The 144,179-nt window shown below is 45.1% G+C and overlaps 1 protein-coding gene across 1 annotated transcript; it reads left to right on the top strand.

Moving 5' to 3' along the window:
- Positions 1-29,574: 29,574 nt before the first annotated feature.
- TRPC5 (transient receptor potential cation channel subfamily C member 5) lies at positions 29,575-142,686 on the top strand. The gene is made up of 10 exons (XM_075940904.2): positions 29,575-29,965; positions 62,285-62,806; positions 92,359-92,695; positions 98,589-98,728; positions 106,240-106,562; positions 114,185-114,380; positions 136,706-136,912; positions 137,084-137,125; positions 139,035-139,124; positions 140,396-142,686. Exons 1-10 carry the CDS (start codon positions 29,588-29,590, stop codon positions 141,128-141,130), a joined length of 2,970 nt encoding a protein of 989 aa, XP_075797019.1. The 5' UTR covers positions 29,575-29,587; the 3' UTR covers positions 141,131-142,686.
- Positions 142,687-144,179: the final 1,493 nt, after the last annotated feature.

Genomic DNA, 144,179 nt, shown 5'->3' with positions numbered 1-144,179 from the left:
GTATTCGGGGTCATTTATCGGAAAAAAACCCTTTTTTGCAAGATCCCTTATTCCTCAAAAAATGAGGTTTACAGGATCTTGTGAAAACGGGCTTTTTCCCGACAAATGGCCCCGTCTAAATGGGGCTTTTTATTAGCAAAACCTCTTCTGCCAAAAGGATCAGCAAGATATACAAATGAGAGTGTGATCTGCATATCTTCTGCAGAAAAAAAAACTGGCAGTGTAGACATAGTCTAAGGTATTATCTGGGTTCCCCTGAATTGGTGATTTAGTGTTTGCATCTTTTCCTTTTGTGCTTTGTATGGGGAAGATGCTCCCTAGAAAATAGATGTGCGGATAGAACAGGCTGGGATGTTATAAGGCCTAGGTCTGAAAGCATAAGAATGGGTTGCCTCCAGGAATTAAAGATTAATCTTTAATTAAAGATGATATGTGATGGACGTCCAGCAACACATCCAATCAGAAGTGAATGGGAAAGTGAGATAGCTCTTCTTTATGTGTTACTACGGTTAATCAATACATTGCCCATTGCATGAACAAGAGACATATTCTGCACTCACTACACTGAAGTAAATATTGGGTAAATTCACTGAAGTTGATGGAGTTATCCCTCTGTAACAGTGCAGAATTTGGGCCAGAAAAATTCTGATTTCACTAGTATCAATGTCAATTAAGGTAACTCTATTCAAGTCAATGGGTATCCGTATAAGTGTCAGCAGGAGCAGGCTTGGTTCGCTAAAACATATTCAAAACAATTTAGCTCCTTTGTCGCTGGAGTGATGAAAAGACACACAATTCATATTCTTGTATAATTTTTTAAATAGCTGACGTCAAAAAGAAAAAAAAATAAAAGTCAGTTGAGCGCTAAATGCTTTATTGAATTTGGTTCACATTTAAATGTGTGTGGACTCTTAATTAGTGAAGAATTGTTGCAAGGGGCTTATTTGAAATCTCAAAGCCAGCAATCAGATAAAACTGCCTCTCGCTTGCAATATGTTATTTTGGTCAAATGTTGAAAAAAAAGCTATTGAGAGAGAGACTTTTTTTCTGATTACATAAGACTTGTTAACTTGATTCTATTCCAAAATTTTGGTTTTCTTGGGCATGTGTAATAATAAAAAAATTGTCAAATAGAAAACAGCATCTTTTGAGTTAACAGATAATATTCATCCTACCCACCTCAAGGTTGTTTAGTTCTGTGATCTGCATAGATACAGCCTATGACACTGTAGGATTGTATGCCTCTCATCATTTTACACACAGTTTCTCCAAAACGTACTCATTTTCCTTTGGAGTTTCTGTTGCAGTGCAGTGGTTCCTTACATTGCTTGCTGAGATTTCTATATGTGCCCTAAAGATTTGCACTTCTATGCTAATGCAATACACAAAGCAGAGTCACCTTGACTTCATATTTACCGGCTTCTGCAAGTGCTAATCTTTACTACACTGCAACAGAAATGTCATTCCTGTTCGGTCTGGAGATGACAAACAAACAACTTCATTGTCAATAATGCATGTAGGCTGAGTGAGTGAGAGAGGGTCTAGGAGCATAGTACCTGCTGTCAAATATTATCTGAACCAAAATGGGCAATGTGAGCTCCTTTCCAAGGAAGAAATGTATTTTTTAAATGAGTACACTTTTATCTTGCTGAGGCATTAAGGACAGCAGAGGTGAGGGATCCTACAGACTGCCTGTCAGCCTTCTCCAGAGCAGTCCCACACAGCTCAGAATGGATGGCATTCTCGGGGAAGTGCTCTTAAGCTCACTGTGCAGCAGCTTAGTGTGTGTAAGACATTGGGGCAGAACGATAGTTTTCAGAGCTAGCAGCCCATTAACTTTCTTCCAGAGCCAACAATCACCCACCTTTTCCTCCATAGAAAACCCCACCACCGAAACAATGAACAATTTGACTTTTCTCATCATGAAATGCCACCTAAGTTACCTGAATGGGTTAATGTCATCCTGGAGCTAATGTAGCCAGCCTCCAGCCAATAACCCTTACAGAACCACTTAGAGCATCCTTCTCAAAATGTGCCAGTTATCCAGCTCTCATTAAAGGTGGGGGAATTGTGTGATTAGATTTCCTTGGGCCAGAGCCTCAGCTGATGCAACTCTGTTGTTCTATTGAAGCCAAAGGACAGTTTACACCAATGCAACCTTCATTGGCATATAACAACTGAGATCTTGTGCTGGCACTCCTAAAGTCACAGCAGAAAACTCATAGGGCAGGGAGAGGTGGACTATGGCAGTGGTTCCCAACCACCAGTCTGCAGATCAGTGCCGGGCTGCAAACTGCTGGCTGCTGGGCCATGGCACCCTGCCAGGCCACGCCCATGCCTTGATGACTGGATCAGTGGGATCCTGGAACAAGGCCCAGTCTGCCCAGAAACCCCCGTTCTCTTCTCCCCAGGATTGTCTCTTCTCCCTGCGCCCAGCACTATGTTGACTTCTCTGCATGCTGCTGCTTTGATGCTGGGGATGCTGCCCAAGCCAAGGGTCGGGAGGACCCCCAGTGGCAAGGGGCGCAGTACAAATTGCTCGCTAGGACCCAGCAGCAGCAGGCAAGGGCCCTGGGAGCCAGGGCTGGGCTCGGCCAGCAGCTGGAAGTGACTTGCAGCTGCTGCTTGTGGTGACTCTGGGGACAGGCTCCGGGCCAGATCCCTGACTCCCAGCGGGAGGTTGCTGCTGGGCCACTGGAGCCTGGGCTGCAGCCAGGAGGGGGAATCTCCAGCAGGGCCAGTCCCACTGCTTCCCAGGAGCCTCTCCCCGGGCAGCGCCCCCCAGCCTGGCCAGCCCCTGCCCAGACCAGTCCCTGCCCCAGAGTGGGCAGCGCTTGGGGGGCAAGTAAGAGAGACCCCTCTTCCCTCCTGGAAGCAGTGCCCCAGGGCTGCAGGGGAAGGGTTCGGCCCTGGGCTGCTCCCAGGGGAACTGGCTGTGATCTCTGCTCAGGAGATGCAGAGAACCAGCCCTGAGTGGGTTGGCAGAGGGGGGGTGCTGAAGAGGAGCAAGGGGGCAGATAATCATGATCTTGGGGAATGGTAATCATGAACTTGAAGACATGTGCCACAGCCTGGCCTGGAATGTTTTAGGCAATCTGCCTTTTTCATGAAAATTTTTTAAACTCTACCTCAGTGACTCCAGGGTAATTCTAAGGAAGTCAAGTGGAGTAACTCTAGATTTACACGGCTGTATCCAATGACAAAAATATGGCTCACGGCCAATTTGCCAATACATAATGCAGAATCTTAGGAGCATCCCGATTTTCCTATGGAATGTTGCACACAGCTTCTCATACTTTTCTGTGGACCCTCTTTTTAGCAGTCATGCTTGTCAAACTGTTGCGCAAACTTGACTGCAGGTGGTCAAATTTAGGGACATTATTCAAGAATGTTAATGGCTAATTTAGATGCACGTGACAATGTTTAAACTAGCATTGATGCTCAAATTCTATTTTAATGGGCATTTGTCATAATAATCACATACATTGTTACGAACAAGCTTATATGCCAAAGGAAAAAAAAACCCCAAACCATTGCATTTTGTGTGCTTTTTAGTAATTTCGTATGTATGAGCTAAGCTTAGCTGATCTGGTCTGTTTTTTATTTGGCAAGCTTATCTGATTTAAATTTGCGAAAGAGAAAGGTGCTGATGATATATCCAAAATCAGAGAAGTGCAGTGTAAAAAAAGTCATTGAAAGAGAGAGGAAGGAAGGGTGAAAATGCATTTCTGACTCCCCTCAAGATTATCATTTTAGCACCTAGTGGCTTCAATGAATATTTGGGCCACATTTGTACTAGATGCTGTACAAATACATAGTAAGTGACAATCCTGAGCTCTGTTGGGCTGCTTGAGCTTAGCACCCTCTTGGTGGGGCTTGAATATGCCCATAAACTGTGCTAGGCTCCATGGACTTCACCCCTGTTTCACTAGGAAAAAGGTGAAAGAAGGTATCTTCCAAATACTGCCAAGATGTGACACCCAAATGAGACAGCACTCATGGCAAGTAGCCCTACCTTGTGAGGGTGCATCTACACAGCACCCTAAACTCGAAATAAGGTACACAATTTGTGCTATGCAAATTGCATATCTTATTTCAAAATAGCTTATTTTGAAATTTGGTACATCTCCCCAGCGCCGTATTTCAAAATAATGCACTATTTTAAGATATCCCTTGACCTTCATGGGACGAGGGTTACAGGGATGCCGAAATAGTGCACTTGTTATTTCGAAAAATAGTTTGAAATAACAGGTGGCTTGTTAAGACATGGGGTAGCTATTTTGGGATACCTCTGGTATCCCAAAATAGCCGCACACTATAGACGTACTCTGAATATTTGGGCTGGTCTACACTAGAAAATTAGATCTACCCAGGTGCTACCACGAGACACCAATGGGTGCTAACCTGAAACTATGCCTGAGTTCCCCATCTGTAAAGTGGTGATACAGTACTTCAATACCTCGAAGAGTGTAGTGAGGATGAATAAATTAAAAAGTGAGGTGCTCAGATCCATGATGGGAGCCATGTAAGTATCATTTACAGACCATAATCATACATGGTAGTAAGTGTTTGCAAGGAGAAGCAATTAATACTCAGAACAACCTAGCATATCATGTTTTGTTATAATTAGGATAAAAATATGGACATACTCCAGTAGTACATAAGCTGTTTGCATTTCTGTATTTCTAAACAGACTCCTGCAGCCATATTTAGGTAATGAAGAACAATAGTCTGTTATTGTTTGTGCTGCCCATGTTTTCTCCAGTTGATTATGGACTCTGCCTGACAATTTTAGGGGCTTTCTGCAGCATGTACACAGATGAAGGAGCTGCATCATTCCTCTTGGCTTTGTTAGACTGTACATAAATGTATTTCTCCATCCTCAAAGGCAGTGTAAAACAGGTGTCATATTTATCCTAATGAATCAAAGGAATTAGTTCATGCTACATATCAGCAAAGATGTAAAATATGATTTATTAAGTTATTCCTTTGTGCAAAATTTCCCAATAACTATGGTGCTTTAAACATATCCAATGTGCCCAGTGGTAACAGTATTATTTTTTTAATGGTGAGACTGATCAGGCTGGCTTGCTCAGAGTAAGCAATCTCCAAAGATAACCACTCACAAATCATGAGATTAAAAAAAAACCCTCATGATTTTTTACCGAAAGATTGGAGGCACCTTGCATCTCTTGGGAGTGTGCAGGGAATATATCCAGTGCTGGACCAGGGTGTATCTAGACTACAGGGTTTTTCCGAAAAAAGTAGCCTTTTTTTAAAAAAAACTTCACCTGTGTCTAGACTGCAGCCGCGTTCTTTTGAAAGTAAACCGAAAGAACACGGCAGTTTTTTCGATTGCAGTAAACCTCAATTTATGAGGAATAATGCCTTTTTTTGAAAGTACACTTTAGAAAAAAGGCGCTATTGAATGCAAACGGTGCTTTTTTGAAAGAGAGTGTCTAGACTCGTAAGAAAAAGCGGCTCGCTTTTTGGAAAAATCTGCTTGTAGCCTAGATGCTCTCTTTCGAAAGAAGCTTTTTTGAAAGATTCTTTTGACAAAGCCTCTTTCGAAGGAGGGTTGTGGTCTAGATGTAGCCAAGGTCTGCGTGTTTCTTTCCAGGGTCATTGAACACAGACACACATTATTCTCCACTGACAGAAATTGGTATCTTATAAGCCACCTGTACTGTAAGAAACAACAATCCTGCCTTGGCAGGGAGATGGACTGAACGTCACCTAGGCTGCTTCTGCCTCTGGCTTAAACAGTTCTGTGTAGACGTTCAAGAAAGACAAGCATCTCGATACTACGGCAAAAAGTGTATTAGGAATACATGCAGACAGAGACAAACAAGCCACGAACAAATACGTTCATCAGGTAAATGTTTGTTTGGGTAAAATAGGCAATTAAGTCACATTTCTCCTTCGCAGTTTCAGTGCTCACTATTCCTTTCATGTGCAGTAAATCAGTTTTGATAAATGCTTGACATGCCTTTGACCTACATTTTCTGTAAAAGGCAAGGAAACAAACCAGCCCAGCAAACAGTGTTCAGGGAAACAGAAGAGCATTGCATTGAAGTCATGTATGTAAGGAGGGTAGCTATAGCTACCAAGAAGCACAGACCAGGTTCTGATCAATGCCCCATCCCCTTTGCCTGGGGTAGACCTGACTGCCTGGCAAGGGTGTATCCCACAATATGGGGAGAAGGATGGAGGGAGTAAAACTGCATTCCAGTGCTTCCTTGCTGGAGGAAGGATAACAGCCTAAGGATAACAGCCTTAGGGCTGTTATCTGTGAACATCACTTAGAGCAGCACTGAGCCTGCCCTAGTTTATATCAGCAGCTGAACTGCCCCCTGGCATCCCTAGGAATTGGGAGAGCAAGGGTAAGTATTTGCCACATAACTCCTATTGCCTTTACTTCCTCTGTCCAAATCTCAACTGGATTCAAGATCAGGGCAGATAGGTTTGATTCTCCACTGTACTGCACCTTGCACAGGCATGTGTCCATTTGCGAAGTATGTGAAGAATGTTAACATTGGTGTGGTTGAGTGACGGATTCAGAATTGCTAGTGATTTACGCTCACCTTGCACAGAGGTAAATGACTATACTATGGACAAGGCTGTGGAGAATCAGGCTCCGAGAGTTTTGGGAGGCTTTTTGATGACCCTCAGATCCCTGACGGAGGGAAAAGATGCATGCTGAAAGAGGGGCAAAAAGGAGCAGCAGAGAGGGGCAAATGTAGAGGGTAGCATTGAAAAATCCACCTGACTGGAGAGTTGATGTGCATACTGAGCATCCCAGTTACATAAGGTTTTTTGAAATTTCCAGGAGGTGCTGAATATCATCAATTCCCACCCCCTCAGAGCAGAGGATCATTAATTTGCAAGATCCTTCTCTTTTTAAGAGTGGCTGGAGAAGGCCAAGCAAGCATATGCTAAGAGCTGAGCTAGGAGGCTCTTGAAGTATACTAGAAAACAGCAGGAAGACCATTAGAGGGGCTCTTGATAAGGAGAACTAATATTCTGAGTTCTGGAGCGAAGACAGACCCAAGGATGAGGACTAGCTAAATCAGCTGACTTTTTTAGGTTTCAAAATGTTAATATTTTAAAGAGTATAGTCCTCATTAGCATAATTAAGAATACACAAACCTCAATTAACTGAAAACAGAATTAAGAAATTAGCAGGTGCAGAGCTCTGGAAGCAAGAGGCGTGGGGAAATACAGAGCTTGCAAGTACCTGCATTTAATAGAGCACCAAAATTATGCAAAGCCTTATTTGTGTATTTGTGCATTTGCTTTGTGTACATGCACATGCATAGCCTGAAAATAGATCTCAATTTAATAATAAAGCCTGTGCAGCTTTATACGTAGCTGACTCTAAAAACAGAGAACAGAGGGAATAAGGTTCCCTTGAAGAGGATCTATGATGAGCCTGCTTTAAGATATCTCTTGAAAACAGAAATATCTTATCCATTAAACGCAACAACAGAGTAACTCAAAATAAAGCAAACTTCAAACTGTAATTCAAGAGAAAAATAAGGGAAATCTTAGAATAAGGCTCAAATCATCTCTAGTAACAAGACATAACAAAGAGGAGAAACAACTGGAATCACACTCCTAGTGAGAGAATATTGGGAAAAGGAAAAACAAAACAACAAAACACAATAATATGTGCGGGTCCTTCAAAGGGACTAGTAGACAATGTTCAGTATGGGGCATCTTGCAGATTGCAAAACGGGATGTAACAGCTTTGCTCAGGCACATGATAGTGCTGTAAAGCTAACTGTATTTATTTCACTTCTCATCACATATCTTTGGAACCATATTTCTCAAGGTCAAAGCACTCCACTCCACAAGGCACAGATTGCATGCCTGGGAGAACATTATGCACCTGTCATCCACTACCGAGGTTGTGGATGGCCCTGCATGGGTGCACAAAGCTGACCTATGGGAAGTTGTCTTATGCCCGTAGGTCTCTTGGATGGAGCCTTCTACCATTGCAGTCCTTGATCATAAGAGAGAAGGAAGATTTTTGCAGTGGAGAGGTTGTGCAAAGGCATTGGAACCCCTTCACACAAAAGTGAGCCAGTACAGAGGCTTGGAGAATTTAAGCTGTATTGCTCTAAAGAGACTCACTGACCCTGTTCCCCGTAGGGTACATCTACACAGCAACATTATTTTGAAATAACTTAGACTACGTCTACACAGCAGGCAATTATTTCGAAATACTGTCAAGCTGGAGAACTTCAAACTCCCACTCCTGTAATCCTCATTGTACGAGGAGTAAGGGAAGTCAGAGGAAGAGTGCTTTATTTCAAAATAAGTGCTGTGTAGACGCTCCCAATTTCGACATAAGCTACACAATTGATGTAGCTCAATTTGCGTAGCTTATTTCGAGGTAAGCCCTGTAGTGTAGATGCACCTCTAGAGAGATGCTGATTCCAAACCCCTTTCTTAGGGTGCATCTAGACAGCACCCTTTTGTCGGAATAAGCTATGCAATTTGTGCTACACAAATTGCATTGCTTATTCCAAGTATAAATCGAAAGAGCTTATTTTGAAATTTGGCACTGTCTACACAGTGCCAAATTTCAAAATAAGATGCTATTACGACAAATCCCTTAACCCTCATGAAATGAGGCTAACAGGGATGCTGGAATAGTGTACCCACTATTTTGGAAAATAGCAGGAACTTTAAAAGAGATGACTTTGCTATTTCAGAATACTTCCAGTATCCCAAAAGAGCAACGCAGTCTAGATGTACCCTTAGCCAACACAATGGAACCATCTGTCTCTCTCTCTCTATGGCATAAGATCATCTGCCTTTGACTTACTTGAAAGACTCATAGGGTACTTCTACACAGCATGCCTAAAGTTGAATTAAACTTCTCAACTTCAGCTATGTCAATTGCATAACTTAAGTTGAAATAGCTTAATTCGGCTTTTGGTGCTGTTTATGCAGCAGGAAATTGAAGAAAGAACAGTCTTCCTTCGACTTCCCTTCCTCCTCATGAAATGAAGGTTACCATGAATTGGAGTAAGAAGTCCTCCAACTCAACATTATTTTGAAATAAAGGCTTGTAGTGTAGACGTGCACTATGTTATTTCAGAATAACATTAGTTATTCTGAAATACACTACTGTGTACATAACCATAGAGGTATTTCTCTCTCTCTTCTTTTAAATACATTCTTTCCATAGGTGAGTGGGCCTGGCTGTCTAGCTATGCTCACAGATAAACCAAGGATCTGACCTGAAGCCTGTTGAAAGCCTAGGGAATTAGTCTCTCAATTGATGTCAGTGGATTTACATCAGGCCCTAATAGTATTGCAGTATTTTGACTGTGTGTGGTGAAATCCTAGCCTCTTGAGGTCAATGAGCCCTGGTCTACACTAGAGAGTTATTTTGAAATAAGTCCCCGTATTTCGAAATGACAGGCAGTGCGTCCACACTACCAAGCCTGACACTTACAAAATAAGGGGCTGGTTATTTTGAAATAACAACTCCGGCTTTCCATGAGGATTAACACTTATTTCAGAATATTTAGTGGTAGTGTGGCTGCTCCACTGCTGCTATTTAAAAATTACTACTCCCCAACACCATTCAAAGTAATTGCTCCCCAGTGTTTCTTGGGGGCTCTAAATCAAGGTACACATCCACATTAAGAGAGTCTGCCTCAGATTAATGACAAGGCTTCCCTGTTGTGTGGACACACTATTTTGAAATAGTTGTTTCAGGAGTTATTATTTCAAAATAAGTTATTTAAAAAATAATTTCCTAGTGTAGATATGCCCTGAGAGTTTTACCATTGATTTCAATGGGGCCTCGACTTCACACATATACTCAGTTTATTTAAATCCTCTCTTTTCCCTCCGTTGCTTCCATAACAATGCAGATGAGCTCCACCCTTCATTCTGAACACAAATTATGTCCTCCTTTCTTAGCTGTGCTTCTGTTAGCAGGTGCCCAGGGTGTAAATACAGCTGCAGTTGCAACGCTAGCTGACCAGACACTCAACACACACCAAAGAATGCGAGTATCATCACCTGAAGTCTCTCAGACCCCATGAGCCAAAGAAGAGGGACAAGGGCCTGTAGCAATATGTTTCTCTGCTCCGGAAGTTGTTTAGTCCAGTGGATGGAGCAGTAGATTCAAAATCAGGAGTCTTGCATTGTATTCCTTCCGTGCCAGTGACCAGTGTGGGAGTGGGACATAATTTCTTATCTCTGCTGCAGTTTAACCACCTATAAAATGGGAGACAGATACTTTCCCTCCTTTGCCAAGTGCTTTGAGATCTGTGGCTGAAATACTAGAAGAGCCAAGTTTTATTGTCAGCCAAAGAGTGCAATATAGATGTAAAGGTTATGAAATAATGTGTTTAGTCGTGCACATTTCTGACCCAAACCTCCCACTTCACATTCTAAAAATGATCTAGCAACTGAAAGGAACAAGTTTTATGCTGGAGAACTTATTCAATAACCTTATTAGGACATTAGTAAAAGCAAATCTCCCTATCCCATCAATTCCCTTATTTACAAGAGGTATTACAGCATAACTCCTTTTCCATGCTGGTTTATGTCTGTGTAGCATTTATTTATGTCTTTTAAATTCACATGCTTAATTCTCTTGAGACCAGAATTTTCCTATTACAAAGGAATGTGTTGTTATCTCCTCCAGCCTTTCTGTGAATCTTCAAATATGCAACAATTTACAGCACTTTCTGATTACAGCTTTATCACGGCTCTCCAATCTGAGACTGGCAGCTGCTTTCCTATGAGATCTTCATGCACATTTTTTATTTTTATCTGCAGATTATCCTGTTTGTTTAGCCTTGTCAGGGGAAAAACCCCATCTTCTTTCCCCAAAGATTTCATCTTATAGTTCCTTGATTTTTGTGTATGTTCAATTTTTCTTTTTTCCTTAAAAATGGCCTCCTAGCCTGAGTAACTGGAGCAATCGGTTTGTCAAGAATCTCTCTCAACATAAGCAGCAGTGAAGGCTGTCCAGAGCAGGGTTGACTTAACAAACAAACCAGGGTAAAAGCTGGTGGATATGCCACTGAAATCAATAATTCCTAATCTCCATCAATATAAAACAGCAAATCCCATCACTTTGGAATTTGAAAGGAGTGGTTCTCCTTCTCAGCAATGCAACCAAACCAAATAGGTCAGATGGGAGGGTTTGCTTTAAAAATGAACTTGAATCAATCCCTCCCTGATCCAAATAAAAGGAATTGAGAGTCTTCACAATTCACACCCTGAATCGGGTTCACACCAGATCAGGTTCACACCAGATCCCTTTTCTGTGGTTAGAATGTTTAAATGAGCAAACCCCTTTCATTCCCCATAGCCAGCAAGGAACAATCTACTATGATTATGAGGTGGCTGGGCAGTAAAAAGGCAAAAAGAAATAAAATTCTGACCCTGTTTTGCCCTCGCATCACCATTACGTTTCTACAGGTGGACAGTGTTCTCTGTAAACTGTGCGCTTTGAGTGCAGCCACTCAGGTAAGAGTCAAGTGCCACCCAGCTGATTAGCAGAGCACCCACAGCCAAGTTTAGTTGTCTCTAGTGGTGGGGCATATAAGCCAGTGCCTCTGTGCACACAAATAAATGTATTCCACACATGGCTGGAAACATATCTACACATGACTGGAAAAGATTTGAGGGAACATTACAGGAGGGTGCAAAATGTTTCCAGGTCCAAACAGCATTTTACATCATTGGAAGGGACCACTCAAGGGGCAAAAGAGTGGAGTATTATGCCTTAGTGCTTATAAAGTGTGCAGTTTGGCCAGAGAGGTCCATATGATTTATGGTGCCTTACACAGAGGGGTGTGTATGTGGCGGAGGAGTGTGTGGGGGGGGGAGAGGAATGGAGGAGCTCCATAGGATAGGAACTGCAGGAGCAGAGCATAGGCATGGGAGGAGTGTGTGTGGGTGCTGTAGCACTCTCACATTTTGCATGGGTTTCCAATTGCCACTAGCCCCATGCCTGAGGTCCCAGATGTCGCACAGGGCTCCACTCCCAGCCCCACACCTGTCGTGAGTCTTGGTCTGCAGTCCTATTGAGGTCCTCACTTCCCAGAGACATAGCCCAACTCCTGACCCCAGTGAGGTGAAGTGGATGAGCAGTGACTGGGTGCAGCTGTCCCGTCCCACAGCGCTGGCCCTAGGCATACACAGCATGCAGCTGCCTAGGGCACCACTAAATTTGGGGCACCAAGTGGTGCCCTACAGAGCTGCATATTTTGTGTATGCCTAAGGATGGCCCTGAGTCTGGCTTTTCCCTCTGGCTACGTCTAGACTGGCATGATTTTCCGGAAATGCATTTAACGGAAAGGTTTTCTGTTAAAAGCATTTTCAGAACAGAGCATCTAGATTGGCACGGACGCTTTTCCACAAAAGCTCTTTTTGCGGAAAAGCATACCTGCCCAATCTAGACGCGCTTTTGAGCAAAAAAGCCCCAATTGCCATTTTCGCGATCAGGGCTTTTTTGCGCAAAACAAATCTCAGCTGTCTACACTGGCCCTTTTGCGCAAAAGTTTTGCGCAAAAGGGACTTTTGCCCGAACGGGAGCTGCATAGTATTTCCGCAAAAAGCACTGATTTCTTACAGTAGGAAGTCAGTGCTTTTGTGGAAATTCTAGCGGTCAGTGTAGACAGCTGGCAAGTTTTTCCAGAAAAACGGCTGATTTTCCGGAAAAACTGGCCAGTCTAGACACAGCCTCTGTGTTTATTGTAATGTAAAAAATGACCCCAAGGAGTCTTGGGCTTTATTCCTGGTGACATTAAAACAGTAGCTGAGATTGTGAGTGTCTCTCTCACCTTCTAAAATACTTTTATTTGAAAGCAGTGTCTGTGACTGTCATGTGATACTTGAGCTTGGGATTTTACTTGTTGTTCCTTCTAACCACCTCTGAGTGACGGACAAAATTAAAAAAAGAAAGAAAAAGGAAAAAAAGGCAGAGAAAGTGCTATATTCCAGCTGCAGAAAAAACACGTAAGACTTTGTGCTGAGTTATGGATCTTGCAGGAGGACAGATGATAGATACTATATAAAGAGCCAGCTCTTCCACTGCTGCAAACTGGGATAGTTCCAGCAAAGCCAATAGATTGGTGCAGATTTAGGTCAGCTAAGGATCTGGCCCAAGTGAAGTATAAAAGATTATAAAAGTGCTAGTTATTTGACACTTTCCCCAAAATGCCTTTTCCCTCCCCAGGTAATTATTTTCCATGTTGCTATCAATACTACTATCCTTTATTTTTTTTTTAATGAATGGGCAGCTTCCTTGTACTTATAGCAATGAAGAAGCAGCTGTGATGATGTAACGAGGCTTCAGCGGACTCCGTTCAATGATTATCTTGTTGATTGAAGCAATGATTACAATTCTCTTCAAGCAATAGTGGTCATAGAAAAAGATTCCTTGAAGGTAGCTACAGCAGCCAGCGATTACAGCCAATGGGTTCCAAGAATGTGGATGCAGGATTATCATGGTACCATGTTACATTAGTATTGTATTAGCCGATAAAACAAAGGGGCTATTTGCTTGCCACTTTCTTGGTTCAACTGTCATTTCTTTTCTGTTGTTGCTTTCTGCAAGTGACTAGATTTCACACCTCGAAAGAGGAGGAACGCATCGATAACGTGGGGCAGACATAATAAGCTCCATGTTCATTCTCTGTCTGAGAAGATAGAAGGCTGTGATTGTCTTGGGATTGCAGGATGCTGCATTTTTATATTCACACCTGTTTGATGACTGTGTGAAGAGAAGTAGGAAACAAATAAACTGTAAATGCTTTGCTGTGGTAGGGGTCGTTTTAGTTGGTTGGATTTTTGTTTTAAGTATTTTCTTTTTTAAGAAGGAGCCTCTCTCATGAAAGGCACTGAGAGATGAGGACATTAATATGCAGTAGACAGGCACATATCTTAGAGACTGACATCTCTCTTTGTGAAATTTGTTCTGGAACAGTAGGCGGGTGTGTAGCAGAGACCTTGGAGAACTAGGGGACCTTGTGATTAGTGTTTCCAGTTTCCAGTCTCTTGCCTTCCAGCAGGAAGGGCCTTTGGTGCAGGTCCTAATCCTTGTATGTGGCTTATCCTCGCCTCAGGCTTTTCAATGTCCTTACCCTCTCTTTAGTAGAGGGCGGTGAAGGGGAGGGGGGAAATGAGATTGATGCCCATCCTGAAATAAGGGCACTTGGTAAGGGCCCAGGCACTCCTCCTGCCCCACTGCACCACGCTCTGACCCAGGGCTCTATCAGCGATTACAGTGGCAGCCACTTGGGAGAGCCTCTGGGGCTGCATCCCTGGGTCGTTTCTTTCCTCCCATCCACATCCCGAAAGCCTCCGCAACCAAAGAGAGCAAAAGAAAAGAAAATAAAAAACCAACTAAACCGCCAGCCCCACACCGAGCTCAGCAAGCAGTCTTGTTCCTCTCAGCCGGGCTTTTACAGCACTCTTATTCAGGTGCCCTCCGGATGGAGCCATGTCCCTCCCCAGCCTTTTCTAAGCTGACAGGCTCCCTTTTAAGTTTCCTCTCTGGTTAGCTGCATGCTTGGCTGGCCTACCTGTGCACTCTTCCACAATAGGCAGCAAACACAAAATACCCATATATGAGTCCTTCCTCACCTGCTGTGCCCCACGGAGCTGGGAGAAGAATACACAAGCTTCCTTCTCAGGGTTTGTAGCCACTGTCCCATGCCAAGGGCTGGACCAGTGGCCAAAGTAGGGCCCAAGAGCTGCTATGTTATGGTGGAGGGTGGGATGTACCCCCTGCAGAGATCCTTGCATGAAGCCTGTTTACAAGGGACTTATGGGGGGAAAGGGCCAATTCATCCCCATAACATAAATAGAGCCCAAGCAGAAGCAGAGCAATTCCCCTTCACACCCTACCCCCTAGCACTATGCTCCCCTGACATGAAAGAATCACGTCTAGAAATGAGAAGGCAATTTGTTCTCTAAGGCCAATGCATATTGTGGCCTCTTTTCTAGACTGATCAAAATGGTGGCAATTAGTGCCAGTTGAGATGAGGTGAGGTGGATGACGAAATGGCATTTTGCTAGATCTCTGCATCAGTTAAGCCTTGGGAAATTCAGAGTTCACAAAGCTTATTGGCTCTTTCTGAGACCTTCTTTCCTCTGCACACTCACATCTCACCCAACTTCCTGTGTCCCGTTACAGGTTGTCCTCTCTAGCCCAAACTCAGACCTCAGTTCAGCCTGATTCCCTTCTGCAAACAGTTCACCTGTGCCTTTTGGCCCTGTTCCATTGTGCTGTTGGAGTTTTGAGGCTCTCTCTTTGGGCTGGACTCTGTATTCTGGTTGGATGATGGACAGCATTCATGAGTTACATGCTGCAGAATTTCTGGAGGTCACAGCATCCTCGGCTTGTTTTATTTTCACTCACCTTGAATTGCAATGTGCCAACTACCTCACTGTGGGCACAGATCCATTTGTTAGAGGTGAGGGAGTCACATTTGTGCCTCACTCTGGGTGCCGATGGCTCCTACATCCAATGAGTCAGGGCCTCAATGATGGGACAATGCCCTTCTCCTTCTGTTATGAGCCGATTTATAGGATATTCCAGCAATGTGATTGCAATGGCACAACCCTTCACTTTGTAATTATTTTATTCCTTAGAACACATATTGAAGCAATGAGAAGGTTGCTCTTGCTGCTGTCCTGTTGTTCTCCTCCCTCATATGTGAATGTGTTATGTAGCAGCAACGCTCCTTTCTCCCTCGGTTGGAACTAATGGTCTACCAGAATCAGCAGAGATTTTCCAAAAAAAAATGGCTATATTTTGCGGTTTTGAATGACACCAGAAATAAACCCATATTGGGATCCTAGCTGTGGCTCAAACTTACATCAAGCACTCTGGTCCCTTTTTTTTATTTCTTTGCAGACCATAGCTCATAGGTCCCTGCATGCCCCCTCCCCACTTTCCAATTCCATTTTTTGTGTTTTCACGCTCATGCCTTCTAATCAAGTTGTCTTGAAATGTGCCAGGAAAGGAGGTGAGTTTCAGGTCAGTGGAACACAGCATTGGGGTTTCAAATGGATGGAGATGGTTTGTTTCCAGTAACAGTTTCATTTGGAACGTATATTACATTTCAAATGCACTGCTTTCAGGACAGAGCCAGCCAAATCAGGGACACCCAGAATCTACAAACAGCTTATTGGAGACTTTCCAGATGTTCAAGCTCCCCGGCTAATTGTATGGATCTGAAGAGAATGAGCTGTTATGTAATAAAATGCAGGCAAACCTAATACTGGTTCCTTCTTCCGTTTCCCTTGATGGGAGGTGAATTGTTTGTTTTCTTGAGTTCACCTGCAAGATTTGGAGCTAGCCCTTCCAGTGATGCCCACAGATTATAGCAGACATTAGTTTAAACCCACTTGCCCAGAATACATAATAGTTTGCCTAGATTAGGGAAATTAGAAGTGGCATATCTGTATCAATGTAATGACACCAAAGTAATCTACAAATGTTGGAACACTGCACCCCTACAAAATGGGATTTTTTCTAGTACAATTTAGCCCGGCAATTGACATCAATGTAATTACATTAGTGCAACTTCCCCTGTATATTCTGTGCCTCCGAGTAGTGTATACACAATAGAAGGGTAGGAAAGAAAATTGAACTATTTCTCCCATTCTGAGATAAACCTCTTTTCTTTATAATAACAGCCACCTGTGCTGATGTGAAACCCCCAAGGGAAGCATCTACCTATGATCTGCTCAATGCAGGATCGGTACCCTAATAAGAACTACTATTCTTGCTAACAATGAAAATGCATCCCATACCCATTTGGGTACCTAATCAGTGATAATTTACTGTCAATCAGGTGAATAATTCTGGGGACTTGTTTGAAAAACACAATGTGGACATGCCATAGGCTAGATTACTCTCTGTTAGCAATCTTTTGATTAAATGTGACCTCCAAAATGGCTTAATAAGTGTTGGAGTAATTAATTTTCATCCCTGTCCAGTGGCTACCCTTTAGGCTTTTGTGGGCCAAAGCCACGGCCATACAAGTAAGCAGATGCCTATGAAAGTCAATGGAGTTGCTATAGTTTACAGAACATCACTTTGTCGGGTCCCTTGGAAATGCAGCTTCTACTAAGGAGAGCATGAACATGACCGTTCAGACACTTGCCTCTTTGGTTTTCAGCTATGGAATGGGATGAATGCACAGATTTGCTTTTATTTTTGCAATGATTGGGATTTTTTAAAAACTATTTTCTAATTTAAAAGAAAAATTAGTAATGAACCAAAAAAGGCAGGAGTAAGAAGGGAAAAAAATCCATCCAATATCCTACCTCAGCACAACTCTTCTAATCAGTGTCTTTAACAAGAAAATGTACAAAAGGTAAGTAGTCGATTTTGACATTGTCATGCATCGCATGCCAGCCACTTACTCTTTGTCCTGCTGATAAGTCATGGTATAAGAGGCTTATGTTGAATTGACAGAGCATTCTAATGTTCTGAGCTGAAAATGAAAACCCACAATAAACCCATTTTTTCGTCCTTGTCGCCAGTCTAGCCCACGTTGTTTTTAAGGCACTTTCACACATTGTCAGATCGTACGACATGTCAGTCTGGTAATTTTTCTGTATGCATCAGCAAAAGATTTCAGGATATGGGTTGGTATTGCAGCTTAAGATTTCTACTAGGGACAGACTTATCTACAGTAGGGAAATTTACACTGCATCCACCAGTGGGGCCGACGGTTACCACAGGCCTGGGGGAAAGCTGTGGAGGGGGCCAGCTTTAGTCCCCCTGTAGGGGTGGAGCCTTGAGTGCAAGGGGCAGTGCTGGGGACAGCCAGCCCTCAGCACCACCAGCAGTGCAGCACTGCCCCCACATCCCTCCAGCACTCAAAGCTGCTGAGGTCCCAGCGTGGTGCTATGGTGTTAATTCAAAGGAGTTTGGGGGTCTGCCCGCCCCAGCTGCCATAGTAGCAACGGTGGCAGCTGGGAGCTCTAGTCCCTTTTGAAACATCCATTTTATGTGTTGCAGGGCAGCAATAAAAGAGCTTGGACTGCAGCAAGGTACAGAATCATGGAAAGGAGAGGTCATCTAATCCATCCTCCCATGATCAGGCAGGAGCAAGTAAATGTAGACTACCCCCGACGGGCAGCTGTCTGACCTGTTCTGAAAAACCTCCAGTGACAGGGATTCCACCACTGCCTATGGAAGCCAGTTCCAGAACGTGACTATCTCCCTCCTGAAAAACTTCTGAAGAGAGTAAAACGTGTAGATAAGTTAGTCATAATATTGTTGGGTATGTTTAGCACCTTTTATTTGATGATCTCAAAATGTCTGAGACACATTAATTCGTTAACCCACAGAGCAGCCCCGAGTAGAGGGTTTGTTAAAAAAAAAAAAGCTGCCAACTGTCTAATTACACAAACCCAAACATCCTTGCCCCGTCCCTTCTCCAGGCTCCAACCTCACTCACTCTATCCTCCCTCCCTCCACTTCTTGCTCTCCTCCACCCTCATTCACATTCACTGGGCTGGGGCAAGGGGATGAGGTTGGGAAGGGGTGTGGACTCTGGGCTGGGGTCAAGAGGTTCAGAGAGTGGGAGAGGGTTCCAGGCTGAGCCTGGAGAAGGGGGTTGGAGTGCAGGATGGGGCATGGGGTATGGGATATGGGATATGGGATATGGGAGGGAGTTTCATGACAGGAGGGGGCTCAGGAATGCAACAGGAGAATTGGAGTGTATGGGCTCTGGAAGAGAGTCTCAGGGCTGGGGCATGGAGTTGGGGTGCAGGCTCTGGGGCAGAGGACTAGGGCCTTAGATAGTTCCAGTTGGTGATGCACTGGGTCTAAAGCAGGCTCCCTGCCTGCACTTGCTTGGCACAACTCCCAGAAGTGACTGGCATGTCCCTGCAGCCACTGGAGGGGAGGGAGTAGGGTGGGAAGATGGTTCCATGCACTGTCTTGGTTCCATGAGCTTTGCCTGCAGGCACCATCCCTGAAGCTCCCATTGGCCACAGTTCCTGACCAATGGGAGCTGTAAAGTTGGCACTCAGAGTGGGGGCAATGTGTGGAGACACTCTGCACCTCATAGGGCCTACAGACAGAGACCGGCTACTTCTTGGAGTGGCACAGGGCAAGGGCAGGCAGAGAGCCTGCATTAGCCTTGCTGTGCTGCTGGCCTTCTAGTAGCCTAAAATCTCCCAGTTTGGTTTTAGTAGCTTCTGGATGATGGAGTCTGATTCCAGGAGACTCCCAGTGAAACTGGGAGAGTTGGCAACCCTAAGAGCTATGGAGAAGTTTAGCAACTTATTCGGGTTCACACATCCATTCAGTGGACTCCCACTCAGGAATTTCTTACTCCTCCACCTCCCCTGTTCTAACCAGCAGACAATACTTCCCCCTTTGCTACAAGAGGTCGTAGTTTTCAGGTACTATTGCCAACAAATTCATGCCTAATTCCACACACTTCTGGTTACTAAAAGAGATGCTCTGTGGTAGCATCTGTACATGTATTATGGTCTGGACACTGCAGAGTGTTAGGTGAGACCAGCTCTAGTCTCAGCTAGTGGATAACAAACATGAAACACTATTTAGCCATCAGGAGTCGTCTTGTCTCCTTGGAGACTCCCTCACAGAATACTGAGCTTTTTCAGATGTTCTCTAATCCTCCTGCCCCAGAACAATTAGTGAATTAATTAAGAGATTTACCTACGAGATGAAGCCAAAATGCAGATAACTAGTATTTTTAACACACCTTGCAAAAATACCAGCAGTGCCAACAGGAAATATTTGACACGAGCTCCTCAGGTATAGAAGCAAACACTCTAGATCCAGCTTCTTAAAGACAAAATTCTGTTAAAAAAGACAATATCAAGGTTGACGGGCCCCAGGGTTTGGAGCAGAGGGAGCCATAGGGGAGAAAAAAAGCAGCAATGGGAGACATCAAGGATGAAAGGGAGAATATTGGTCTTTTTTTGTTGCAGATAAATTGTCTTGACTGGCAACAGACCTTGGGGTATATATAAACCCTGTGCATGTCAATGAGCCAGCCACTGCCTGACTGCTGCAGGGTCCTCGGAGATAAGCTTTCGAAGAAATTTTTGTTCTGATCTTGAATAACTTTCTCCTTCTGATTGCAAATGTGTTGTTTGCAAGAGTGCTCAGAAATCACAGTGAGGGTGCAATATTAGGGCATTAGCTGAACCAAATAGAATATTTTGGGGCAGGCGGCATAGAGAAAGAGAGAGAGAGATTGTGTGTGTGCGTGTGAGACCTGACACTCTTTAGGGGCACCCAGAACGATAAGCCACCATGTTACCTCTCTGCCTCAGCAAGAGTGAGCTGTGTTGGAGCATAAACTATGTGACAGCTTCCTGTCATGGCACCAGATGTCTGCCTCACCAGCAAACTACCTGAGACTCTGTCCATCAGAATCTTGCTTTGTGGGTAGCATCCAGTGATTCCCCATTCTCCAGCGGCATCTTTCTGCAGGATCTAGTCCTTCTCATGGGACACTCACAGAAATGATTAAGTCTGCTTTCTCCAAAGAGACAGTGTACACACCAGCCTGTTGACTCACCAAGGACACGTGTTAACTTAATACACAGCACAGTATATAGTAAAACTTTGAATTGGTTTTTTATAAAGAACATAGGTGTAAATGATACTGAGCAAGAAAAAAAGGTAGATATTGTTACAAACAAAACAAAAGTAAAATATGCTTTTTTAGTGTCTAAGTTTAACAGATTATAAATGTGGTCTCAGACAATTCCTCACCTACTGTCAGTCCTGAGTCTTCAACCCACCCTGCTAAAGGATACAACTTTCACAGATTTCCAGAGCAATGACCTCTTTAGCCCCATAAGCAATGAATAACAAAGGGTTTTGCTCCCCTCCTTTGTATAGTACAGAAAACTTTTAACATTTCTTCTTCTGAAGTATCTATCCCCAGAGAATATTCTTCTCCTCTGATGTGTGTCTCTTCCCGTTGATTTCCCACCTCCCTGTTAACTCATACTGAAATGTAACATCCTTTGTCTCTGGCATCATCTTGCTCAATTTACATCAGAAAACCAGGCAAAAAGGCAAAACCTCATTCTTTAGTCTAGGATACAATTGTTTATCAAGTCTGCCCCCAATACACATTTTAGGAACGTATTTACAGCACACCTCACACACATCCATATCAGCCAATGGTATTCATGACCAGCATGACACCAACTTTTATAACACTTTTATAATACAATAATATTATATACAATTAGTTGATTCCATTGCTTATTCTTTGAGACTCAGACTCTCTCTTCTATTCTAGGAGTCATGACACAAATGGTCACACATCCATATAAAATGCATTTTGTCCCAATGCTGAGTTCCACATTCAGTAAATTTTACAAAATTAAAATGCCACCTCTTTAAAAGAAGGAACTTTTCTTCTGTGAATATGAATCTCAGCTGGCATCTAGGATCTGGGATTTGTATGTCCTGATCCTTCAACAAGATCTACTCAGTCAGACCCCTGCATCTGCAAACAGCCCCATTGACGATAAGGGGGCTCCACATCTGTGCAGATCAGCCTATGAGTTTGGAGCATAAGAATCCCAAGTCATCAGCTGAATTTTATGGTCAGAGGGAAAAGAAAAGGTCCTTGTATAATGTCTAGCAAGATCTCCAAAAGTACTAAGAGGTTTACGTTAAAAAATAAAGGAGGGGTTAATTTTTTGCAGCTTGTTATGACTCATCCAATTGATTATACAAGGAGAAAGAATGTCAAAGATTTGACCTTTTGAAATCACACATAAATAACTTCAAAATTATGTCACCAAAGATAGGAAATTCAGAGTTAAAGCTGAAACTTCAGTCTTAACTTGTGACATTTTGAGTCATCTTTAAAGAAAAAAAAAGATCTGGCTTTTGTCAGTTTGTATCACAACATTGGCAGTACGTAACAATAGCTGAGTTGGTGCTTATTAATTTTTCTTGCCTGCATCACATGGTTTTAAAATAGCCTTTGTAAGGTTAGAAAATCATATACAACACTATGATGACCTCATATATTTTGAACACTACATTAGGTGATTAAAACAGAAAGAATTTTTAAAAGAGAATTTAGTCCTGATCCTAAAGCTGGGATCAACTTGAGTGGAGTTTGCAGAACTGGGGACTTACTTTTCACCATATATTTAGTTTGTGTTCAACATTTCACTCTTGGTCAGTGAAATTAGACTATTCGGTTTTAATTTTGTTAGTAGTCAGTTTCACTTCCTAGTTCTCAAAGCCTACTACCAATAAAATGTTACCATCTTTGGGGTGAAAGCACTCCAAGGGAATATATTTTTTATGAAACCAAAGTGTTGGGATTAAACTTCCTGAGATGTCAATGTTCCTTTGTTATAGGAAAAAATATATTTTGCAGAAAGTTCTAAAACATGTATTATTTTCCAAAACTCCTGAGGGAATATGCTTATTCAGGCTTTAATTTTAAAAAATTAAAAATTTAAAAAATTGCCAAGGAATTTTGAGCTTCTGATCAGAAAGGCGGTGGCCATGAAATAGGAACTTCACAAATTTACAGGGAATTTAGGATTTATCGAATTCCCATTGAACTCCCAACCATGGAAAAAACATTGTACGGTGAACATCTTGTCACTTAGCAAAAGGAAAAAATATTTTGTAAGAACATAAAAAGTAAGTATTGTTTTCTCAAAAGTCCTGATGCCATATGCTTTTTCAGGCATAGTTACTGAATAAGAACAAAGGCACTTAAAAGGAGGATTCAATCACAGACTCAACCAATCCATTAAGTAAATGTAATAATATTTACTTAAATAACCCCTCTGGACTATGTCACAAAATAGGTTTATAACCTTTTAAAAGTGATCAATATCATTAAGTGCACAGACTCTAAGGATGACTAAAGAGCTAATTCAACCAATCAGTTTTTCAAACTGCTCAATACCCAGGTACAGAATAAAAAGTGCAGATGATATTGTCATTGAAATACCATGGAGGAAAATTTGCCTTACAAGGCAAAGATACATTGACAACATTTAAAACTAAACACACATAACTTTGTCAACTTCTTCCAGAATGCACTTACACTAAGAGGGAACAACTAATATGCTATTTGCACAGTGACAGATACAGTATTTGATTGACTACTCCAATCTGTGATTTAGTTTGGCTGTTCACACTGAGCCCCATCAAGCAGAAAAGGTGGCTTTTGAGTATTTGATTCTTATTTTCATCAATCAGGCAGATGTTCACAACAGTTGTCAGTAATGAGTTCCGGAATCTATCTAAACTATATATGTGCACATATATATTCTGTTTTCATTATATAGTTAGGTCCTGGTGATTTATGTCACCTATCTATCTGTCAATCATCATGCGAAACAAGAAATAAAAAAAAACCAGCTATCTAGATTGTCCTATATTACAGAGGACCATGCAATAAGAAGGAAACAAACATTGACTCATTGTATGTTAAGTCTTCACCAGAACTTTTAACGGATGAGAATTTTAGAACATAATACATTGGATTGTATCCTGTGAAATGTGAGCAGCAAAATCAAATACCAAAAATTCTTGAGAAATTATCTTGTGAAAATCTAGTGAAATCTCATGGAATTTACACAGTGGCAGAAAGCAGCATTCATGATTGGCAGCTGTGTGTTCCCATCATTAATTATATCTCTCTATAGACAGTTAGCATTATTAATATTCCCCTGATTTAATTTCTTCCTGCATCCCCAATGATTCCTTCATACCACTGAAACTTCCCACCTGACCATTTCCTTTGTTTCCTTTTGTCACTCTGATCTTTTTACCATCTTCCCTGCCATCTCTTGTGCCTCCTCAGATCCACTTCTTCCAAGAAGCTTATCAAAGTGCATCCCTCCAGAGGAAGAAGTGTTATGGGAAAACATGTTGTTACACTGAAATGAGTTTAATTGTGTTATTATTTTTGCAATCCTTGGAGACAGAGCCATATCCTGCTCATCTGGTGCATTCTAAATTAGTGCTATTATGTTTGTATGGTTTAAAATAGGATGGGGACAGAGTTCTTCTCTGGGTTTGGCTTATGCCGTGAAATGTATGAAAGCTCTCACGAGCTTCCAGCAAGAGCCAATTTTATTTCAGTTACCTGTCTGAGAAATGCTTCTTTCTTCCTCCCTGTTTGTGGGATGTCCTTTCCAAAACAACACTGGTCCAAAGTCAAAGATGGGCAGTATTCAGTCCTGAAGAACTGACACATTTCAGCTCTGATGTCTCTTGGTTCTGCAAAGTGGCAGTGCAAGTCTATCCAACTGGAACCACCCTGGAGGATGTGGAGAATTCAGCCCGTAACACTGTGGGAATAGAAACGCTATTTCAGAACTCTTAGGGTATGTCTACACTACCACCCTAGTTTGAACTAGGGTGGTTACTTCCATGAGGAGTAACGGTAGTTCGAATTAGAAAGCCTAATTCGAACTACCTACTCCGTGCCGCGTGTAGCTGCGGGCACGAAGTCCACACTAACGGGGATTTAAAAATGGCAGCGCCCGGCAAGATGCAAGTGAAGCCTGGGATATTTAAATCCCGGGCTTCATTTGCAACTTCGAATGACTAAATTAACCACCCTAGTTCGAACTAGGGTGGTAGTGTAGACATACCCTCACAGAGGTTTTAAATGGCTCCATTTGAAGAGATAAAACTCCCATTTCTTTTACGGGCATTTCTTTTATGGGCAGCTTAAATAAAAAAGGTGGCTTTTTGAAGCTGCTTGAAGGTTTGAAATAATTACAAGGGGATCTGATGAAGAGGAAATCGTGAGCTTGAGGCTGGCAATATAGTCAAAGGTGAATGATAATGAATGGACCATGTGATGTGCCATTCATCATCCAGTTCAATTGTTTTTCACAATGCTCTGCATTTCATTGCGTGGCTATCACCATCACATGCATGGTGTTTATATATTCACTGATGCTTTTGAAATCTAGCACATATAGTGGTCAGGATACCTTTCCTTAATCCCAAATATTAACTTGAGTAGTACAACACTGCTCCAGGAAAGAAAGTCAGATGAAAAATTAGCATTTTTCAAGCTTTATGCACAGATGCCAATATATTAAAGTCACTGCAGCAGTTGCAACAGCCATGTTTCAGTTTTTACTATATATTTCAAATACTTTGCTGCTTCCCTTGGATCTCCCTGGCAATTACACAGATCTTTTCTGAGTTTGAATTGACCAATTTTTTTCATCTCCCTGTTTATAAGAGGGAAAGTGTGGTGTTTTAGATGCTGCTTGTAATTATTAGAACTGGGAGCACTGGCTGTTGGGAATCTGGAAGCACAGGAAACAGGAAGGAGGGTGGAGGAGATGGGCCAGGCCTGAGTGAGAGCTACAGAGGGGAGCAGCAGCAGCTTTGTAAAGAGGTTTCACCTTTGTTAAATAAAGGCCTGTTGAAGTTTGTTACTACCTTGCTTGCATGATACAATAGAAAGTTTCCCTCTCCAGATTAAATACGCAGCAATGGTCAATGCAAATCTGTTGATTAGCATTCATTATTTCTTTCTGCACATGATGTTGCTAACAGCAGGCAAGTGAAGTATGAAAGTGCGTGAGACGATGTACAGCAGCACTTGTGGTAATTTGTAAGATGTCGGAATATATGTGATCATTTAGCTGAATATACGTGATCATAAAGGCTGGCTTTATGTCCAGATTTTACAGGAGAGCTATAATGAGACAGAACTTCCACCTACAACCCTTCCACATCCATTTTAGATCTAAATCTGAGCAGACAACCAAGAGTTAACAAACAGCTTGCTCAATCTTCAGTGTAACTTAATGGGAAGTATATTAACTTGGACATTGCATGCTATCATTTCCAGCCCCAGCAACAGTCAGTTTATTTGAGGGGGGAGCAGCTGTATAAGTGACAGTGTAGTTAACAGAGCCGAATGAATAATTCAGAGCAAATAATTCAGCTGATGAATTTTCCCTATGCTGATTTCATGGGGCTTCTTACATGCTTGAAATGAAGCAAATGTTTTAATGGATCAGGGCTTTTTTCTCCTTACAAAGAGCTATTGGAAAGTCAAGGAACTGAATTCTGGACTGATTTACACTCAACACCACTCCCCTGACTTCCACAGGGTGACCCTGATTGGAAATCCTTGCAGAATTTGGCCATATGCAAAACTGTCAATGAAATCAAATAGAAGTAGGCATGAAAGATGCCTGACTGGAGGTGGGCAGATGAAATTATCTCCAGAATTTCTCAGGCCTGCTGAATTATCAGTCCTCACAGGAGAATGATGCTTCTCTTCTCAAGTAATCCTCTGAATCAATCTCGCTTTCCCGAGGATCATTTCAATCCTCAGTGAGGCCGACAAACTCTTCAGGACACTAGGCAAGGTGGAGTGGAGGGGGGAGGGGAGCTCTGTGCCCCCAGAAAGGGTGGGGCCTTGGGTGGAAGGGGAGGGGCTAAAACAAGCTTCCATCAGTCAGCCTCAGCCCTGCCTGGAGCATGCCACCTGGGGCTCCAGCAGTGATTTAAAGGCCTGGGGAATCCAGCTGCTACCACTGCCACAATAGCAGCATCAGTGGTGCCTGGGAGCCCCAGGCCAATTTCCATCCAGCACAAAGGACCTAGGCACTTTACTACTGGCAGCCTCCTGATATCCTTGTGTTGTATCCTCCATCTTTCTTGCCAGGATGACACCTTTTAGACACGGGGTAATCTAGGCCACGCTTAAGTGACGTAGGAGCCTTATAGCTCCACTTTTAAAAGTTACTTGTGCACTTAAGAACCAAAGTCTTATTGAATGCCAATGGGTCCTGGGCTTCTAAGTCACTTAAGCCTGGTCTACACTTAACAAATGTCAGTAAGGAGGGTGATTTTTAGACTGCACTGGGGTGGGAGGCAACACAGAAAAGATCAGTCTAGAAATGGCTTGGCTGCTTTACTCACTGGCTACCATCCTAACACACTGAGTTGTCTGGTTAAATTACATCACTTAAGCACACAAATGGCACAGACAATATGTACAACAAAATAACAGAAGCCACTATGTTTAACATCAAGAAACTAAGCCAAAGTACTTAAGACAGGTTGTGTGAAAGGCTTTAACCATATCTCAGATTGTGTCTAAAGCATATGTGCTTCTTATGGTGTAAACAGATGTGTGTGGAGGTGTCATTCTTGTGAAATGACAGATACTCCCGTATTCATTGGCAGCAGGGGTTCTCAGAGAGCATTTTCAGACATGTCTAACCCCTTCTGACAATAATGTGGCCTCCTTGGACAATGACAGATGTCATTTTGCTGCGTGCCAATAATCACCCACAATTTCATGGTGACAGCTGGGGCACAGCTTGGATCATCCTACTTCAGAAAACCGAAGCTCCTAAACACTTGAGTTAAAAAATATTCTGACTCAATTCTTAATCTACCAGAGTTGCCCTATGACAAGTACTTCCTAGGTCACATGCTAGAGAGCAGAGCTAGACTTGTGGTGCAATATACTGTACAACAGGAAACTACCACATTGGGCCTGACCAATGAGCCCCTCAGCTGATACTATGAAATTTAAATTTCACCCTAAGTAGCAAGATACTGTAACCACACACTTCAGATTTAGATATTTATTCAGGTTACCATAGAAAGTGTCGGTGAATGGAACGACAATAGTTCCCCGCCTTTGCTAATAGTTTTATTGTACATATAAATAAGGCATCATGATAACACTAAAAACAACGGATGCATGTGCAGGACAATATGTTACATTGGCTGGTTTATTGGTAGTCTAGAAGTAAGTAAATAATAAACTCTCTATTTTGGATGGAACAAATGAATATTTTGTTGGATTACAGAAGGTCAGACCTGATAGATGGAAGGATGGTCTATTTTTTGGCTAATGGACCTGGACAGCGTCCTTTTTAAAATGTAATTTCATTATTTGAAACAGCTAACATATGATACTCTGAATTCAAGATACGCAGACTTTCTAATGGACAGGAGTGTTCCTGTCAGACACGCCCACACTTTAGCATAAAAGACAGGGGCTGATGACATCGCTGAAACCACAAGTACAAAAAGATGTCCACTCTTGAATAGGGAATCTGTGGCAGAGCTAAAAAAGAGAACTCATGGCTCCTGACTCCCAGCCCTGTGTGAGACTCATAAAACCCTCCTGCTTCCTCCCCATGAAATCTCACCTTGCCACCTGTCGGAAAACGAAACAAAACAAAACCCTGTTAAATTTGCTGTGTGGAATGCTCCTACACTGGGCAAAGAGACTTAAAGGGTGTTTTTAAACTTATGTGCTGCTATAATCAGGGCTGGTGACAGACTTCGCTGGGCCCTGGGCAATGTGTGGAGGAGGGGCTTGTTCCAGGGCACCCTGAAAGGGATGGGGCCTCAGGCAGAAGGGGCGAGGCTTGGGGCAGCAAGCCCTCAGTGCCACCAGGACTGCACTCTGCCTCTCCCAGCCAGTCTTTAGTGTCACCTGCACCCCACTGCATGGCGTTCTGGCAGTGATTTAAAGGGCCTGGGGCTCCGGCCATTGCTGCTGCTGCTGTGGTGGTGGCCAGGAGCACGGGGCCCTTTTAAATTGCCAGGCCCCTGGGCAACTGCCCCCTTTGACTCCCTCATCCCCCCATTGGCAGCCCTGGCTATGATACTCACTTTGTGGGCCTCTTTCACCCCAGCCTGCAGACAGCAACATGAAACAATGTCTGGGAGCCCCTTATCTCCTCAGCGAGATGCTTTCCCATCCCGTGTCCTGCCTGTTCGTTAGGGCTTGTGCGCCTGACGAGCTAGTAAGTAGTCAGGGGATGGAGCTGATCAATTTGCTGCACTTGTTCAAAGGACGGAGTGTTTCCCCCAGGCTGCAGGCTCTAGAGAGTGGGAGTGACATTGTGAACCTAAGCCCATCCTTAGGACCTATTTATAAACAGGAGAAAGTCAAAATTAATGGTTTAAAATAAAACCAAGACCAGGTCAGAGTATAAACATGGAGTGGGGAGGGGATAAGCTTTTCCTCAAAGGGAATTTAAAAAAGGGAGTAAGTGAGAAAGTGCATAATAAAGGGGAGAGTCATTAAGTATAACTGGCCAGTTTTGGATGGTGCAAATCAACAAAGGTCCACCGATTTCTGAGGAGCTATGATGATTTATGCCAGCTGAGAACATAGGCCAGTAATCATAAAGGGAGAAGGAAAATAGTGAGTGGAAACATAGCAAAGGTGAGAAATCCACTTATTCACACATTTGATGGATAATCCACTAACAACAGCTGATGCTGGTAAACAGATAAAGAATATCATTGACATGGCATTTAAAGTACGACCAGTATTGCTTTGCGCATCGTCCTGAGGAATATGACACTGAATCTTTACTTTTACATGTAGCCCCTTGTCTGGTGACTGCTGGGGAGGATTACACTCATTGTATTGAAAATAAACCTCGACGCAGGGATGAGACACTTTCGCTATGATTGACCTTCAGCAATTTGTCCCATTGGAACTGAAGCTAGTAATTGCTGCAATTTCTGTCTCTAAGTGTCCTTTCTCTTCCTTCCAAACAGGTTGCACAGTCACTATGAACAATGGCCCAGCTATACTACAAAAAGGTAAACTATTCACCTTACAGAGACCGGATCCCATTGCAGATTGTGCGAGCGGAGGCAGAGCTCTCCCAGGAAGAGAAGGCCTATCTCATTGCTGTGGAGAAGGGGGACTATGCCAGTGTGAAGCATGCCTTACAAGAGGCTGAAATCTATTACAACATCAACATTAACTGCATGGATCCTCTCGGACGCAGTGCCCTTTTAATAGCCATAGAGAATGAAAACCTGGAGATCATGGAGTTACTGCTGAGCCACAGTATCTACGTGGGAGATGCTCTGCTGTATGCAATACGGAAGGAGGTGGTAGGGGCAGTGGAACTGCTTCTGAATTACAGGAAGCCAAGCGGTGAAAAGCAGGTTAGTCAAATATTCAGGCATGTAAGTTGATATTAGCTCATGGCTTGGTAAGAGATACCAGCTGATCGGAGGCTCCAGTGGGTCTGGACTGGTCACAGACTCACCTGGAGAAGGTCTGGTTATTCCTTGAATATGACATCAGCTTGGAAAATCCAGAGCACTTTCCCCTCTGATTCAGTTCTGAGCCAGTGTCCCAGTGTTTTGGGAGATGGTGTGGGGATACTGTGCTGCTGGCCATCCTGTCCTACACAGGAAACACAAAATGAAGATCTGAGCACGAGATGCTCTGGCCCTTTTTGTGCCAGCCCTGGTCAATTTCCAATCTGAATTATTGGATTCTGTCTTACTTAATTTCCCCCCGCACTTTTATTTTCAGATTGTATTAATTTTCTGTTCCCAACCTCATGATGTGTGCAAAGTGATTTATAGGTAGATAGATACTGGTGTAGCAATTTAATATTGCCTTTTTGAATTAAATTCCAGTATATAAATTGAAGCTACTGTTTTATGGATGTTAATAAATGGAATCACATGTTCAAGACAGACCCCAAGAGTGCAAATACTGGCCCATTGATTTCCACTTTTACACATGTGTGAGAGCTGTCATGGATTGGCACAGCATAGCCACACCAGCAAGCTGGCAGTTGAACTGCAGACCACCCGAGCTAGGAGCATGGGTTGCTACAGTTTGAAATAAAGTACTGTACTTATGGGAGATAATAATTCATTTCTTCTGTGGTTGGGCAAAGGAGGGACACACCAGTGGGTTACGCATGTGCTTAGCATAATCACATGGGCAGTCCCACTGAAGTCAATGGGACTGGTCATGTGCTTAAAATTAAGCACATGCAAAAGTGTCTACAAGATTGAGACCTATGTCTTTGCCACATGAAGGTTACCTATTTTACTGCACAATGTTTTCCCCACATCTTCATGTACAAAAAAGGTAGCTGATAAATGAGCTGATTTGTGTACATAGTGTTAGACCCACTGTTGATTTTTGCCTGTCCTTTGGTTAGAACCTCTATCTATCTACCTACCTATCCATTTCAGTACCTAATTTCTGTTCTGAAATCCACAGGAACATGTTTCCTGTTGTATAAAAGAATTAAGGGATTAATGTGATTTAACCCTAAAACAGTTATTTTTCTTTAACAAGACTAACCCTACTGTGCACCTTTTTCAGAATAGTTCTAAATTATGCAAAGCAACCAATGAGGAAATATTCCAGATTATCGCAAATAACTTTGAAGGCTGTCCCACTAACAATTCAGAAAAAATAGCATTCCAGAAATCCTTTGAATACTAACTAGAAATATGTTGCTGGCAGATTAGCTAGCTAGCTAGCTAGATAGGATAATTTTCTGACAGTTAAATTGAAATACTACTTTTCTATTTTATCCTGATGTTCGTGTATAGTCTTTTCTCACTGTTCTAGAAAGACTAGTTACCTTGTTCAGAGATATACCAGAATGACAGAAGGTAGCACAGAACTAAAGATAAACTTTACTGAAAGGGACTTCAGTCTTGTGGGAAAATGCTGAAGTTAAATGCATGTACTTTTGAATTATCATGAAAAGAAAGCGTTGTGATTTTACGTGGACTTCAATAAGTTGTCTTGTAAACCAGAACTTTTTATTCCTAGTGATTTAAGTTGCTGTTTTAAGTTGACATAGCTCCACTGAGGTTAATGGAGCTAGGCTGATTGACATCAGCTGGAGATTGAACCCAACATCTTGGCTGTGTCTAAACTGGCCAGTTTTTCTGGAAAATCAGCAGCTTTTCCGGAAAAACTTGCCAACTGTCTACACTGGCCGCTTGAATTTCCGCAAAAGCACTGACTTCCTACTGTGAGAAATCAGTGCTTTTTGCGGAAATACTATGCTGCTCCCGTTCGGGCAAAAGTCTTTTTCTGAAATACTTTTGCGCAAAAGGGCCAGTGTAGACAGCAGAGATTTCTTTTCTGCAAAAAAGCCCCGATCGCGAAAATGGCAATCGGGGCTTTTTTTGCGGAAAAGCGCGTCTAGATTGGCCACGGACGCTTTTCCGCAAAAAGTGCTTTTGTGGAAAAGCGTCCTGCCAATCTAGACGTTCTTTTCTGAAAATGCTTTTAACGGAAAACTTTTCTGTTAAAAGCATTTCCGGAAAATCATGCCAGTGTAGACGTAGCCCTTTAGTTTAGTGCTACATTTCAAAGCACTAAATTGTCCCCAACTCTATCTTCTCCTTCTACATTGGCATTTATATTTGTGTGTGTGCGCGTGTTCCATTAATGACAGTGGGAACTGTGCATGTTTGTTAACGAAAACCAAATTTCATCCTGATATAACAGTTACATTTTACACAGATCAGAGCGGTAGCCATGTTAGTCTGAATCTGCAAAAGCGATGAGGAGTCCTGTGGCACCTTATAGACTAACTGAAGTGTAGGAGCATAAGCTTTCGTGGGCAAAGACCCACTTCGTCAGATGCACTTCGTCGATTTTACACAGAGATTTGCAAAATGTTCCCAATCAAATCCCCAAACACACAAAATACACCTGGCTCCAGTGAATCAGATCCAGATGGCACAAAATCAGATTCATGGCCAGATTCGTCCCCTTTCCTCAAGGGCAGAAGGAGAGCAGGATTGCCTATTAAGCTTGCAACTCTGCATTAAGACAACGAGTGTCACCAAAACTGGTAGAATCACTGCTGCGGTCAGAAAGGAATTTTATGTCCAGTGCACAGTTGGCCAGATGTATTCTGGGTTGTTTTTTGGGTGTGGTTTGCTTTCCTCTAAAGCATCAGACATTGGCCATGGCTGGAGACAAGACACAGTGCCGTGTAGATAGTGCTTGTGTTCATGTAACAATCTGCTCAAGCAGTAGTGTAGACCTGCCCTCTAATATATAACTGGTGCATCTTGCTTATATGCTCAGGGTCAAAATTATCCCCAGAATTTAGTTCAGGAAGGAATTTTCCCTAGGACAGAGTGGCAGAACTGTGTGTGGGAGGGCAGTTTCCTAGCTCTGCAGCATAGAGCATAAATGAATTGCCATTAGTATCATTGGGGAGTGTCTCACCTTAACAGTTCCCTGCCATTGCAGGTGACTCAGACATTAGGAATAGCTCAGTCTCTCCCTGCAGTATGCCACAGTTTAGTTTCCCGAGGACTGCAGTGCTTCGGTCTAACTCGGTTACGTCTAGGAACAGGGAATGTAAACCATGGCGACAGGACGGGGAACTCTATCCTGGGAAGCAGTGACTGAAAAGACTGAACATGAAACTCCCAGTGTGATGCTGTGGCCAAAACAGCTAGTGCAATCCTCCCATGCATAAGCAGGAGAATGTCGAGTAGTAGCGGAGAAGTGGTTTTACCTCTGTATTTGGCACAGGTGTGATGGCTCCTGGCATCCCATGTCAAGTTCTGGTGCCCACAATTCAAGAAAGAAGTTGATAAATTTGAGAGGGTTTAGAGAAGAAGCCAAAAGAATGATTAAAAGATTAGAAAAATCTGCCTTATAGTGCAAGACTTAAGGAGCGCCATCTATTTAGTATTTAACAAATACTTGCTAATGGGCTCTTCAATCTAGCAGAGAAAGGTCTAACCCAATTCAATGGGTGGAAGTTGAAGCTAGACACATTCAGACTGGAAATAAGGTGTAAATTACTCCTTATTTCCAGTCTGAAATAACGAGTAATTAATTATTGGAAAGTAATTAATGATTGGAACAATTTACTGAAGGTCAAAGCAGGGTCTTCCTCATTGGCCATTTTAAAATCAAGATTGGATGTTTTTCTAAAACCTCTGCTCTAGGAATTCTATTGGGGAAATTCTATGACCTGTGTTATACAGGAGGTCAGACAAAATGACACAATTATCCTTTCTGGCTTTAGAACCTATAAACACACGGGATGAAATGTAACATACAGGAGGCCAGGCAAGATGATCTAGTGATCCCTCCTGGCCTTCAACATCCTGACAAAACATAGGTTTGTCACAAGCCCAGATTCATTCCTATTTTGAGCACCCCTAGGTCAGCATAAGAACTTATGTACAACTCAGGATTTATTAACCCTACCATCTCAGAATTTCAGGTTGTTCTGACGGGGTTCAGAGCCTTCTGTAGATCTCATTGGAAGTTTCCACATAGAAGGCTGCAGGATTGGGTTCTTAGCTCTTCATGACTCTCCATATGAAAATAAAGAATTGGTATACTATGCCTTTCATGTACAGTGTTACTGCATAAAATGAAAAAAGTGCCTAGTTAAGCACAGGAAGGACACGACTTACTGCATCAACCCACAAAGCTAATCCCAGAGCAGCCTGTGTCAGAACTCAGACTCCTTATATTAGCCCCAGGACAGTGCCAATGCACGTTCTCCATGATCCTTACTAGATCCTTCCTGGGAAAAGTCCTGAGGTGGCTCCCCATCAAATTTCTTTTAGAGTACCCTATAAATCTTTTTAGCACAGAACAGCAACTTAAGTTGAATTACATGCCTCTATATGCACATATCCAGGTCCTTCTGGGCTGTCATTACTATCCTGGCAGTGTCCTCTCATTCATGCTAAGGAAAAATAAAAATATTGTCCCTTTCTAACTGAACAGTTCCTGTAATTCAGGGTTTGCAGAGTGGTTTCTGCTTGGCTGAGAAATCAGTGACATACACTCAGGTTATTTTCTGAGTGCAATCTGTTTACTTGTACACAAGGGTTTGTTTCCCTGGACAGTGGCAGGCACAAGTCTGCATTTGGGCAGCACTTTTTTGCAAAAAACTGAAGTCAGGCCTGTTCCACAGAGAGGCTTTGTTTACTCAGCTTCTCTCCAGGGGCCAGAGAGAGAGCTCTGAAGCTCTGACCGCTCACTTATAGCTGCTTGACACACAGCCTTGTTCCAGCCCCTGAGTTATGAGCTTTGAAAACCCTCTTAGCTCCACACTATCTTGACACCTCTCTGTGGGCATCAGTTGTTTGGCCCTATAACAGAGTCTCAGGTGCTCCAGATGTTGGGCACAAAGGAGAATGGATTATTGCACCTGTCCACCTGAACAAGGTCTGTGACTGTCTTGATATGATGGCAAGCCACTAGTACCTTCCGGCATAGCTCATTAGAGACACATCATCTTTGCTTTTCTACAGACAGCCTGATGTGGTTTACCCTTTCGGTCTGAAAATACCGAGGCCAGGACTGTGACTGGCCTGGGCATGACTCCTCCTGCAAAGGGCCTACCCCTCTTCCTTTGGATAGCCAACTGAATGACTGCCACAACTGTAGTCACTGTGCACTGGGGAAGCACAGAGACTGCACCGTATAGAGCAGAAGAGGGAAAGGCTGAGGAGAGGACAGAAGCCAGCTCTTCCCACAAATGACCCACAGAGGGGACTGGACCTAGGGTTACCAGGTATCCTAGGCTGGACCTAGGGTTACCAGGTTTTCAACATCTGCTCAAAAAAGGGATCCTGGCAGCTCTGGTCAGCATCACTGACTGGGCTGTGAGCTGTCCGGTTGGTGGTGCCGTGCCCCAGGGCATGTTCCCACTCCAGCTCCTACATTCAGAGGCAGCCAAGGGGCTCTGCACACTGCTCCTTCCTCAAGAACTGCTTCTATTGGCTGGGAACCTCAGGGGTGGTGCCTGCAGCCTGGGCAATGCACAGAGCTGCCTGGCCATACTTCTGAGTAGGGGCCAGAGGGGGGATGTGCAGCTGCCCCCTGTACATCAACCCCCTGCCCTCTGATCCCCTTGATCCCAGCCTGGAGCACCCTAACCCCCCATCCTCGGCCCTGTCACAGAGCCTAAACCTCCAGCCCTCATCCTGACACGCAGTGCCTCAGTGCTCCATTCCAGCCAGATCCCACTCCCACCCTCTGAGCCCCTTGGTCCCTGCCCATAGCATCCTCCTACACCCCAAACCTGCCATTCCCAGCCCCACCCCAGAGTCTGCAACCCCAGACAGAGCTCTCACACCCCAACCACCTTCCCCAGCCCTGACCCCCCTTGTGCACTCTGAACCTCTCAGCACCAGCCCAGAACCCCATCCTGCACCCCAAGTCCCTCATCCCTAGTTCCACCCCAGAGCCTGTACCCCCAAACCAGAACCCTCATCCCAGCCTCAGCTTGGAGCTCTCTCCTGCACTCTGAACCTCTTATTCCCAGTGCCACCCCAGAGCACCGCCCCCTCCAGCCAGAGCCCTCAGCTCCCTGATCCAGCCTGGTGAAAATGAGCAGAGTAAGTGCGGATGGGGAGAGCAAGTGACGGGGAGATAGGGGTGATGGAGTGAACAAGGACAGGGCGGGGGTTGAACCAGGGTGTTTGGTTTTGTGAAAGTAGAAAGTTGGATCAACCAGCTCCCGAGAGGGTTGGACGAGCTCTAATGCATGGTCTGGGCTGGACACCCCTCTAACACACAAGGCCACTCCCTATGGAAGTTTGGCCCTACCTTCAGCGCAGCCTGGGCCTATATAGAAATATCTCCAGGCAAGTTAGGTCTGTAGTAGTTTAAAAAACAGGGCAAAGGCTTTTACGTTTTGTTTGGTTTTTCTCCTGTGAGAGGGTCAGGGCCCTATCCATGCCTCTCACAGCCTGATTCCAATCCGTGAGCTGACTCAGTAGCAAATGGCTTCATATGCCGCTACTAAACTCACCAGGCAACCTTTTCTCCTCACGCTTTTGTTAAACCATAGTTTTGACGTTAAGCTGCTGTTTTGTGAAAGCGCTATGACAATTGCAGTGATATGTCATGTGCCAGTTACTATAACAACACACTTCTCCAGCGCAGCGGCTTGGCTCGTGTCAGATGTGGTTGGAGAGGAAGAAATGAGATTTTGTTTATACTGGAAGTTTAGGCGAGACAGGGCCAAGCAAAAGCCTCTTTGGGGGAACCTACATAGTACATTCAACTGAACAACAATGTGCTAAAGTAGCTCTGTTTCCTTTCATGTTCACCTCCATGAAAACCTGGTATTTCTCATAAGGTCTCTTCAATCTGATCACTACAATGGATAGCCACAGTTTTCTGTGCACTGTGTTGCAGGTCTCGAGATGAAACCATTAAAGAGACTCTACCAGTTATACACAGAATAATTCCATTGCTAACAATGTCACAGCAGTTGTGACCTACAATGCATATTTCTGCAAATTTTGGGTTCAGCCACAGCGGTATCAGGACTTGGACCTTTGTTTTTAATCAATGGAGAGAGTGTAGGGGAAGGCTGATGTTTCCTTCCTAGTACAGGATAACATCCATGCTCACGAAGGACCCTATCACTGGGACTTCCAATGTGAATTACAATAAAACAAATTCAGGCCCCATTCATTCTGAATGGTATTGTTCATATAGGGATTTAATGTAGCTGAATGAATCCACTTCAAATTCACGTGTTTAGTTAAATCACATTTTCCTGGATTTCCACATGTAGACAAGTCTGTAGGTGCCATCTGTGTGGGTATTAATTGCACTTACAAAAGAGAAACCACTCCTTTGAAGATTTACATTATACAGTTTTGTCCATATTAATCTTAATCTTGGAAACAACGGCATTTCCAGATAACTCCCTCACTGAAGGCCTTATCTTTCAGTGAAACCCACAGAACACAATAGGAGTCCTTCCATTGACTTAACAGATTTTGAATTAGAACCTATGAGCGTTCCATTTTTTTTAATGGATTCCTATGTGATTTTTACAGGATAATGCAGGGGCTTTGTTAAGTGCTTTGTGTAGCTCTTAGTGTAAATACATGCAATTTGCATGAGTCTTTCATTAATTGTAACTCGTGACAGTCTGTTCATTTCTACTATAAAATGTACAATCTATGCTGAATTCTGAACCCTGTTTCTGTCCTTTAAGACTTATCTAAGTTATCTGGATTCATTTTTTGTCCAGAGTCCAACCATAAACATTTTCCTGGGTAGCTGTTTTGTTCATGTCAATCATGGGTGACATCAACTGTTGACATAAAGATGATATTAACATCCCTCTTGTATCTGCCATAATTAGTAATTTGCCCATGGCACTGGCTCCAAATTAATCTGGTTCACAAGAGGGACCGAAATGCAATGTCTCATCCATAAAAAAACAGAAAAAAAGTGTTTTCAGTATTGATGATTATGATGAATTAGTTTCAAAGGTCAAAAGGCTTTATAAGTCAATGAGATCTCAAGAGACACCAATCCCTGTATCTTCCAAAGAAAAAATATTGCAGAAAGAAGCCCAGGGGAAAATTGTTTTTGCAGAATATACTGTAGGAAATAAAAGGCCAGATTTAGGATCTGTGTTCATAATCCTCAGACACCTGCTAGACGTAGGCTGTTAAACTTTATAACATTTGCTAACTTAAATTTGACCTTGAAAATCCTGTTTCAAATAAGCTGAAGAGTAAAAAGTCTATCTTAAATTATGTGTTAGTAAATACAATAGATCAGTGACCCCAAGGAAATCTTTCATGAACCATAAATGAAATGCTACAATAAACCTTTTGATTCTTTCCAAAGCCAGGTATTTCTTTCATTGAGGGTGTTTTCAGTTGAGTAGCCATAATCATGTATGGATCTTCTCCACTAAAAAAGCCAAGAGAAAGGGTTCTGTAACCTTTCCACATGCCTTGAACTGAGCAACAGAGTAAGTAACGATGCTTATGAAAATGAAGGCTACAACACAGATACTGCAGAAATGACTGTGATATAAAAACTTGTTAAGAATGAAAAAATCTTGGAAACCAGTAAATTAGGTAGGACTTCTACACAGTGAGAAGACTGAGGGTCTGAACTGTCCACTCTTTTCAGTAGCCATAAGAAAGATCATGCCTTATATTTATTTCCTGTAGAAAAAGAAATTATTATTGCCACTGGCCTCACTAAAGTATTAAGTAAGAATAGAGATCTATGGAGTTTACAGCATTATGGTACCAAACTCTGTTAGGGTACGTCTACACTACAGCGCTAGTTCGAACTAACTTAGTTCGAATTAGTTAATTCGAACTAAGCTAGTTCGAACTAACGCATCTAGAACTAAAAACTAGTTCGAATTAGCGTTTTGCTAATTCGAACTAGCAAGTCCACATTGAGTGGACTCTGAACAGGGCTTAAGGATGGCCGGAAGCAGTGCCGGCAGGGCATCAGAGGAGGACTTAGAGCGAGGAGATGCAGTCTCAGGCTAGCCGAGGGCTGCGCTTAAAGGGTCCCGACCCCCACCCCGGACAGACAGTTCTCAGGGGTGCCCCGCTTACAAACCAGTCCTGGCTTGGAGTGCCCGAAGTACTCACACTGGGCACATCACACCACTCGGCCATCAGACCGGCTGCACTTGCCGCAGGCTGCCATCTGGGGAGAGGGGACAATCGGGGGGCTGCAGGAGAGCTTCCACCCCCAGAAGCCCGCAGAGCCAGCTCAGTCCTCCCCATCGGGGGCTCGTGCCCCATTCCTCCCTCACCTCCTTCCACTTACCCTTCCCTAGCCCCCCTTCTTATTGATGTACAAAATAAAGGACACATGTGTTCAAAAATAGAAACTCTGTTTATTTAACAAAACTCGGGGAAACTGGGAAAAGGAGGTGGGAGAGGGGAAGAGAGAGGCTGGGAGAGGGGAGGGGGAAAACTGGGAGGAGGGAGCTGAAAGGGGGAAGCAAGGGAAAGGAGGGGGTGGGGAAACTGAAGGATCAGGGGTGGGGGTCTCGCCGGGCCGACCGCCTCCCAGTACAGCGAGGGAGGGGGCCTCGGCGTCCCCGGGGGGATGGGGTGGAGGGTGCGGAGGTTGAGGTGGGGGGTGTGGACATTGAGGAAGAGGTTGTGGGGGTTGAGGAGGGAGAGGTGGGAGGGGGAGCAGGAGTGGGAGGAGGGACAGCAGTTGGGGGGACAGCTGGTGCAGGATCAGCACGGGGCACCTGCAGGTTGGTGCTCAGCCCTCGGAGCTCAGACAGCAGCTCGTGGCGGACCTGCAGGTCTTCCTGCATCCACGACCGTAGTGTGCGGTGCACGGCTTGCAGGGCCCCAAGGTGCTGGTCCCAGTATTCCTGCTCCGTGCTGGCAGTCCGGAGCAGGCCGCGGGTGCGGGAGCATGTCCCGGGCGGGGTGGTGCGCCCGGCACGAGCAGCTGGTACAGCTGTAGAGAAAGAAGAGAAGTGGTCAGTTCTCCCTGGGGACGCAGAGGATGATGCCCAGCCCCCTCCCCAACTCCGCAACGTGAGGGTGACCATGTCCTGCACCGTCACAGCCGCTGTGCTTGTACAGAGGCCATGGTCAGGATGTCTGGCTCTCCCCGGGACTGGAAGCTGCCCCAAGACCGCACCCATGTCCCTGTGCCATGTATAGTGTGGCCGGGGCGGTGGGGGGAAAGGGGAGATGTCCCCTGCCTCCGTGTAGAGGGGACATGTGAAGGGAAATCATCCTGCTGGGTCCTGCCCCGGGGTCGGGAGCATGTCACGTCTCTTTGCACAAGCATGTGCCTATTGGGCAATGGCCCCTGGGTGTCACGCAGCTGGAGCCACCTGCCCAAGGGTGGCATGGCACGTGCTCGCACGTGCACAGGTGTCTGCGTGATCCGTGGAAGGCATGGCCTACGCGCGCGGTCCCTGGTCTCCCTGCCACCTCCCCCCCCGAACTACTTAATTCAAACTACTTACCTGGTACAGTCTCCCTGGACGACGCTGCTGGCGGTGACCCTTCCGGTGTGCCCAGGTCAGGGCCCTCTGGTCCCGGCTCAATGTCCCCCGGGCTGGCACGGACCGCCCTGCCCCCCAAGACTTGGTGGAGGGCAGTGAAGTAGGGGCAGGTGGCAGCCCCTGCAGTGGCGCCGCCTCTTGTGGCCCTGGCGTACGCCTGGCGCAGCTTTTTAATTTTAATGTGCACCTGCTCCTGGGTGCGCCTGTGTCCCCTGGTGGCCATGGCGGCCGCTATGCGCCCATAGACGGCCGCATTCCTCCTCCTAGTGCGGAGATCATGGACGTTGGGGGCCTGCCCCCAAACCTCAATGAGGTCCATGACCTCCGCACTAGTCCAGGAGGCCGCGCGCCGTCTACGGCCGCTGGCTGGCCCCTGGGTGCTGGGGGACTGGGCAGGGGACGTGTCACTCGCACTGGCTGCCTGGCTCATGGTGGGGCCACTGGTTCGGGGCAGAGACTCCTGGCAGGGCTGGCTGACTCTAGTGCCGTCTGGCCAGAGTCTACCCCTTTAAGGGCCCGGGGCTGGGGGAGAGGAGAAGAGTTTTCCTGGTTGTGCCCAGAGAGGCCACCAGGGGGAACCTGGGAAGGGCTAGCCTCCCACTAGTTCGAACTAAAGGGCTACACAGCCCTTAGTTCGAACTAGCTAGTTCGAACTAGGCGTTAGTCCTCGTAAAATGAGGTTTTCCTAGTTCGAACTAAGCGCTCCACTAGTTCGATTCAAATTCGAACTAGCGGAGCGCTAGTGTAGCACCTATTAAAGTTAGTTCGAACTAACGTCCGTTAGTTCGAACTAACTTTGTAGTGTAGACATACCCTTATTCTTAGCCAGTAAACCATGGAAGAAATAAATGTGGGAATGGGGATCATGGAAGGGCAAGGCAAACAGATGTGCAGTACACATAATGATCCATGTAGTGATTATGATAGAAGCACAACTTCCGTATTAGTTTGAGGACATTTAGTTCTAGGGAGTACGAAGCCTAAATGTGACCATCCATCCAGGAATATCTATGTCCTTCATCACTGTATCAGAGCATCTGGGACAAGAGTGTCTGTGTCAGAGGAAAGATTTAACAATAGTCAGAAGGGTTTAGAGTCAAAGTTATCCTAGAGAAGGTTCAGAGGGAACTGTGATGCTAGAAGGAAGTTTGCCATAGGTACTTGGTATGGAAATATTTGAAGGAACCATGAAAAAAAAAGCCAAAAGTGGTTGTTTCCACTCAGATGCCTAACAGCTCTGCTAGCATCCAAGCTTTCCATTATTTTGATTACCGTAGTAAGAGTTCACCACTATAGCTAGCAATGGGCATTTAACCGGGAAAGCTGCCACAGAAATGGAGTCCATCTAATTAAACCAACAGCAGAGTAATTTAAGACCACTTCATTTAATCATAATGCAAATCATGAAAAAAACCCCTATATTTTAAACCTAATAGCAGGTAGCAAAGATTGGCTGTGAGGAAGAACCAAGGAACAACATCCTCAGGGCGATATACCACAGGGTGCATGCCCAGCCTCATCATGGTTCGCTCCAGGAACTGCCTGGACTCTTTACTTTTAGGCTATGTCTAGACTGCAGGCTTCTTTCGAAAGAGCCTCTTTCGAAAGCATCTTTAGAAAGAGGCTCTTTCGAAAGAGCGCGTCTAGACTACAATGCGCGGATCGAAAGATCGATCCGCTATTTCGAAAAAGAGCGTCCAGACTGCTGGACGCTCTTTCGAAATTCAAAGCCACCCGGAACTGCTTCTGCCAGGGCATGGGGGCAGCATTTCCTTCTGGGTGCTGCCTGCCTGCCCTTTGCAGAGACGCGTGGTTAAAGGGACACTCCTGAACACCCGTTGCTCTGCTCCTGCAGCTGCCTTTGCTGTCCCTTGAGGAATTTTGCAAGGCATTGCAGTGCTGCTTTGGAGTGCTCAGCTTCCTGGGACACCCCAGCAGCTTTTTTCTTGTGAGGTTTTTCTGCTTGCAGACCCTTATTTTTGGCATGGAGCCAGAGCTGCCCCTGGGCAGGCGATGGCCCCACACCACCATACTGCAGCTGTTGCTGCATCTTCGTGAGACAATCATGAGGCTCCTTCCCGAGCTGGACCCAGACCAGAGGGACGAGGGGTTCCCCCGTCCGGCAGCCACACTGCCCTTGCCTCCGAACTTTTTCGTGGACAGGCGTGTTTGGAGGTTTGACACCAGCTCTGACTGGTGGGACCGGCTTGTGATGGAGATCTGGGATGACCAAGACTGGCTACGGAACTTCCGCATGAGAAAGACCACTTTCCAGGAGCTGTGTACCTGGCTCGCCCCTGCTCTGCAACGGCAAGACACCCACCTGCGGCCCGCCATCCCCCTGGAAAAGAGGGTCGCCATTGCCCTCTGGAAGCTGGCAACCCCCGACAGCTACCGCTCCGTGGGACACCAATTTGGCGTGGGGAGATCTACTGTCGGGGCCGTCTTGATGGAGGTAAGTCATTGTCTGGGGACAGTCACAGTTTGGGGTGGGGGGAAGGGAGACTGTCAGGAAGGGCCAAGTGGAGTGGGAGTGGGAGTGGGAGGGAGCTCCTCCACTCACCCTGAATTGTGGGGGGGGGGGTTCTGAGGAGGGGATTCCCGGGCTGTTTGAGAGGGAAGGTGGGCGGTGGGTTCTCCTCCTAAGACATAAGGCACCCCTTCTAACACTTTGTTGTCTGTCTCGTTCTGCAGGTGGTGAGGGCCATCAATTCTGAGCTGCTCAACAGGCTCATCTGTCTACCGGATCTGGACAGCGTCATGGCTGGCTTTGCTGCCCTTGGCTTCCCCAATTGCGGAGGAGCGCTCGATGGGACACACATTGCCATCCGTGCACCGCCCCATCGAGCAGCCCAATTCATCAATCGAAAGGGCTACTTTTCTATGGTCCTCCAGGCCCTGGTCGACCATCGTGGACAGTTTTCGGACATTTGTGTTGGGTGGTCAGGGCGGGCACACGATGCCCGCATCTTCAGGAACTCGTACCTGTACCGGAGGCTTCAGGCAGGAACATTTTTCCCCCATCGCCAGTTTGCGGTTGGGGATGTGCACATGCTGGTGTGCATAGTGGCTGATGCCGCCTATCCCCTGATGCCGTGGCTGATGAAGCCCTACACCGGCCAGCTGGATGCGAGCAAGGAGCTGTTTAATGCTCGCCTTAACCGGGCTCGCAACCAGGTCGAATGTGCGTTTGGCCGTTTAAATGGCAGATTCCGGTGCTTGCTCACACGCCTCGACATGGGGGAGACCAACATCCCCGAGGTGGTGGCCGCGTGTTGCGTCCTCCATAACCTCGTGGAGAGGAAAGGGGAGGCCTTCCTACCAGGGTGGGGGAGAGCTGCTGATGCCCAGGAGAGGCTCTTTGCCCAGCCCCGGACAGCTGCCATCCGCCAGGCTCACCGGTCTGCAGTTGGCATCCGGGAGGCTCTCCGGGAGCAATTCTCCAGTGGAGGCCACTGAGTGCACTGAGGGGCTTCTGCCTGGGGACTGGGCCCTGGCCCCCAATAGAAGCTTCCCTCCACAACCCATCTCCTGACCCAGTTTGGACACATCACTTACACCAGGGTGTGTTTCAAAATAAAATGTTCTCTTTACTTATTTATAATTTTGTAAATATTATCAAACAATGTGGCAAACATAACAAAAATTTTCTTCATTTTTGTTGTTGCCAAACTATATACAATAAACAAACAGTTCCTTTAACCCTTTGTTTGTTCTTTAACTGGGGTGATGGGGGTGATTGAAACCTGGAGGGGGGAAGGGGACTGGAAACCTGGAGGGGGGAAGGGGATCAGGTTGAACGGGGCTTGGCAGATTTCCCTTTCCTGGCTGGGCCTCGTGTTTGGGGTGCTCCCCGGCTACGGGATCGGGTGATGCACCTGTCGGTTGGCTGGCTGCTGGGGGGCTCTTGGGACGTGGAAGCCTGGGGGAGAGGAGGGCCAGGGGGAGAGAGGGGCTGGGGAGCTGAGGGGGCTGGGAGAGAGGGAGGTCCAAGGGGGGAAAGGGCTGCTGTTGTGGAAGGGGGGTTTGGTCGGGTGGGGTCATGGGGTGCTGGAGGAGCAGGACCAGGCACAGCAGCAGGCAAGCCGCTGACCTCCCTCAGGGTGGCGTACAGCACCGTGCGCTGCAGGACCAGCTCATTCATGAGCCGATCACGCCACCGCTCCTCTGCCTCCGCCCTCTGTAGCAGGATGGCGTTCTGCTCCTGCACAGCCTCGACGTGCTGCCGGAGGATGTCGGCGTAGACACGCCTGTGTCTGCGGCTCCCATGTCTCCGAGATGGAGATGGAGATGGAGGTGGGGCTGGGGTGCTGCGGCCCTCTTCCACGGCTGGTCCGGCTGTGGAGGAAAAGAAGAAGACACAATCAGTCCTATAAACTGGACTCTGTAGCACTTACAATACTAACAGGATGGTTTATTAGGGGATGAGCTTTCCAGGGCCAGACCCACTTCCTCAGATCAGAGTAACACGGCTACATTTCTATCACAATCAGTCATGTGTGCAACAGCTGTCCAAAAGGGCATGCCCTCTCCCTTGAGACAGGGGAAGCAGACATTCTGAAGGTCACACTGTGTGTGTGTGTGTGTGTGTGTGTGTGTGTGTGTGTGTGTGTGTGTGTGTGTGTGTGTGTGAGAGAGAGAGAGAGACCTGGGCATCAGCCTGAGCATGACAGGTTTCCCTTGTGCATCACCCACTGTGCACCCACCCACCTACCTCCCCCCCCCCGGGTGTGACACAAACTCACTGTACTCACCTGCTGCTTCCTCTCCCGTGCCAGATGACGCCTGGGAGGCCTCAGAGGTCTGGGTGACTGGCTCCAGGGTGAGGGTCGCCGTCTCCTCGCTGTCCTCCTCCTCTGGCACCATGTCCCCGTCTCCAGACTGCTCTGGGTCCTGCTCGGGAGCGTCCACCACGGGGTCTGCCAATCCAGACTGGACGAACCGCTGTGGTGTGCGTGCTTCTGCACTGCCACCCAGGATCTGGTCCAGCTCTGGGTAGTAGGGGCAGTAGTGGGGGGCTGCCCCAGAACAGGAGCTCTCCTCCCTGGCTTTGGCGTAGCCCTGCCGCAGCTCCTTCACTTTGGAGCGCACCTGGTCCTTGGTGCGGGGGTAGTGGCCCTTCTGGGCCAGGGCTTCAGCCATGCGGCCATAAATTTCGGCGTTTCGCCGCCGGCTTTTGAGGGCCTGTAAGGCCTCCTCCTCTCCCCAGAGCTCCAGCAGGCTCTTGATCTCTGCGCCGGACCAGGATGGTGCCCAGCGCTTGGAGCCCTTGGCTGGGTCCCCAGAAGGCTCGGAGGAAGGGCCAGGATGCTCTTGGGGCTGTGACATGCTGCAGCAAGGTCGCCGTGTGCTCTGGCTCCTTGTCTGCAACAAGTGGCTGTGAGGGTGCGCCTGTCCCTTTAAGGAATGGCTGCAGCCAGGAACCACAGACGTGCAACCCATGGCCCAGATTGTCCACCAGGGCTTGTTCCTGGAGGCCAATAATTTCGAAAGAAAGGGCTCCCCCCGTCCAGACTCACGTTCTTTCGACGGATCTCCCTCGAAAAAGGCGTTCTTCCTCGTGAAACGAGGTTTACCGCCGTCGAAAGAAAAGCCGCGTTCTTTCGATTTAATTTCGAAAGAATGCGGCTTGAGTCTGGACGCAGGGGAAGTTCTTTCGAAAAAAGGGTACTTTTTTCGAAAGAACCCCTGAGTCTGGACACGGCCTTAGTGTCCGTCCGCTCTATATAATATATTCAAGTCCCTTCTGCCAAAAACTGTACAGATGAAACACTCCCTGCCTCAAAAACAGGCAAAAGGGTCAGGGAATTGGAACTATAATGGGCACTGCACTAGGAACTTTACTCATTTGAGAGAGTGTTCCTAATACCTCAACATGGCCCTGTGTCACTTGCTAGCAGCACATACAAATAATTGTCATTGATCAATCTGTTTGTTATGTGAACATATGTTATGTCTCCCAGCTCCCCGGCAGTGGTTTCTCCCTGGGTCTCCATTGGGGCTGAGTAGTGGCAGCCTTCTGGAACTTCAGCTCCCTCTATCTGGGATGCGGGCTGTAGCAGAACTGGAGCTCTGTCTAGAGATCCTTCCCCTTTGCTGGCCAGACTGAGATGCTCTCTGGCCTTTTATACTTCGCCAGCACTTGGAGCATGCCCAAAGGGGTGGGACTTCCTCCGCCCACAGGGTTTCCCCCTCTGCTGTTCTACTGTGGGGTATGCACACCCTGTCACAGGTCCAGTCACATTGCAAGGCACCAGCTCACAGGTGCTTTTGGCAGTATTCCTTTAGGTCTGCTCAGACTACCAGATATACTCATAGCTAACCTTGAAGTTCACCTGCCCCCACACTGTGACAATAACTTAAACCTTCCAATGCCTCCTATGCTGGCTTTGTTAATGACAAGACATTTCATTCCTTCTGACTCTGGGGCTGAGAATGTTATTTCAGTGATACTTCCCACCAATGTTCCCTCTAACTTTTTCCATCCATGGACAGAATAAATTTTTATGTGCACCAAGGCATGCTGTTGGCTGTGGGCACTTTGCCAATCAGGTAGGTGGCATTTAAATCTCTCCTGGGTGGCCGCCGAAGCACTCAACTTATGGGGAACACTGTTTCCCACCTCTATTTACCAGTTAAGTGGAAATCCTGCAGAGACTGTCCAATGGCCATTCTCAACTTGACTCTACCTTAAAGGAGTGTGTTGGCACAGCAGCCAAATTGAGATGTTTCAGGGCAGCATGCATCATGGGCATGTGAGCAGGACTCGGGTGCTGCATCTGAATATTCACCATGCAGAAAGAAAATGCCAAAGTTCTGATGCTATTGGTGAGTCAGATCTTGTTCCAGACGTATTTTAAAATGTGTCATTAACTATGTGGTTTTGAAATGATAACAATAAAACAAAGTAAGAAAGGTATTGGATAAATGATACAAAGAAAGATCTTCCTCATTTTGATTTTTCAAATTGCTATTTTTTGTCAGAAGTGATGCTGTGGCCTTTTCACTTTGTAGTATCAAATTTCATGTTATGTATTGTAATAACAACCACCACTTGCTTAGCCTAACAAAATCAAATGAGTGGCGGGCTATGGAACTTGTACATTTTGAGATCTGCTTTGTGGAAGACCATTGGGCAGAGTCAGACTGTATAAAGTCCAGCCCTGAAGTGACCACAGAGTTTGCAATGTTACTTTGTCATCAAAACTGAAATTTATAGAAGTATGGTTAAGTGGGAATTAAAAACAAAACAAGCCCCTTTTCTAAACAAAAGCTGTGACATATTTCATCACTGAAACACAACGATTCATACCCTGCTTGCATATATTAACAAATTACAGGCAAAAGCATTCTACATACAAAGAAGATGACATAAAAGACCATAGATAGCACTGATATTAAATTGTATTAGCACATCTTGTCCTTGTTACCATTTTGTCTGATTGAGAATATGTAGGTCAGGTGAAGCCATAGAAAAAGGCTGGAAATGCAATAGTCTTTTCTGAGTAAATCTTTAAAAAAATTGTAAATAATAATCATGAAAAGTAGATGTCATTTCGAGCTATGCCTGATAATTTCTTCAAATTGCCAACCATTCAGTATTTTTACTTCAGCATGTCTGGGTTTCTAAAAATGCTTAAAATGTACAATGTGTAAAGTACAATGGAGCTCCAAAACCTTTTGGATAAAGTCCAAACAGGATTGGAAGCGGTAGGCCCTTGAGCAAGATGAATTTCCAACTGTTGAAAAAACAAAAGCCTACAGTTGTCAGGTTTTAGTCTTTGTTGTCATCAAAACTTCTGCTCCCATCAACTCTTAAAATGGTTAGATGAAAACCCACAAGGTGAAAAACAGCACTTTATATTTTTAAGTGGTAAAAAAAAATTCTCATATGCACTAACACATCAGTCCACGTGGACTGCAGTAAAGGGGCTAAGTTGGAATTACTCTTTTATCAGCATTACTAGATATGTTTCTGAACAGCTGCTGGAGAATCTTGGGGAATAGTTGTTATGTCTAGCAAGTAACTAGGGAACAACTGGGCTTTGGCAAGACTTAAAAGAATGCCAACCCCCCAGGTGAGCCAGATTCTGATCTCATTTATATCACTGTAAATGTGGAGTGACTCAATTGAGTTACTCTGGATTTATCTCAATGTAAACAAAGTTGAAATTTGGTCCTCTGGTCTATTGATTTTGACAAATATTATTCAGCTAGCCCCCTGCACTATGTAAATTAATAATAATAGAAGATAAATTTATTAAGTGGTAGAGTGGAAGCATCATAGAATTAAATTCTAATCCAATATTTAATTTGTCACTATAAGACACTTTTCAAATATGTTTGTATAAATCCAAAGTCATGAACATAAAAGTGGATTCAGTTATTCAAATCCGTACAGCACAGAATCCAATTCCTGCTACTTTATAATCAATGGAATTAAAACTTCATTATGACAGCAGCTGAGCATTCCAAACTGGATTTTGGTTCCAGTAGGTTCCTCTTAAATCGTATCCCTTGCCTCAGTAAAGAGCAAGCCAGAAGGTTGAATTTAATTTAAAATGCAGGAGGTATAAACTCGAGCTATCTAATCCTTAACAGCATCCTGCTGAGATCAGGAAACAGACCATGCTCTGGCTACCCTTCCTGTTTGTCTAAATATCAGCTGCATCATCTTACTTCTTTCACTCTCATCAGGATGGGAGAGCAGCTTATGCAGTGTACCACTGATAACTACACTCATGCCAGTTAAGGAGGAAGTGCTCATTCCAGACTGATCAGTGTTAGGTCACTTAGGGTACGTCTAGACAGTGAGGCTATTTTGGGATACCGTAGCTGATGCCTGAGTGTATCTGAGGCTCATGCTTAAAGGGATCCATCCTTCTGTACAGCTGTCTCATGCTCTTCTCCTTTGCCTACGTCCTTGAGGACAGCAAAGACTTCTCACTGTCTGCTCTGGTTGCCCTTGTGGACATCACAACATTCCTGCCATGGAGCCGGACCTGCTTCCAAGCAGTCTTACATCTCATGCTGCACCTTCTGATGCAATTACTGCAGGCTGCCTTCATGGGTCTGCAGGAGGACTCCTAGCTCATTGCAGGGCACTTCCTCACCTCTCTCCATGTGCTGCTTATGCAGCTCAACCCCATCCTCCCTTCCCCTGCACAGCCACTTCTGGCAACTGGACACCCATTCCATCTGGTGGGATCGGATCATCATGGAGCGGTGGGACAACCAGCAGTGGCTCCAGAATTTCTGCATGTGGAAGGACACCTTCCTGGAGCTGTGTAAGTGGCTCACCCCTGTCCTCCGGGCACCCACCATCCCCCTCCAGGTGCGGGTAGCCATTCCCATCTGGAAGCTCACCATGCCGGACAGCTACCAATCTGTCAGGAACCAGTCTGGTGTGGGGAGGTCGATTGTCGTGGTCATGGTCATGCAGGTATGGTGTTCTTGTGCTATGGTCCCAGGAGGGTGGCGAACTGCTGGAATGGGGCTCCCTAGGGAAGGGGGTGGTGGTGGAAACTCCCTCCCTGAAGTTTTTTTAGTCCTGCCCTCGCAAAACCTTGCCAGGAGATGGGGCAAGTTGGGATTGCACCTGGTGTGTGTGTGTGTGTGGGCGGGGGGGTTGTGGGTTGTGTTCGGGAACTCCCGAGGGCCCCTGGCAACTCTGTGATTCTCTGTGTGTCTCCTTCTACAGGTGGTGCGGGCCATCAACACCATCCTGTTGCAGAGGCTTGTCATCTTGGGCAACGTGGACCCCATTGTCCCTGGCTTTGCTGCCATGGGCTTTCCCAACTGCGGGGTGGGAGGGCATGGATGGTACCCACATCCTCATCCGGGCCCCTGAGCACTAGGCATCCGAATGCATCAACCGGACGGGGAACTTTTCTGTGGTGCTGCAGGCCATCGTGGACCACTGAGATCATGTCACTGACATCTATGGTGGGTGGTCAGGGAAGGCGCACAATGCAGGCATCTTCCAAAACTCCAGCCTGTTCCAGAAGCTACACACCGGCAATTTTTTCCCAACCACACCATCAGTGTTGGGGAAGTGGACATGATGATGTGCATTGTAGGGGCACAGCCTACCCTCTGGCTAATGAAGCCCTACACTGGACACCTGGACCCCACCAAGCAATGTTTTAATGCCAGGCTTAGTAGGGCCCACATGGTTGTGGAGGGCGCCTTCGGCTGTCTGAAGGGGAGGTTCCACTGCCTCCAAAATATTTGTGAAAACAAGGGGGAGATGTTCCTGTCAGGGTGGGGGGCAGAGGCCGACCAGCTCGGCCGGGCCTTTGAGCAGCCATGCACAGCTGCTATCTGGTAGGCCCATCAGGGGTTGTGCATATCCAAGAGGCCCTGCGGAAGCGCTTCACACAAGGACCACAATGACACTCCCCTATGGGCCTCCCACAAGGGCCTATGCATTGCCCCGCTTTGCTTTCCTCCCACACCCCTCCCTTCACCCTTCTCCTCCCCTCCTTTGCACAGACAATAAACAACACTTATGGCTTTGGAACAATAAACTGGGGTTTTTTATTGGGGTAAATGTAACTGGGGAGGGACTAGGGAAAGAACCTGGGAGGAGGAGGAGGGAGGAGGAAAGGGGGGGAGAAGCTCAGAGTAGGGCTGGGAGTGGTGCCTGCCTGAGGTGATTCCACTGCCTCGGATGTAGGGGGCCTTGGTGGCCATGGAGAAGCTAGGGGGAGAAGCTGGAGGGTTGGGAGCTGGAGTGGCAGCAGGAGCAGCCACCAGACGATCAAGAATGGCAGTGAAAACCACACAGATGGTCCAGCCCTGCTACAGCAGCTCCTGCCAGGTGTTTTGGTGCAGCTCCAGGTCCGCTTCCAGTCTGTGGTCCTGCTGGTCCAGGGAGCGATGTGCTCTCGCTGCAGGTCACCCTGGGCTCACCTGCGCCTGCAGGTCATGCGGGGTCGGGAGGATGGCACTGGAGGTGTTGAGTGTGCCCCTCTCGCAGCTGTGGAGAACAAAGAGAAGGGCAGTCAACCCTGGAGACACTGTGCCTGCAGCCAGCCCTCATCGCTGAGCCAAGCCCGAACGGTCTCAGGTCAGATGAAGGTGATGTGCTTTGAGCTAGGTCATCTGTGGCCTACACAGAGGGCCCTTTCCTACAGGGGCACAGATGTCCCGGGGGGGAGCCTCACTACCCCCACATCCCGGGAACAAGCAGGTACAGGAAGGTGCCAGCCAGACCGGGAGCCTGCAGGTGGGAGGGGTGGCCACAGGGCAGCTCAGCTTCTCTCCGTGCCCCACACACGGTGGGTCCGGCCGTGGCAGCATCCCACAGGGAGAGGATTTCTATCCCTGCCCACAGGAGGAGAGGGGGAGGTGCATGTGAGCAGAAGACTGCTTACCGGGGAGGGTGCTGCTGGGGTCCCTCCACGTCCTTCCGCCTGGCGGGTTCCCATGCAGGGGCTTGGTGTCCTCTGCCTCCCCACACTTGCCTGGGAGCAGATGCTGCCCTGGGAGTGCTGGCAGGACTATGTGGTGTGTGCGGCTCTGCTGGGAGCGTTCAGCCTCCTTAGTGGTGGGAAGATGTCCTACCACAGAGTCGGGAGTAGGGCAGGCCTCTCCAGAACCCCTATGAGCAGGAGCACAAGGTTACTTTCTGGCAGGCTCCTGGGGCTGTGTGCTGAGGACTGGCACTCCATGTGCACCCCACATGCATGGGCTGCAGTAGGATCCCCAGGCTGAGTGAGGAGCACCGGAAAATAATGGAACTCACCCAACGGGCCTTCCGTGCCATCATCCAATCCCTGGCTGACATCCTGGGAGGGGGATACTGGCTCCAGGGCCAGGATGACTTCCTGGTTGGTGGGCATCATGTCCACACTAGCTGTGTTGTCCTCCTCCTCCCCTCCAGGTGGCTCATAATGGGTGTCTCCAGCCCTGAGTCCACAACAAGTGGGTGGGATGGGACTGCACCCTCTCCCAGGATGCAGTGGAGCTGCCTGTAGTAGGGGCAGGTCTAGGGTGCCGCCCCTGAGCGGGAGTGCAACTTTCGTGCAGGCCCGGTGCAGTTCTTTGGCCTTCATGTGTACCTGCTCCTGTGTGGCCCAGGCTTTTGGCCATCCAGCCATAAATGTCTGCACCAGATCCTGCTGGTTTTCTTCCTCATCCCACATCTCAAGGAGATTCAGGAGCTCCACACCAGACCAAGATGTTGCCCTCTTCTTTTGGCCCTGGGCAAGGGCTTGGGAGCTGCCTGAGGCAGCGCTGGCAGCTGTGAGGCGCTCGGCTGGAGTGGTGGGCCCAGCCATGGCAGCAGGGAAGGCTGCGCAGGGTCCTGCTGTGTGGCATGATGCAGTCAGGGCCTGCTTCCTGCCACAAGCCCTTTCCCTTCTGCCTGCAGCTTTAACACCTACAGGGGAAAGGGGACTATGGAGTTCTGAAGAGTGTGGACAGAGTGGCTACCAAGACAGCTGTGTAATTTCCTGGAGGCCACTTATTTCAAAATAACTCCATCTGCCCCATCTCCACACACCCTCTTCCAAAACAGCTGTTTCGGAATAGGCATTATTCCTCATAAAAGGGGGATGACAGAATCTGGAATAAGATGCCCATTATTTTGATATTATTTCGAAATAACAGGCTTGCTATGTAGACACTCACTGTGTTATTTTGGAATAACACCCACTATTCTGAAATAACGCTGCTGTGTAAACATGCCCTTAGGTACCCTATTTGTAAAATCCTTCCCTTCTACAGACTTCTTTCTCTTCTCAGATTTCCCCCACAAAAGAGGAGTTATTATAGCAGCAAGAGCCATAAATAGTGACCTCTTTTGACAGTCTATTTGACCACACTGCAATTCTTAAACACAGGACAGAATATGACACGCCAGCTACAACTCTGACGCCACTGTCTAATGCTCTATGAAGTACTCTCTTCTAAAAAAACAGCCACTGTGTTTATGCAGTGTTACTGCAGTGCCACTTTCTTAGCCCTGTAACGAGCCTCCTCAGGCATAGCTGACTAGATGTTAGGGATGTGGTGGGCAACTGGTGGCCTATGAGACATTTTGTTTACCATTGCCCATGAGCAGGGTTGTCAGATTCTGCTAGTTTCCTTCCACGTATTTTTTTTCCCCTACCGGTATTACTAAAGGGATACACATCTAAAAAAAAGGGCACACGAAGTGAGTTGTGTGCTGATTGCACACAGCATTGACTGTGCGAGCAGTGCACTCTTTCTGCATCCAATCAAAGCTCTGTGATGGTTCAGTCTGCACACTCCATGAATTCTAGGTATGCAAGTGCAGTGAGCAAAACAACCCTCTCTTGGGATACGCTCTAGGTTAGGACAATCTTGCGGCCCACTGAGATGATGGAGAGCCACTCATGTGGCCCATTCACTAGCCTAGGCTGCCCATCAACAGGTTAGGCTTTGAAATCAGTATCTCTGGAATTGCTTATAATTGGTGATTAGCTGATCCCACAACACAAAAAGACACAGAAAGTCTGTATCGTGGATGCAGCCAGGGAGATGAGATCCGAAAAGTCATCCCAGTCACTGTATGCCTAAATGACCTCAAATGTGTTTTCAAGCCCTTCATACTTGGTGCTTCACTGCTGTCTCTTCACGCAGTTCACAGTCAGCCTGTGGAACTCCTTGCCAGAGGATGTTGTGAAATCTAGGACTTTAACAGGGTTCAAAAAAGAGCTAGATAGATTCATGGAGGTTAGGTCCATCAATGGCTATTCGCCAGGATGGGTAGACATGGTGTCCCTAGCCTGTTTGTCTGGAAATGGATGACAGGAGAGGGAGCACGTGCTGATTTCCTGTTGTGCAGGATGTGGGAGTGAAGGGGGATGCTGATGTCAGGGTGTCCCTCCTCCTTCCACTCCTATACCCTATCTCTATATAGAGAGAAGGGGATGGAGGGAGCTTGGCAATGCAAATCTCTGTCACTCTCACACACTGCGTGTGTCTGTCATTCTCACAAGCACACATACTGTCCTTCACTCTCATCTTCCAACCCCACACATATGTGGGGGGGCTGTTGTTACTTCTTTACTGCTTGCAAAGTGGGGTAGTTTTGGTTTTTGACTGGTCTGTGCATTTCGTAAATTTCATTTCTCTCTTATGCTTAAATTTAATTCTTTGAATAGTGGGTTCTCAAATGCCTAACCTGTCATGGTTGGAGTAATTATCCCTATGGAAATCGCTGCTCCTGGAAGTGGCTGGCATGTCCCTGCAGTCCCTGAGCAAGGAAGAGCAGGGGGTCTCCCCGCATGCTGTCCTTGGCAGCAGACACCACTCTGCAGCTCCCATTGATCAATAATAGGGAACCGTGGCCAGTGGAAGCTGTGGGCTCAGTGCCTGTAGATGAGGGGCAGCACATGACACAATGGAGCTACCGCTGTATGTGCCAGCTGCTTTCAAGAGAGGTGCAGGGGCATGGCAGGAGTAAGTCTGCCTTAACTCCACTGCTCCACCACCCGGAAGCCTTCTCAGTTAAACTGTGCCCAGCCAGAGCCTGCTTCCTGAACTCCTGTCCTGGCCCTAAACCTCCTCCCACACCCAACCTCCTGCCCCAGACATGAGTCCACCTGCACCCAAACTCCTTCCCAGAGCTTACACCCTGACACCCCTCCTGGACCCCAATCTCCCACCCTGGGCTAAGCCTGGAGCCCCTCCCACACTCCAAACCCCTTAGCCCAAGACCAGAGCCTGCACCCCAACTCCTACCCCAGCCTGGTCAAAGTGAATGAGGATGGAGGAGGAAGGGTGATGGAACCATCAGAGTGAGGCCTCAGAAAAGGGGTGGAACAGTGACAGGGCCTCAAAGATGTGGCAGGAAAAAGCAGGACAAGGGTATTTAGGTTTGAAAAAGTGATCTTGCGGTTAAAAAGGCTGGAGACCACTGCTCTAGATTTTAATTAATTGGTGGGAAATAGCCACACTAAGTAAATGTTCATGTCAGACTTTTACACTAGTCCAGGTGATATGCTGATTTATGAATTAGAGATGAGCTGAGTAGCTGATGTTTGAAGCCAGATCAGGTAAGGTTCAGGTTAATATTTTTACTCATTATTTGCAAGCACTATCAATATGCTAATACTCTCTGTGCTATACAGGGCACAGAAATGCAGCCTGGCCCTGGATCAAAGATTTCACGGGCTAAGATGTAAATAAAGCTAAAACAACACATACTGGGAAGTCCAGAGAAGAGTCCAAGCTTGTTTGGCTTGCCTGATCTCATTCTCTACTCTGCAAAATCATAGTGGATTAGAAAAAGTGTTGGAAATGAGCTAGGTTTTGTGGGAATTGAGGAAATGAGTATTTCTGAGGGAACTGAGTGAGGAGAGACTATGTATGCAGGGGGGAGGGTGTTGAGGCTGGCACATCTCTGCAGAGGGAGCTAGAATAGAGAATGCCATGGAGACGGGAGAAAGAATTAAATGGGACGTCAAGTCTGGTTTCATTGGCAGAGCAAAGGGGTGTGTGATATATTCTGAAATACAGGCTTGGGCAAACCTGTGCAGTCTTGATGGTGAAGATTCAGGATTCAGGTTTGAAGCTGCATCAGAGCTGGCACCTGAGCTTGAGTTTGATGGCTCTGAAATCTTGTGAACTCTTCTTGTGAATTTCAGGCCTGCTCTGTTTATTTCAGGTGCTTTCTGCTATTGTGAATAGGGGGGAATGTCACAAGATGAGCATTCTCGTGGGATTATTATTTACTTTTTTAATAGTATTCCAAGAGTGCCTCTATGCCAATTAGATCAGGGCCTTATTTTGCAGGGTGTTGTAAATCACATAGTACAGGGGTTGGGAACCTTTTTTGGGTCAGGGGCTGCTGACCCACAGAAAAATCAGTTAGGGACTACACGCCAGTGAGAAACAAACAAAAGAACCCAGCAAACCCTCACTGATGTGGCCCCTGAATGAGGAGAAAGACTCTCCCCACAATCCCCTTGCACACCAGAGACTTGGGGTGGGGGCAGTCTAGTAGATTTTGTGTGCTCCAGCCCACAGAAGAGTGGCGGGGGAGTGCAGCTGGAGTGCCAGCATGCTGGGGGGAGGGACCCTGAGCCTCGGGGGCCAGATCTAGGCAAGCCAGGGGCTGAATGTAGCCCCTGGGCCTTAGGTTTCCCAACCCTGATATAGTAAAAGGTGGTTCCTTCTAGGTGAAAAGAAGATACCACAAGTAGGTGTAAGAAGATGAGGGTAACTGCCCTAAGAAAAGGCAGATGCTCAGGGTCGGTATTTGAATAATTTGGAAGATTTTCTTTTATTGGTGTAAATAATTAATAAGCAGATCCTGTTCCTGTTATCCCTGCTAGCAATCAGCTAGCAATTTTTAGTTGTCAGCTAGCAATTTTCTGTAGGCTCCACAGTAGAGGTGAATCTTGAGAAGGGACTAGAAAAAGGACAGGATTCATCTTGGGCTAAAAATCTCCTAAGAACCATTGTTCCCAGCTCTGTCCAAACTAGAACCTCAAAATAATCCCTTGTGGTTCTGAATTCAATTTATGACAAAACAGGCAGTGGCTAGATCAGCCGTATGTGCTCTTCTAGATGAACGGCTTTGGGGTTGAGATTCTGCACTGTGGTCTGTCTTGAGTGATGGAAGTTATTGCTTTGTGAGGTGTTGTGTCGTCTAGTAATCTTCATCTTCTAACTGGAAAAGAATAACTATTTAGCATTTATTGAGTGACTGTCATCTATGGCTCTTAAAGCATGTTATTTAAGCTCAATATCAATGTGGACACATGAACAAATAGATATAAACCGGCAATCAGGAAGTTTAGACTTGAAATTTGACAAAGGTTTCTAACCATTAGAGGAGTGAAGTTCTGGAATGGCCTTCCAAGGGAAGTAGTGGGGGCAAAAGACCTATCTGGCTTCAAGATTAAGCTAAATGGGTTTATGAAGGGGATGGTTTGATGGGATAACATGATCTTGGCAACTAATTGACCTTTCACTATCGGTGGTAAATAGGCCAATGGTGGGATGATAGGAGTTACTATAGAGAACTTTCCCTGGGTGTCTGGCTGGTGAGTCTTGCCCACATGCTCAGGGTTCAGCTGATCGCCATATTTGGGGTCAGGAAGGAATTTTCCAGGATAGATTGGCTGAGGCCCTGGAGGTTTTTCGCCTTTCTCTGTAGCATGGGGCACGGATCACTTGTTGGAGGATTCTCTGCATCTTGGGGTCTTTAAACCATCATTTGAGGACTTCAGTATCTGAGATATAGGTGAGAGAATAATCAGGAGTAGGTGGGTGAGATTCTGTGTCCTGCATTGTGCAGAGGGTCAGATTAGATGATCATAATGGTCCCTTCTGACCTTAAAGTCTATGAGTCTATACAATGCATATTATCTTTTCCTTGTTAACTGGAGGAAACTGAATCAGAGAGGTGAAGTGACTTGCTCAAGATTGCAGCCTGGACTGGAATCCAAGCACTTGTTCTCCCGGTCCTGTCAACTATTTACTACAAATGTTGCCTTTCCAATGATGAATAAAACAGTATTTCTGCTGGTTGCTTGAAAACTCTGAAGTAGGTTGAGCAATGAGTTCATGGGAGGGAAAACTGCAATCTTTCCAAAATAGGATGGGAATTAGTTAAAAAACCCAATTATCACTCATTGCAGTATCATCAAAAAAGGCAATGATGTAGTGGGTGAATAGCCCAGCCTTGTGAGGATTAACTCAAGGAAGATGTTAATAAGGGTTTCATCGGTTGTTAAAAATGGTAGTTTTAATTTCTGAAGCTGACACTACCAAGATAAAATGCAGGAAAGGCACATACAGTTAAGTGAGAACTGACAGTGGGCTTCTGAGGGATTCGGCATAACAGCTTTTGTCAGGGGATGAGCTTAATGGAAGAGAATTTGTTATCAGGTCACTTAATGAAAATAACCTTGGGAGAGTTTAGCACAGTCTTTGGGGTGAAACAATTTATTCCTATTCTGCTTCCATCACTGTAATTTAGCCTAAAATGTGGAATAAGCTGAGTTAAACATGAGCTCAACCTGTTAGAACAATGCGGATATATGCTGGGCCACAGACGGAGCATTAGCAATCACTGCAACGATAATACATCAAATATTGCATCATTACCGGAGGCCTTCTCTGCATAACACAAGCTTTTACACAGAAGAGTCGCAGACCAAGATTGTATTTGAAGCCCAGCATGGCTTGATGCCAAATCACCAAAAAGTCATGAAATGTAAATTTTTTAACCAGCATGCTGCTTCTTAGCATCGCTCATTTAGGAAAGGGCTGGGAGGGAGGGAGCGGATATCATCACAGCCCTTGTTTTCACCTGGTATCTCTCTATTGGGGTTTGGTTTATAATACAACTATAATGAGAGATGGGCCCCAGTTATAAATGCTTAAGGTACTACAAAGGAAATCAGGAGAGGTGGGTTTTGTTCCTCACCTTGCCACTCAACTGCAGCCTGACCTTGGGCAACACCCTCTAGCTGATGGCATATTTGTTTCCCTTCTCACTCTCTGCCTACTTAGATGTAAGTTCTTCCCAGCAGGGACTGTCTTGTATTTGTATAAGGCCACCCTGGTTAGGGTGTTTAATCTCTACTGTTATCTGCACAATAGTAATACTGAATCAGACCTAAGATATCAAAGGATAAAAAGAGCCCTTTAGAAAATTCAGGTCTGGATCCAGATTCTGAAAGCCTGCAAAGTTCCAGGGCAGCTTGGCTCAGTCCCTTCCCCATGTGTCACTATTTTGTCTCCAAATGTCTTTTATTTAAAGAAACATGAATCAATCATTCATGGGAGGCTGAATATTCTTCTTCTACAAGTCTAAATACAGCACATTCTACCACGAAAGAAAAAAAATTAAAGCTGTTACCTGATCATAATGGAATTTACAGAGAGGAAAATTGTTTCTTTTCCAGCTTGAAGCCCAGAGCAGGGTATAGTAGCCAATAAGCACTGACTCACGAGAGAAAGATAACTAGGTCATTATGCACATGTGCATTTTATTTTAGAATTGAGACTGCAGTAAATGTGGCCAAGTGAACTCTGTGCCTTTCATTTGCCATCTAAAAAGGTATGTACCTAAATTGGTAGTGTGACCAAGGAGCAAAAGCCTTGCAAAGAGAACTTCCCTCTCTGCTGTTTATTACCAACATCTTTTAAAAAGCCTATTAAGCTAACAGTCGAAGGCTAGGTCTACACTGCAGGCTTCTTGTGCAAGAACTGCTTTGTGCAAGAGTTCTTGTGCAAAAGCACATCTACACTGCCATGTGCTTTTGTGCAAGAGCACCCATGGCAGCATGGATGCTTTCTTGTGCAAGAAACCCCTGTTGCCTGTCCACACTGCCTTCTTGTGGAAGAGATCTTGTGCAAGAGAGCTTATTCCTCATGGGGAAAGGAATAACTCTTGCACAAGAAGCCCTGTTTTCCAACACTTTACTGTAAAATTACTTGCACAAGAATGCACATGCAGTGTAGACACTCTGCAAGTTTTTGCACAAGAACAACTGTTCTTGCACGCAAAGCCTGCAGTGTAGACATAGCCTACATAGTTTAACAAAAAGAAAATAGATGCAGCTCTCCTTAAGCAGCAGTGAGCCCCAGTCCCTAACCATATAGGCAAACCATCACCTCCTCTCCTACCCCTAGTACATCCAAGTGAGTAGTCAGGGGATCACTTTTATAGAATCCCCTGGTGCAAGTCAGGAGCTCTGCCTTGTTAAGACAAATCTTTCCACCTGTGTGGGTGTGGCCTGCTGGAGAATTAATTCCCATTTTGTGGTGCCCAGGCAGATGCCTTGTTGCATTTGCAAACACAGAAACTGCTAGCCAGCTTGGTCATTTGCTTTGTCATTCTCCTCACCTGATCAGCCACACCTCCATTTCACTGAGCCCTTTGCATGTTTGGGGGAAATGACAGTATTACAGCCCATAGCACCAAACTTACCTTCCTGGCTTTCAGTCTTGGCCTGCATAGAGGTTTTGGAGAGTCTTTGAGCCTCAGGTTTGAGCCCCAGGTTTAATCACAGCTGCTCTCAGCCACCATTATGTCATGTTACACGTGTCAGATAAAAGGATTATTAACTAGCTACAGTGTGTTTTTTTCTAAAGTGGACTGAGTAATGCCTCTTGTCATTAAAATTCTTCTGTGAAATGCCTTTGACAAGCACACAGGGGAAATGTGCCTGCTATTCACCAGAACCTGCAATCACACTTTCAGTAGCAGAATGTCAGCCCCAGGAGTGAGTGCAGAGGGGCATGAAGTACAGTGTGCTGGAGTGGTTATTACCACACAACAAAAAGAGCAACCTATGCTGCAAATAGAAATGCACAGAGGGGTGGGTCTGTATGTGCATTTCCGCATAGTTCTGCTCTCTGACAACTGTAATGAGCCACAATAGAGCAAGCTTTAACTTCGGCATCAGACCTGGGCTTTTAACAACTTGAAAATTGCACTGGTGGCCAAATAATGCACACCCTGGAGTGGCTGCTTGGCAGTAGATTGTAGCTCATTCGTTTTACATTTAATATTTTTCAAACCTTTTATAAATGTGTTGAGGGCATTTGTGTAACATTCTTCTCCTTTGAAGAGTTGTTACTACACAAAAGTTAGCAACCCCTTTGCTCAGCTAAGGACTATCATTTTATTCTGTGTTTATATAGCACCTGCAGGTTGCACCTCTGAAAACCAGCATTCCCTGGCCTGGGAGCCTAATGGCAGGAGGGGCCAGCAGCCTGGCCGGGAGCAGCAGGGCTGTAGCCCCATAGCAATACTGGGGCCAGGCTGGAGAACCCCAGCAGCCTGTGGCAGCGAGGGGCTGGAGGCCAAAGAAGTCTGGCTGCCCACAGAGCCAGGGGCTGGAGCTGCCCAGCCACCTGTGGCAGCACGGGGTTGGGGGCTGAAGAAGCCCAGCCACCCGTGGCAGTGTGGAACATGGGGCAGAAAACCCTGGCCACCTATGGCAGCCCGGAGTCAGGGCCGAGGGGCCAGCAGCAGCAGGGTGGACAGCCTGGCTGTGGAGGGTATACGGGGAGGGGCCAGAGGCAGGGGGCCAGCTGGGTTAGAGTCGGTGGCAGGGGACACTTCCCCGGTCCGACAAATTCTCTCATTTGGTTTCATTCAGGTCCCAACAGTGCTGGACCAGGGAGGTCCAACCTTTTTTACAATGAAGTCCCGATACATGGCTGGGACTCTGAGGCACTACTGTATTATCATAGAATCACAGAAAACTAGGACTGGAAGGGACCTCGAGAGGTCATCGAATCCGGTCCCCTGCCCTCATGGCAGGACCAAATACTGTCTAGACCATCCCTGATAGACATTTATCTAACCTACTCTTAAATATCTCCACAGATTGAGATTATCATATCATTATAATTATTATTATCATTATCATTATTGTTATTAATATATTGATTTTTTTGGAAGAGCTCTCCTTTTGGGCTGTTGAGCAACCTTCACACCAGAATTTGAGTTGAAGGGCTCTGGGTTGCTGCAGTGAGGGTCTCCGGACTCTTTTTGGAGAAGGAAGTTTTGCGCAAAAAGGAAGTAAATAAGGTTTGCGGAATGTGAAATGTTATGAATGACCCTGCTTAGTCAGCATGGGTCATATTTAGTGTAACTGTATACAAGATGAATTACTATTTCCTACTTCCTTGACTGAGAGTATTATTATTATTATTATTATTTATTTGTTATGTGTAGGTCCCTACCTTGATGATGGACACCCAGTTTTCAGAATTCACCCCTGACATCACCCCAATAATGTTGGCGGCCCACACCAACAACTATGAAATCATCAAACTGCTTGTCCAAAGACGGGTAACAATACCGCGCCCACACCAGATCAGATGTAACTGTGTGGAATGTGTTTCCAGTTCTGAGGTGGACAGCCTGAGGCATTCCCGGTCAAGGCTGAATATCTACAAAGCCTTAGCCAGCCCTTCGTTGATTGCCTTATCAAGTGAGGACCCTATTCTGACAGCCTTCCGGCTGGGCTGGGAACTGAAGGAGCTCAGCAAAGTGGAGAATGAGTTCAAGGCTGAATATGAAGAGCTTTCCCAGCAGTGCAAACGTTTTGCTAAGGACCTTTTGGACCAGGCCCGGAGCTCCAGGGAACTGGAGATCATTCTCAACCACAGGGATGATCAGAGCGAGGAGCTGGATCCCCAAAAATGTCATGATTTGGCAAAGCTAAAGGTAGCAATAAAGTATCATCAGAAAGAGGTAAGAGTCATCTTAATGTGGGGGTTTCCCAAAGCCATCTATGTTGGGTAAAAATGACTTACTCCCTGGCCAACCTTGTGTTCATTGAAGGAACGCCTGGACTGTGGCCCGGCTGAGATACTTTAGTTAATGTGTTTGGATTGAAAGCAAGACCACGTGCAAGTAGGGCTACAAGAGCTGGTTCCAAACCCACCCACCCTCGATGACAACTAAAGTGAATGAGCACTTGGTACCCTCTGGGAGGTATGCAGTGTGCCTCAAGATCAAAATTCAGCATTTGCTGTCCTGCTTTAGCATTGACTGAGAGCCTCATTTTCTGTCTAAACCAGATTTGAGTCAGACTTGAATTAAAACTATGCCCATAGCTATCTAATAGCCTTCAATGATTTTTAAGGATGCTAGCATCAAATCCCCTTCTAGACACACTCTGTAATCATTATCTTCTCACTAAATCCAAAGCCCTGGGCCTTTCCAGTGGCAGGACTATCTGAGCAAGGGAACACGTGCTAGTATCAGCAGCTCTCTTGACCCCACCATTTCTCAGAGGCTCATGGATTTGAATTTGAGAGGATGTGGCTACAATAGGCTCAGCATCCTTAAGTGGTTCTGCAGTGATAAGACCTGAAAAAAAACAGACATTGTTTTAATAAGCCTTGAGCAGGTGTCACAAAAAAAGAGCCTTAAGGGCAATGATTCTGGTGCATTTCACGTCCCTAATGGTCACCCTGTTTTGTTTGCAGCTGTATTTTGAGCTTGTGCAAGTGAAGCACAAACCGTGACTCTGTGCCTTTGGTGGACACTCTTGTTGCAAACACATTTGCAAACAGTGTTCAAAGTTGGGAGCTATAGATGGGCTTCTTCATTTTACTACTACTGCTGGTAGGAATAAGGGGGAAAAAAATCAGGAAAAGGAAGGCAAAAGCCCTTGACAAAAGATGACACATACATATTGGAGGCATTTAATTGGCCCTTACTCTGCTCATTCGAGCATGGCCCACAATATCTGAGTTCCAATTACATACATACTAAATGCACAAATCCATGTGACTGCACAATTAAAGCTACGGGCATGTTGTAAACAAGGGTAATGATGGACAATTTGTAATCTTAAATATCACAGTTGTTACTAAACAAATAGTAGTTGCAATTAACATTGCTTACCTCTGAGTATGGATCTTTGTCTAAAGAGCCATGAAAATACTGCTTGACACCTGAAAGACCCCAGTTTCATTCTTTGGCTCTGCTTCATCCAGGCTCTAGGGACTCTGAAAAATTTCCTAGAAATGGAAACCCCTGCCTTTAGTGCTAGAAAAAAGGAAGAAATGCTTCTGCTAAAAGACAAGAGAGAGTCATCCAAATGCCTTGGAAACCCAGAGACACTTCAGTACCCTTCAATGGACAAGGACGAGGAATCAAATTCTCGTAAAAGGCTAACAGGGTTTCATTAGTTGACTCAGGATTTTCCTTCTATTTCCAAACCAAGGACAGAACTCAGTAGATTATATATCAATTGCCATCTGCCAGTGATATCCCTGAGTTTCAAAGGGTAAGATCTAGTTAGCATAGTTAAGAAGTTTAATTTATTTTACTTCTCCATTGCATTTGTTTCTTAAGCCTCCTTGAAGCTTCAAAGCTGATCTAATCACCCTCCACTTGAGGCTCTGCATTATGCCATTGTCCTGGATGAGGAGAGCGTACCTTGACACATTCTATAGCCCATAAAGGCCACATTAGCAGAAGGAAACCTGCAGAGTGATGGAAGATGCTTCCTTCCCGTCCTCTATGTATCTTCTTAGCACAGGGTCCCAGACGCAAAGAGCTAGGCTTGGCAATATCCAGCACATGACAACATATTGCTCCACCAATAGACTGGCGGTTGGTCTATGAGGGAAATATGGCCCTGCTAGTTATTCCTCACATGGATTTGTGATTTTGCTCACACCAATGGAGTGTGGGAATCATTTAAGTGGGCCTGGCAGACACAATGGATGAAACCTTGCTTTAAGTCAGTGGCAAAATTTCCTGTCATTTCAGTCAGGTCAGGCTTTTGCTGAATAAGTTAAATAAGGTCCCAAAAAGACAATGATGTCACATCACATTGTGTTGTTTTTCAGTGTGGTGATGGAGTGTTGTTAATATTTAACGTGGCACCATTTCATCATGCTGGGTCACCATTATATCAACAGATGTCAGCAGCATCTTGCTGTTCCTGCAGTATACTGGGAAGCTTTGACATATTAGAAGCCTAGCACTCAAGTTGCATAATGGCAGCTTTTGGGAGTAACTCACATTACATTTAAGTGTTATTTATTAAGGGCGCGTATCATAGACTGTAGTTGCCCAACTGTTAAGTGAATTCCAGCTGCTGCTTAGATACTGCAGATAAATCTTTCAGAAAAACTGAAGTGACATAGAAGCCTAAATGCCAGTTCCTAAGTCACTTAGGTATTTTGAAAATTTTACTCTACCTACTTTGCTACTATGTGATGAATGATATAGAAAACACTATGGCGGGTAGCCAGATCCTTCACCTATAAGAGCTTTTCTGTTGGAATCTGTGACTGGAACTGGGAGGAGAAAAAATATTTTACTCTGAATTTATTTTTGTGAGTGGAGCAGTGGAGAAAATGGAACTGCCTTGTCAAAATCTGGGCAGTCCCACAAAAAGTCCATCTGGTGGTACCCTGAAAGGTAATTACAGTGGGGATTGTAAATGGTTGTGAAGAGGCAATGAGAAGTGGTTATGTTAACACAATATAAATAAGTGCACTGATTTGACCATCCCGGTTCTTCCTTACTTTCAGCAGTCCTTCCAGGATTTGGGGGAGTAAGCTTTCAAAGCATGGGGCATCTTCCACTTCCCCCAATGGACGTCAGTGAGAGTGTAGATTGACTGTTACCTTGTAGAAAGGGTTCTCAAACTGTGAGTTTTAATGGGGGTGCCAAAGCTGGTCTTGATCTGGGGTCACAACAAGTCAGAAGCCCACGCCCAAGTCCCACTTTCCAGGGCTAAGATTGCAAGCCCCGCGTTCAGTTCAGAAGCTCTTGGGGATTCAGGTTCCCTCTCCCCCACGATTGTGAGGCTTGAGTGGGCTCAGTCTTTGGTCCCCTCTCCTGGGGTTGTGTAGTAATTTTCATTGTCAGAACAGAGTCAGGGTGCAGAGAAGTTTGAGAACTGCTGCCTTGTAGTATTAGACCTTATATTGACCTGAATGGGGCTTGGCAGCGCACTTGCGCGCGCGCGCGTGCACACACACACACACACACACACACACACACGCCTTAGCTCAGGTGCTACTAACCTTTCCAGACTACTGTATCTCTTTCAGGAGTCTGATTTGTCTAGTGTACCCCAAGTTCATGGGTGGTGGGTGATCTCCCTCCCCTTCAGGGAGGCTAGCCAACTGGCCCTGCCCCTTCTGCCCAAGAGGTCTTCTTCACCCCCTTTTCTCCTTCTCCTGCCAATGGCTGACAGAGTACCAGATGGCCAGCCCTAGTCATGCCAGCTGGTCCCGGCCTCCCTGAGTCACACCACCCAGCACCGTGGCTAGGATGTTCCAGCCTCCCTGGGCCATGCTACTCTGCAAGACCTCTGGCTAGCTGGCCCCTCACCTGACCTGAAGGTCCTCCTGGCTGAGCTGCCAGCCTCCCAAAGTGTCAGGCTGGTCTAGTGCTGGGCCAAACTGCTGGCCCCCGTGCCCCTGAAAGCTCCCTCCCCCCCAGATAAGCCACTAGTCCCAGTGTCCTGAAGGCCCTCCCCCCAGGTAAGCCACCAGCCCAAGTGCCAGGCCAAGCTGCTTCACTCTCCCTCTCAGCCCCAAAGCACCTGCAGGAGCCCCCCACCTTGCCCGGGAGCATCCAGTGGGCAGCCTGGCCCCAGTGCCATGTCCCCTGGGGCTCGGCACCCCAAAGCAACGAATGGTGCAGCCCCAGTGCTGGGCTCCTCCAATACTGGGCACTTCCAGCCCCTGCAGGCTCCCTAGAGATTAGCAGGGAGCAGGGGTCTGGCCAGGGGTGAAGCATGAGTGGGGCCACCCATGGCTATTTGGGGAGGCACAGCCTTCCTTTGCCTACATTATGCGCTGCCCATGCCCAAGTGTCATCTCACTTAAAAACAACTTGCTTACAAAATCAGACATAAAAATACGTAAGTGGCGCAGCGTGCTGTTACTGACCTCACTCGTGGTGCTTTTTACGTAGCCTGCTATAAAACTAGATGAGGTGATGTACCCTCATAAGACTTCTGTGCACCCCTAGACCACCAGAGAGTCCAGCAATCTCAGGACATATACTTACCCTCCTGCTCTTTAGAAGTGCCCAAGCAGGAGTAATGTGACTGGGCCTTGTGTTTCGTTAGGAGTGGAACAGCCTGGATATGGATTAAGTGCGAGCCACTGTTGGGAGTGGGGTGCTGTTCTGTACCAACATTTTGTAAAGCTCTAACTTGTTTCATCATTTTTCGGCCTCATTTCTGGTCAGGTTTGACGGGCTATGTAACTCCATCTGTTCCACCGGCATGCTTATGTCAATTCCAATGTGTAAATGACATCAAATGGACACAAGCACTGAACTGTCATTTTAAATCAGTGCAGTTTTCGTTTGTAATACCAGGCTACATAGGGTGAGAGTGACTGTGCCCCCAAAGGGAAACCACAACAGCCCTAAGCTACCCCCACATCTCCCTGCTGTTTGCAAACAAGTGGCAAACACAAGCAGCCCACCTACAGCATGTTTCTAATTGTTGCTGCAATTTTCTTATCATAATAATGATAATAAAAACAAATCATCAGGCAAGCTATAAACAGCCTTGACAACATGTAAAAACTGAAAATAGGGACATTTGGTGACAGAGATGAGGAAACGCCTTTTATTTTAATTGAAAAACATTGGACTAAAATATTTCTAGAGCAGCGGTGGGCAAAAGGGCCTCCGTGGGCCGGAGCTGGCCTCCCAAGTCGGTTGATCTAGCCTGCAGAGGCCCTGCTGCTTCCCTGCCCCCAAGCCAATTAGGGCCTGGGGGCAGGAGGAAGCACATGAAGTTTCCTTTGCCCTGCCAGGAGCACGTGGCGCTTAGATGCACCACACGCTCCTGGCAGGGTGGGAGGAGACTTCGTGCACATCCCCACCCCCAACCCCTGATTGGCCTGGAGGCAGAAGGGAGCATGCAAAGTTTTCTCCACCCTACCCCTGCCCTGCAAGGAGCACATGGTGCAGGAGGAAACTTCACATGGTCCCCTGCCCCCAGGCCAATCAGGATCTGGGGATGGGGAGAAGCACGCAAAGTTTCCTCCCCCTGCACCCACCCTACAAGGAACACACAGTGCTTAGAAGCACCACACACTCCTTTGCGTGCTCCCCTGCCCTCAAGCCCTGATTGTCCTGGGGGCAGAAGGGGGAAAGTGCAAAATCTCCTCCCACTGCCAGGGGCACAGGCGCCTAGGGGGAACCTCTGAGAGGGGGCATAGACTTCACATGCTCCATCACCCTCGGACCAATCATGGTCTGTGGGTGGGGAAGCAGTGTAGTATCTTGGGCCCGCCCCTTCTTCTTGAGGCCCCGCCCCTTCTTCTTGAGGCCCCGCCCCTTCCGGAGCAGCCTGGGCCCACTTCAAAAATTTCTGAAGTGGCCCCTGGCAAAAAAGTATTGCCCACTCTGTTCTAGAGGGACAGAGAGGAAAAAAGGAGACAGCACTTGTTTTTAGAAGGAGGAGTTTCCTGCTGATTGGGGACATAAAATGGAGCCACCTTTCTCCTGACTTCAAAGTCAGCAGGTGTCATGTACGCAAGCATGGACCCCAGCCTATAACAGGCATCTGGGTTTAACTATCTCTGAATCTCTTCATTAGGCCATATCTTCATTAGGCCATATCTCACGTTTCTTAAATGTCTCTTCATTAGACCAGCAAAAACATGGCAGACTCTAGACATGTGTTGACCCAGGGGCAAATTATTAATGATTGATCATGAAATCATTTGTGAGACAGTGCTTCCATTCACAGACCTGTGCAGTGCTCTTCTGTGTGTGCACTTACTACCTGGCCCTAAGTCAAGGAAGCTGTCTCTCCATTGGTAGCAAATATTATGTTAACAGTAAATAACGTGGTAGACAGAGGCCGGTGCAGGTTACTTCTGTATAAGGCTGCCTCAGTTAATATATCACCTCAGCACATGCGTACTTGGCTGCTGGCATCAGTTTCACTATGAGAGCATGTGTTAACACCAAGTGCGGTGCACCATGGGTGGGTATCTCAGTGTGCCATGTGCCATGCTGCGCCCTCATGCCTTTTGAGTAGTTTTGGAATATGTTGCAGGGGACACACGAGTTGTTTACAAAAGGGACAGAGAGGGAGAGGTCAAGTTTCCCTCATGCAACTTTCCCCACCTATAACGCCACCCAGATACTGTAATTTTTGTCTTTTTTCAGAATGGTAAGGTGAGACCAAAATAGGGAAATGTGTGCTATCACCGCACAGCAGTGCGGGAACCCCATTACTGCTAATCCATCCACTATGCCCTGCACATTGCTCAGAGTCACAGGCCTGTGAAGCAGGAGACGATTAATGGCCCTGCATGACAGAGGCCCATATTATGGATATTCCAACTCCAAAATGATTTCCACTGATGGGTATTAATCTGGCACTGCAGGCATCCCTAGTGCAATCACCCTTGGCTTCTCAGATGTCAATTTCAACTTTTAGAAGTGCTTCAAAGTTTGAGAACTCAGGTAAGGCAGTCAAGTGAAAAATTGGCCCTATATCTTTGTGTATGGTATCTTGACTTTACTTAATTCCAATTGTTAGGATTTGCTGCTGGACAATATACAGTTTTGATGTCTAAGGCTACGTCTAGACTGCACTCTAAAATAGAAAAAAAGATACGCAATTTGTGCCATGCAAATTGCGAAATTTTTTTTAATTTAATTTTGAAAGAGGCTATTTTGAAATTTGGCGCATCTACATGGCGCCAAATTTAGAAATAAAGTGCTCTTTCAAGCCATCCCTTATTCCTTGTAGAACCAGGTTTACATGGATGGCAAAAGAGCATGTCCACTATTTTGAAAATTTTTCTGAAGTAGCGGACACGATCCTTGGATGCGGCATTGCTATTTTGGGATACTTCTGGTAACCCGAAATAGCAAAGCAGTCTAGTCATACCCTAACTGGGCAATCAGAACAATACACTGTGTTAAGGGCTGGATGATGACAGTCCTGTCCCCAAAGAGCTGACAGTTGTTTTAAGAAGTCAATGGACTTTACACACAATAATGAAGTTGGTCTGACAACATCCTAAGAAGACAGGGAAAGTGTTTTTGTCCCTACTATTACAGACAGTGTGACTTGTCCAAGATCACAGGAAATCTGTGGTAGAGCCAGGAACAAACCGTATGTCTCCTGCCTCCTGAACTTGGGACCCAGCAGTTCCCTCTATCCCACTGAGTGAATGCCTTTGAAGAACTGAAGCTTCAGGGGGTAACACTCACTTTCAGGAACTGAGGGTACGTCTACACTACAGCGCTAGTTCGAACTAACCTAATTCGAACTAAGCTAGTTCGAACTAGCGCATCTAGAACTAAAAACTAGTTCGAACTAGCGTTTTGCTAGTTCGAACTAGCGCGTCCACACTGATTGGACGCAGGGGGCATTTAAGGGCAGCTGAAACCGGTTCTGGCAGGGCATCAGGTCAGCAGTTGCTTTGTGTGGCTGCTGTCTGAGGCTATCTGAGGCTCGTGCTTAAAGGGACCCCCCCTGGACAGCCGGTTCTCAGCTTTTCCTGCTTGCTTGCCAACCTCGCCGAGGGACAGCAAAGCGTCGGTCTCTGTGCCCGTCTGTGTCGGTGCTTCCCTTCGGGGGGGACCGCCGCAGGTGGCAACATGGAGCCACGGCTCGCCCTGCACCTTCTGGTGCACGTTCTGGACTTGCTGCTGCAAGCCTGCCAGCAATGGCTCGAGGCTGCCTGGCACCACCTGGGGAACGTCAGCCCCCTGCCTCTCCGCCTGGCCGCCCTGGGGGCCGTGGAGGAGCCGCGGCGGCGCCCCGGCACCGGTGTGCCCCGCCGCATCTGGCGTCTGGACACCAGCAGCGACTGGTGGGACCGCATCGTCCTGGAGCGCTGGGACGACCGACAGTGGACCCAGAACTTTAGGATGAGGAGGGACACCTTCCTGGAGCTCTGCGAGTGGCTCGCCCCTGCCCTGCAAAGAAGGGACACTCGCATGAGGCCCGCCATCCCCCTCCAGAAGCGGGTGGCCATCGCCCTCTGGAAGCTCTCCACGCCGGACAGCTACCGATCCGTCGGGAACCAGTTCGGCGTGGGGAGATCCACTGTCGGAGCAGTGCTCATGCAGGTACGGCGCTCGTCGGCCACCGAGCCGGGGGGGAGGGGGGCTGCGAGGAGGGGATGGGCCGCCCCAGGGACAAAGGGGGGGGCGGGAGGAGGCGAAAGCGCCCCGCACCGGAGGGGTCGGGCTGTCCCGGCCGTACTACACGCCGCCAGGGGGGTTGCTTCCGGGAGTGGGGCGCGGGGCACTGCCAGGGCACGCACGCTCCCAGCCACCCGGGCGCCCCACTGATTGACGCTTTGCTGTGTCTCTCTCCGCAGGTGGTCAAGGCCATCAACCGGGTGCTGCTCCGCAGGGTGGTCCGCCTCGCCAACCCGGATGCCGTCATCCGGGGATTCGGCGCCCTCGGCTTCCCCAACTGCGGGGGGGCCATCGACGGGACGCACATCCCCATCCGTGCCCCGGAACACCAGGCGTCCCGGTACGTGAACCGCAAGGGGTACTTCTCCGTCATCCTGCAGGCCGTATGTGACCACCGGGGACAGTTGACGGACATAAATGTGGGCTGGTCCGGCAAAGCACACGACGCCCGGGTGTACCGGAACTCCTCCGTGTGCCAGCGGCTGCAGGACGGGACCTTCTTCCCCGACCGCCACATCAGGGTCGGGGACGTGGACATGCCCGTCTGCCTGGTGGGGGATGCCGCCTACCCACTGCAGCCCTGGCTCATGAAGCCCTACACGGGACACCTCAATCCCTCCCGCCAGGCCTTCAATAACAGGCTGAGCAGGGCCCGCATCGTGGTGGAGGGGGCCTTCGGGCGACTGAAAGCCCGCTTTCGATGCCTCCTCACCCGTCTGGACCTGGCCGAGCACAACATCCCTCCCGTGGTGGCGGCATGTTGTGTGCTCCACAATTTGTGTGAGCGGAAGGGGGAGGCTTTCTTGCCAGCCTGGATGGCTGAGGCTGACCGCATGGCTGGACACTACGGTCAGCCCCGCACCGCCGCCGTCCGGGAAGCCCAGCGGGGGGCCATCCGGATCCGGGAAGCCCTGCGGGAGAGCTTCCAGGTGGAGGAGGAGGAGGACTGACCTCTCCCTGCATGCCCCACCGGGGCCTTCTTCCACCCTACCCCCCCCTTCCCCTTTCCCCTCCCTACCTACTGTCAAATAAAGACACCTGTTTTTCCAACAAAAACGTCTGTTTATTTCACAGAACTGGGGTGGGGGAGGGAGGAATGAAGGTGGGAGAAGGGAGGGGGAAACCTGGGACGAGGGAGCTGGAAGGGGAGGGGAGGGAAGGGAGGAAGGGAAAGGAAAGCTCAGGGGTGGGAGTCTGGGTGCCTCTCCCGTCTCGCCACACTGCGGGTCCGGGGGCGTCGGTGGGGAATGGTTGTGGAGGGGGGGGCAGAGAGGACAGGGGGTGTGGAGGAAGCAGGAGCGGAAGCAGGAGGAGCAGGAGGAGCAGGAGGAGCAAGAGGGGGAGCAGGAGGAGCAAGAGGGGGAGCAGGAGGAGCAAGAGGGGGAGCAGGGGGAGCAAGAGGGGGAGCAAGAGGGGGAGCAGGGGGAGCAAGAGGGGGAGCAAGAGGGGGAGCAGGGGGAGGAGGAAATGGAAAGCGGTCTAGCAGGCTCTGGAGGTGGCCTCGCAGGGCACGGCCCTGCTCCTCCAGGGCCTCCAGACTCCTCTGGCGCAGCCTGAGGTCCTCCTGGACCCAGTGGTCCTGGAGACGGAGCTGTCGGTCCAGGAACCGGAGATGCCGCCTCTGGTAGTCCTCCTGGTTCCTGGCTGTCCTGCTTGCCCGGGCGCGGGCGGCTGCTGCAGGCGGTGTGGTGCGCCCTGCAGTCCCCGGTGCTGCAGCTGTGGTGCAAGAAGACCAGCGGTCAATTACCCCAGGGGCCCAGGTGTGTGAAACCCAGCTCCCCTCTGCAAGGCCAGGGCCCCTGCAGGATCCCCAGCTGCTGCTCCGTGGTGGGCAAGGCCCAGGCGCACGGTCCCGGGGCTCCCTCTCGCCCCAGCCCCCCGTACACATAAGGGGAACACGAGGGTACTCACAGGTGGACGCCTCCCCGGCCTCTGATGATGCAGGCGAGCGGCTCTGTGGGGTGCCTCGGGGGTCCCGGGTCCTGGGAAGGCTGGCAGCAGGCTCCTGGCTCTCAGAGCCCTCTTGCTCCTCCTCGGTGTCCAGGAGCGGTCCCTCTGCCCCGGGGTCAATCACGTCCCGGGGGGCAGGGACGGCATGAGCCCCCAGGAGGCGGTCCAGGGCATGGAAGTGGGGGCAGGCCTCCGGGTCAGCCCCTGGCAGGCAGGCCCGGGAGTAGGACTGCCGCAAGTCTTTAATCTTGCAGCGCACCTGCTCCCGGCTGCGCTGGTGGCCCCTGGCGGCCAGGCTGGCAGCCATGCGTCCATAGACGGCCGCATTCCGGTGGCTAGTGCGGAGATCGTGGACATTGGAGGCTTCCCCCCAAACCTCGATGAGGTCCACGATCTCCGCACTTGACCAGGCGGGCGCCCGCCTTTTGCGCCCCCGGGCAGGCTCCTGGGAGCCGCCAGGCTGGTCGTGGGGAGCAGTGGAGGGCTGGGAGCCCTCGGATGGCTGGCTCATTGTGTGGCAGGTGCAGGCTGTGCAGGCACGGGTGCTTGCAGCCTTGCAACTGGCACAAAGTGAGTAGCCAGCCCGTGGCCCTTTAAGGGCTCCGGGGCCGGGAGGGGGGCAATAGAGTTTCCCTGGTGTTGGCCAGAGTGGCCACCAGGGAAACCTGGGAAGCCTTAGCCTCCCACTAGTTCGAACTAAAGGGCTACACAGCCCTTAGTTCGAACTAGCTAGTTCGAACTAGGCGTTAGTCCTCGTAAAATGAGGTTTACCTAGTTCGAACTAAGCGCTCCGTTAGTTCGAATTAAGTTCGAACTAACGGAGCGCTAGTGTAGCGCATAGGAAAGTTAGTTCGAACTAACGTCCGTTAGTTCGAACTAACTTTCTAGTGTAGACATACCCTGACAAAATAGTGTAAAGTGGTCTCAGTGTAGTTGGGAATCAGACCTAAAGGACTTGATTCTTCATTGCCTTGTGCCTTGAGGAGTCATTTACACCCATGCAAACTGAACTTAAAATGTAGTAAGCCGTTTCCACCATTTTACCCAATTATGAATTGCCTTTCACCCAATGAAATCATTTGTGCCTGCACAAAATGAACACGAGCAAAACATCAGCATTTTGAGCTGGTAGTACTTCATGTCCATTTTGTACTGACAGATGAAGTTGACTATTCAGGGAGAAGACAGTGGAAGAACTTGTGTGTGTCCATAAGAGGTAAGGCGAGGGAGAATCAGACCCATTTAAATTCCCCACAAATCATTTCTATCATCCTGCCAGAAAATGGCATTTGATCTACCACTGGATAGCTTAACACTTTCACCGAGAAATCAAAGCAGTGTGTGGAATTCCCTCATGACAGGCTTACCCTCAATCTCTCTTATTCACTTGACTGTTTAAATCATTGACAGGAGCTCTGGAAGAATCAGATGGGTTTTGTTGGGGGGGTTTATTTTATTTTTTATTACTTTAAGACATAGCCTCAAAAAAAGTTGCTTCCTAAACAAGGAGTTCAGTTATTGTTTCCCCCAAAACATTTCAATAGACAAGTACATAACTGGAATGTATGGGCCATCATTCCAGCATTGATCAGCTGTGTCTTGAGTCTCTTAAGTTAGATGTGCAACATCCCCAAGAAGAGAGTCTGAGTAAACCTGGAGAATTTCTCAGGGCACTTCAGTTTGCTTATAAAAATATCACAGGCTCATGAAGGATGAGGTGAGAGTATGCAGAAACAAAAGCCAATCTACTGTACACTGTTTATATCTATTTCTAAATCCATTCATTTTTCTTGACAGAGAGCCAAGGACATTTTTTGCTGATAGCCAGGTGCAAAGATATTTTCCAGTGGTTTTGTCTGTTTTAATGTAACATTGCCTAGAGGTATAATAACACAGTGCTGACTATTTCAAGTGTGCTTTATTAAAGGAAAAATGTTTAAAACTGGCTTTTCAAAGGACTGCATGGCTCAGAGGATCATCATCCTTAGTTACTGTTGCAGTGAAAGTATTTCACCATCCTCCTAAATAGAATAGAATATTGTATACTTCCATCTTTTCTGCATTATTTTTGGTAGTGCTACCATCTGGTAGCGGATGAATAACATTATTAGGATTTTCTTTGATTAATTGTAACATGTAGCAGGCAACTAAAGTAAGAATAATTTTTAATTATTATTTTCTTGCCCCTTGTCTCTGACGTCTTGGACAGAGAAAAGGAAAGGGATGTTGAAAGTAAAAGGAAATTGTCACCAACTACATTCATCATACGTGAATGATCAAGGGGATTCACCATTTCCCTTATCTCCATAGCATCAATCCTTCTGCTGATGGCAGGTAGAGGCTTTGAAAGCACAAGTTATGGTACTGGACATGATTGATTTTGTTTTCTAAAGACAACAGAGAAATATGGTACAGGTGAAAGAAATGATACACTGTGTTAGACATAAATTCATCAGCTTTATCTTGTTTGAAGGTTACACCACCCATTCACAAACAGTCTTTCCAGTTATTCTGATGTTAGCATTGAAGGGTACATCATGCTGATTCCTATTGCAGTTTGTAAGATGCCCAAACATATTAATATGGGGGGACATCTTTATACGGAGCCCCCTCTAGGTAGTGGAAATGGTGTGATCTATAAGTGATCTGACTGAGGTAGGTTTCAACCTTTCTTGAGCTTATCAATGTAATGAGTTGTGAAACCCAAAGAAAACAAATGGAGGATTTTGCTTTCAAAGTCTATTATTTCTGCAATAGATGCAGCATCAAAATAGGCCATTTGGATACGTCATGATTGGAAGCATGATAATTTCATAGTTCTCCCTTCTGGGAATGTGAGAGTGAGTGTGATGGATAAAAACAGTCTCATTATAATCCACCTAAATTGGAATCTTGTTCAGCCTGGCGTTTATAATGTGACTGCAGTTGCTGTGTTCTCATTGTTTTGCCACCGACCCTGATGGTTTAGCAAGTTTACTTCTGCAGAGCACATGTATCCTTCCTTGTATAATAGCGATTTACCCTGCAATTGAGTGACAGGAAAGGGTTAGCAAGAAATGACGTGTTCACAGGGCACAGATCCATTCCTGTCTTATATTTTCACTATTAGAGAGGTGAAGAGAAAAACATTGTTCTGGGAAAATGTTCTTTCATGGCAGAAGAAAAAAGTAAATATTCCAAGTTCCTACTGGGGTAAGACTTGTTTTCAGTGAACCAAGCCTCTCATCCACGGTTTCAAACTCCAACCTTCCACATAGAGTGTAAGAATTAACATTGTTTTATGATTTATTTCCAGTAATGCTTTCAGTGAGATGTCGAGAGTTTGGACTGACAATTCTACCTAGCCCTGTTCTCTTTCCAGTGATGTATCAATGTCTCTTGGATTGGAAACATGTTTGTTTGGTTACATATCTAACAAATTACTTCTTAAAGGGGACTTGCTACACACACACACACACACACACACACACACACCAGATTTTTTTAATTAAGTAGAAAAAAATCTTGAAATAAACTTTTTTAATAGAAAGAGTCCTGCCTTGAGGGCGGGGGGCTGGACTCGATGACCTCTAGAGGTTCCTTCCAGTCCTATGATTCTATGATTCTATGAAAGAGAATTTTTTTCTGTTTATTTACATTAGAATTTCAGGTCCGGAGGACTTGGTGATGGCTGGAGAGATAGTGGGATAACACCATAAGTGCTAAGAAAGTGAAACACGATTAACTGAAAAGGATTTTTACTCAGACTGCTTAAAGGCAATCTGTAAAGAAAAGAAAACTGAACTAGTGTCTCACTTTTCTTCTTTATGATGCTTAAGAAAGGATCTAAAGATTTTAGGTTTGTTTTTAAGGCTTTTTTTTTCTGCTTCTTTTTTGATTTTGAAACGCTGATCTTGAATAGCCTGGAAGACCATATTGACTGGAGAACTAGTAAAATGATGACGAAGAATACAAAAAAGTGAAAGTTAAGCAAGCAAGAGAAGGACTTTTATTCAAACTGTTGCAAGCATTTTGGATGTTGCTGAGTTTTTTAAATTACCCATTTAATTCTCATGACTAATTAATATTTTGGGAAAAATTAATCTTTCTCAATGACACAGTGTCATTATCCAGTCTAGTAAGGGGTTGGAACTCTCAATAGACATCTCTGGGACCTCTAGAAGTTCTCCAGAAAATCCAGGGCAGACCAGATTTGGTATTTCTAAGGTTTAAAAAAGAGTCTCAATACACACAAACTGACAGATAAACACAAAACTGCAGAAGAAAAACATTTTCAGACTTTATTGGTAACAAAGAAGAGAAAAAGGACATGGGCCTTATCTATAATTAAATTTTGCTAAGCACTTTTAAAACCATAGATTTTTGTTTATGCATTTAATTTAAATGTGGAAATACACCTGGGAGAAAAAAATAACTCTATTCAAAAATCAACATGCCCATCCCTTCAATTAAATTATGAGAAAGAGCCCAATACCTATTTCTGAGACCTGTAATAATAGGAGCTCTGCTTGTATAAAGACATTAGGGTTTGACTTTATGTGACTGATATATCCATAAAATGCACCTGATAGAGCCCCCAATTACTTGAGTTCAGTCAGTTTGCTCTGACCATCTCTCTTAGCCACGTGTGTCATGTTCGGAGCTAGTTTGGACTGCAGTGAGTGCATTTGTAAATTGTGAATATTAATCTCAACATATTAGGCCTTCTTAACTTCTGTAATGGATTTATACTTCTGAATGTTTGCTGAAATCTTTCCCAGAATAACTATTTCTCTATGTATTCCAATATCTGCTCAAGAAAATGATGAAAACCAGCCTTTGACAAGACTGGATCTTTCCACCCCCTGAAGCTGAACTCTGTACAGACTTTGGCCCAGAGAAATCACATTACAGGAGATTATTTGCTAGCAGAGATTAGTGTCAGTGATACTAGCTCATCAGTCTATCCCTATTTGCAAACCCCTTAAACGTGTGCCTAAAGCCCGCTGGCATCAATAGGACATAAACACATGCTTAAAATTAAGCACATTCTTAAATGTTTTGCTGACTAATGATATATAACCTGGTAAACAGCTTTGCTAAATTAAGGCTTATTTTGTTTCTCCCTGTCTACCTGCAGAGACTCAACAAGCTTCTGGCTTTGTCCTGCAATATGATGTATATCAAACACTTCTCTTATTTGGGGCTTTAGGAGAGAATAAATTCTCATTTAAACCCAATGGAAGCTATTGACTTAATGGGAACTGGTTCAAACCCTGAGATATTGTTTCGGAGTCTTGCCTTCTGGCAGTATTAGATCACTCGTGGCTTTTTGTTGTTGCTGTGGTTCACACTGGGTTTGCATTCAGTTCCAGTGAGAGCTATACTGGGACTACGTAATGCAGAAAGGACCCTGAGTTGAGATTTGTGGGCCATTCCAGCTAAAATGTTTTGAGATGGGATTAAAAGAAACAATCTAATATGGGACCATCTCTTTTACCTACATGAAACCTGGAGCTCACTTGGTTAGCCAGCAGAGGGATTGGGAGTGATTTGGCAAGCTCTGCTTTCTTGAACCATACCCTAGGTTTTGTCATTTGTCTTCTTGTAGCCAGAGTGCATAGGATGGTTTGAGGAAGCTGCCCCACACCGCATGTTTTGGGGACCCCTTGGTGGCTGCCTCAACCATCCTGTGGATGGGACAGATGTGGGGCAGCTGCAGGGGTTGCCTTCCTCCTCTGCATTGACTGTGGCAGCAGAAGTGCCTGGCAGCCTGCTCCACCACGAGGCTCCATAGTTGTGGAGTCTTTAGGTAAACAAACCGGAACGGCCTGCAAGCAGCTTTCTCAAAGGCTATGTCTAGACTGCAAGCCTCTTTCGAAAGAGAGCGTCTAGACTGCACGTTGAACTTTCGAAAAAGCGGCTTGCTTTTTCGAAAGAAAGCATCGTGAGGAACTTTCGAAAGAAGGCGTTCTTCCTCGTAAATTGAGGTTTACCGCCATCGAAAGAAAAGCCGCATTCTTTCGATTTAATTTCGAAAGAACGCGGCTGCAGTCTAGACGCAGGTGAGGTTTTTTCGAAAAAAGGCTACTTTTTTCGAAAAAAACCCTGAGTCTGGACACAGCCCTAGTGAACTCTGGGCCCACTTGGAGAAACGCTGTATTAGAAGAACCAGTAAATTAGCTGTGGGCATTCCTGTCCTTTGTTAAAATAAGGAACAAAAAGGAATAATGTTACTGATCTAAGGGAAGGTTCTGCTCTTTGACTTGTTTGGTCTCTAGAGCTTCAGAGTCAGGAATTATCATATAGGGGATTAGATGGCATGGATAGTGATCAGTACCATGCTGGCCAATGGGTTTCCTCTGGGCACATGGCTTGGCTGGTGTGTGGAAGTCTGGGTCTCCTTTCTCCTTGGGACTAGGCCAGAAAAATGTGGGGCATGAGTTGTTGTGGTGCGTTACACATTTACCGTAAGCTTTAGCATTGTGTTTTGAGCTTGTTACATCCCAGAGCACCTCCCCAGGGATTTTCTAAGCTATTCGGTGAATCACAGCTCACATTCCCCAACAGCACACTCTAAACCTGATTATGTGGAGTTAAGTTTAATCTTTGGTCCCTTCTGGAGGCTCGCTGCTGACTGGCAAATGTTTTTCACTATCCATCCTAAACCACAAACATACAAGAGCATGGGAGTATTCCCTGTAAGCTCGGTGTTTGGGCAGCCATCGAGGAGAGACTCAAATGCTGCCCAGCTGATTAGCAGAGTGCCGACAGCTTCCATAGCCAGCAGCAGGTATTTCTACTGGCTGTGCACATCTGCACATGCCTCAGTGAACATAACAAAAATTATTCTGCACATGAATGGAAAAAATTAGAGGGAACATTGGTGGTGAATCCCTGAAAGCTGCTTCCACCCTCTCCTCTACATTAATAGTTAAGGTCTGTATCTGGCTCCTTGTGCACTTAAATCCCATCACTTCTTTGGATGTGATTTATGGCTTAGGGAAAACTCTCATTGTTTATAGTCTACTCACACATCTCATTCTCTCAGTGCTTCTTAATATAATCTTAGGGCTTCTGAACCACAGCAAAAAATTGGGTGCTGACAGTGAAAGTTTGCGAAAGCTCATGATACTATCTAGGCTACGTCTACACTGGCAGCTTCTTGTGCAAGAACTGTTTTGCAGAAGAGTTCTTGCGCAAAAAGTCTTCCACAAGAACGCGTCTACACTGGCATGTGCTTTTGCCTAAGAGATGTGCTTTTGCACAAAAGCATCTATGGCAGAGTGGACGCTCTCTTGTGCAAGAAAGCTCTGATGGCCATTTTAGCCACAGGGGTTTCTTGAGCAAGAAATTCATGTTGCCTGTCTACACTGCCCTCTTGTGGAAGAGCTCTTGCACAAGAGGGCTTATTCCTCATGGGGAGAGGAATAACTCTTCTGGAAGAAGCCCTGTTTTCTGACGCTGTACTGTAAATTTATTTGCACAAGAACGCATGCGCAGTGTAGACACCCGGCAAGTTTTTGCACAAGAACAGCTGTTCTTGCACAAGAAGCCGCCAGTGTAGACATAGCCGAGATGTTTTGTTAGTCTATAAAGTGCTACCAGACCATTTGTTGGTTTTTTGCTTTTACTTTGACAGGGGCCTAAGGATAGACAGGCTTTTAAGCTCTTGTTAACATAAACCTGATTTCAGATAAAGCAAATTAAAGTTTTACACATTAAGCCACACTGCTTTAGGCCTGTATCCCTCAGAAGGCTGATGGAATTCCACAATCGCTCTTCTCTTCCTCTCTGTCGCCTCACTGTAATTCAGTTCCTTGGTCCTGGTGTTACTTCGCCAGTAAAATTTCCTTCCCTCTTGAAAAGTCCTTTCTCTCAAATTCAAAATGAAGGTTGGGATAAGAATACTCCATCTGTCAGTCTGTGTTTTGCCTTGTTTCTGAGCAGAGCAGGCACATGGAGAGAATCAGAACAGGGCTGTTAAAAAAAGTACTTACATTTCCTTTCACTGAATTCCTTATTAGAGGAAAAATAGATGTGTGTCACTGTGGGAGCCCTGCGATCCTCTCACTTGAAAGTTGTTTGTACTAAACGGTGGTTTAGTTTGCACCAAATGCTGCCACTGGATGTCTCCTCACTTTTTCCATAGATTCCAGCTAGGTCTTACAGGTTCCTTACACACAATCCTATCTTTGAAGACTAGGTGGAGAACACCTAAATCATTTCATGTTGACCCACAAACTCATTGTTAACCTACACCAGCAGGAATTAATAAATGCTTTGTTTGTGAAAAGGTGAAAATTAAACACGTCATTGTAAAGAGATATCAAGTCCCCACTGAAACTATTTCACTTACTATTGAAAATGGTACAAACACTTTGGAGTTAGGTTTGGAGCCAGTTAGTTGGTCTGAGCTAGGCTTAGAGTTGGAGTTGATCAGCTGCCCCTGACTAAGGCTAGAAGAAGACTGAGCGTTAGGGTGGGTTCTTTTGTGGCTTTGGGATAGGATTAGGGTTTGGGCTAGTAGATGTACCTGAGGGAGTGTAACACCAGCAGACCCCAGTCATCTGCAGGCAGAATTGACTTTTGGGCTTCTGGAGAGTAGTGAATGAGCCCCTACTGCATGAGTCATCTTCCTCTTAGCTAAGGGTATAGAGTACACTCATTACCCTCTCTGTAACTGGCCTCAGTGCCACTAGATGGGACAGTACACCACACTCAGAAGGTGTGTGGGTTACACTAGCATTAGGGTTCAGGTTCCTGGGTAGGCCTCAGAGTAGGGATAGGATCGGGGCTACTAAATGGACCCGAGGTAGGGTTAAGTTTAGAACCAGTAGGTGGCCCCATGCTAGAGTTAGAAGTGGCCTATATTGGTTTCCCTATCTGGGGTTAGGGTTGGGGCCCGTAGGGTTGGGGCCCGTAGGCTAGGCTGAGGTTTCGCAGGTGGCCCTGGGCTAAGAATAGTGTTGGGCCAGGGGGTGGATCCAAGCTAGTATTAGGATGGGGGGGGGGGGGTTAATACATGTCCCTGGGCTTGTGTTAAGGTTGGTGCCCTTTGGTGGACTTGAACTAGGTTTAGAGTTTGGATCAACTGGCAGCCCCAGCCTGTGACATGATTAATATTTCATATCACATATAGGACTTTTATATATATCCCTAATATTTGGAAATAAAGCAGACCTAGTCTCCCTGGGAGGGTTTAAAGACTAAGGGCCACATTTCCCCTTTGTTCTCCATGAAGAACTGCCGCTGGCAATAAAGGGAGATATACTCCTCCCTTCCCCCTCCTCCAACTCAGCCTTGCTACTAGTGCATTGAGAGATGGGCAGGGGAGTCATGTTTCTGTCCAGTCCACCTTTGCCTGCCCACACCCTGCATAGGACGGGGAAAGTTGCCTTGAGAGATTTCTCTCCTCACTGATGTGAGTTAAGGGGTGCATAGACTGTGCCAGGTAGCAAGGGAGGGCCTCTTGTGTGCCTGCACAGGGCAAACAACACCCTGTCCATACATGTGAAATAGAAGCACTATAGATGTTGCATTTGTCTAGAGTTACTAGCATGCTAGAATTGAGATAATGGGAAATGTACAACCTATAAAGCACTGATTTAAATTCATATTTGTGCCACTGCATGAAAGACAATGAATTTGCATGAACATAATGGATGGCAAAATTTAGCCCACTGTATTTATCAGAATCAGTCTTTTCAAAACAAAAGTATCTTCTCTTATAAAGGTTATAGTATTGTGTTTTAGAGGAGTGGTCTCTAACACTATCCTATTGATGCTGTTGAAGGGTGATGTTTTAGACTGTTACTGTAGCATACAACACTGCGAGGACTAATCTAGTAAAATTAGGAGTGGCAGACAAGGAATAGAGGTTAATTTTCTGAACTCTCCATAGATTTTGCTCTCAGTTCTATTGGTGCAACCCGAGTATAACTGACAACAGAACTTGAGCCATCTTATTAATACTGGGCTCATTTGGCTGTTATACATTCTTAATTATTCATCTATGAAGAGCATTTTATAGTAAGGACAAGAAAGTACATCCAATAAACTCAAAATGGAACAGGCTGTTTGCAGTTCTGATGCTAATCTACAAAAACTCAAAGCAGTATCATGCTCATACACAATGAAGACTCCAGAGTTATTTCAGCTGATTCTTTAGGCACTCACATTTTAACCCATTTGTACTCTAATCCTAAATTACATGTGATTGTGTGAGATAAGGGATTACCTCCTGAATCTTGGTTGAAAGGAATAGGATTTGTGTATTTGATGGCTATATTAGTGACACAGGGCACTGAAAATGGTATTGATGGCCTAAAATACAATGATTAGGCACAGAAATCCATCTAACTATATCCTTACAGAGTGCTCATCTCCAAGGCTGGTAAATTTTTGGTGGACCTGTTGACTTTAATGCCTGCTTTCTCTGATCATTGGCTTTCTCATCTCATGAGCAACTTCCTCACTGGGAGCATGGTTTTGGTCTTTTGTTCCATCAGTGTCTGCACTAGTCTATTTGACACCTTTCTTGCACTATTACTGGATGGCCACAGGGGTGCTGATGGAATCACTTCAGACATCACAGGCATCATTCAGTCTTTGGCAGGAGTCTGCGGGCAGAAACGACTGGCTGCCCCTGCAAAAAGCTACCCTCTGACTCTATCCTTTCTCTGATGCTGAGACAGCAGTAGCCAATATCATTAGCCTCAGACGTCACATGTTTGCTATTGGGGACATTCGCAGTTAACATCCTGAGCTAATGTACTGGTTATATTACTGCAGCCAAGTGTGGACAGAGTTTGGACAGAAAGTGTCTCTGAATCTCAGCACTGCTTTCACAGCCACTGGAGCTGGCATGTCTTCAATTGCTTTGATCTTCTTGGACTCTGCTTTCAGCCCCTCTGCTGTGAGCAGATGTCCAATATATGTCCCCTCCCAAGTCACGTTTTTTTGGGGTTGAGTTTTATGTTCTTGTCACTGCACCACTGAAGAAGTGCTTATTCTTTTCTGTCATGGCCTCCTTTGGCTTCCGTATCATTCCTGATTTCGCCTACAGCGAGGATGCCATCTGTAAATATGTTCACACCAGTCAATCCTGTCAGCAGTCGAGTGAGTCTTCCTTGGAACACCTCTTCTGCCCATCAGCATGCACAGCCATCTGTAGAGACCAAATGGTGTTGCAAAGGTTGTCAGCCTCCTGGACTCTTTTTCAAGCCTATGTGCCCAAATCAGTTCTTCATATCACAGACCATAAGGATTGAGGCTCTGGAGAGTTCTGGCAAGATGACATCAATTATGCATAGTGGCTTTGGGTCTGTGCAGCTGCGTAATTTTCCTGATGGCTTCTTTACCACACCATGCTGCTGTACTGGCCTCTAGCAATACTACGGTACTCCTATTACCTCTGACTTCCCAGCTTCCTGCATACTGGATTAGATATTTCCACTGGAATTTGCCTTCATGACAAAGGCCACTGTGAGGGGTTTACTTCCAGGTGCGGCTTTTCTTCAAGGAATGTGTCAACTTTTAAAACATGCCAGTTTACTTTTAAAATTGTTGCCATAGTCCACGGGACTCCCTGTTAGGGATATTAAAAATGGTTATTATTGTAACCATGTGGTCACTAAAAATGTTAGTGGTTACATGCTGGCTCCCCAGAAGTGGGGCCAGCAACCAATGTGCTCTCAGCTGCTGGCTCCACTCTTGGGGGGCCAGCTGCTGCCCCACTCTGCAGATTCTCATACACAGTCAGGAGGGCAAGGCAGCAGTCAGGTCCGCAGGAGCTGGTGTGTGCAGGGAGCTGGCTTTTAAGGATTCCAGTCCAGAGGCAACAGCGTGGGGTGGCAGTGGGCTCCGTGGGAGCTGGTGTGTGCTGGGAGCTGTCTTTTAAGCTAGCTCTCCATGCATACTGGCTCCTGCCTGACACCCCATGCTGCTGCTGCCTCTGTGTCAGAGGCAGCAGTGTAGGGTGGCAGTCAGCTCCCCAAGAGCCAGACCAGTTACTCATTTAAACAACCACACTCTTACATCCCTAGTCCCTGTGCTTCTTGAATGGCAGTTGTGAAATTCTGATGCCACCCCCTGCTCAAATCCATGATGTATATGGCCATATTCCCCAAGGGGGACTTGACAGACTCCCTGATTCAGGACAGATTATTTTCCTGCTGTTGTCATCCTCCTACATGGCCTGGTCTGGAGAAAACTTGAGCTCCTCCTTTTTCTGGCTCATCTCTGGACTAGGTTTGGTGACTGGAAATCCAGGGCTCAGGCTGGCTTCAGACTGAGTTCTGTGGCTCACACCGCCAGCTGCTGCACTTCAGCGAATTCTTCGCTCAGATGCTGCCTCCATATTTCATTGGCAAAAGAGTGAAGCTGAGTGCAGTGGAGCGGAACAAGTGGAACTTCATTAAACCCTGTGCACCGTTCTGTTCACGTGGCTGAGTTACTTCTAGTCTAAGTCCTGCATTTCAGTATCTCCTCAACAATAGCTCCTCCAGGGAACATGAACCCTCTGACATCCATTCTTCTGATTGTGATACAGAGGGGACAATTCAAGCCAACAACTAAAACAACCTCAATAGTAAGGCAGGGAATAAACAATCTGTTGCACTTGGAACATTTTGCAGGATCATCTCTGATGTGATGCCCTTTTGATGAATCATAGGCAGGGGCTCTGGTGGAAACCTGCCTCATATCTTTGCAGGCTGCTGGATACCATGGGCTCCCTGGGTTTGTGGGTCTAGGCCAGTGCTGCCAGGTGGACTTCTCCAAGCCAAGACCAGCCAGCTGGGATGAAAGCCAGGCTTCCAGACTTGGAGGACAGCCGGGTCCCCATGCAGCCCAATTCCCAAGTGGAGTAGCCCTGAGAGCCTGGAATGAAACTATATTTCAAAATACAGGCAGTCCCCGGGTTACGTACAAGATAGGGACTGTAGGTTTGTTCTTAAGTTGAATTTGTATGTAAGTCGGAACTGGTACATATTGTAGGGGAAACTCTAGCCAAACATTTCTCCAGAGCTCAGTTTTATTCTCCCACACCTCACTTCCCTCAGTCCTTTATTCTCAAGCTGAGGTGTCTGCTGAGAAAAGCCATTCCGCGTCTCCCTGGTCTGCTGAGGGGGAGAGGGCGCTAGCTTTGCGTCTCCCTGGTCTGCTGGGGGGAAGCAGCTAGTGCGGGGTTGCCTCACCCCGTTTGTAAGTAGGGATCCGATGGAAGTCGGATCCCTGTAACCCGGGGACTGCCTGTACTGACATTTTCCATGAACCAGAAATTGCGAGTTTCAGCCGCATGTACTCCATACCATTGTATGCTGATATTCACACATAAGCATCGTACACTCTTAAAAGCGCTTTTGAAGAACATTCCTTTTCACTGAAGCCACTGTCACAGGATTATCCATCAGGTCTTTAGTGTGGTAACAAAGCTGTCTTGTCTTGACAATTCTCCCAGAAGAGGAGGAGGTGATACAGACTCTCTGACTACCATATCTCTAGATAAAAATACTCGATATCCTGACTGTTATTGATTGTCAAGATATTCTCAACCTTTTTAAGTGCCTCAAATAATAACCCAGGCATTGATTTTGGAAGTTATTGTGTCAGAAACAATATTATAAATCTGGGAGCATACACAATTTTTTTTATACTCCAGATCTCTCATTTTTCACAATGCAACAGCATTAGCTGATAACAAAACCTGTCGCATCTGGTATGTTTATGGGAAATAATAAATGTGATAGTCACCTGCATTCATTCTATCCATGGCAAATAAAGAAGGATTATAAAATAGAATGAAAATAATGTTTGTAACAAAGGACATAAGGGAACTAAAGAAATATTTTTCAGAAAGTTCTGGTAACTTAGCCTTGCCTGAAAGAAAGATGGCGATAGGGAAATCATATTTTTTTTGTATACAGTGAATGCTGGAACAAATTTCAACTCAAGGAAGCTAGGTTTAGTGGCTGGCTCTGACACTGGCTTAGTGTGTGTGATTTGGGGCAAGTTGCCTTCTCTCTCTGGTTCTCAGTTTTGTCTATTTGTAGCGTGCAAATGATAAAATGTTACTCTTTCTGGACAGTGCTTTGAGATCTATGGCTGAAACAAATCCCATGAGTGCTAAGTGTAAGTATGTAGCTTTGGACTATTTCATAGATAAAAGCATTAGAGTCGAGCTTTTTTATTATTTGTTCATTTATTTTAGTGTCTGGCATCATTAGCATCTTTATAGGAATGAACCCCCAGCTAGCCAGCCCTGATAACTATGGAGAATCTGCTGTAACAGAACTTTATTCTGTCAGGTTCAGTCTCTGTTGCTCCCCCAATCCTTGATCGGTTGGTCATGAGAAAAAAAGATGGCTGCTGCCTCTTCCCCTGTGGTCTTCACCTTGCTTGAGATTTAAAGGCATTGGAATAATATTTTAAAATGAGTGATGAATAGTGGATTACATTTTTTTCATTTGGGCCAGTAAAAGGATATCTCAGCAGGCATGCAACCTTTGTGTGAGAATCAGAGGGCTTTCATTGATTTCTGCCACAGTTAAATTTCCTTTGGAGCATTTCTAGTAAGGCAGGGGTGGGCTTGATTAAGGGCATTTTTATTGCCACTCCTTTTTTGCTAAAACGATCTTGAAAGGATCCCTTGAATGATATATGAATTCTCTTCTCTTTGAAGAACTGAACTCAGATACACAGAAAACTGAGCAGATTTTTAAAATAAGCCTTTAAGCATAGGGGAAAGGGAGAGAAAGCTTAAGTTGCACAAGCAATAAAAGAAGCAAAAATATTTTGATTTGTCTAGTGACTTGGGTTTGACTTGTGGTGAAGAGTGGGGAAATAAACTCATTCTTCCCTTTCTGCTTTCTATTGTATGGAATAAAGAGAAGAAATATTTATAAGATATTTCCCCTACTACATAAAAAAAAAGCCGCTGCTGATCTTTTTTAGGAAACATAATACTCCTCACTATGGATGTTACTTCTGCTCAGAGCCCTTATCTAAGCTCTTAAATGTTAAAAATGTGGCAAGATAACCTTCCATTTCTTTTGTCCAATTTAAGCACAACTAGTGATTGAGACTACTCTGAAATTACAGATTAAAAAGGGAAAGAAAATTCATGATTTCTCTTCTTTTTCTGTAGGACTCTTATTTTCTTCTCTCTGATCCCAAAGCTGGTATATTATAATAGCATCTTCTAGCATCCTGCAGTTTTCTGTAGATCATCTGCATACCAACTGTTGTCCAATGACTCAGGGGGTGTTATAGGTTAAATTGAAGCAAACATGCTTCCTCTGATTTTCCTTTCCCGTAATCCTCCTGTGTCAACCTGTCTTGTTCAAATAAATGTCCCACATCACAGACACCTGCTGCTCTTTCTGGGCCTTTTATTCTTAGCACTCAGACATGTCAATCCATCCTTTTGAACTGCTTGCCCCTGTAAATCTAGCTATGTCTTGTATGGGGAATCTCTTACAGAGCCTATTGTTGGTGAACAAAATCCAAGTCAATAGATACAAAAAATAATAGCATTAAGTCCCTCCTAAAGGATTCTGCCTGACTTTTGTCACCTGTTAGTTTGCCTGCTGTGATTAATCATTGGTTGATTACTTCTCTTAATTAGGTTTTCACATTGAACTACAGTTATAAAGAAGAGAAAGATATTTTAATTTATAAATTGGTCTATTTCCCTATTTAATTTCTCTTCTTTGAGCAGCAAATCAACATTTGACACTTCCCAGGTGATGTCTTTAGGGAGCTGAGAGCGCCCCTGAGAAAGGATTTCTCACCAGCCCCTTCATCAGGGCATTAATGAGAATATCAGTTTTTGGATGCCAGCAATCCTTCAGGTTATAGTTAAAATAGTCAGGAGGTCCTGCCCACACTCTTTGCAGGCAGGGGATCTAGTTTTAGTGCTAGCTCTGAAACTGACATGACGTGTGTCATGTTGGGTAAATCATTCTTCTTTTTGTGAGTCTTAGTTTATTTCTCTGTGAAATGGGAATGATAATTCTTGACCTTTATAAAGAGCTTTGCCATCCATGGATGAAAAGTGCTCTGTAAGTGCTTATTATGCAGTTTTATTGGTGAATGGATAGTTAAAAGGCCTGTGCATGTGCAGGAACCTTTATTATGGAAGTGACTTTGCCATGTCAAATCTGAAATCATCTGAAGGGCAACATAAAGGCCCACAAACATATCTGGGTAGAAGATAAGTTTTTTTAAAAATGGTCAAAGAGCACATAACAGTCTTGTAAATGTAAATGTGACTTGGGGATTGATAACACTATACAGCAACACATTTCATTTCTACAGAGACACTTTAGGAATAATAAATAATATTGTCATCTTTAGATTACTCTCTGCCATAAGTCTATTTTCTAATAAGGCTCAGAGGCCTCGTCTACACTTTAATTTATGTTGGTCAGAGGTGTGATTTTGTTTTTATTACTAAAAATGAAAAGCCCGAATACAGATGCAGTAATAATGGTTTAGCACTTGTATACCAATCTATTTTGACATTCTTTTAACAATGTCAGTATAACTGCAACAATAAATCCCTCCTGGTATAGACAAGACCATAGTGAAATGACATGGTTGGAACAAAAGTCAGGGGTTTTCCATGTTACCTTGAATGCAGAACTGGTAGAGTGTGAGCGAAAAGTCCCAAAGGAATTCCACAGGAATATTTTAAATTAACTATGAATTGAAGGACAACTCCATCAAGGGTGGTGAAAAACATCACATGGCAAAAAGCCAGGACTTATGCCTCCATCCTGCCAAGATTCAGATTGGGCATGGGGATAGATCCTTTAATATACAGTCTGTACTGAAAAGTTTCTGAACAGAAATATTCTGAATGCAATAGCCTTTCCCAGGTGTAATTGAGGGCAGCATCTGGTTGCTGATTATTTATTAGTGATGGTGATACACAAGCCTGAAAGAACGTAGCTGAAGGCTGTTTGTAATAAGGGTGGTTAGAAAAAAACCTTTTTACTTGTAATCTAAATATGCCAGCTGTGGAGTCACTTAGGTACCATAAATGTAGAATCCTGTAAGCCTATTTCTTCCATGTCATGTACTGAGTAGAACTGAACATTAAAATGTCATTTTTGTTCTGTGATCAAAAGTGTCTCTTTCCTGCCTTGTCTCAGATATTTTACAATTGCCCACCTTTTCTTGCCAACAACCAACCTCACCAAAAGTGCGAGAGCTTCTCATAGGTACATTCATTCATATGCCAAGCCCCTTTCAACTCAGACATTTGTATGTGCCTACCTGCTTGCAGTAATGCATATGTTCACTTTCAGGCATGTGTGTATGCACACACACACTCTGTGTGTGTCTACACTGCACCCTTAGCTTAAAATCAGCTATACATTTTGAACTACACAAATTGCATAGCTTATTTCAAGTCAATTTCAAAATAGTTTATTATGTAATTTGGCGCTGTCTACACAGTACTAAATTTTTAAATAACCCGCTATTCCAAAATGTCCCTTACTCCTTCTGGAACAAAGTTTACAGGGACATCAGAATAGTGTGCCCGATATATTTCAAAATAACAGGAACCCTGTTAAGATGCGGGACAGCTATTTCGGGATATCCCGAAATAGTGCTGCAGTGTAGAAATGGCCTCTCATATGCACATGTGCAAACACACATACACACAGAGTTTTACCACCTCTGGCTCTTCCTCTTTGCCTGGTCTCCAAGTCATTTTTTCAAATGCTGCCAAGTGCTCTTTGGAGTCTGCCAAAAGCTGAAAAAAGCATTTGGAGAAGCATCAACTTGAGAGTAGAAGATGCTCAGAGTAACTGTTAATTGTGTAACTGTAGCAGGAGGGTTCACATGTGACCAGTGATTGTTCTACTGAGGGATACTGAAAACAGAAATGGCCTCAGAGCAAAGCTAAGCACAAAAATCCTGCCCATATTAAAATAAATATGGAAAAGCCCCTTCTCTTCATGGCCTGCTTACAGATTTGGTCCAGAATACACGACAGATCTCTCCACAGCTGGGATCAGCAAGAGGACTGTCCCCTGAATCTAGAAATGTTTCCTTCAGATTTTAGTTTACTGATATCCAGGTGCCTGTCCTGCCATTCTTACTCACATCTCAGTAGCATGTTACTGAGAAAGTGTGAAGCTACAGAGTCTCCTTTAAACTCTCAGATAAAGCATACACCTTATCACCCAGGCCAAGTCAAATGACAGCAGACAGAGGGCAAGGCTGTGTCCCCACCCATTATTTGCCCTCTCACCCTGTTTCTGGAGTAGCTTGTGCCCTTGGTAGCACATCCCTGAACACAGGGAGTATGACTGTGTCTGGTTCTTTAGAATCAGCTGAACTAGGGACGGCTACTTTCACTTTACAGCTGCATGCCCATGTAAGGTTAGGCCCAATTTAGTCCATTTGCAAGGCTGCATAAATGGCAGATTAAGATTCTGGGCCTGGCACATTAACAGTGTGGCTTTGTGCCCATCCCTGGGTGGAATGCTGATTGTCAGAAAGCCTTGCCAGGAAAGGCTGGCCTTATGGTTAAGACACTAGCTTAGGATTCTGGATATACGGTTGCCATTCCTGACTCTCTTAGGGCATGAATACACAGCAGGGCAAAAGTCGAATTAAGCTACACAACTTCAGCTACATCAATTGCATAGCTGAAATTGAAATAGCTGAACTCGGCTTTTGGTGCTGTCTACACAGCAGGAGGTCAAAGGAAGAACACTCTTCCTTCCACTTCCCTTACTCCTTGTGAAATGAGGGTTACAGGAGTCACAGTAAGAAGTCCTCCAGCTCGACATTATTTCAAAATCATGGCTTGCTGTGTAGACACGCTCTTTGTTATTTCGGAATACTGTCAGTTATTCCAAAATAACACTGCTGTGTAGATGTACTCTTACAGGCCTAGCGTGGTAACGGTACACGGTGGTTCTTATTCTTTCCCAACAGGTTTTCCATCTTGAGTAAAAAATAAACAAAAACATCCCAGGTCCCTCCCCAGTAAAAGGCTGATTGCCACAACATGCTACAGCTCACTCACCAGGAGCTGAGAGGAAAACATGTGGGCGTATTGGTCATTCAGCTCATGGGAACAACCACAGAAGGAAATTATCCTGGGTGTGTTCTGTCTTCTGGCCAGTAGAAGCCTTTGGCTCTATGTCCTTCTAACGTTTTCGTTTTTTCTCCCTCTCCAGTTTGTTGCTCAGCCCAACTGCCAGCAGCTGTTAGCGACACTTTGGTACGACGGCTTTCCAGGATGGAGGCGGAAACACTGGGCAGTAAAGCTCTTGACCTGCATCACCATTGGACTGCTATTTCCTGTGCTTTCTGTGGCATATTTAATTGCACCTAAGAGCAGGCTGGGACTGTTCATTAAAAAGCCATTTATAAAGTTTATCTGCCACACCGGCTCTTACCTAACCTTCCTCTTCATGCTACTTCTGGCGTCCCAGCACATTGTCAGGACTGATCTCCATGTGCAGGGACCACCCCCCACCGTCGTTGAATGGATGATCCTGCCGTGGGTTCTAGGTAAACCTGAGGAAATGCTAATATGCCTGGGCCTCAACTGGCAGACTTATGCTCAGGATAATTGCATGGGGATTCATTGTTAGTTTTGGTGTTTCCTGCATATACGTAGGTTTGGCTACCAAGTTCTGAAACTTCCTTAACTCCTGTCCTTCTTCTGGAACTGTAGGACTACGGCTTTGTTGTGTTTATTGCCATCTACTGTGTCTTTTGGCGTAGCCCTCAGGAACTACACCAACCTGGGGTAGCCGTGAGAGCTGCTGTGTCTTATATACATCCCTTGAGGTGTGGTGTCTTTCCCCCGTTGCTCTGAGTGGGGAAGAAGCACCATAACTGACTGCTGGCCTAAACCACCAACAAATTGTGACACTCTCCTGTAGCCTCCACTGCATATAGTGGGGGGAATCAGCAGGCACCATGCCCGCCTGCACTTGTGCATGCAGTCCCAATGTAGCCTGAACATGGGGCTCAGGAGTGAGGCTCCTGCTCTGCCTTATGCCCCTGTGCTGGCACAAAATCCAAGTCTGAACAGGGGAGTGCTGGTTATTGAAATATCAAAGTAGAAGCTGCTTATGCAAATCTGATTAGTGCAGCCCTAATTGTGAAGAAAAAGGAGTGACAGCTTCCCCGTTCTGCATGTTTCACAGAAGCAAAGAATAACGGTGCTAGGGTAGCATGGGACCCTGCAGCTTAAAGAGCCATCAGAAGTGTAGGCAAAAAAGCCCATTTTGATACATGTTTGATGAGTCAGATGCATTTTCCTCTTTCCAGCTGAGTTGTCTTGAACTCAGATGCAAACTGTGGCAAATAAAACCTTGCAGACTCACATAGGAAACCCAACTTCTCCTTTCCTTAGGCTCATGTCTGGCTTCTTTTACTGTACCTTGCTCCGGTATTAAAATGTCCCTGCTCTCACATACCATTGTTCCAGGCTGGAGTCTCATTCTGAGAGTCCCTGCAGATAAATCTGCTTCTCTTGATGAAAGCAGCTACAGGGCCACAAAGAATATCTGCCAAGGATTGTACGGGCAGAGTCCACAATGGTGTTCCTGACAGCTAACCCTCTCGGGTCCTGCAAGCTGCTCCTGTGAGATCAGGTGCTTCACCCAGTTTAGAGTAGGGATATTAAAATGTGGGCAATCGGCTAACTGTGTAACTGCTGAAAACTTCAGCAAGTACATGGTTATACACACCCACAGCACCGGGAGCCAGTGCACACTGGGAACTGGCTTTTAAGCTGGCTCCCAGTGAGTACTGGCTCCACTCTGCTGCCCACTTCTGAGGCAGTAGCATGGGGAGGCAGCCAGCTCCTCAGGAGCCAGACTGGGAACCGCGTGTAACCGTTTGGGTAACCAGTGATCTCATGCTTATCAGATACCACTTTAAACTTGTACATCCCTAGTTTAGAGGCATGTGAATACAAATGCTTTTAAAAGATATAACATGAGAGAATTGTTTCCTTCCTCTCTCCCGCCAAATAGCGTTGACATCCCTGTGTGACATCACAAGGCCTCTCATGATGCAACTTCCCCCATTAAGCTATCCCACATATCTTGCGTTATGCTGTATTGTTGCCATGCTGGTGCCATCTTCCTGTTCTACAGCTGGCATGTAGAATCAGGTCCAGTGTTTTGTACCTGGACTTACTTTAAACTCAGCCCTAAGGTTCTGGGCCCATCACTTCTCAGAAGGCTGATTTGTAGAATGGGCAAGCCATGAGACTTTGATTCCTGTCTCTACCACAGGCCTCCTGTCTCACCTGGAACAGGACAGTTAACTAGAGCTGGCTAGAGCACCATAATGAGTTTTCAACATTTGTTTTCAGTCTGCACTGGAATGAGCACAAACCCTTTCAGCTTTGTTAATAAAACGTGTGTGGGAGACCTAGATACAAAGCCCGAGTCTGACTTTGACAGCAGAGCTTTTTAGTCTAGATTGTTCCAAATCAGGGATTTGTACCTGGCTAACCTCTCTTTGAGGCCAGTACAGATATAGATGTTTCTCTTGCTTGTTCTCTCTCCAGACACACAAGCCTTCCTGCTAAAACTTCCATGGAAACTGATACATCTCTGCAACATTTTTTTACTTCAACATTACAGTACTTTCCATGAAATGAAATGTTATCAGAAATGTTCTGGTGAGCTCTGCAATTAAATTCTCTGTGCCTGCATTCCCCGGGGGAAGTGGAGACAGACATGATAAAACTTCCTGCCTTGTTAAGGTGTTGTGAGGATAAATTAGGATCAGATTCTGTCTGCTCCCCCTGTCCCCTTTGTACTGCAGTAGTGGCATAGAGGAGATGCTGAGTTGCCCTAACATGGCATTTGGGAATTCTTCCAACACAGTAGGAAGCCCTGGAAAATTTTTCTAGGTGAACTGGGGCCAAGAGGTGAATTGAAGTGATCTTATCCCATCTCATGTTCTCTGCTGAACACAGTGTTTAAAGTGCCATTCTTCTTTAGAGAGGTGATTTATCCAAAATCTCCATCTGAACCATCCAGTCATGAGCAAGAAATTCTCCTAGGTCTCTCAATCTACAGTGGGCCAGAAAGACTTAGGACTTCTTTTCCCTACAGGATGGATCAATATTACGGCAATTGATCCACCAGGAGTCAATTTATAGGGTCTTGAAGACCCACTAAATCGACTGCTAATCATTCTCCCATCGACTCTAGTACTCCATCAGAACGGAGTGAGTAAGGGGAGTTGAAGGAAGAATTTCTGTCAACACTACGTGGTGTGGACCCTGTGGTAAATATATCTAAACTATGCTGACTTGAGTTAAACTACTAAAGTAACTCAAATTGTGTAGCTTAGATTGACCTGTCCCTGTAGTGTAGCCATACCCTTAGTCAGGTTGCAGTAATAGAAGGCAAGTGTGAATAACAAATATCTCTTCAAAAGCCCATCTTCAGGCTTACTCGCTCCAACAGCAGTTTTGTTTTTAGTCTAGAACTGATCGGATAATTGCAAACATTTCAAAATTTGAACAAAATTGCCACATTCTTTTCCCAAATAAAACCAAAAATATAGCTTATGTTTTACCCGGCTTACTGCTAGTTAGGACAATTTTTGAAAGAATGGGTAAATGTTGCAAAAAATGTTAACCAACTTTTTCCCCCATTCTGACCAACTCAATCAAAGACATAGGACAGCTTTTACTACCTCACACGGGGTACTCTCATAGCTCTCATGCTGCCTGAGTCTGATTCTCTGTTGTCTACAAACAATTGGAATTAGCAAATGGATTTGTGCAATTGCAATATACATGTCAAAATAAACCTTGAAGTAAACAGTGAATCCACCCCTTTTTCTTACCCTACCCCCAATTTCATATTTAAATAATATGAAATTCTATGGAGGAAAAACAGACCTTCAAATAAGATGCAGTTGTGTCTGTAGGGAAGAATTTACTATTTTAGCATCCTTTTTATTTATTAAATATCTACACTGTAAAAGAAAGAGAGAAAAGGAACAGGCACGTACAGAGCAGACAGCATTACAGTAGCTATAGTAACAATGCTAACTATGATTACTCACAATAAATACAATATAGTGGTTCTTCTACAGAAATGGCCTCATTTATTACTTTATTTTATTTCATTTCATTTCATTTTCTATTATGTTGTGTATGCAAAGATTTTAAGACAGCTGTAATAAAATAATCTTATTGGCCACAGCATGCTGCTGACTTGACCCATGACGTATCAGACATTAGCCCGAGGAAATGTGATTGATATCTTTAAGTCTGCAACAGTTAATTTCTATATTCTTTGATCTTCATATTGAAACTTTCATGCCCTAAACACAGACTCAACTGATATCTCAATTTGAAGGATCACATGATAACTCTGTTGTGGGATGTCTGTTAGCCACTCTCTTGGTGGGTTTTTTTTGTTTCTAATTTAATTCTTGCATCTTGAGTCATGTCTAATGCTGAGAACTCAACAATACAAAATATATGGGACGGGGATAAAATTTTCATAAGTGCTTAAGGGCCCTAGGAACAAAAGTCCCATTTTGAAGTCATTTAAGAACCTATGTCTCATTGACTTTCAGGGGCACTCAGGGTATAAACACACTGCAGTCAGGATGTTTCATGATTATAGCATGTGCAAATGTAATCCACACACTTCCTGGGTGTGGTTCACTGTGCCATGTAGTGGCACTTAGACCACTTACAGAGAGACAGAATGAGTGTGCCCTACAGCCTTAACTAAGAGGCAGCTGGTTTTTGCCTCAAGCAGTAGAGGCTCATGCACTCAGCTCCAGAGGTCCCAGGTTTGGTTCTGTCTGTAGGCATTACATGAACCTATCCAAGCTAGCTGTAATCCAGCAAACACAGGTGCCAGCAGCACAGACTTCAGCTCAGACTAGCTACTCAAGTGTGTACCCAAAGTCCAGGGTAGACTTGTGTGTGTGCTAAAACCTGTTCTGCTGCACCTTCACTACTATTGTGACCTGCGCTAGGCAGGGTTAAGTTAATTAGGGTGAGACCATATATGTTATAATCATACCATTCTGTTGCAGTGTAGACATACCCATTGGCATGGGCAGTGGGCGAATCTAGGGCTGGGGGAGGCAAACCCCAGCCCCGCCTCCTCCACCCGAGGCCCCGCCCCTTCAAGAGCCAAGGCCCATTCACCAGGGCAGAGCTCCAGCTCCGCCTCACCCCCCACAACAGGAGCAGGTCTCCGCCCCTCCTCCAGCCCCAGAGCATGGGGAAGGCAGGCAGTGTGCAGCCTAAGCCTTAGCCTCGGTTAGTAACAAGTGAGAATAATTTCCTGCTGCATGCTTGGGGCTGGCATTTGTGAAAAAAGTTGATCGCCTTAGTCCTGTCGCTAGTGAACAAATGGCCACATCCCAAAAAACACCACCACAAATGGTGCTAAGTGGAACTGTAGCAGGTAGTGTCAGCAAAGAGACTGTAAACCCAATGCCTGATTCTGATATCCTTACTCGTGCTGAGAAGTAACTTGCTCACAAGTAATTCTATGAAAGTCAGCAACACTATTCCTGAAATAAGGTGATATTTAACTAATGTGCCTGGAGAATAAATGTGATTCTTCCATCTCAGGGCTGAGGCAAATTAATGGAGGGAAATTTTGTTACTGTCACCTGTCTTATAGAAAGGGATAGGGAAATCTGCCTTCAAGGCTGCCAAATCAGCATCAGTAATGAGCACTGAATTACCCTGAGGCTAGGTGTATACTAGACCCAGAAGGTCAGCTTAAGGTTTGCAACTCCAGATACATAAATAACATAGCTGGATCCGACACACCTCAAGCTGAGCTTGGTGCTGTCTCCTCAGAGGGATGTTGATGGGAACAAAAGCTCCCATCTGTTATCCTTACTCCTTGCAAGAAGTAAGAGTATCAGCACTGACCGGGGGCACCCTCAGCATTTGATTTAGCAGGTCCTTACTAGACCCAAATTGAACACCAGAAGATTGATCTCTGGCTCAGGAAGTGGACTTAGATACGATAGAGGTGAGTCCTCTATTAATAACTAAGACAAATGAATTCACTCAAACTATTTATTTATTTAAATCAATAAAAATTTCCCCTGGGCCAGGTCACTTGCACTTTCTAAAGGGGAGCTTTGGCCTAAAATAGATAAAATTAATTTGTGTTCCATGCAGCATCTCTTTGTGCATCGTATGTGAAGCACTGGGCGGGACAGCTTAAGTCTGCCCCATTTGTCATCTGATTACATTTACCATTTTGTTGTAAAATGCTCTGAAAGCAGCTTTATTACATTTTGTCAGGAAGGAAAAGGGTGAGGCATTTTCCCCCAAAGCAGTTAATTTATAATTGCTTTTTATTACATTGGATTTGCTCTGCTTTAATGGCCAGTAATGTTCCCGCATGCAGATAAACTCTCTTTCTTTCCACAGGTTTTATCTGGGGAGAAATCAAGGAAATGTGGGATGGTGGATTCAATGAGTATGTACACGACTGGTGGAATCTGATGGACTTTGCAATGAACTCACTCTACCTTGCAACCATCTCCCTGAAAATTGTTGCTTATGTCAAGGTACAATAAGTTGGAGCATGTGTGTGAAAACTAGAGTCGACATGAAAATATCTGTGAACACTAAAATCCAGCTCAAAGAGAACAGGTGCCCAAAGCACGAGTGGTCCTAGTAGGCATCCATGTTTTCAAACTCAGTAGGAAAGCCAATGACTGAATTGGCTTGGGGAATGAGCATGCTTTTCGCCTCTTACAGGTTGTGCTACCTGAGGCAGGTTAAGGCTGGGTGTTGTGGGGGGGGACTTCATATAGACACTGTCCATCTTGCAGCAGTAGGTAAAGAACGTACCTCAGCTTCTGAATGTAACAATGAATCCAGAATAGGGAGATCAAAAACCAATGAGAGTTTTATAATGTAAATGGGGAAAATGATAAAATACCTTGTTAAAAATTTACAACTATGCCACAGATTCCCTACTCTTATGCTCCACTAACTGAGCTGTTGCATATACCCGTTATCCTCAAAAGCACCTTTCAGCTTCATAAGTATCTGATGCTCTACATTAATTTATGCACAAGCTTTGAAGCCTGCGGATTGCCAGAAGCACTCTCTTTGTTTCTGTCTCTGTCTCTCTCTCTCTCTCTCACACACACACACATACCTCAGTCCCTGCAATATCTCAACACAGCAACTCCCATTGACTTAAGTAGGAGCTCTCTCTCTCTCTCACACACACACACACACACACACACACACACAACTCAAGTAGGAGCTCTCTCTTTCTCATACACTCTCTCTCTCGCTGTCTCTCTCAGTCCCTGCAATCCCTAACACAGCATCTCCCATTGACAGGGCTGTCCTTAGGGTTTTGCCCTACATTGCACTATTAAACTAATGCCTCTATGCCCAATGGCGGCCAAGGGCAGCATTTGTTTAGAGATGTGATTTTATATTAATTTTTATAATCTTCAGCAATGCCCTCATTAATATTTTTTAAAGCAAATTTTAAACTAAGGTCCTGTAGACCAGTGGTCACCAACCAGTAGATCAGGATCTACTGGTGGATCTTGGAGCCTCCGACAGGTGATCCTGACTGGTTTGGCCAAGAGGCTATCAAGTGCCCACACTTCATCTACTCATCTCCTGCCCTTTGATTTAGAGCTGTCCCCTCAGGAGCCTCCTGCTCACTGTGCAGGGCAGGGGAGGGAGAGGAAGGTGCTGATGCCAAGGTGCCCCCTCCCCCTCTGTATCCTATCTCCACATAGCAGAAAAAGGAGCACAACAGGGCTTGAAATGGAGGGAGTTTGCTGGCTGCTTTTGGGAGTGGTGCAGGGGTGAGCCTGCCTTAGCCCCACTGCACCACCACCCAGGAGCCACCTAAGGTTAGCAGGGCCCAGCTAGAGCCCACATCCCAAAAAAACTACCCCACCTGCACTCCAAGCTCCTGCCCTAACCCCGAGCACTCCTGCATCCAAATACCTTCCCAGAGCTTGCACCTAGAACCCCCTCTGGCATCCCAATAGCCTGCCCCAAGCTCAGGTGAGCCCTTCTCATACTCCAAATCCCTTAATCCAAGACCCCAACCTTCTGTCCCTGCCTGGTGAAAGTGAGGGAGGATGGGTGAGGCAGGGATTATGGAGTGAGCAGGGGTGGGACCTCAGAGAAGGGGCACAAAGAGGCAGGGTCAAGGTATTTGGGTTTGAGGTAGATCTTACATTGCACTTAAATTCAAAAAGTGATCTTGTGCATAAAAAGGTTGGAGACCCCTGCTGTAGACTAACACAGTAAAATCAGAAACTGGCAGCATATACGTGGAGGTTGGCAAATGCCTGTTAAATGGCTTCATTACCCATGTTGGCTCTTCAACAGGTTTGATGCTCTGTTAATAGCTCTGGCAGGCTTTTTCACTTTTACGTTAACTAAATCCTTTCTGGAGGAATCAGCACCACAGAAAAGGGACATGAAGAGTCAGGTGGGTGGACATTAAGACCCAATGGTGTCCCAAATTTTCAGGTGCCCTACGCAGCTGGGCATTATGGGAAAGATGGCCCTGATCATTAACTTGACTCGGAGTTCTGTGCATGCAGAATCGGGTTCACAGAATTTTCTCTAATCATTCTGCTGTCCACAGAGGTTGTGGGCCTGACTCTCCTCTCATGCTGGTGTGAATCAGGAGTAACTCGAATGAAGCCAATGGTGTTACAGTGGTATCAGTCAAACACGAAGTAACCTTATTCTCAGACTGGGAGAATCCTTCCCCATCAACTCCCCTGTTTCTAGAGGCCATGAAATTGAAATTGCAATTCCAGACCTACCTTCCTCCAGCTTCAGACATGGTCTGAATCTGAATATTTCTTCATGCAGGGGGTTTAGGGCAGTAGATCTACATGGCTGCATGCTCATTAGTCCCCTTCCCAGATCTCTCCCCACCATCTAGGTTTAGAAGAGACTCTCCACAGAGTACAGGTCCTGAGTATATAAGGAATGCAATGTTCCCTATGTGGGGACCTCCATCACCTGACCTCCTCCCCTGCACTGTAGATGGGACTGGTCCCAGAGCAAATAGGGCTTTCCATTTTTGCTGATCCACAACATTGGTTCTGCTGTGTACATACAGGGAAGATTTTACCTCTTTCAGTACAGCAGCTTGAACTCAGAGCCTTGTTCAGGAAGTTCACTGTTCCGAGGCTCTCTGTTCATTTCCAGCCAGCCGTGATGCACGGAGATAGGAGAGAGATGAGGACACTAAATATTTCACCAGCTGGGTGAAACAGGCAGGCTGTCGTATTCACTCATCAGGTAAACAGACCCAGAAGGGGGGCCATTTTACAGTGCAGAAAGGCTGCTTGCTGCTGAATTAGCACTTTGCAAAGAGGTTGCCAACATAGCTGCTACACCCTGAACAGGGTGTTCTGCAGCAGTATGGAAGAAAAGCCAGATTGCATCTTTTTCTCCAGACATTTACAGCAGGTGGAGAAAATTAAATACTTGAATGTTTGGTCTTTGAATTATGAGCAATAAAAATAAAATTGCTGGGAATCATAAGTCACGTGAACAAATCAGCAATTCTCCCTTTCTCTCAGACACACTGCCTCTTACCCTCGGGCCCACCAGGAACACTTAAAACAGCAGGAGCAAACAAACCACACAACTACCCATGGAAAGGCAGCGCCCACCACCCAGCCCGTGCATAGATGCAAACCTTCAGCTACCCACATTCTCTTTGGGAAGGAGGAATTCACATGGACAAACCCCCAGAGACACACCTTCATGCAGTCATAAAACTAAAAGGGTGGCTAATCCCACCGAAATGCAGCAGGCCTTGAAGACCCATGGGCATGTTTACACTGCAGCTGGGAGCAAGCCCCCTGCCCTAAACAGATTAATTCTAGCTAAAAATAATAGTGTGGCTCAAGCTACCTTGCTAAAAATAATAGTGTGGCTGTTGCAGCTTTGGTCTGGCACTGTGGCTCTGGGAACTCAGAGCTGTCCACAGTGGAACCTCCCTATTGCTACTGTAGCAGGGCAGCCTACACCCCACTCGTGTGAGTCTGTCTACATGGGCGGGGAGGCTCACTCCCTGCATGTCTCAGCTTCTCACGATATTCCTAAATCTTTGGCCTTTCCCAGATTGAAGGACTGCAGCAATCTCCCTGGACAGCACCCTCGACTTTTCACAGCCTGGTGCTGCAGCAGCCCCTTCAGACCTACTTCTCTACACCTTTGCGGTCTCCTACACACAGATGCAGCACTGCTCCCCAGGCTGCTGAACACAGCTGAAGCCGCGAAATACCCAGCAGTTGGCTTCCATTCCTCAGGTGTCCTCTGCCAGCACAGCTCCCCTCTCAGCTTCTCTTCCTTCACCCGCCTCTTCAAAATAGCTTCACGGGCACATTAATCAATATAGGAACATGCTAGTAGACATGCCAGATCATGCCCCTAGTCCATCTAAACCTGCAGAGGGAGCTGCAAGAAACCTTGGATTAATTAAGTGCAGGGTAAAAAGTATTTCCTTATATCAACTTTAAATTAACTGCCTTTTGATATCAAGTATCCCTTGGTACTTGTATTTTGAGAAAAGGTACATGGGCAAGCCCAGTCTATCTTTCTCAATATCTTCCTCTTTCTCTAGTGTCTAAACAGTCCCAACCATTTCAGTTGTTCCATGTGTCTAATCATTTTCATTATGCATCTCTACGCCCCCCTTGCATGTCTGCTCTGCGCTGTGCTGGGCTGGGCCAACCAGAACTGAACACGGCCTGCCAAATGAGGGGTTCCGATGATGGATGGAGTGTCACTGCAGTATGGCCCTGAAAAATTGCCATTTGTAAAGTGAAGATCTGTCAGATAAAAAAGGCCTCATCAATTTTTTTTTAATAGCAGTTGACTCTAAATCCTGGCAGAGAGCCATGTGCTGCTGGGATGTTTCTAACCAGCATGCAAAGGAGAATTTTGAAACTTCCATGCATATCTGCTTCCCAAGTATTTGATGCTCTCTCATGTTGTCCTCTCTCTCTCTCTCTCTCTCTCTCTCTCTCAAATGAATATCTATAGCTATAGCTACATGGCTGAGGTACTAGCAAAGAGATAACATCTGCACTGTTTGTGACCATTTAAGGGCCTGCTTCAAATCCAGTTAACAAAGTGAGTCCCTGATGTTCATGGAAGCAGAGAACAGTTTGGAAATGTCAGAAGCAATCAGAGGTCATGTAGCAATGCAGCTGTAGTGTATCTTAGCTAGATTCTCAAGCAGGACACTGGCACTGACAAAACCATCGCTCAGATGCCACCTACCCCTATAAGCATCTAAAGTCCCCAAGGGGCCTAACTTGGTGCCTGTGGGCATGTGAAAAACTGCCTTAAGTCCTGACCACTGAACTACTCAGTGTCTAACTCATGCTTAGGTCTTGGCAGGATTCACAAACTAGGCATTTCCCTGCCTGCCTTTCCTGATACCACCAGCCCAGTGATTAAAAATCCTTGTGCAGGATATGGGAGATTTGGGTTCAAATCCCTAGTGTGCTTGATTCAGACCTGGGACAGGAAGCCAGACCTCCCAGATGATTCACTGGGCTATGGGCTCTCTCTCTGATTCTTTCCCACTTTGCATGAAACACTTAGACCAGCAAGAAAATGACTGTAACCACCAGTTGTTAAGGTGCACATGTGGGCGACTGTGTTCAGTTCACGGTTCTGAATCCAACAGAGTGGGGATTTGAATCTAGATCTCCTACTTTGTGTGTTAACTACTGGGCTAAAGAGGTGTGTAAGAGAACCAGTGCCACCCGTTATTCCTCAAAGGGTTTATAGTGCCTAACCAGGAGAGGGTTCATAGCTTGGCTGTGAATTCCAAGGTGTCTAATTTCCTTAGAGGAGCAGGGCTTCGGTCCCACCCCACTCCTCAGCATTTCCTGCAGATGAGTTAGACAGCCCCACTCTGTGTATCCCTGTTTTAGGTGCCCAACTCTTCATGTGTAATGCTTAGTAGCCTGGCTGCTCATTTGGGCATGCAGATGGCACAAGGTGGAGAGATGAGGTGATGTGTTGGTGCTGCAGTGCTTCAGTTCTCCATTGTGAAGCCCATGCATAGGCACAGGAATTAAGGGTGCAGGGATGCTGCAGCAACCCTGGGCTCCCAGCCCAGCACCTAGGGTCCCTGCTGCTGCCCAGTGCACTGGGTTTTCAGCTGCTGGCTCTGCGTGCTGAGTTCTTGGCTGCCTCCCCACATGCTGGGGACTCTGCTGCCAGCCTCAAATGGCAGTACCCATGTTAGAACCCCCAGCACACAGGATAGCAGCTGAGAATCCAGCGCCCAGGGGACTCTGCTGCTGTCCCTGCATGCTGGGGTTTTGCTCTCGGCCTGATCTGGGGATGCGGGTGGACTGGGGCAAGGGTGCTCGGCACCCCTACTTCTTAAAATGTTCCTGCACTCCTGAGTTGATGGCTGCTTCTACTTATCTCCTTGGAAAGTTGTGATTTTTATGCATCGGACCTTCAGATTTAAACTGAAGAGCCTTACAAAGACACCTCTCTCGGAGTCAAAGTGCGGTGTTTATATTAAAGTTTACAAAATCTATTAGTTGCTATAAAACACTTGTATTCACCGTTCAAGGAAAATTTTTTTGCCTTTCTGTGCAGTACAAGGTAAATAAACAGAACAGAACTAAGAGGCCAAGTTCAGCCCTGATGTTAAAAGGTCTAATTCAGATCTCTGTTACACCATTGTAGATCAGCCCAATGGAGTTACACTGGTGTTATCAGCCTCTTTAATTCTTTTGGACTACGTCTACACTGGCCCCTTTTCCGGAAGGGGCATGTAAATTTCAGCAGTTGTCATAGGGAAATCCGCGGGGGATTTAAATATCCCCCGCGGCATTTAAATAAAAATGTCCGCCGCTTTTTTCCGGCTTTTAAAAAAGAGCGTCTAGACTGGCCCCGATCCTCCGGAAAAAGTGCCCTTTTCCGGAGGCTCTTATTCCTACTTCAAAGTAGGAATAAGAGCCTCCGGAAAAGGGCACTTTTTCCGGAGGATCGGGGCCAGTCTAGACGCTCTTTTCCGGCTTTTTTAAAAGCCGGAAAAAAGCGGCGGACATTTTTATTTAAATGCCGCGGGGGATATTTAAATCCCCCGCAGATTTCCCTACGACGACTGCTGAAATTTACATGCCCCTTCCGGAAAAGGGGCCAGTGTAGACGTAGCCTTGATGTCAACAGAGCTGCGCTCACGTCAGAGCTACACTTGGCCCAAATCCTTCATATGCTTTTATAATTTTGTAATTGATGCATTCAGATGTATCCAGTGTTTCAGCTGTAATTATGACCTCTGTTTTAATGACTCTCCTAAAATTACCTTGGCAAATTAACCAGTAAGAAAATTAATGTGAAGAAAGCATTTCAGTTCTGGGAGGCTGGTTCTATTTGAAATAAGAAGGAGAAAGGCATAGTTATCAAATGCCACTATTCATCTATGTCTTCCTTCCTTCCTTCCTTCCTTCCTTCCTTCCTTCCTTCCTTCCTTCCTTCTCTATTGTGCTTATCACAGAGTATGAAGGCACCATTTCAAATGCATATTAACGATATGGAAGTAAAAAACAAAACTGGTAATAGACCAAAATCAGAATCTTGAATGTGATTATGAGGAATTTGAACTCCTTTGAATTTTAGGGCTGATGGAGATTCTGTAAAAATCCTGAAGGGCCATTCAATTTTCATTCCAAAACCAGAAGGGTTTAATTTTTGCATCTAGCTGCGGTGCAGTCAGCATGCCAGTAATCTTTAGTAGAGAGGTGACCTCACAAAACTGTCACATCTGAGAACAGACTCTCATAGGAACAACTTGAGATGTTGACTCCATTGAATTCAAGCCTGAGCCTTAACCATTTCAGCTTTTCAAAACTAAACCCTTAGCATTAGGCTAACCCTAACAGATCCAGATTTGAACACCATCTGTTCAAGTAATCAAAAGCTGGTTAGTGTACTGCATAATGAAATGTTGTTAGCAGTTGTGGCTTTTAGGGCTACATTAAAGTGTTTACTACACCATTAATTTTTGTACCCTTGTTATTTCTTTCAGTATAATGGTTCTCGTCCAAGGGAAGAATGGGAAATGTGGCACCCGACACTCATTGCAGAAGCTCTCTTTGCAATATCCAACATTTTAAGTTCCTTGCGTCTCATATCCCTTTTTACAGCAAACTCCCACTTGGGCCCCTTGCAGATCTCTCTGGGACGCATGCTGCTAGACATCCTCAAATTCCTTTTTATTTACTGTCTGGTGCTTCTGGCTTTTGCCAATGGACTGAACCAGCTTTATTTTTATTATGAGACCAGTGCCTCGGAAGAACCCAACAACTGCAAGGGGATCCGATGTGAGAAACAGAACAATGCCTTCTCCACGTAAGACTCAATTCCCTTTCTATTTTTAATGCTGACTTTCATTGCTTTCTACCTTAACAGTCTCTACTTATTGGCTGTCAATGCCTTCATTTGTCAGGCCACTTGGTTGGTTATGTAAGGAAGGTCTGAGTTAAGTGGGGCAGTCACTTTGCTGAAGTCAGCCTTTTAGTTGTCATGAACGACACTCAGTCTTGAAAAGGGAGATCAAGGTCCTAGCTCCAGAGCACAAAATCTCTCCACACAATGTTTGTGACCCAAGGAAGTTGGAGATAAGTATTATAGAAACTTAAAATTGAAAAGAGCTGCTACCTCCAGATCTTCTGTCCATCTACCATTCACTGCAGGATGACTCTCTACATGTACATTGGAAGATATTTTAGTACTGCCCAGTGTATAATTTCAATGTCCTTTAAAAAAATTTCAGTTGATCTACAGGAGGAATAGTTTGTGTGTGCTTAGAAGGAAAAATAAAGTATAAAAGTGAAGGAACAAACCTGTGCATAAATTAAAATAAAATGATAACTAATAGCAATCCAAAATAATATACATGATGGCTAAAAAAGTGCAGAATGCAGTCAAGTGCAAAGAATGAAGCTGACTTGAAACCTAGGAACATAGCTGCTGTAAGTGATAGCATTTGTGATACGGTTAGGGAAAAATTCTCATCTTGCCTGTTCTGGGTACACCAGAGCAACACTATTGACTTCAGTGATTTTATTTACACTGAAGTAGGGGAGATCAGAGTGTCTGAGAAATCTTGGAGGAAGTGCTGGCTCTTTACTGAGGAACTGCTATATAAATTGCAGGGAATCTGAAAAAAAAAACAAGTGCAAATTGAAGAATAACTTAAATTGTCTTTCTTGGGCATTTATTTTAATGAATAATAGCTGTAATATTGATAATAATCAGCACCAATCCAATTGATCTTGGAGCTTTCACACTGCTTGAAAAATGCAATGGAAAATAAATGAAATACAAACAAGCAGAACAGATTATTGTTCACCATTTGATACTGAATCAAATAAAACTCTCAGTTATGCTTCCAAATTCTCCATTCATCTTTCACCCAAATGCTCTGGATTTAAAAATGGGTTTCGCAACATGCCCACAAGGTGATCAAGGGGGAAAAAAAGAGAATCTGGGGAACTACAGATTGGACAGCCTCACCTCAGTCCCTGGAAAAATCATGGAGCAGGTTTCCAAGGAGTCCATTCTGAAGCACTTGGAGAAGAGGAAGGTGATCAGGAACTGTCAAGATAGACTCACCAAGGGCAAGTCATTCCTGACCAGCCTGACTGCCTTCTATGAAATAACTGGCTTTCTGGCTATGGGGACTGTAGTGGATGTGATATAACTTTAGCAAAGCTTTTGATGAAGTCTCACACAGTGTTCTTGCCAGCAAGTTAAAGAAGTATGGATTGGATGAGTGAGCTATAAGGCAGATAGAAAGCTGTCTAGCTTGTTGGGCTCAACAGGTAGTGATCAGCTGCTCAATGTCTAGTTGGCAACTGGTATAAAGTGAGCTGGGTGGGAGAGGAAGATAGACTGGAGGTTAGAGATAGGGTCCAAAGTGACCTAGACAAATTGGAGGATTGGGCCAAAATAAATTCAACAAAGACAAATGCAGAGTCCTGAATTTAGGATGGAAGAATCCCATGCACTTCTACAGGCTGGGGACCTCCTGGCTAGCCAGCAGTTCTGCAGAAAAGGACATAGGAATTAGAGTGGATGAGAGCCTGGATATGAGTCAAAAGCGTGCCCTTGTTGCCAAAAGGCTAAAAGCATATTGGGTTGCATTAGAAGGAATATTGCCAGCAGATCAAGGGAAGTGATTATTGCTTGACCAAGTTCTGGCTGGGATGATTTGTTGGGGTTGGTCCTGCTTTGAGCAGAGAGTTGAACTAAATTACCTCCTGAGGTCTCCTCCTACCTTAATCTTCTATGATTCTATGAAATCCAGGCTTTGACAGACCCCAAAAAGAGCAGAACTACTTATGTGAAATTACATCTGCTCCTACCAGAGGCCACATGTCAAGAGCCCCTCTGGATCAAAGGTACCAAAAGTGGCAGCTCTAAAAGAAGCAGAGACTTGTTGTTATTCTCCTTAGAAGAGCTCTTCACCCATTGCAAATCAGAAACATGGTGGGGTTGGTCGACTCAATATACATCAAGATAAAGCTGGAGTAACACCCATGAAAAAATAATTAAGCTCCTTATTTTATCCTATGGTAAATATTTTTAATGCCCCTACAATAATGTTTTGGGTTCATTTGCAGTAGTAAATTAACTAACAAATATTATTCCTGTAGCTGATCTAAACCTGATCCACAGAGGGAAATGTTTTGGCAGGACACAGTGCTCTATAAACTGAAGTTTCTAATGAGTGAGCGGCCAAATGCATTGCATTCAAAACCAGATCTAGACAAACCTAATGTCAAAAAATGGAATGAGGGTGGGTATTTCAATCTGGTATTTTTATTTGGGCCTATCTTTATTGCAAGCCAGTTACTTTGCTGAGTTCAGTGCCATCCGACCAATGAAAGAAATAGAAATGTTTGATTAAAGAAAAAGTGCATTAGGTCCCGGAGGGGAGTGGGAGTGATTTTCAAGTTTCTGAGAGGGTGTAACACACAATGGGGAATTAAAAAATGATATACAACCACTTGACAGAAAATGCACAAATCAACTTGACAGCGTCCTTTAAATCAGACCACTCATTCTCCTGTACTGCTGTGCATTTAGACCTCATGCCAACAAGACTGCCTCATAAAAAGAAATGTGAGGGGGCTTGGCATCCGGGGACAGACGTTTGTTTAAAACAAAGTAGCAGTGGGTGTGGAACATTAGGAACCAGCTCCCTCGGCAGGGGGCAGAATACACTGCCATTGCTTTTTTGTCTGAAAGGCGCTTAAGAAGTTTATTCACCAGGTCCTTAAAAGTTTAAATAGTTATTATTAACACCCCCCGGGCAAGCTGACATTTCACTCTTCAAACTGACACACAGCGTGTGCAACTTGCTAAGAATGGGCAACCTGCAAAATAGGAAATTATATCTATGGGACTCTTAGAATGAGCAGCACTGGCGTGAATTGAAATCAAGCCTAATGTTACCTCAGGTTAGCTTCAATTAATTCATCCCTCGTGGTAAGATACATTCAAAATGCTTCCAATGAGTTCCCTCAATTTCTCAAAGTGTTCCAAGGCAGTTGCATAATAAGACCTAATTTCATAATCTAAAAGGAGAAACAGGAGCAATGTTCATGCTTGTTCAACTTGTTTAAAATATGACACCTATTTACCGTCACATTATTTCTTATTACTCCCCAAGGATGGGTTTACTATCTGTGGTGGAGAAATTTTCTGCCCCACAAACACAGCTCAAGGAAAAGTAATATTCCTTTGTGACAACAACGAGGTGAAGGCATTAATAATTCACATTTTTTATGCTTTGGCCTCCCTGTGCTTGAGAAAGTGGAGTGTGTCTATTGCATAGACAGGCAGTCTAAAGAATATATTTATTACCGAGGCTCAGTCAACCAAGAGCGGGTGGGGTGAGTCAGTGGCTCCTTGTTTTCTACAATGTCACTTTGTCTTGAGAGGGACGCTGTTAACTGGGTCGCCATTTTCTCCAAGACAAACTAGAAATTGCAACCTTGCTAGAGGTTAACAGTGAACGGGAGGGTGAAGCAGGCACTCTCTTTTCCTCAGATGCTGTTAAAGGGCAGTTGGGATTTGCTCTCTCTGATGGTAGATTCTCAGAAAGTTCAAATTTCAGGCTTTGTCTACACTTAAAAGGTTAAAGCGCAGCTGCAGCAGCTCTTTAAATTGGAAGTGTGGCCACAGCATGAGAGATCTCTCTCCCTGTGCGCTATGTTAACCATCTCCATGAAGGGAGTAGCTAACAATAGATGGGAGTGCAGTTCCCAGGTCTGTAGCTTGGTTCACACTGGTGCTTTACAGTGCTGTAACTTGCTGTGTTTGGGGTGGAGGAAGGAAGGGGAGCGGGGTTTCACACCCTTGAGTCAGAAAGATACAGCACTGTAAAGTTCCAGTGTAGACTTAGCTTCAGAAATTATTTGTATTTTAAAAGAGGAGTCCTCTAAGGCTATGTCTAGACTGCAGGCTTCTTTCGAAAGAGGCTCTTTCGAAAGCATCTTTCGAAAGAGCCGCTTTCGAAAGATCGCGTCTAGACTGCAGGCGGATCTTTCGAAAGAGCAAGCCGCTTTTTCAAAAGAGAGCACCCAGCGAGTCTGGATGCTCTCTTTCGAGGAAGCCCTATTTACATTGAAGAACGCCTTCTTTCGAAAGAGGAACTTTCGAAAGAAGGCGTTCTTCCTCGTGAAACGAGGTTTACCGCCATCGAAAGAAAAGCCGCGTTCTTTCGAAATAATTTCGAAAGAACGCGGCTTGAGTCTGGACGCAGGGGAAGTTTTTTCGGGAAAAGGCTACTTTTCCCGAAAAACCCCCTGAGTCTGGACACAGCCTAAAATATAGGCCCAGTCTACTCTGCAGGGGGAAAGGTCAGTTTAAGGTATGTGACTCCAGCTACATAAATAATGTAGCTGGTGGAGTCAATATACCTTAAGCCGAGCTTACTCCTGTCAACTTCCCTTACTAATCTTGAGAGCGAAAAGTACAGGGGTGCTCTCAGCCTTCAGTTTAGTGGGTCTTTACTAGACCCGCTAAATCAAACCTTGGAAGATCTATTGGCAAAGTGTTGATTCTCTGGTAAATGGAGACATGGCCATACTGAGCCTCATCAAAAATGCCCAACAATGGACACAGACTTTTGATTCATATGACTAAATTAGATAAAGAAAGAGGAAAGAATAACAAAATATTATAGAAAATTGCAGAATCCATCATTGGCCTTGCTGCTTCTGGGTTAAGGCGTAAATTCCTTGCTCATACAGAATACTTTCTTAGTCCACTAGGAGCTCCACTGAAATCAATGGAACTCTTGTGGAGTAAGATGTTATTGTATGAGTGTAAAGATAACACTATTGAGCCCTTAGGAAAAAATGTCTGTGTTACATTTGCTCCTCATAAGCTGCACTGGCTGCTAATGTCTTAGGGTTCAGTTTAGGGTCGTGTGTGAGTATAAATATAACATTCCATCTTAGCCTCGGATTAAATTCCACTCTTAGTTACAAAGGTGTAAGTCCAAAGTAATATGCTATTCACCCTAAATGAATTACTCCCGATTTATGTCAGTGTGGCTGAGGATAAAATTTCATCCCTTGGTCCTAAATCCTTGAAGAAATACCTTCTATTTTATGTTCCTATCTCAGATTTATGGCTGGATAGGGAGGATACAGTTCTGCAAGGTACATTCAAGTGGCAAGTCAAGGCAGTTTTTTTTTTCTCTCCTCAGTGATGAAACTCCCTGCCACTATATCTCCCAGAGGCCTTGGTTAATCCCTTTGAAGCATCTTCATGTCAGTAGCTCATTTTTGACTGCTGCCTTACTCCCTTCACTTTCCTTCTGCTTGTCCCCTTTCTGCCTTCTGTATGAAACTAGAGAGTTATTCCCTTTTGTGTGTGCGAGGTTTGCCGGATAGCTATCATGTTTTTCCTTTGCCTATATGTTTAATGTTATTTGGGCTGAACAATTAGGCTGGTTTTTGGTTCGCTGTGATGATTCGATACCTCATTTGTTAATTTAGGTCTTAAAAATCATATTTTTTTTTTTGCAAACTATTTGCTGAAAAATTCAGTTTAATTTTCTCATCTGTACTGGCCTACTTTGTAAAGCTCTTTGAGAACTGATGATGAAAAGCAGTATATAAGGGCTAGGTATTGTTATTGTTAATAATAATCAAATGAGATCAGCTGTTTAGCTGGGAGAAAAGGGGTGATGCTTTTAAAAGTGTGTGTACTGATTGTGCCTGTGACTTACAGTGTCATATCTGCTCTTTATGTCGCTCATGTACAGTTTCACGGATTTAAGTAGGAAGCCAAATTCCTAGGCTCTTATTTAATGTTTACCCCTTCCTTATGAAACTAATAAGCCTCTCTTGGAAGTCAGGTGGTTCAAATCAAAGAGGGAAGGGTGGTTTAATAAGGATTCATAATTTGGCCCATGAGCTATAGAACCCAGTTTGTAATACAAGAGCTAAAGAATGTCAGCTCCTCTATGTATGTTAGAGGTGTGAATGCCAAAGGATTTAACAGGCGCATGAACAGCCAACACAACAGATTACTAATATTTCAAGCACATCCAAAACAGATTCTATTCTTTAAGTCGTGTTTTGTTGGTTTTTACAGTACATTTCTTTTTTAAAAAGCCATCTACTGAACCCCAAGCCAAAACCAACAAATCTTAAATGTAGATAGAAACATCTGCTCCCTCAAACCTGAAACAATAATACCCAAAGGAGTGATTATTTGGAATATGGATAATGTATGTGACATGCCTGCAAAAGGTCACTTGTCTATGGCTGCAGCCATGGCAACCCACAATGATCTCAGCAGCTCTAAAGTTAAGTGGGGTCAGGCAACTTCAAAGGAGAGCCCGCTCATGCTGCATTAATTACGTGACACACTTTCCTCTGAGTCAGTACTAATGAGTTGCTCCTGCTTAATTCAGCGGGTTCTGTCCTGTGGTAGGTTCTGCTGTTCAGATGAGACATAATGCAGGGGTTCCTAACACGAGATGCCGGGTCTGAGCCCCATTGTCCTGGTGAATATCCAACAGAAGTAATTTCATGCTGTCTGCCAGTATCACCCCTGAAGGCTCAACTGGATGTGATTTCTTCACCTCCTCTCCTGTGATGCAGTACAGCCATGTGCTGTCACAAGTGTCCACGCTGTACTTCAGGGGTGACTGGAGCATGGCCTGTGCGTGTCATTTGTAGAGCTCTTTGTGGTGGAGTGGCCAGACAGCCAACAACGGCTGCCCCAGGGAAGGAGCTGGCTTCCACATTAGGAAAGTAGGCTAAGGGATGCCCTGAAGGTAAGGAAGTGGGGTGGGTTCTGGATTGGCTTAGGGGATAGGGCATTCACCTGTGGAAATGAAGAGACTCTCAATACTGTGGCATGCACATTTTGAACATGAGGGGCCAGATCGTGTCTGCCCCTCTGGGCGTGTGGAGGAATCTCCTGGTGTATCTGTCAGGGGCCATTTATGGTCATTGGAAGCCCGGAGCACAGGGACAGCAGCCACAATGCCACTGAAATGCCGAAGGGGGCAGAGAATTCTGTGGCCAGGGTGCAGCCGCCTCCTACACTGGCTGATGGACTGTAGTCTGTAAGGGGGAAACACAAACTGACCTTCCAGAAAGGCAGGCATAGGTTCTGCTCCTCACACACTCCTCTCAGCTTGAATGCAGGGGGCAGCCTCTCTGGGTGCTCTGCAGGCTAAATGGCTCCAGTGGGGCAGTGCACCTTGACATCCTCCCTCTTGCAAAGGTGCATTGACCCCTATAGTGCAGTGAACCACAGTGTCCGTCTTCCTCCTGGCCACGACCCTATAGTCCCCACCCTCACTGTAGCTATGGGGCAGAAAGCCCTACACAGTGCCCCGTTGTGCTTACCCTCCTTACAGACACGGCTCAGAGAGCCCTATGTGTTTTTCTTGTGCCTCTAGATGCAAGTAGTAAAGCACAGTTTGTCTTTTGCAGACTTTTTGAGACCCTCCAGTCACTCTTCTGGTCTGTGTTCGGCTTGTTGAATCTATATGTCACCAACGTGAAGGCCAGGCATGAGTTCACGGAGTTTGTTGGGGCCACCATGTTCGGAACGTACAATGTCATCTCCCTGGTCGTGCTGCTGAACATGCTCATAGCCATGATGAACAACTCCTACCAGCTCATCGCTGTAAGTTGTCCCACCATCTTCCTTTCTCTTCCAGTTCTATCTGCTTTACAAGCTGCATTTGTGTCTCAGAGACTATGTCTACACTACAGGTTTCTTGCGCAAGAGTGCGTCCACACTGTACAAGTGCATCGAAAAAGCGATGCATTTTTGAGCAAGAGAGCGTCCAGACTGCATGGACGTTCTCTCGAAAGGAAACTCTGATTGCTATTTACAAAATGGCCACCAGGGCACCTGTGCTTTTTTCGATTGCCTCTTTTTGTGCAAAAATCTCTGTTCCCCATCCATACACACCTTTTTGAGCAAGAGCTCTTGCGCAAAGCGGAGTTATTCCTTGTAGAAGGAGGAATACCTACACAGGAAAAAACCCTCTGTTCTTTCTTTTCACTTGCACAAAAATGCGCTTGAAGTGTGAATGCTCTACGAGTTTTTGCGCAAAATAGGCCATTTTTGCACAAAAACTCTGTAGTGTAGATCTAGCCAGAGTGTCCCAAGAGGCTTGGGGCTATTTCCTTAATTCCTCCCAGCTGGTGTGGTGGAGTTTCCAGTCAGTAGACTGAAGCCCTTTGTTTCTGTACTCATGGATGATTCTCTGCTAGACTCCAGTGCTTCTTAACTGTAGAGGGTTATCACCTGTTAACATCCTTGTCTTTTCTGAAACTCTGCCCTCTGGAGTATTAATCACTTTGTCATTAACAGCTTATTTACAGCACACAGGAAATGCAATGCTGCTGGATGGTATGATTTGGAAGGTGTTTTTTTTTCCCGCTCCACTTTTTGTTTCATTTTTAAATGTTTTCTGGTGTCTTTTCTCCTCATTTATTATTCAAACGGTCTTGCCTCATTTGTGCCACAGCTGTAACTTTTGATTCCAAAATGATCCGACTGAGACAAGATAATTTCCAACTGAACTGCAAACTAATCCTGTGATCCTGCAATCCTGAAATCATTGCACTTAGGATAACTCATGTGTAAAATGCAGGGTCTCAGCTCAGTTATGTCTGGCAGTGTGGGTCCAGTTTCAAACTTGACAAACTCTGTATCTGAGTCTCAGATGAGTAGTTGTATTAGTCGGTCCCTGCAAAAACAACAAGCAGTCTTTATATACTAGTATATCAAAAGGAGGGACCAGGGTAAAGGAGGCCAATTCAGTCAGGGTGGATGTGGCTCACTCCCAGCTGAAGGAGAGGTGTGAATACCAAGAGAGGGAAAATTGCCTTTGTACTGAGAAACCACTTGAAATCCTTATTCAGTCCTAATCTGATTGTGTTGAATTTGCAAACGAATTTCAACTCTTCTGTTTCTCTAGTGTGGTTTTGAAGTTTTGTTTGTTTTGTTTTGTTTGTTATTGTTGTTGTTTCATAAAAGGAAGCCTACTTTTAAATCCATTACTGAGTATCCAGGGAGGCTAAAGTGTTCTACTGGTTTACGTATGTTACCTTTCTTGATGTCTTGATTTGTGTCCATTTATCCTTTGGCACAGAGACTGTCCAATTTGGCCAATATACATGGCAGAGAGCCATTGCTGTACATCTTCTAATGTGAAATTCCCCCCCCCCCCCCGGTTCTTCGAAAGGGTTATGTATTAATTGATATGTTCCCTAACTGCTATTAATTAAAATTGCTTGGGTTTTATTATCATGGTTCATTTCCTTAACCTTCCTTCAGAGAAAGTAAACAAAGCTCCCCTTTTGGGAGTTGATTGCTGAATTGGGAAGCTTTTCTTGTTCTAATGACAGCTTTGTTGGGGATATAAAACATATTAGAGAACTGCAGCCCACTCCAGGAGGATCAGGAAGCCCTGTGAGTTGTGGTGTTCATCTCCTACGTACACCAGTGGAACCCCTCCTCCCCCGCTAGAGTCTCATAGACTCATAGACTTTAAGGTCAGAAGGGACCATTATGATCATCTAGTCTGACCCCCTGCACAGTGCAGGCCACAAAATCTCACCCACCCCTCCTAGTCAATTCAGGGGTGCCATTTAGGAAGAGCAGGGGGGGTCTAGCTCCCCTCTCCCCACTTTTGAACCAAGGGTTTACTCATGCTAGCCCCAGACAGAGCTCTTTAACTGTAACACAGCCTGAGTGTGACTGTGATGAATTCAGAAGCTGGGAGCAGCACAGCCTTTGCAACAGGGAGCTGGTTTATAAACCGAGGCTGGGTGCTAAAGATAACAAGAGGCTTGTCATTAAAGTAAAGTACCAAAAGCAATGTCAGGCACACCGGTTAGAAGACAGGAAACAAAGAGTCGGAATAAGTATGGAGAGAAAACAAATAGTGGTGTCCCCTGGGGTCTGTCCTGGGACTAGTGCTATTCAACACATTCATAAATGATCTGCAAAAGGGGTAAATGGTGAATGCTGGCAAAGGCTACAAAATGTATTCAGGATAGTTAAGTCCAAAGCAGACTGCAAAGAGTTACAAGGGAATTTCACAAAACTGGTTGACTGGTTAACAAACTGGCAGATGAAATTCAGTGTGATGAAAAATGCAAAATAACGCACGTGGCAAAATATAATTTAAAATATATGTACAAAATGATGGGGTCTAAATTAATTGAACCCATCAGTAAAGAGATCTTGGAGTCATTGTGAATAATTGTCTGAAAATATCTGCTCCATCACTAGTGGCTATCAAAACAAACAAACCAACCAACCAACCCTAACAAAATATTGGTACTCACTAGTAAAAGGATAGATGAAAAGAAAAGATAATATTGCCTCTACATAAATCCATGGCATGCCCACATACTGCATATTGAGTGTACAATTGATGACCCCATCTCATAAAAGTTACAGTATACTGAATTTGGGAAAAATCCAGAGAAGGACAACACATCCCCTATGAGGAGAGATTAAAAAGACGGAGGCTTTTCAGTTTGGAAAAGTGGAAGAAATATGACAGATGTCTGTAAAATCAGGTATGGCATGGAAAAACTGAATTATTTACTCCTTCAAATAACACAGGACCTAGGAGTCATTCAGTTACACTAACAGGCAGATTTAAAACAAATTAAAGCATTTCTTCACAGTTAACCTGTGCAACTCTTTGCAAAAGGATGTCATGAAGTCCATGACTATAACCAGATTCAAAAAAGAACTAGAGAATAGTTCATAGAGAATAGGTCCCATAAAGGCTATTAGCGGGGGAGGTGGGGTGAAGGAGATCCAAAACCATGTTCTGCATTTCCCTCACCTCTGTTGGCTAGAAGCTGAGAACAGATGATGGGATGAATCGCTCAATGATTGCCTGTTATTTTCATTCCCACCCATTCACTACTGTCAGAAGATAGGATACTGGGCTAGATGAACATTTGATCTGACCCAGGATGGCTATTCTGATGTTCTCATATAAAAGCCAGGTGTATCTGCCCCCACTGTAATCCACTAGACCCCACTCCCCACCCAGAGCTGAGGTATAACCCAGAAGTTCTGATGGGGCCTCTCCACAGAGTTAGTAACCAAGTAAGACTATCTATTAACATTCTCTAAACCTTATATTGTCCCTTAAGTGACTTAAGTGACAGCCACAATGTGTCTGTCCATGTTATTATTAGAGCTGACTGAGTGGGTCTAATATTTATTTGTTTTTTATATCGGAATTAGACACAGGGCTCCTCTCAGCTAAATTATCTTCCAGAAAACTAGTTTTCAAGTGCCTAAGTAGCCCCTGGAATCATGGTTAAAGTTGCCTCTTCCCCACCAAAATCTGAAATGTCACCTTTGAATCATGTCCCCACAGATGAGTGAATACTGTCTAGATGACCAGTGTCCCTGAGATGGAGTGGACAGTATTCCATTTAGATCTCATTAACATGTGACCCTGCTGCTATCTCAGCAACACTCACAGCCCAAGGAGCAAAAGACCAAACAATATCAAGGTGACAAATCTTTCCCTGCATCCACTTTTGCTGTAAGGCTGGAGGAGGGAGAATCTAGGTCTTCCTTGCTTTCTGTAGGTTCTCCCAATTACACGGGTTAGTTCTTGTTTGATAGGAAAAGCACAGCATGAAGCCATAGAAAAACTGCAGAAGACGCAGTAAGGCAAGCAAATGGCATAACCTCTGCACAGCTGAAGGAGACTTGCAATCTATTGAGCTGCAAGAAGTTTATGATTTTTGGACCACGTTGTTTCTGACTTCAATAACGCTCTGTTCCCTGAGGAGCCCCCTGTGGCAATTTAGATATTGATTTCAGCGTGCTTTTCCATTTTGCCAGACCATGGTCAATATCTGATCACAGGAGTCCTTGCACTTCACAAACAAGAAGGCAGACAAAATCCCAACACCTTATTAAATTTCAATACATTTCTGGGCCTCATCAACTTCTGAAGATCAGAATGTTCTATATAGCAGCACAGAGTGCTGCTTTATGTCTTGCACTGCTGGCTCTCGATAGAAATAGCATCGAGTTATGAATGCAGAAGGAATATGCCACGATGACAAGTAGAAGGACAATGAAATTTATCTTCATGAAACTGGGGTGGCCAGGTAGCTCCATCATTTGTAAGTGGCATAAAGAAACAGGGTAGGTAATGAGGTCAGTTTATGTGATAAGTTATTTCTCATATTGTCGCCGGTTGGTTGCGTCTGAGTGAAGGAGTCCTGCTGTATGGCTGCGTCTAGACTGGCATGATTTTGCGCAAATACTTTTAATGGAAAAGTTTTTCCGTTAAAAGTATTTGCGCAAGAGAGCATCTATACTGGCATGTGCCTTTGCGCAAAAGATTTGCTTTTGCGCAAAAGCATCAGTGCCAGTGAAGATGCTCTCTTGCGTAAGAAAGCTCCAATGGCCACTTAGCCATCGGGCTTTCTTGCGCAAGAAATTAACTTGGCTGTCTACACTGGCCTTCTGGCGCAAGAATACTTGCACAAGAGGGCTTATCCCTGAGTGGGAGTGTCGGAGTATTAGCGCAAGAACCACTGATTTTGTACAGTACAAAGTCAGTGTTCTTGCGCAAATACTCGCAGCCAGTGTAGATGCCAGTCTAGATGCACCCTAAGTGTAGATGCTAATTCTGCAAAGCACCTTGATGTGTGTGAAAGGTAGAATATAAATCTACAGGTCATGCTCAGTACAATTAATACACAGGAATTCAGGATTTTTTTATGGGATCCAAGATGCAGATGCATTTTGCAAGGGTAAATATTCAGCAGCATTCATGAAATCATGGCCCAGATGGACTCAGATTCTTACTATTTTCTGACACTCTGTGGGAGTTCATCACAGGAACTATATCAGCAGTTATCTTGATCTTGTGCAGACAGCAAAAGCAATGTGAGCCAAAGATAAATTTAATACCTGAAGCCATCTCATATCTGCACTCAGAAAATCCCGAGGCTGTGATCTTGTAAACTAAGCTGGTTCTGGGCTAGTTCGTACTTGGATGGGAAGCCTCCAAGAAAAATCTGTAAGACATAAAGTGGGTGATTCAGTCAGTGGCACAAAGCCAATGCTTCAGCAAGTGTTTACTGGCTATATAATTAAATAGGGTATTGAACATTTACTGTCATTTAATAATCTGTGGTAATTTCAGTAAAAATTGGCATGTTCTTTCCAGCACTCAGGACAAATTCAACTGGCCCCTTGCATCCAATCTTTGTGAATTACTCCTGCATGGTTCATTGAATATGATGTTTTCCCCTCACCTCCTTTTGTGTAGTGCTGTTGTGCTCTGTGAGGCAGCTGTTGTGTTCTACTCTTTTGAGAGGTGGTCAATATCTATGCAGACTGTACATTTGGGACAGTTTTTTTTGGGGATCTCCCAGGCTACAGTGGAAGATGATTATTTCCTCATAGAGATAATCAAGTTATAAGAGATTTAAGAAACATTTACCATAAACATATTTATGGTGAGAAGGGTAAACGGTGAGGTGTCAAAATCTGCAGGAGATACAAAACAGCTCAAGTGAAGAGTGTGAAGAGCTTTAAAAGGGTCTCACAAAACTAGGTAGCTAGACAGCAAAAGGGCAGATGAAATTCAATGTTGATAAATGCAAAGTAATGCACATTGAAAAACATAATCCCAACTATCTGTATAAAACAATGGAGACTAAATTAGAGGTTCCCACTCATGAAAGAGATCTTGGAGTCATTGTAGATAGTTCTCTGAAAATATCTACTCAATGTGCAGTGGCAATCACAAACAAACAGAATGTTGGGAATCATTAAGAAAGGGACACACAATAAGATAGGGTATGTCTACACTACCCCGCTAGTTCGAACTAGCGGGGTAATGTATGCATACCGAACTTGCTAATGAAGCCCGGGATTTGAGGAGTACAGATAGTTCGGAATGGCTACGTAGTTCGAACTATCTAGCCCGTGCTGCGTGTAGCCGCGCGGCACGGGGTTCGCACTAGCCGGCTTTTAAAAATGGCGGCGCCGGCTTTATGCTAATGAAGCCCGGGAAATTCAAATCCCGGGTTTCATTAGCAAGTTCGGTATGCATACATTACCCCGCTAGTTCGAACTAGCGGGGTAGTGTAGACATACCCATAGAGAATATTTTATTGCCTCCATATAAATATATGGTACACTCACAACTCAAATAATGTGTGCATATGTGGTCACCTCATCTTTAAAAAGATATCTTAGCCTTGGAAAAAGTTCAGAAAAGGGCAACAAAAATTATTAGGGGTATGGAACAGCTGCCAGATGAGGAGAGATTAATAAACCTGGGATTTTTCAGCTAAGAAAAGAGACAACTAAAGGGAGAATATGATAGAGATCTATAACATGACAGGTGTGGAGAAACTGAATAAAGAACAGTTATTTGCTCCTTCCCACAATGCAAGAATTTAAGGTCACCAAATGAAATTAATGACGACCAAGTTTAAAACAAGTAAAAGAAAGAAGTTTTTCTTCCCCCAACACACAGTCATCCTGCGGAACTCCTTGCCAGAGGATGTTGTGAAGTCCAAGACTATAACAGGGTTCAAAAAAGAGCTACATAAATTCATTAATGGCTATTAGCCAGGATGAGTAGGGATGGGTCCCTAGCCTCTGTTTGCCAGAAGCTAAGAATAGGCAATAGGGGAGGGATCACTTGATGATTACCTGTCATTCCTTTCTGGGATACCCGGCATTGGCCAGTATCAAAAGACACAATACTGGGCTCGATGGACCTTTAGTCTGACCCAATATGGCCGTTCTTATATAATACCATAATTACTGTGCACACAAATGAGGATAGCAGTGACTCGCCCTCTTATCTCAAGTGTTTGTTACAGAAAATCACAGCAAAATGCATGTGTATCACCGAGAGCAGATTGGTTTATCTACTAAAAACATATCTGCCAATGCTTGAGCAATTGAAATTAGGCAGAAAATTAGGAACATAGTTTTTAACTCTGTATCAGAAAACATTGGTTTAGGCTGGGCATTGTTACTGGAGAGACAAGGTGAAAAAATGGCAAATATTCTCCTTAAAAATATAGGGACGATGTGCAGTAAACAAGGACAGTTATATGAGTGGTTAAATATAAATTAACACTACCAGGAAATTCTAACTGCAAATCTAGGAGCATTTTAGATGGAATTTTCTTGCTTTGCCAGCAGCAGACAGCAGAGTAATTAAGATACAGATACACTTAGGAGATTTTTTTTTTTTTTTTTTAGCTACCTATTGCACAGCAGTGGATTTCCCACAAGAAATTCTCCTACCTTTTACCTCTCTGGCTTTCTGTTCCTCTGGGTCAATGCATTAATTTAACCCCTTCGGTGCCACAGTTGTAATTACTGCCTACCATAATGCATGCCAGCATTTCACTTGTCACCCTCTTGTCACGATGGTTTGTTATCTGCAACCTTAATGAAAATTTCAACCTTCTCTGCTCACATCAGCTGCATATTGCTTAGGTACATCATTTTTCTGGTTGTGAGGCAGTGTGGATATTGCTGCGTTGTCTCAATTTACATTTGCTTACAGTGGGGAAAAGAAGTTTGGAATGTACTGGACTGAATAATGGCATATATCAAATTAGAGAATTTTCTTGCATGTTGATCTTCCTGTTTGTTAGTATGAAAGTTAGTTTAAAATCTGTTCTCTGTGTGAGCCTCCATCACATTGCAGCTTCTCCCAAGAATACTGAATGATGCCACAGAGAGGCTTTGCATGAGTAACGCCAAGAGATCTGAGGATAACAGGTTCTCACGGTTTCCATCTTAAAGAAGTGTATACTTCTCCGTGTCCACTATGAGTCTGTCAATAACATCCATACAGAAGTCCAAAATTAAAACCAGCCTCCCATTTCCTGAGAGTCATTTATGTGCCATTCACAACACTGGATAGAACCAGAGGGTCCGTCCATTCATTTAATCCAGTAGTGACAAATACTTCATACCTCTAAGATATGAAAACTCAATCATGCACCTACTCAATTGTGAAACATATGTGGGGAGAATGGAAGGACTCCTCTCATATCCTGGCAGTACATGGTTAATGGCACAAAACAGGAGATTTCATTCTCCATTCCTTAGTTTGCATAGCTGAATGCTAGTACAGGTTGAACCTCTCTAGTCTGGCACTCTCAGGCCCAGCAACATCATTGGTCATGATTTTGGTTACCCACATGTCCACTTACCATGGGTGTGGTCATATTTCCCACAGTCCCATAAAATTTGTTTACAGCCACCAGTCCTGGTTCTCAGCGTTCTGTGCTGTTATTAGCCCTAATTTACCCCTAAATGTCTTCTAAGAGCTCTGTAAGCAGTGGAAGTGTTGGCAATGCTGCTAGACAATATTAAAACTCCCATGGTTCAGCAAATTCTCTAGGTTGGCACCAGTGAGGTCCCATGGGTGCTGGACTAGAGAAGTTCAACCTGTATTGGTAATAATTCTATAGAAAACAACCACATCCAGGTTTTTACTTCCAAGTCAAGATATTCTTTCTGGTACTAGGGAACCAGAAACTTGTCAGTTTTATTGGTTCTTCTCATGGGTTTCTCAGGAGATGGTCCACGCCACAAAACTTGGATCTAGATCTGGATCTAAACTGCTCCCAAATGTGGATGTATTTAAGAATTGTGACTGGATCCATAATAGAAGTAAGTTCAGCTATAAAGTTTGGATCAGTATTGAAGCTTCCCCAAAGGGTATGGAAGAGTTTGGAGATGGGGTTTTGTTTCAGGTCCATCTATTTGTTATCTAGGAAAAAAATGAGTCTCACATTTGTTTATGTATCTAACCCTGCCTGTTGGCTAGCCCAATGTGAGGTTATTCAGCATAGGGGAAGCTTGTGATTTCTTACACCACTGGGGGGAGGGGGGGGGGAGAAAGGGAAGGGCTAGGCCTGAGGCTGCTTGGTGTGCTCTGTGTTGTGTATGTGTGAGTGCACCTCAGACCAGACCCACTCCGACAAATCACCAGGAACAGGCTGTATTCTGTAAAAAACATAGAACAGGAAAACAGTTCAGCAGCCCCTTCTCTCAGCATGCAGCCTGTGTGCTGCGTCTAGCACAGTCCTTGCTGAGACCCTGCTGGGGGCAGAGGGCACATCCTGGCAGGAACCAGGAAGTTCTCCCAACATGCCGCAGTTTGTAGTCCACAACTTGTCGTTCCCAGGGCTGCTGCTGAAACATATTGGACCTTGGGCTACATGTACCTTGAGGTAGAGCAGGAAATGAAGTTCCACTCTTATTATATAGTCTCATTTGGACAGGAGTTCCTTGAAGCCACACACGTGCCTAGTATTAAAGCAACCGAGATTTAAAGGGGGATGTGAACACTCCTTTTTTGCTTTGCTCTTCAAAATAATTATGTCTTGTTTTTATCATTACATGTCCCCCCACTTTTATTTTGTATTAGTCTTACTTTGTAAGATCCGCTGCGCAACAACCTTGTGACTTTGCCCTTACTGAGTGGTGTATTCCAGTGTGAAGCTGTGCTAATAATTATGCCTGATAATGTAGAAAGTGGAATTGACACAGTTTATGGATTCAGGCCTCAGTCCTACATAGTGTAGGTTCAAATAAGATGAATATGATGGCAAGAGTCTATAGATACCGAGGCCTACATGTTTAAAGTGCATACACAAACTGAGCACCTAGAACATCCAGGATGCACATGTGTCCTGGGGATCGATGCGTGTGTATACCATTGCACATGCCATTCCAATTGGCAAAAAAAACTTCCTGTGCACAAGTGCATTTTCAGCCCAGAAATCTTGTTAGCGCCAATCTAATCACAATTTCCCAAACCTCAATTTGCTGCTATTCTGTTATCCCAATATAGGTCACGTCCACTGATGCCTTATCACTACACTGAAAATTATCCCATTTATCCAAGAGTTTTAAACATCTCCTATGACACCCAGATAATCAAGTTTACAATAACTTTGTATTGTATCACTCCCCTCTCTGGACAAGAGATGTAGGGAAAGTTGGATGATTAATCTGATTTCCTTCACAGTAATTACCATCTTCTGAAAAGCTGCCAGACTCACAGGGCCTAAGACTGTATCTCTAATATGGTTGGGGACACCTTGTGAGCCTTCATGTGGAACAGAAGGGAGGTGCAGAGCTACAAAAGTGCTTCCACAATGCAGCGACAGGAGGACATATGTAAAATCAGACTCTGAGCCTGTGTGTGCACTGCAGGGGAGATTAATTGTTCTTTCTAGCAAACTAAAGTATTCATTTCGAGATGCAGAACTATTTGTGTTTTCACTGGCTTTGGCCTAATTACATATCACCTTTGGACTTGAATCATGCTGTTAATATTCAGCTGCTCTTGCAGGGCCGCCAGATGGATCTAGTTTGTGTGCTCTGACTTCAGATGCTGCATTTTTGTTGCAAGAATAAGCAAACAGAACACTTCCATTCTAGGGTCCAACGTAAACCCTGGAGAGGGTCCAGTAGAGTCAGGTAGTTACATCCTTCCAGTTGCTTTTTATCTCTACACTACCCACTCCAGCCACGCAGAGCATGTCTTGGGAAGAGGAATGAAAGGGTTAAAGGCAAAGCAGGAATGAGCTCAAAACCCACCCAGGACTCCTGATTTGCTTTGCTGATAAAGAGAAATTTAGCAGTATAACATCGCTGGGCTCTCTTTTCCCTGTTGCATTCAGCCTGCCAGAGCCCCATATGACAAGTCTGTGGCTCTGTGCCCACTACAGGCAAAACAGCACAGCAAGGTTTCCTTATAGCTACATGACGGAAGTCAAAATATCCAGATGGAGCCACAGAGGTTGCAACCTGCCAAAATCTCCTGTTCTTTATTCAGACCTGACAAGCTGAATTAACGTTATCTCAGGCTGCTGCGTTAAAGAGCCTTTAGTTAAAGAAGTAACAACAACAACAACATTAAAAGGTCTGCTTCTCTCACTGTCTTTTTTTTCTTTCTTTTCCCTCCAACATAATTCTAAAATATGTATCAAAGAGCTTTATCTGGGGGAAAGAAATCAAATAATAAATGGGATTTAGTAGGGCGGGAGAATTCACAGCTGATGAAGGGGCAATATGAACAGATACATTAAGAACCCTTGGAAACGTGGCTCTTTTTAAAAGATTCCAAATCTCTAGGAACTCAGGTTTCAACATGCTGCAGTCTACCAAAGAAATCAATGTAAATAAGGTAAAAAAGGATAGCCCCCACCAAATAAAACAAGCTGGAGAATGACTAATGAAGCAGAATTCTGTGGTGTAAATATTGGTCTGGATTAATGTGATTACAGCCAGATGTGGTGCTACACTCTAGTTAAGGACATGTCAGTCCCTTCATTACAGCTCCTTGTTATCAGAGTTTGGGGAAAATAAAGGCATCCCCATTCCCACTGCTCCATGCCACATCTGCAGCTCATAGGTCAGCAAAAGAACATACTTGATCAGTTATTAATTTATAATAGTCTCCTTTCCTCTCACTGAAGGAGGTATTTATAAATGGTCCTGGTATTCAGGCAAGCATTTCCCAAACATGGGAGTTTGCCATCAGGTACCTACATCCATGCATAAGCCCTTCAGTAAGCACACATTGAGCTCCCATTGGTACTAGGCACTTTTCAGAACATACCAAAGACATTGTCCTGCCCTAGCGACCTTCCTGCTAAATACAGACAAATTCGAGCAAATGAAGGCAGACAATTGGAGGGGAGGGGCCTCATAGCCATGGGTGGCAGGTAAAGGCCCCATTGGGGAAGGCAAGCCCAAGCCCCACCCCTTCCACTAAATGTCCCGCCCTTTCAGCAACCTTCTGCCCCTCCCAAGCCAAGCCCTGCCCAACCCCATCCCCATCCTTCCTGGCCACCTGCAGGGCTGGGGCTGCTGCGCTATGGCCCCAGCCTTCCCGGACAGCCAGACAGCCAGGCTGCCATGCTGTGGCCCCAGCTTTCCTGGGCAGCTGGGAAGTCAGGCTGCCATGTTATCCGCCCAGCCTTCCCGTGGCCAGGAAGTCAGACTGCAATGCTGCAGCCTCAGCTTCCCCAGTAGCCAGGGAGTGTAGGCATTTTTGGGAAGGTAATTTCTCTCCCTTGCCTACATTACCTGCCGCCCATGCTTGCAACACATGGGTCACCGCAATAAACTAAGTGCTTGTTCTGGCTAATGACTCAGATATGCTGATGATGATTATGTATTTTGTTTGTTTATTTGGGACTGGAACGCTAGGATGGGGTAGTGGTATATGGCAGGGGAGATGACAAGAGGGGATGAAGTCATAAGAAGACAAAAAGGGAATATGGAGTACAGTGGAGGATTAGGAGAGGAGTGAGAAAACATAGGTGGATGAGTAACAAATCTCATACTGAATCTCTGCTTTGATTCAAGGAAATCACAATAAATTGAGAAAACAACTCCCAAGATTAGCTTACAATGAAGTTACTGTACCTTTCCGGTCGATTAAGTGTGAAATCTACTAGTAAACATTTCCTGACTATAGAAGCTGATGGCAAAAAACATCAAATATACTTTGGGGTTATTCATCATCAGGACCCAGATCTAAACATTGCAAACAGCAAGTACCTTTGTAACAAATGGAATCGAAGCCTGAGGCCCAACATACCTTTGAATCCTGGGAGCGCTGGAAACCAGAATCCCAATTTTGAAAATGTCTGACTTTAAAATAGGCCATAAAAGGATCCTTGGATACAAAACCACATATTTTGGCATGTTTGAAACCCACATTTTAATGTCATTTCTATCTTCCCTTTGCTTCTGTTCAATAGCATAATGCGTCAGCTTTTTTCTCCTCTGGATTATTAAGATCCAAATCCAACATACTATGTGCATGAAGCAAAGGCAAGGAGAACTGAAGCATCGCAGATTCGTTTTTACCATGATGCACATAATACATTCAGCAGTGCTAGTAATTTAGATGCATCACCATTGCTCTTCGGTTGTTTGCTGCTGATTGGTGTGGATGACTCAATCTGACACAGCAGCCCATATTGAGGTGACGTGCCTTTGTGTGGGTAATACTGTCAGACCATTCAGTATACAGATAAGGCTCTTTTTGGACTGCGAAAAAGGAGAAACAATGGGCAGCAGGATTAACAAAGCCTTTGTTGATCTCTTTCCCCTCAGTTCGTCCTGCAGGTGTTTTTCAGAGGGCTATTTGGCTTGATCACCTTTGTACTGCTCCGATTTATATGGGTATTCAAATAAAACTGAACTTTTTGGAACAGGAGCGAGGAAAAGGAAAGTGCTGTGCCACATGGCTCTTGCTCCTCAGCCCAAAATAATCAAACAGTGTAAAGGCCAGCATAAAATCTGGGTCTATATTCTTCCCAACTATTATAGTCCCTGGCCTCCTCATTAGCCATCATTGTTTCCATTAGACACACTACAGGGAGATGAGAGGTAATTAGTGTGCATGACCCAAATACCTTATGGACTGCACTGCTGTGTAAGCTATAATAAAATTTTTAATTACCAAATATATCCTATACATGGACGATATAAATAGCAGAGTTGCTGGAGTCTGCATTTTCCAAACATACTCCAAGCACTTCCCTTGAGTTGGCAAAATCAGCGGACTTGCCAAATGGACACATCCATTTGCATGAAAGAAGGATCAATGAAACAAAGATAATTAGTTCTTCTTCTTATTTATGGGGCACTGAGTATATGCGTGGCACTTTAATCCCCAATGGGCACTTGCAATAAAGATTTATAATTGATGCACCACATGTTCCTAGTATCAGTTGGCTTTCCAGGGAGTGATATATGACTGCAGAAAACTGCAGTAGTTAATAATAAATTGCAATTAGATTCATGCTAAAGCCTTGGTAGAATTTTAGATACCTTCTAATCTAGATTTAAACTGAAGATGGCTTCCAGTTTATTTTATGCCCACACAGAATAACACACTAGGAGCAGTATTCTCTGTAAATTGTGTGCTTGTGCATCTGCTCAGGAGAGATTCAAAAGCCGTTCAGCTGATTAGCAGAGCTCCCACAGCTAGGTGTTTTGTCTCTCACAGTGATACACATCTGCCCATGTCTCGGTGCACATAAAAAATTATTCTGCATATGGGTGGAAAAAGTCTGCACATGGATGGAAAAAATGAGAGGGAACATCAAGTAGGAGTGCTGTTTCGGTCCCCAAAACTGAGGACTAGATTGGGTTAGTAGACTCAGACCTGCATGGGAGTTTGTGTGATGCCATGAAATCTCAGCGACTTTTTGAGGAGGCTGGTCCCTACACTCTGAGTGAAGGAATTGTAATTACAGGTTCACACTCTGTAATCTGGATTTCCTCAGTCCCGCAACACCCCAGGTCTGGTATTGTTGGGGTGACCCTGTGGGATCAAAGGCATTGCCAGATAGGACAGTTGGAGTTTGGAATCCCGGGTTCAGTGGGGCCACTGGGGATAGCCCCTGGCAGCAGAGTGACCACCGGGCAAAGCTCCCAGGCGGCAGCAGAGCCATGGGACAAAAGCAGAGCCTTGGGTGACAGCAGAGTCATGGGGGGAAGGGTTTCCCATGGGGATTGCAGAGCTCCAGCTGGCAGCGGGGTGCCCAGGAGATAATGTGGAGACCCGGGTGCATTGACCTCCTCTGGTCTGCAAATTTCCTGTCAGGTCCCTGGAGTGCTGGACCAGAGAGGTTCAACCCGTACTAATGTCCTTGTGGGAAGAGGAACCCTCCCTGCACCCTTCCTGTGACACACTCAAGCAAAGGGAATTGTCACAAGCAAAAAACTATCCCTGCCAGGCAGCAGCCTGATTTCCAGCTTAGCCTGTCTGCTGCGGTGTAGCAATCCATTGGAGCAGAAACAGCTTTTGGGGGCCAAACAGGAAGAGGCTAGGTTGATTATGATCTCTCCCATTTTCTGCAGCAAGCTGCATATTCTTGGAATGCATTTTTCCCCCAGGGTCAATAAAATGGGAGCAATGCTGCTCTTGCACCTCAGCCGAGCAGGGAAAGGATTAAGTTATTGGGTGGTTCATTATTGTAGGAAAAGTAAAATGATTTTTGAAGATGTCAGAGTTCTTGGCGGCCTGTGTGCTGAGTGTACTATCTTTGGATAATATTGCGGCTGCTAGCTTGTACTGACGCGCTGCTGTGGGTTGATTTGTTTCATCTGGCCTAATGAAATGACATGACACAATATGCTGGCGTAGCCTGACTTGACCTAGTCCTACGAACAGCTCATTCGTGCATGAAAGTAGAAGATCTTCAGGGGATGGACATTTGGAATGGCTCTTCTGACTTGAGAGGGAAGGTGTTGTTGGGATTAGGCTGTTATCCAGGCACTCGGGAAACTGGGGCCACTCTGCACAAGTCTCTTTATTTCTTTGGCCCAGATCCAGAAAGGGGCCTAGGTCTTGCAATGATGAGCATCGCAGCACCTAGAAACACACAGGAACACAGCTTAGATTGCCACAGCCCAAGTTAGGCATGTAGTCTTGTTATACAGTGAAGGGGGGAGGCATAGGTGTGTTAGCCATTATGCTAGACATAGAGCCACCTAAACTAGCCAATGGGAGCTGCCAATGTCAGGGAGTGTGTGTTTAAGCCCCACCTCTCTGTCAGAGATGGATTCCTTCCTATAACTTAGACTTAGGTGCCTATCTCTGCTTAGTGATCCACAAATGGGAACCAACCACCTGAGGCTTAGGTGGGAGATAGGTGTCCAGATGCATAGGGTAAGGCAGCTGTCCACATGCCCAGAGGTGGAAACACAGGCATCATGGGCATTCTAGCTTGAAATACAGGCCCCAAGTGAATAAGTACTTATAGGATTTAGCTGGATTGCAGTAGAGCCAAAACTAAGACTTAGGTAACCACGTCTGGGATTTAGATGCCTTTGGGAATGTGGGCCTGATCTGTAAAATGGAAATAAAATCACTTTCCTACCTGCCCCAAGATTCGTGATGATAAACACCTTCAAGATGGTGAAGTGCTCTGATCACATGTTAATGGGGTCACTTCAGACAGCGAGATAAGAGAGACTTCTGTTGATGCCACCTCTATACCAGTTAAGGATCAGGCCCGTTATTTGGCAAAGAGTGATTCAAGCCATGTGGCCGAGGGAGGAGATGGTAATGCGACTCTTTATAAAACATTTTTTAAAATGTAAATAACAGGTTTTCTAACCAGCCATAAAGCATGAGATTAGTGCTTGAATTATGCTGGATAATTAGTGTAGTAGGTAATTATTTCAGATCTGGCACATCTGCGAATACAGCACTGCTACTGAATTAGAAAACCCTCATGGCCACTAAAATAAGATGGCCGCAGTAATTCCACATGGGGATCTCTAGGCAAGATTAATGATCCCTTTAACTGGCAGGGGTTTGCCAAACGAGTGTACAGATACTACTGTATAGCCTCATTGCCATGGATACCGATCACATTTCTTTGGAAGAAAAAAAAATCAGTGTGCCATGGTCTGAGATTTTGGACTAAGCAAGGCGGTTTTGACTCTGCTGGAAGAGCGAATGTGTTAAGGCTACACTAGCGAGTGGTGAGTTGGAGGCAGGACAAAGGGAAGTAGCATGGCCGTGGCCTGCAGCAACCTACGGAAAGGGCAGTGAAATCAAATCTTGATAGGAATACTGGGTTGCTATGGCAACAAGGGCATGGTGCAGTGCACATGTGGAACCAGTGGATGGATTGTCATAGGAAAACTGATCAGGTTTACGGAAAAAGCCATTTATCTAAACGTGACAAATGAGCTGGAGATGGGAGCTGACCCAGTTCAGTGAGGAGAAAGTCCCATCGGGGTGACATGGCCAAGGATTCCAGCAAGACCTGAGTGTCTGGCCCAGGCAGACACTGCAGTGCATGGTGGAGGAGGAGAAGTTGCACCTGTTGAATGTAGCCCAAGCTGGTCCGTTCTCTGCTGTTCTGTCTGGGGACGACCTTTTGGCCCCCATTCTGCCCACCTCTCTCGGTGGAAGCGGTGACAATGCAAAAGCCTATAAGCTGTCAATGCTAGATGCAGAAGAGCTACACCTGTTGTCTGCAGTCACTAACAGGTCGCATTATGAGTATTGTTCTGGATGGTACGTTAAGGTACCTGGAAAATGACTGATGCTACCAGGTGTGATATTTTATTCAATTTGTTCTCTTTTAGTTTTCCTCTGTGAAATGGCAGCATGAACTCACCTCTCAAAGAAATGCTATCAGCTTGCCTTATGAGGGGTTGGGGTTTTTTGTTTTTGTTACTATTACGTATCAATTGTCTCAGCCCTCTACAACACAGAGAAAGCAATAGTCCCTTTCCTGAGGAATTTACACTCAAAACTGAACTGACTCTTAAAGTTTAATAATACATAGGACCATATTCATCTCTGGAGTAGCAGCACTAACGCGGGTGCACTGCAGGAATGAGTTTGGCCTAGAAAGCGCTGAGTGATCAGTGAAGCACAAAACTCAAAGCAGGGCAGATTTTTTTTAAGGTATTTTGCTTTGTGACAGGTTGTCACTGAAAGACTTTGCTGCTGACTTGTGGTCAAAGGAAGGATTTGAATGAGAAAAGTGTGGTTGCCTGGCACACACAGACGTTCTTGGTAAAACTAAACAGCCTTTCCATTGCACATTTCCAGTGCAAAACTACCACCCAAATAGGTTTTCCCTCATCACTCAGGTTCTGTGCAAATAACTGAAACAAGCTTGATGTGTAATCTCTGGGGAATTCACAGCTGCAAATGAGGGCAAGATTGAATAATCTCATCTGGGTCAGATTTTAGCAAGTTGTTTGTCTTTTTAAAAGAAATTGTATTACTGTTGCATGTGAGTGACAAATCAGGGGATGCTCAAATGGATTTGGGACCAGGGTCCGCCAGATCAGGAGATGGGTGCATTTAGCTTTACCAGGGCCATGCAAAATTACCCCAAAACTTTACATACCATCCCACCCCTCAAAATACAATAGGCCTTATTCTGGTCTGAAATAGAGAAATAAAAAGATTTTAATTCAGACAAAATCTTAGTTTAGTTAAACATCCCCACCAAAATAACAACAAATTAGTTTTTTGCCCCCTTCCCATAACTCTTCCCTACAAAGATCGCCTAGCTCCTGCTACCAACTAATTCCTCCATCCAGCATATTGCCTTGTTGTAACATGCTGGAGGAAATTATGGACCATCAATTCACTATGGCTGGCCCAGCCCGGCCACCTTATTAGATCTTGCAAGTCACAACAGACATTTGTGTGTGTGTGTGTGTGTGTGTGTGTGTGTTGTTGCAAGTCACAACAGACATTTGTGTGTGTGTGTGTGTGTGTGTGTGTGTGTGTGTGTGAGAGAGAGAGAGAGAGAGAGAGAGAGAGAGAGAGTAGCATTCCCTGGATAGGATTTAAATGCCAAGTTATATACAGATTCAAAGATCATACTCAAGATATACAGAAGACAATTAAAAATGGACAAAAATGCAGAACAATTCTGTCTTCTAGCCATTCTTGTGTATATTTTAAATGCTGGTGAAACAGTGGCCAAAAGATTAGAGTGACCCATAAGGAACAAAAAGAAGCACAAGGGAAGAGCCAGGCACTGTAGCAAAAGAGACTTGCGTCTCTGAACCAGGAAATTCTTCTCTAGACAACATCTGCTTACCCTGTGCAACTTGCACCTGAGGAACATTATTGCAACAAACAACTTAGTGACCTTAAAGAAAGTTAGATGCATGAACAAGAACACAAACTGCAAGGACACAGACTAGGATAACCTAGGCAAAGGCTAAAGCTGTCCTCTTTCCCCATTCCTGTATCTGAGCTAGAAAAACATAGAGGCAAATTACAATAGTTGTTGCAACAACATATCAATTTTGGTCTCCTAGTCAAGAGGAGAACAGACTTCATAGACTTCAACGACTTCAACTTGGTCCATGTGCCTGCTCTGTGAAATAATTAACACTTCAGTGAAATAAATAACACTAAAATATAACACTATGCAAAGCAGTTTTCTAACAATAAATAAAGACATGCTAGTTCTTTGTCCTTTTAGGACCTTCTCATGTTACTAAATTATCTGGGATCAGCCATATGGATAAACAGGCTGATCAAATTCTACTTGTAATTTTAGAAGTGTTCAGTCCATTGGGCCTTTGGCTGAGTTTTGCTGTGGGGATTATGTATCACTCTGAAGGGTTTGCCAACATATAACAAAATGTTGCAGATTGCAGGTGAAGTGTATCTGTGATTCTCTGAATGTCAAGCTGAGCTGTCTGTGCACACATGCATGTGCATGCATGCACTGGGGAAAATATACTCACCCTTTTTCCTTTCAAATGCATCATCCTACAGTGCAAAGTTTATTTTCCCTGTAAATGGCTGCCATGTAAAAGCATTAGCATTGCTCACTCTGCTGTCCCTAGCATCTCTGTACTCTGGATGCTCTATCCCTTCTGGACAGTGTGGAAGAGGAATCTTTGTTGACTATTTTAGCACCTGGGGTTATGTGGGTCTGATTGCCTTCTGGCAACCCTCCTGCCCGGCATCAGTAGATTCCCAGGGAGAAGGCTGCCTGCAAAGCTTTCATGAAGCTGCATGTATCACAGCTCCATGCTGGTATGTTAAGCTCTCATGCTGTGTGGGTTTTTTTTTGTTAATGTCTTTCAGTGCTACTTGTTGTTACCCCCATCCAGAGGATCTGGCCAAAATGTAACATAGGCCAAAGGGCAAGGCAAATTGCCTCTATAATCCTGCCTATCTTTAAGAAGCTACTACTGTGCAAAACCTGGCTATGGTGCTGATCTGATATTCTTCCAACACCCGGTGTGGGCTGAACTGAACATGTTTCTGACTCATGCTACAGCCCTATTGAAGTCCAGAGCTGTAGCATGATGAGGATAAATGATCAAAACACGGCTCCATTCCATCTCAATTGGCAAGTCCTGGTTGTATTTTAACCGGGTCAGGGCAATGCCAGGTACCCAAGAGTCCAGTGTGCCCATTTTCATACTGTAGGGGGGACCTGAGACAGAATCAATGTTGTGCTGTGATGAGTTAATGCTTAGTACAAACATACAGACCCGGCCAAAGAGTTTGCGGGGCTCAAGGCGGCACGCTGAAAGCAGGGCCCAGCCAGTGGATGCTCTAGTTTAAGTCAAACACAGTTGAGGGGTTACAGAGTCCAGCTCGGGCAGCACAAGTCGCTCGCTGGATATATTCCACAACACCTCTAGATATAAGAAAAATTTCAACTGGCATCTATTTCAGTGTCAGCTGCCGTGCTTTTACTGTTTTACTATGACGTCATTATACACTATCATAAAATGTTTCAATAGAAGCCTCCAGCAGCCAATCTGTCCAAGACCCCCAGCTTGTATTAGAGACCTGGAATTTATTTGACAGAACTGGCGTGTATTAAAACATCTGGCCAGTACTCCCAGCATCTCACAGAATAAAAGACTGGTTTTGAACATAAATGTTTTCGAGGTTACCGAACGATTTTCTGTGACTTGAGATAATTTTCAATATTTCAATAATAATCATAGAAGACAATTACATCAGCTCCGTGTTTCAGTAAGCTGGTGTAAGTTTATCCCAGGTGGATAGCACATCGTGTGCATCCTCCCCATTGCAGTTCACAGTAACGTTATAAGCTGTGTCAAAGAGTATTCTTTATGGACCACTTTTCTTCCTTCTGTGTCCAATGTCATGATTTCTACTTCCTATAAGAAACAGTGACACTTTTTAAATTAAAGTAAAAGAGACCTAGCGCATGATGCGGTCTGAAAAGCTGGAGGGTGTCTATAAATCCAGGCTCAAGTCAGATGTGTCTCTCCACAGATAATGATGGGGATGTGAGATGTGTTACCTTAGACAAGAACCAAAGCTTCCAAACGTCTTTTATGGATAGACATTTCACAGATTTACATTGTAAGCCCTTTGGCTCAGGAATTATCTTGTATTATGTGTAAATACAGTACCCAGTATACTGAGGTCCCTGTTCTAGATTGTAACCATGGGACAATGAGGTCACCTCTTTGTGCAGCAGGAAAATAGGGTTAATAACTTACTCATCTTTGTAGAATGCTTGAGGTCTTTAGATGGAATGCACAAGATAAACATGGGCTATTCCAGTGAGGATAAAAATTGGAAAAATAGGCAAAATGCATCTAATTGTAATTTTTAACCATGTCTCTCTCCTCTTGTGGTGTTTTAGCAGGTTTTATGTTCCCCACCCCTCTTTGGGGTCCTATATTTATTTATTTATTGTGTTTTTTTAAATTTTGTAAGCTGCCTCAAATATTTTAAATAGAGAGGCAGGGTAAAAATATTTTAAATAAATAAGTAAATAAATGCCTAAATATGGTGCAGACTCCAGGTTTTAATTCTAGAGCACAATAAAACATATCCATTTTATCAAGATTAATTTGATTTGATCTACATTTATAAGAACTGAAATGAGCGTAGTTTTTAAAACAACTCACAGTATCCGCTTCAGATCCTTTCCCAGAGAAGTATGCAGACTAGGGAAAGTAAAACAATGATATTTGAAAATAAGAGTTGAAAAGTTCTTTTTTTCTCCACACATAATTGATGGCCTCACTGGTGCTATCTCAGACTAAGGAATGGCTTTTCTTGCTCTGCTTTAGGTATAAATGAAGCCATTAATATTAGGAGGACAATTCTTAAATGATGAATCCAGGTTTTGGCATGGGAAACATTTTTCACTAAATGTTGGTGTTCCTGCATTTCCCCAGGGGTAAATATTTTGACACTGTGCTACATTTCATATCAATTTTATATTTACACTGACAAGGGCTATAAAGGAACTGAATTTGCCTCTCATTCATCATGTGAGATCCTCTTTAGCACATGTGAATAATATAGCTTTCTCCTCGCAGGACTCAATCACCAAGCTGAGACATAGCCAAGTGGTTGCCAATGTGCCCTCCAGCACAGCTTGCTAGTAACACTGTGTTTCTGTCTTTCCCAGGACCACGCAGATATCGAGTGGAAGTTTGCACGGACAAAGCTGTGGATGAGTTACTTTGACGAAGGTGGCACTCTGCCACCTCCTTTTAATATCATCCCCAGTCCCAAGTCAATCTGGTACCTTTGCAAGTGGATCCACAAACAACTGTGCCCAGACAAGGACTCTGAGGATGAACATAAGAGGCATGAAAACCTAAAAACGTTCACGGTAAGGAGCCCTATGTTTTAGAATTTCATTTGCCCAGAGTACTATTTATTAATTCAGACTCACAGATTCCAGTAGTCCTTTGCTTTTAGTAGTGGGCTATCTCCATCACAAAGAGTCAGTGGGAAACATGACCGATGGCCATTTAATATACATTTTCCTATTTAATTCCAGGAACGGCATGCTGACAACCTGATTCAGAATCAACATTACCAGGTAAAGCCTCCAGTACAATAAGTCATTTATTGTCTATTTCTTGCTTGTGCTTGATTTGTGACACCTTGCTGGCTGCAAAGTACTGTAATATAGTTTGATGAGTGTACCAGTTCTAAGAGATTTCTGCTCATTGAGGAATAAATAAGCATAGCTTCTTCCAAACAGTGTGCGAGGTTCGGTTCAGCAACTCGCTTGTGGCCTTTTGCTTCCTCAAATAGAGTGCAAAAGTTGGGGTAAAGCCTGTTCCCACTGAAATTTATAGCAAAATTCCCATTGACTTCAGAGGTGCCAGGATTTCATGCCTGATCACACAGGGAAGTGAAATCCTTATCAAAATTGCAGCTGAGGTACCTTTAAAAAAAGTAAAAAAAGCTTAGCCTTATTTTTGCAATGAGTTCCTAGATCCATCACAAATAAGGAGTCTTTTTTGTTTGTTTGTTTTTCGACAGAGGAAGGCTCAGATGAGAGGAACGTTGAGAGCAACATTTGTAATGGGCAGAAGTCTACTGGCATGCTGGAAAATGCGTGCAATTGCACACCTATGTGTGTGAACACATTTACCGTGGCTAAATACCAACTTGCTTATGTAATTACAGCTCTTACATGCACACCAGCAGGTGCAAATGGGCACATTTGCTTGCAAAAATAGATCTCTTCCCGCCAAAAATGTGGACTGAATTGAATAACCCAGGACCACAGAAAGGCTGTGTCTACATTGGCCCCTATTCCGTAATAGGGATGCTAATGTAGCACTTTGGAATAGGCAAATCCGCGGGGGATTTATTTTCCGGAGGATCGTATCCAGACTGGCGCTTTTCTCCGGCTTATCTACAAGCCGGAAAAAAGCGGCAGCCATGAAAATGCAAATGCCGCGGGGGATATTTAAATCCCCCGCGGATTTGCCTATTCCAAAGTGCTACATTAGCATCCCTATTACAGAATAGGGGCCAATGTAGACACAGCCAAAGAGTCAGAGATCTGGGGCAAGTAACTAAGAGCTTATTCTGTGGAGAGATCCTCAGATCCCAGGATCAGTGTTCCCTCTCATCTGTGGGCCAGCACAGCTTCACAGGTGATTAATCAGCCCCATCCAGTCCATCCCATCCTAGCTCAGGGCTCCTGGCATGGAGCTGACTGATTGGGCAGGGTTGATTAATCACTTGTGAAGCTGTGCTGCCAGGCAGCTTAGAGAGAACACTGTCCCCAGTACCACCAAATGGTAATCAAGGAGTAAGTTCCTTGCAGGAAAGAGCCCTTAATATACCATAGACTTGACTACCCTCAGGATAAAGTATTCCCTTGGATAAATCCCCAATGTTCCCATTTACTTCAATGAGACTTTTTATATCCACGTGGTCTAATGTGGCTCTAAATTAATCCAGAGAGTTCTGGCTGCTCTTCAATATATGTATATGTGTTTGTTTTACCATGGAGCTGTTCATAACTCATGATGATGGGGGAAAACAAATCTCCAAGTGACATATTTAATGGTTGCATAATACCTGGCATATATATGAAACTTTAAAAGCACTTGACATTCTTTAACCAATTAAGACTCATCCTCTCTCTGCAAGGTGGGTAATTATCCTCATATTACAAATGGGAAAACTAAGGCAGAGAAATTATGAAATCTCTTCTCACACAAGCATTGTTGCATACACACAACACTGGTACAGGAGTTTGACATATTATGCTTAACTGTTGATCTTTCAAGATGCAAGATCTGGAACTCTTCATAATGCTGCATACTGTCTGAAAAAACATGCCCCATTTTTCAATATGAAAGGCAGGTCTCTGACTCCACAAAGAGTGGGATAGAGTGATTGCAGACAGTGAAAACACAATGGGACTTTGCAATTTGGCCTCAATAAGTAGACAGCTGAATCATTCATGTTCTTTTATGTTTCAGGAAGTGATCAGAAATCTAGTGAAAAGGTATGTTGCAGCAATGATACGAAATTCCAAAACCAACGAGGGATTAACTGAAGAAAATTTTAAGGTAATCCATTATTCTGTAATACATTTGCCTCTCATAACAGTTCCTTTTGTTACACTCAGTAATGTTACCTTCTGAGTAAAGCACTTTCAGATCTACTGATGAAAGCATTATTCAGTATTATTAGTGCTGAGCATAGGTGTGACATTATGTCTCTGTGCAAATTTTGTGAGCGAACAGGAGTCCCTTCTTATAAGAACATAAGAATGGCCGCACTGGGTCAGACCAAAGGTCCATCCAGCCCAGTAACCTGTCTGCCGACAGTGGCCAGTGTCAGGTGCCCCAGAGGAAGTGAACTGAACAGGTAATGATCAAGAGATCTCTCTCCTGCCATCCATCTCCACCCTCTAAAAAACAGAGGCTAGGGACACCATTCCTTATCCATCCTGGCTAATAGCCATTAATGGACTTAACCTTCATGAATTTATTTAGTTATTTTAAATCCTGTTATAGTCCTAGCCTTCACAACCTCCTCAAGCAAGGAGTTCCACAGATTGACTATGTGCTGTGTGAAGAAGAACTTCCTTTTATTTGTTTTAAACCTGCTGCCCATTGCTACCCTCCCCGAGTCCCTCTAGACTTCAGCAGTTTAGCATGGTCTAAAGTGCAATTGCTTGTTCTTGACTAGGATTTTAGAAGGTGTTAATCAGATTGCGCTAACTTGATTTAACAGCACATCTCTAAATGCTAGTCTAGATAAGACCAAACATTGTGCACATGAACAGTAACGCCCGTGGCAAGGAATGTGAGGATGCAAAGTGGCAGATCGATTTAAGGCAGCCATGAAGAGGCAGACTTTGATGATGTTCAGTAGATCAAACGTCACAGTGTGTGTGTGAGACAGCTGGGCTGTCATCTCCTGAGTATGCCTGCACTTCTAGGGGAGTCAGTCCCAAAGAGGGAAACATCTGTCACCTAAATTAAACGTGTGACCCATTAACCAAGGTCACGGGCACATTGCAGCAGAGCCTTTCCCACTCCCCACAGGAATGAAAATTTTTGTTAGATTTTTTAAAAAAAATATTCGTTTTCTTTTGTGGGGCCAAGAATGCTGGCCTAATGGCCATTAGGGACCTAGCGATCCAGCGAGGCATTCTCTCTAGTTGCAGAAAACTAACTGCTGAATAATGAAAGACTTATCTGGTATTCTTGTACATAGTGACTTGGCATCCCACATTTGCATAACTTTGAACACTCCCCTCGGGGGAATACAATCATTCTTTCATATCTCAGACCAAACTTCTGTGGGTAACTCGTTTTCCCTCTTTCCTTAGGAATTAAAGCAGGACATATCTAGCTTTCGCTATGAAGTTCTTGACCTCCTGGGAAACAGGAAACCCCAGAGGAGAAGTTACTCTACTAGCAGCACAGAGGTCTCCCAAAAGGAGGAAACCAATGAGGATGGTTCTGGAGAAAAAGCCAAAGCCAAGAGTGTTTCTTTCAATGTAGCCAACAAGAAAAAAGATTTCAATGTGTCAGCTCTCATTAAAACTATGTCTGGGATCGAGATTGTGGAAGAGAAACCAAAAAGCAATGGAATAAATAAGCGCTCCTTTGTCCGGAACGGGAATAGGGTTCAGAGGCTTTCAAACTCCAAGAAAGAATCTTTCAAGAGACTGGGTCTCCTATTTTCTAAGATGAATGGGCATGTGCCTGAGCCAAATGCAGAGCCTATGTACACTATTTCAGATGGAGTCATTCAGCCACATTACATGTGGCAAGACATTAAATATTCTCAGATAGATAAAGAGAGGGAAGAAAACTGTTCCAAAAGTGAAATTAACCTCAATGAGGTGGACTATAGTGGGAACATGCGACTTACAGGACAGAGCAAGGAATGCCCTATGGTTTGTACCAGCTCCCTTCACTGTGCTTCCAATATTTGCTCCTCTAATTCCAAACTTATAGACTCCACGGAGGACGTATTTGACTCTTGGGGAGAGACCTGTGACTTGTTTATAAACCAGTGGAAAGATGGTCAGGAAGATCATGTTACAACTCGACTATAAGTCAAACTATTAAACACCTGCTATAGAAGGTAGCTAAATATTTGTAATTGTTTGCTATCAGCAATGATTCGGTCAGGAGTCCCTTTCCGTCCCAAGCACCGACTGTAGAACTTAGTTATTTTAGCCCGTTTTATAGCCACCTTTACATTTTTTATTTGCCTTTTTACACTCGTGGATGCTGAACGATTTACCAGTGTGGGCCAATAATGTTAAGGCTGTTCATGATTACCCAGAGCAGGTGCAGACTGATGTTCCCCACCAATTGCTATGCTTGGCCTGTATTATTGTTTATTGATGCAGATGGAGTCTACCTACCCAGTTGCTCTCCTAATCCAAACAATTAGGTTGTTCACTGGATGTCAGGATCAAATGCTGCCCCCAATCCAATGGGTGCAGGGACTGGGGGGAGGACAGGGGAATCATAGCGGATCCAAGCCTTTGAGGGCTGCTGTTCTTCCTGCAGGGATGGGAGGTGGGGAGGAGCTTGGGAGTCAGAAAGGCCTGGGGGAGAAGAAAGGGCAGGTTATTGCTCTCCCCACAGGAATGAGAGGTGTCAAAGAAAGCCCAATCCTGGAAGGGGGGTTGATTCCCTGTCCATGGGGATGGGGAGCCTCTACCCTGTATGTGACCTGGGGCCTGGTCCAGCCTCTTCCTGAGCGCCAGCTCCACTGCAGGTGGGAGTGGGGTTCCTGACCCTGATCCTGATCCTGCCTCTGGGCTCTTGGCCTGGAAGGTCACCTTGGGCCTGGCATGATGATGCCAGAGGCAGCCAAAGTGAGGTCTGGGCCTGACCAGGGGGGTGAGTCACTTCCTGCACTGTTAATGGCAGACACAAAATCCAAGTGGTTCCATGAACCTGTGTCATGTCACCCTCCACCCCTCTCAAATTTGTCCCAGTTGTCCCTCCATTATGAAGGAAGGGCAACCAGGCCAAACCTAAGATAGCAGCCCTGATAAAGTGCACCCCATGCACACTAGTTCTTCTGGGTCTGACTTCTGGGGGTACGGTTGAACCAAACCCCTTGCTCAAACCACCCTAATGTATGTTGCACAGTCTTCTCATTTCGCTGGTCCGGGATACCAGCTAATGAAAAGTAGCTGAACCTGGGAGGCCGAAGGGCAAACTACAATTATCAGAAGGGGTTTCCAGATATAACTGGCCTTTTTCTTTTGTAAGCAACACAGCCAAGTCTGTGTGTGTTTTTAAGGTTGTACATTATAGCCTCCATGTAAACTCTCTCTGAAATTAGGTACGTTTATCAGCCAGTTACCATCATTTATTAAGTTATGGGCTTTGCTTAGATCCATCTCCTTATTTTGCATTTATTAGATACAGTTAGTAATCCACTGGCCCTCCTATTAGAAGCAGAGTGAGTTACTACTTGGATATGGAAAGAGACACTGAGAGACTGGCATAGATATAGGGCTTTGCATAAAGATAGGACTGAACCACAATCCAGGATTCAAACATCCCCACTTGTGTTTGAAATACAACCCCATCACCTGAATTTTACCAATGGTCCCTGTGTAACCCACACACCTAGGCTACGTCTACACTGGCAGCTTCTTACACAAGAACTCTTTTGCAGAAGAGTTCTTGTGAAAAAACTCTTCCACAAGAGAGCGTCTACACTGGCATGGGTTTTTGCACAAGAGATGTGCTTTTGCGCAAGAGCATCCATGCCAGTGTAGATGCTCTCTTGCGCAAGAAAGCTCTGATGGCCACTTTAACCATAGGGATTTCTTGCGCAAGAAATTCATGTTGCCTGTTTACATTGGCCTTTTGAGCAAGAATAGTTGCTCAAGAGGGCTTATTCCTGAGCTGGAGAATCATAGTTCTTGCACAAGAAGCCCTGATTTTATAGTAGAACGTCAGTTTACTTGCACAAGAACACATGGCCAGTGTAGACAGGCAGCAAGTTTTTGCACAAGAGCTGCCGCTTTGGTGCAAGATTGCGCCAGTGTAGACACAGCCCTAGTGTGGTTACTGAGCAATGCAAGTGGTACCCAGACCACAGCAACCGTTAAGATCAAGAGACCTCTACAGCATAGGCTAGAACCAGTTGGCTTTTAGTTCAGAGGGTAGAGGTGCCTATACTCCGCTTCAGAGGTCCCAGGTTCAAATCCACTTCGTGTTGGTTACACCTGTATCTTTGTCCTGGGTGGCACCAAAAGCCCCACATCTGAGCCTCACTGAATCTCAAGGGCTGTGTCTAGACTGGCGTGATTTTGCGGAAATACTTTTAACGGAAAAGTTTTTCCGTTAAAAGTATTTCCGCAAAAGAGCATCTAGATTGGAACAGATGCTTTTGCGCAAAAAGTGCTTTTGCGCAAAAGCATCCATGGCCAGTATAGACACAATTTTGCGCAAGAAAGCTCCGGTGGCCATTTTCACCATCGGAGCTTTCTTACGCAAAAAATTCCTTCCCTGTCTAGAGTGGCCCTCTTGCGCAAGAACACTTGCACAAGAGGGCTTTTTCCCGAGTGGGAGCGTCAAAGTATTTGTGAAAGAAGCACTGATTTTGTACATTACAAAGTCAGTGCTCTTGCGCAAATTCAAGCGACCAGTGTAGACAGCTGGCAAGTTTTTCCGCTTTTGTGCCAAATCTTGCCAGTCTAGATGCACCCTTGGTGTTTGAAATTCAGATCTGAATTTTGTGGCTTAAGCCCATCTCTAGAGTGACCTTAACTTTTTGTTGTCTGCTGATTTTTCAGTCCTGGAGGGTACAATGATTTAGGCAGAAAACTGATCTCTTGCTGTGCTATCAAGATCTAAGAACAGATAACTTCCTTGGTTTCATTAATTGCATTCCCTAAAACCAGCCTGCGCAATACCAGCTTGAACCTTATTTGACAGCTTGGGCAAGTGCATGCAGTTTCTATTCTGGCTGCAGCACCATGGAACATGGTGGTAGGTATTACTTAGTATTGGGTTCCAGTAGTGCTAGCTGCTGTATAAGCATAAAGGATAGTACTGGCCCCAGCCCAAAAAGCTTCACAGTCCTAAGGAGACGCACAGATGGAGGGGAGGAGATGTAATGCAACATAC

Source organism: Pelodiscus sinensis, chromosome 13, assembly GCF_052426305.1.
Source record: "Pelodiscus sinensis isolate ZL-2025 chromosome 13, ASM5242630v1, whole genome shotgun sequence".
In the NCBI taxonomy this organism is placed as follows: Eukaryota; Metazoa; Chordata; order Testudines; family Trionychidae; genus Pelodiscus; species Pelodiscus sinensis.
This window is presented reverse-complemented; position numbering and strand designations above follow the sequence as displayed.

Coding starts and splice junctions, on each gene's coding strand:
- TRPC5 (XM_075940904.2), top strand. CDS start 29,588: ATGGCCCAGCTATACTACAAAAAGGTAAACTATTCACCTTACAGAGAC. Junction 136,913..137,083: donor AAAACCTAAAAACGTTCACG/GTAAGGAGCCCT, acceptor ATTTAATTCCAG/GAACGGCATGCTGACAACCT. Junction 139,125..140,395: donor TAACTGAAGAAAATTTTAAG/GTAATCCATTAT, acceptor CTCTTTCCTTAG/GAATTAAAGCAGGACATATC.